General features: G+C 34.6%; 24 protein-coding genes, 3 long non-coding RNA genes and 3 other non-coding genes across 35 annotated transcripts; 14 read left to right on the top strand and 16 right to left on the bottom strand.

The window, feature by feature from the left end:
• Positions 1–8,164: 8,164 nt before the first annotated feature.
• Positions 8,165–10,424, top strand: LOC103870177 (high mobility group B protein 10). Its single transcript, XM_009148280.3, has 6 exons — positions 8,165–8,419; positions 9,019–9,097; positions 9,192–9,354; positions 9,451–9,489; positions 9,581–9,957; positions 10,030–10,424. The coding sequence occupies exons 1-6, from the start codon at positions 8,253–8,255 to the stop codon at positions 10,144–10,146; spliced, it is 942 nt and encodes a 313-aa protein (XP_009146528.1). The 5' UTR covers positions 8,165–8,252; the 3' UTR covers positions 10,147–10,424.
• A 3,928-nt stretch (positions 10,425–14,352) lies between these two features.
• On the top strand, positions 14,353–14,948 carry LOC117134310. The gene is made up of 2 exons (XR_004458555.1): positions 14,353–14,438; positions 14,791–14,948. It is a non-coding gene; the product is annotated as an uncharacterized LOC117134310 (long non-coding RNA).
• Positions 14,949–22,083: 7,135 nt separating this feature from the next.
• Positions 22,084–26,433, top strand: LOC103870178 (high mobility group B protein 10). Its single transcript, XM_033292366.1, has 4 exons — positions 22,084–25,471; positions 25,615–25,647; positions 25,728–26,002; positions 26,081–26,433. The coding sequence occupies exons 1-4, from the start codon at positions 25,369–25,371 to the stop codon at positions 26,201–26,203; spliced, it is 534 nt and encodes a 177-aa protein (XP_033148257.1). The 5' UTR covers positions 22,084–25,368; the 3' UTR covers positions 26,204–26,433.
• A 578-nt stretch (positions 26,434–27,011) lies between these two features.
• On the bottom strand, positions 27,012–29,242 carry LOC117134247 (uncharacterized WD repeat-containing protein C2A9.03-like). The gene is made up of 4 exons (XM_033292367.1): positions 29,119–29,242; positions 27,978–28,083; positions 27,789–27,875; positions 27,012–27,688 (listed from the first exon to the last, which is right to left on the bottom strand). The coding sequence occupies exons 2-4, from the start codon at positions 28,026–28,028 to the stop codon at positions 27,275–27,277; spliced, it is 552 nt and encodes a 183-aa protein (XP_033148258.1). The 5' UTR covers positions 28,029–28,083; positions 29,119–29,242; the 3' UTR covers positions 27,012–27,274.
• Positions 29,243–29,245: 3 nt separating this feature from the next.
• Positions 29,246–31,300, top strand: LOC103870180 (high mobility group B protein 10). The gene is made up of 4 exons (XM_009148282.3): positions 29,246–30,338; positions 30,482–30,514; positions 30,596–30,870; positions 30,949–31,300. Exons 1-4 carry the CDS (start codon positions 30,236–30,238, stop codon positions 31,069–31,071), a joined length of 534 nt encoding a protein of 177 aa, XP_009146530.1. The 5' UTR covers positions 29,246–30,235; the 3' UTR covers positions 31,072–31,300.
• A 578-nt stretch (positions 31,301–31,878) lies between these two features.
• On the bottom strand, positions 31,879–33,998 carry LOC103870179 (uncharacterized WD repeat-containing protein C2A9.03). The gene is made up of 4 exons (XM_033292365.1): positions 33,023–33,998; positions 32,843–32,948; positions 32,654–32,740; positions 31,879–32,555 (listed from the first exon to the last, which is right to left on the bottom strand). Exons 1-4 carry the CDS (start codon positions 33,169–33,171, stop codon positions 32,142–32,144), a joined length of 756 nt encoding a protein of 251 aa, XP_033148256.1. The 5' UTR covers positions 33,172–33,998; the 3' UTR covers positions 31,879–32,141.
• A 523-nt stretch (positions 33,999–34,521) lies between these two features.
• On the top strand, positions 34,522–36,399 carry LOC103870181 (high mobility group B protein 10). The gene is made up of 4 exons (XM_009148283.3): positions 34,522–35,436; positions 35,580–35,612; positions 35,694–35,968; positions 36,047–36,399. The coding sequence occupies exons 1-4, from the start codon at positions 35,334–35,336 to the stop codon at positions 36,167–36,169; spliced, it is 534 nt and encodes a 177-aa protein (XP_009146531.1). The 5' UTR covers positions 34,522–35,333; the 3' UTR covers positions 36,170–36,399.
• A 563-nt stretch (positions 36,400–36,962) lies between these two features.
• LOC103870182 (uncharacterized WD repeat-containing protein C2A9.03) lies at positions 36,963–39,848 on the bottom strand. Of its 2 annotated transcripts, none has more exons than XM_033292364.1 (10): positions 39,464–39,560; positions 39,131–39,327; positions 38,886–39,053; positions 38,720–38,806; positions 38,501–38,635; positions 38,307–38,417; positions 38,116–38,207; positions 37,936–38,041; positions 37,746–37,832; positions 36,963–37,655 (listed from the first exon to the last, which is right to left on the bottom strand). In XM_033292364.1, the coding sequence occupies exons 2-10, from the start codon at positions 39,287–39,289 to the stop codon at positions 37,242–37,244; spliced, it is 1,359 nt and encodes a 452-aa protein (XP_033148255.1). In that variant the 5' UTR covers positions 39,290–39,327; positions 39,464–39,560; the 3' UTR covers positions 36,963–37,241. The 2 variants fall into 2 exon arrangements, with proteins under 2 accessions (XP_033148255.1, XP_009146532.2); XM_009148284.3 differs by lacking the exon at positions 39,464–39,560 and adding an exon at positions 39,608–39,848 and having other exon boundaries at positions 36,979–37,655.
• On the bottom strand, positions 39,300–43,851 carry LOC103870184 (vacuolar cation/proton exchanger 2). The gene is made up of 14 exons (XM_009148286.3): positions 43,515–43,851; positions 43,199–43,285; positions 42,866–43,114; positions 42,719–42,786; positions 42,605–42,633; positions 42,324–42,520; positions 42,044–42,259; positions 41,822–41,956; positions 41,635–41,751; positions 41,494–41,547; positions 41,285–41,401; positions 41,082–41,175; positions 39,608–40,968; positions 39,300–39,327 (listed from the first exon to the last, which is right to left on the bottom strand). The coding sequence occupies exons 2-13, from the start codon at positions 43,241–43,243 to the stop codon at positions 40,958–40,960; spliced, it is 1,332 nt and encodes a 443-aa protein (XP_009146534.1). The 5' UTR covers positions 43,244–43,285; positions 43,515–43,851; the 3' UTR covers positions 39,300–39,327; positions 39,608–40,957.
• TRNAD-GUC lies at positions 40,395–40,466 on the bottom strand. The gene has a single exon. It is a non-coding gene; the product is annotated as a tRNA-Asp (tRNA).
• A 4,369-nt stretch (positions 43,852–48,220) lies between the features above and the next one.
• On the top strand, positions 48,221–49,012 carry LOC103870185 (chaperone protein dnaJ 11, chloroplastic). The gene has a single exon (XM_009148287.3). The coding sequence runs from the start codon at positions 48,367–48,369 to the stop codon at positions 48,844–48,846; it is 480 nt and encodes a 159-aa protein (XP_009146535.1). The 5' UTR covers positions 48,221–48,366; the 3' UTR covers positions 48,847–49,012.
• A 1,690-nt stretch (positions 49,013–50,702) lies between these two features.
• LOC117125612 (enhancer of mRNA-decapping protein 4) lies at positions 50,703–56,975 on the bottom strand. Its single transcript, XM_009148288.3, has 12 exons — positions 56,037–56,975; positions 55,883–55,932; positions 55,630–55,786; positions 55,329–55,547; positions 54,850–54,978; positions 53,178–54,707; positions 52,608–52,967; positions 52,398–52,517; positions 52,107–52,277; positions 51,854–52,018; positions 51,391–51,510; positions 50,703–51,308 (listed from the first exon to the last, which is right to left on the bottom strand). Exons 1-12 carry the CDS (start codon positions 56,706–56,708, stop codon positions 51,009–51,011), a joined length of 3,993 nt encoding a protein of 1,330 aa, XP_009146536.1. The 5' UTR covers positions 56,709–56,975; the 3' UTR covers positions 50,703–51,008.
• A 2,000-nt stretch (positions 56,976–58,975) lies between these two features.
• On the bottom strand, positions 58,976–64,662 carry LOC103870186 (enhancer of mRNA-decapping protein 4). Of its 2 annotated transcripts, XM_033292368.1 has the most exons (13): positions 64,526–64,662; positions 63,783–64,444; positions 63,655–63,704; positions 63,411–63,567; positions 63,115–63,333; positions 62,687–62,815; positions 61,115–62,545; positions 60,528–60,887; positions 60,320–60,439; positions 60,018–60,188; positions 59,782–59,931; positions 59,571–59,696; positions 58,976–59,501 (listed from the first exon to the last, which is right to left on the bottom strand). In XM_033292368.1, exons 2-13 carry the CDS (start codon positions 64,413–64,415, stop codon positions 59,202–59,204), a joined length of 3,846 nt encoding a protein of 1,281 aa, XP_033148259.1. In that variant the 5' UTR covers positions 64,416–64,444; positions 64,526–64,662; the 3' UTR covers positions 58,976–59,201. The 2 variants fall into 2 exon arrangements, with proteins under 2 accessions (XP_033148259.1, XP_033148260.1); XM_033292369.1 differs by having other exon boundaries at positions 63,783–64,618.
• A 252-nt stretch (positions 64,663–64,914) lies between these two features.
• Positions 64,915–66,366, top strand: LOC117134249. Its single transcript, XM_033292372.1, has 2 exons — positions 64,915–65,515; positions 65,775–66,366. The coding sequence occupies exon 2, from the start codon at positions 65,908–65,910 to the stop codon at positions 66,115–66,117; it is 210 nt and encodes a 69-aa protein (XP_033148263.1). The 5' UTR covers positions 64,915–65,515; positions 65,775–65,907; the 3' UTR covers positions 66,118–66,366.
• Positions 66,367–68,323: 1,957 nt separating this feature from the next.
• On the top strand, positions 68,324–71,147 carry LOC108871823. The gene is made up of 2 exons (XR_001958448.2): positions 68,324–70,623; positions 70,717–71,147. It is a non-coding gene; the product is annotated as an uncharacterized LOC108871823 (long non-coding RNA).
• Positions 71,148–71,561: 414 nt separating this feature from the next.
• On the bottom strand, positions 71,562–72,692 carry LOC103870187 (RNA-binding protein PNO1). The gene is made up of 2 exons (XM_009148293.3): positions 72,502–72,692; positions 71,562–72,402 (listed from the first exon to the last, which is right to left on the bottom strand). Exon 2 carries the CDS (start codon positions 72,390–72,392, stop codon positions 71,748–71,750), a length of 645 nt encoding a protein of 214 aa, XP_009146541.1. The 5' UTR covers positions 72,393–72,402; positions 72,502–72,692; the 3' UTR covers positions 71,562–71,747.
• Positions 72,693–72,942: 250 nt separating this feature from the next.
• Positions 72,943–75,441, bottom strand: LOC117134248. Its single transcript, XM_033292371.1, has one exon. It carries the CDS (start codon positions 74,135–74,137, stop codon positions 73,793–73,795), a length of 345 nt encoding a protein of 114 aa, XP_033148262.1. The 5' UTR covers positions 74,138–75,441; the 3' UTR covers positions 72,943–73,792.
• On the bottom strand, positions 74,903–74,983 carry TRNAL-AAG. The gene has a single exon. It is a non-coding gene; the product is annotated as a tRNA-Leu (tRNA).
• A 26-nt stretch (positions 75,442–75,467) lies between the features above and the next one.
• LOC103870188 (beta-glucosidase 9) lies at positions 75,468–79,592 on the bottom strand. Its single transcript, XM_033292370.1, has 14 exons — positions 79,400–79,592; positions 79,196–79,340; positions 79,058–79,121; positions 78,868–78,917; positions 78,698–78,773; positions 78,522–78,593; positions 78,347–78,434; positions 77,993–78,248; positions 77,782–77,897; positions 77,434–77,663; positions 77,312–77,337; positions 77,152–77,239; positions 76,959–77,049; positions 75,468–75,854 (listed from the first exon to the last, which is right to left on the bottom strand). Exons 1-14 carry the CDS (start codon positions 79,459–79,461, stop codon positions 75,617–75,619), a joined length of 1,602 nt encoding a protein of 533 aa, XP_033148261.1. The 5' UTR covers positions 79,462–79,592; the 3' UTR covers positions 75,468–75,616.
• Positions 79,593–79,841: 249 nt separating this feature from the next.
• On the bottom strand, positions 79,842–79,912 carry TRNAG-CCC. Its single transcript has one exon. It is a non-coding gene; the product is annotated as a tRNA-Gly (tRNA).
• Positions 79,913–81,166: 1,254 nt separating this feature from the next.
• LOC103870189 (protein CWC15 homolog) lies at positions 81,167–83,004 on the bottom strand. Its single transcript, XM_009148295.3, has 7 exons — positions 82,755–83,004; positions 82,458–82,564; positions 82,313–82,354; positions 82,106–82,193; positions 81,812–81,911; positions 81,544–81,647; positions 81,167–81,449 (listed from the first exon to the last, which is right to left on the bottom strand). Exons 1-7 carry the CDS (start codon positions 82,883–82,885, stop codon positions 81,326–81,328), a joined length of 696 nt encoding a protein of 231 aa, XP_009146543.1. The 5' UTR covers positions 82,886–83,004; the 3' UTR covers positions 81,167–81,325.
• A 173-nt stretch (positions 83,005–83,177) lies between these two features.
• On the bottom strand, positions 83,178–85,687 carry LOC103870190 (WEB family protein At3g13190). Of its 2 annotated transcripts, XM_009148297.3 has the most exons (3): positions 84,579–85,687; positions 84,358–84,490; positions 83,178–84,264 (listed from the first exon to the last, which is right to left on the bottom strand). In XM_009148297.3, exons 2-3 carry the CDS (start codon positions 84,445–84,447, stop codon positions 83,383–83,385), a joined length of 972 nt encoding a protein of 323 aa, XP_009146545.1. In that variant the 5' UTR covers positions 84,448–84,490; positions 84,579–85,687; the 3' UTR covers positions 83,178–83,382. The 2 variants fall into 2 exon arrangements, with proteins under 2 accessions (XP_009146545.1, XP_009146546.1); XM_009148298.3 differs by lacking the exon at positions 84,579–85,687 and having other exon boundaries at positions 83,178–84,276; positions 84,358–84,572.
• A 233-nt stretch (positions 85,688–85,920) lies between these two features.
• Positions 85,921–86,600, top strand: LOC103870191. Its single transcript, XM_009148299.3, has one exon. It carries the CDS (start codon positions 86,156–86,158, stop codon positions 86,471–86,473), a length of 318 nt encoding a protein of 105 aa, XP_009146547.1. The 5' UTR covers positions 85,921–86,155; the 3' UTR covers positions 86,474–86,600.
• Positions 86,601–86,919: 319 nt separating this feature from the next.
• LOC117133876 lies at positions 86,920–89,842 on the bottom strand. The gene is made up of 3 exons (XR_004457918.1): positions 88,044–89,842; positions 87,609–87,784; positions 86,920–87,260 (listed from the first exon to the last, which is right to left on the bottom strand). It is a non-coding gene; the product is annotated as an uncharacterized LOC117133876 (long non-coding RNA).
• Positions 89,843–89,889: 47 nt separating this feature from the next.
• Positions 89,890–91,265, top strand: LOC103870382 (formin-like protein 20). Of its 2 annotated transcripts, XM_018658948.2 has the most exons (3): positions 89,890–90,319; positions 90,418–90,493; positions 90,572–91,265. In XM_018658948.2, the coding sequence occupies exons 1-3, from the start codon at positions 90,224–90,226 to the stop codon at positions 90,994–90,996; spliced, it is 597 nt and encodes a 198-aa protein (XP_018514464.2). In that variant the 5' UTR covers positions 89,890–90,223; the 3' UTR covers positions 90,997–91,265. The 2 variants fall into 2 exon arrangements, with proteins under 2 accessions (XP_018514464.2, XP_033146786.1); XM_033290895.1 differs by having other exon boundaries at positions 90,418–91,265.
• Positions 91,266–94,529: 3,264 nt separating this feature from the next.
• On the bottom strand, positions 94,530–95,347 carry LOC103870193. Its single transcript, XM_009148300.2, has one exon. It carries the CDS (start codon positions 95,263–95,265, stop codon positions 94,672–94,674), a length of 594 nt encoding a protein of 197 aa, XP_009146548.1. The 5' UTR covers positions 95,266–95,347; the 3' UTR covers positions 94,530–94,671.
• A 1,312-nt stretch (positions 95,348–96,659) lies between these two features.
• Positions 96,660–98,130, top strand: LOC103870194 (30S ribosomal protein S10, chloroplastic). 2 transcript variants are annotated; one of them, XM_009148301.3, is made up of 4 exons: positions 96,662–97,008; positions 97,192–97,230; positions 97,467–97,799; positions 97,919–98,130. In XM_009148301.3, the coding sequence occupies exons 1-3, from the start codon at positions 96,781–96,783 to the stop codon at positions 97,776–97,778; spliced, it is 579 nt and encodes a 192-aa protein (XP_009146549.1). In that variant the 5' UTR covers positions 96,662–96,780; the 3' UTR covers positions 97,779–97,799; positions 97,919–98,130. The 2 variants fall into 2 exon arrangements, with proteins under 2 accessions (XP_033146787.1, XP_009146549.1); XM_033290896.1 differs by lacking the exon at positions 97,192–97,230 and having other exon boundaries at positions 96,660–97,008.
• A 2,668-nt stretch (positions 98,131–100,798) lies between these two features.
• LOC103870196 (serine acetyltransferase 3, mitochondrial) lies at positions 100,799–102,313 on the top strand. The gene has a single exon (XM_009148303.3). It carries the CDS (start codon positions 100,938–100,940, stop codon positions 102,117–102,119), a length of 1,182 nt encoding a protein of 393 aa, XP_009146551.1. The 5' UTR covers positions 100,799–100,937; the 3' UTR covers positions 102,120–102,313.
• Positions 102,314–102,541: 228 nt separating this feature from the next.
• LOC103870195 (ABC transporter C family member 7) lies at positions 102,542–108,854 on the top strand. Its single transcript, XM_009148302.3, has 9 exons — positions 102,542–105,106; positions 105,487–105,573; positions 105,654–106,271; positions 106,343–106,507; positions 106,598–106,892; positions 107,478–107,998; positions 108,084–108,147; positions 108,222–108,461; positions 108,559–108,854. The coding sequence occupies exons 1-9, from the start codon at positions 102,794–102,796 to the stop codon at positions 108,675–108,677; spliced, it is 4,422 nt and encodes a 1,473-aa protein (XP_009146550.1). The 5' UTR covers positions 102,542–102,793; the 3' UTR covers positions 108,678–108,854.
• Positions 108,855–117,875: 9,021 nt separating this feature from the next.
• LOC103870383 lies at positions 117,876–120,325 on the top strand. The gene has a single exon (XM_033292390.1). It carries the CDS (start codon positions 118,222–118,224, stop codon positions 120,205–120,207), a length of 1,986 nt encoding a protein of 661 aa, XP_033148281.1. The 5' UTR covers positions 117,876–118,221; the 3' UTR covers positions 120,208–120,325.
• The last annotated feature ends 1,571 nt before the right edge of the window (positions 120,326–121,896 follow it).

The following is a 121,896-nucleotide window of genomic DNA, read 5'->3' on the forward strand; positions in this document are numbered from 1 at the left end:
ATCTTATCTTAATCTTTTCCTATGAATAAATTGATGTACCTGCGTACAGCTCTGAGTTGGAGGTCAAAAGGGTGTGAATGTTAATTAGAATATTTCATTTGACTACAATTCATCCTTCACAGTACCACCTTTTGGTTTTTACTTTTCGTTGATGAATACATCCATCTCTTCGGAGCTCAATTTAATTAATAGTTTTAACTGCAAATCAGACTTGTTAAGATACACCAAAAAGTAGTGAAAGCGAAAAGGGCTTGAGCTAGTGAAACTCTATGAAAAAGGTTATTCTACTTCTCATTTCTACCAAATTTGTAGAGCAATATCGTCAGATAATCATTAACCTGTCATTAACAAAGATCAGGTCATGATTTGGAAATCACCTATCTTGGCTTTAGGTAATATTTAATTCACATGTAGTTTAGGCTACTCATTTTCCGATGCATAAATTCTTACAAATAAAATTCTCAAAGCCTTTGAAATGCTTAGCCAACTTCACGACATGTGCTTCTCAGTGCCTCACAATTCAACACCATGGTTTATGTACCTGTTTCTAGTTTCCCCCACACGATCCATGAGTTTTTATCTCGGTTTCGATTAATAAAATCTTTGGTTTAGCAGAGTGGCCTTTTGGTTTTACTTACCTCAAGATGAACATTATGAAGACAGTTTAATACCAACTGATCAAAAGTCTTTTCTACCATAGTCACCACACTTTTTTCCTACAGATTTCGTCGGTTAGTTAATCTTAGTTAATATAGGATCTCAAATATAAACATAAGCTGCACGTAAAAATATACACATGAAGACAAAATCAAAGAACTAAATCTTTTTGACAAGATTCAGCATTTACTAAATACCTTCAGTTTAAGCCTTCTTGCAAAATCTTCAAGAGGTTGAGCCTGATTCTGAAGATCATCAGCCTTGGCAAAGATATTTACCTAACCAAGGAAAGAAAAACAAAAGTATGATTCAATCATAATCGGGAAGACATATAATAAAAACTGCTAACCTATACAAACTTATATGACCAAAATTCTTATAGATCTGGAGTAAACTCAAAGAATATTGCTTTCGGTCAGTCTTGTGATCAACTAAAACTTGTTCTAGCCTAGAAATTCTAATATGTTCTCCATTTGATACGATACATCAGCATAACCACGTAATACTTGAAATTATTATTCCAATAAAACATCACAGTATCTCATCGGGCTCATGGAAAAGAAGTTTCGTGACATCGCTGAGAAAATCAACATTAGGCATAACTGGGAAGTGAAAATAGTGAGTGAAAATATCGTTATTTGCCATATATTTATAGTAGTGGGCCGATGGATACCTGAAATGGTAGAAGTGGAAAAATATGCTTAGTTCAACATAGTGAATACCTTTATAATAAGTGATGATAGATGTGACGGAAGCTGGGTAAACTCTTTTTTTTTTAACAAAGGCTGGGTAAACTCCTGAAGCTCTAAATTAGGGTTCATACGGAATGTCGGCATGATTGACAGAGGGGCAAGAGTGATGACGACCTGTAATTTACTAATTATCAATATTGGTGGGCTTGAATGATAACTTGGTCGATTGAGTGTTTTTACATAGGCCCATTAAAAAATAAAACAGATGACCTTCATAAATATATATTAGTTTCGGTCATCAATGTACAAAGTATTCTTTAGTTTAGTGGTATAAATGTTGGTGTTTATATCACAGTAATCCGGATTCGAACCACATACTTGATATTTTTCACACTTTTTAAAAGTGGGACCCACTTACCTGCTGACGTGTTGATGCGACTGTCCTATTATAATTTAGATTATAATTTAGATTCTTACAAAATCTCAACATACACACATGATCTCTTTAATTAATTATTTTAATTATTTGAAGAAATAAACAAATCATACTCCTAAAATGATTAACTAAAACTAACGAAAATAATTGGAATTAAATAAATAAATTAATATTTATAAAATATTAGTTTTAAATAATTAAAGCATTAAAAATACATTCAGAAAATAATTAACTAAAACTAATTACTTAAAGCTATTTAACTATAAATAAATAAATTAATATGATATAATATCAGTTTTATTTAATAGGGAAATAAAATAAATCCTATTTCTGACATGAGGAATAAAGATAATTAACCAATATATTATTAAAACAATTAATATTCCTAAATATTAGTTTACTAGTTAGTTTAAATTAATTATGGAGATCATATGTGTCTTGAAATTTTGTAGGAAATATTTTAAATATAAAGAGAAAATTCATAAAACAATATGACATATCATCTTTTTTAAAGATATGCCATTTTTTCTTAAGTCATGTCTTTTTGTGATAATGGTTGTAAATATGACACATGATTAATCACTTTAAAAATAATATTTAATTATATACTAAAAAGGTTAATTGTCACCTTATATTAGAGGAAACAAATTTGTTATCTAAGAATAAAACTTTATTAAAAAATTAACTAATTATCAACACCAATATATATATATATATAATGTTGTAGCCATTGTGTTTCATATCTACTAAAGACATTTCTCTGATCATTTGTAACAAAGACATTTTCAACCTTTATTACTTCACAATATCCTTAAAATGTCGCATTTGATCCCGACAACATTTGTCATATTTTTTATGGTTTGTTTTATGTGTTTTGAACCTTGCATCCATGCAAGAAATTTGAATTCACATAGTATCGAAAAAGCTAATCCGCTCACAACAACAATGAAAGTTGAAGAAGTTTCTATAAAAGAAAATGGTTATACACCGGCTAGTAAAATCTATGGAAGTTATGCAACTGGACCAGATGAGAGTGGAAGGGGGCACGAAACACCGCCAACACCAACACCAGTTACACCACCACACCATTGAAAAACATTCTTTTGAATCTTTACATGTTGGATGCAATGTGAATAAGACAATAATAAATATAACTAATAAAAGTGTGAAAGTTGGCTTATGTTCCTTATATAATGAATATAGTTTATAGTTATACATAAAATGATATATTTAACAATGTTAAATGGTGTTACAAAAAAAAATAACAATGTTAAATGAAAATTATTGTGTATAGCTTATAGTTATACATAAAATGCAAAAACATCAAAACTTAATTTGAACCAAACGGAAAATTTAGATTATTAAAATGGATCCGATTTGAATTAGTAGTTATTTTTTTACTCTGAAACTCAATCAAATTGAACCTAGTTTCAACCCTTCAAATCAGATTTAAATGATTTCCTATAAAAAAACTCGATATATTCTTTCAAGTCCATCCCCTCAACTATTCAAATATTAGTGATATGTAAAATAGACTAACCCTTTATTCATAGTAGTTCTTTATTAGTTCATTCAGACACTGGACCAGGGCCGTCTAACAGCACGCGCAAGTGGAACGGTCGAACAGGGCCCCAAAATATAAAAATAAAAAAATTTAAGGTTTTTTGGAAATATATAGATAAATTATGGTAAGAAATTTTAAAACTTTAGATATAATGCTAAATTTAGAACTTATAATTAAAAAAATAAGACAAAATTATTAAATTTTAAAATTACTTGATAAAATGTACGATTAATATTTTTTTTGAACAGGGCCTCAAATTAAATTGAGACGGCCCTGCACTGGACCATCTCTTTTGAAGTTTGATCCTTCTCTAGAGAAGTACGAGGATGCACCCGTTGATGATGGTAGTAAATTGATGAAGCGTGGGTTCACTCTCCTTGTAAGCATGTAGACGTGTCTTCAGTTGAAGCAAGGCAGAGTAGTGAAGGCTCTGTTGGATCTTTGAACATGGTCCCTCAACATCATCTTCTTCCAGGTGTATCAAACGGGTTTAGTCTCGATCTTTGAGAAGAGTGAAGAGCATAGCGGTAACTCCATAGCTGCAACGAATGCAGCAGCGAAGATTGTTTCAGGTAGCCAGAGGAAGATCTGGAAGGATACAATCAAGAATACAAGAGAAGAACGAGTGAAAATAGAGAAGGAAAAGCCTTGTTCCAGCATTGATTCTGATTTGAGAAGTAGTGATTTTGTGTTTTCGAATGGTGCAGTTTTCTGTTGCAAACAACGGAGAGAAAGATAAGAGGCCGATGAGGATGAGTCATATAGGGGAATGTAGCAAAGAACATTTTACATCGCCTTTTTTTTTCCGTTCCCGAACATTTTACATCGCTAATATTCATAACGTGAATACTGATAGGCCTGTTGATAGCCGGTTACTCTAACGGTAACATCATCATATTCACTAGTTCAGAACAGTCTATTTTGAATGTCACATCCAAATATTGAATACTAGTGCGGGCATAGTTATTTAATAAATATTTATTAATAAATATATTATTAGTTTAAAGATCAAAAAATTAAATAAAAATTAAATTTATACTATTTTATGAATCTTTCAATTTCTTAGTTTTTATTGATTTAAAAACATTATTTTTGGATAACAACACTAATATCTTGTAAATATGTTGTTATCTTGTAACAAATTTGTATTATACCAATTTATAAACAATGATATAATTAAATAAACAAATATATATTTGTTAATATAAAGTGATGTTATTAAACTAAATTCTAAGAATTAGCATAACCTACAAAACCTCAAAATAAATCAAAAGCACAAGAATGTTAAACCAAACTTAGCTTTACATATTATTATAGTCAAAGTAAATAAGAATATTGATATATGTATAATTATATTGTGAAATACTTCCTATAATAATTGAATAAACACTCAAACAGACCAACTATGTTGACAAACAAAATACCAATATGTAATGTATATTTGAGAAAATTTTAATTTCAACAAAGTTATAATTCTTTAAAAATTTTGAAAATTGAAAAGTAAATAAATTAAATTTTAAATTTTCATAAATATAAGGTACTTGTTGTAAAAAAAAATATTTTGAAAATATTCTTTTTTGAAAGTTAATTCTTACAACTGGATGATAACAATAAATATTTAGTAAAAATAAAAACAAAGAAATATTAAATTGTCAACTTAAATAACAAATACAATTATTCTTGCAATTGAATGATAAGAATAAAAATGAAAATATCACGAAAATCACGTTAACAAAAAAATATATATCAAATTTATTGTTAATGTTTATATACTTCTTTTTAGTATTTTAATGCTAAAATAAATTTAATAATTTTTAAAAATATGCCATGACATATTATGTTTACAAACAAATATAAACCAATTTTTGTTATTTTGTATAAAACTATTTATAATATTTTAGTTTAATGATAAATCTAATTATGATATGTGTATATATAATACTAATTATAAAAATAAATAAATAAGAAATAGAGATGTAGATAAACTCAAAATAAATACATGGAATTATCTTCTTCTTTTTTCAAAAAACGTTTTCCATTTTTTTGAGATATTTTATAATAGTAGTTTGTAATCAGTTAAATAATGAATTATATAATTTATTTATTAGATATTAAAACTTTAATTAGTCAAATTAAAATTAAAATTGTTTAATGATTAAGTCTAAAATCATGGAGAATATGACAAATAAGCAAATTCACTTCTTAAATAATGACTAAGCCTAAAATCATGGAAAACATGACAAATAAGCAAATTCACTTTTCAAATAATAGTATAGATACGTAATAGTCTGAGACTTCTTCGGATATTCTTTATTCCCATAATTTCTTCCTTTTATGTTTTTTTCAGCTGAATCAAGTACATCCTCTATATATTATGTGAGAAGCATTGTAACATTTTTTTGTAGACACGTGTCATTACTAGAATAATTCTTAGAATCCTTAGAGAAATAGGTTGGTCTATTTAAATATATAATAAATTTTTTATTAAACCACAATAAATACATTATTAATGTGATTTATTATTTCCTTAAATAAGATTACAGAATTGCTTAATGTGGCTAAAGTATATATGACAATTAATGATTTTGAATAATAAAGATTTGATAAAAATAAGTGTGTATTATAATTATATTTGTTTAATTTTAAGCTATTAAAATAAATTAAACAATCGTAGTAACCATATAATAAAAATCAAAAAAAAATATTTATATATTATATTTTGAATTTTTAAAAACGAGTATAAATTACTAAAACTGTTAAAAGTTTCACATTCAAATTTTGTGATCTATGATTTAAAACTTTTGTTATGACATGATACAAATAATTGAAAAATAATATAAGTTGAAAGTCTCATTTAATAGGTATCAAAAATAAAAGATATATAAATACATGTATCATTTTAAATTAAACTATATATCATATAAAAATACATAAATATCATAATTTTGAAATTTACTTTGAACATTTTTTTGATAAAAAAATTGAAAAAATATTGACAACTTAATTTTCAAAATATTATAAATTATTTAAACCATTATTCCCACAGTGAAAATTTTGTTATCACTAATTTAAATTTTTTGCTATAACAGATACAAATAAAAAAAATGAGCAAAAAGCATCATCTAATAAATATTAATATTAACATATACCATATATATGTTATTATCATTTAAATTTAATTATATATCATTTCAAATAGAAAAAATATTTTTTTCAATTTATTAAATTTATTTATATGTTCGCACCAATTTAATTTTATAAATAGTAGATAATGACTTTTTAATTATTCAATATATATTTTTTATTTCATAATATGCTATAAACATATAATATATAAAATAATTTTTATATATAATGTTCATCCCGCGCAAGGCACGGATCTTAACCTAGTATTTTATATTAGCTAAACAAAGCAAATTACTAACAATCTAACATCAAATATATAAAGATGTATTTTTCAAAAAAAAAATATATATATATATATAAAGATGTATACTCTTCTTTTTTTCTAACGCAAGATATGAAAGCCCTTGATTTTTTTTTTCTTCTAAATGAAACCTTTGAGTTCTTTTGTCTTAGTTAACTAATAAAGAAAATATTATGCATATAATAAAATCTTTACCTATTTTACATATCACTAATATTTGAATGGTTGAGGAGATAGATTTGAAATAGTAGGCCGAGTGTTTTTTATAAGAAATAATTTAAATCTGGTTATAAGAGTTTATACTGGTTTCAATTTTATTGAGTTAAGAAAAACAATTATTGTTGTAATAACTAGCTGAACTGGCGTGGACATATAACTGTTTTAAGGATAACAATTTAAATTATTATCAAGTTGTCTTATTATATATTCTAAATAACATGTATGTATAATGAAGTAATTTTATGATTGTTGGATTAAAATTTTATATACAAATATACGGTAAAAATTTCTAATATAATAACTTTAATATTGCCAGTTAGATATTTTCAATCTAACTTTTGGTATTTATTTTAAAATACGATACACAGATGAATAATAATTTATAAATGAATGAAATATGATGATTTAAAGTACATATAAAATTTAAAAATTACTTAATTATGTGTAGTTTTTGAATTCATGAAGTAATTATTATTATAAAAGGAATATGTGTCTCTTTTTCAATTTGATGAAAACTTCATTTCACGCATAATATTGATTTTTCATATAAAGAATTATTAAATCTTCATATCAATATATATGCTCTCATCCTTTCATTTATAAATTATGAGTTTTTAGATTAAGATGAAATGCTTACCCTAGTTTATTTTCAAATAACATAAATAATAAATATTCTCTTCAAATATTTTTTTAAATAATTATACTATTTTAGTGGGCCGCATGATTAGATAAGCCCACTAACTGAGCAATAGGCTTTTGCGAATATTGGTTTTTTAATTTTTTTTTTTTGGTATACTTTATCCCATTAATCTAGTCAATGTATATAGATATGTATTTAACAAAAAAAGAAAATAATCTTAATTCTTAATCTAGTCAATGTATATAGATATGTATTTAACAAAAAAAGAAAATAATCTTAATTCTTGTTTCTGTGTAAGACTATGACTTGGTCTTGTTAAGACTAAAAACTTCTTAATACATCATCAATACTTATCTAATTAATTAATTATACTCATTTTTTTAAATATTACTAAGGCTTCGAATATTTTTTAAATATATTATTTCCTAGTATTATATGTTTTTGTTATTATTAGAAAACGCACGACAGTTATTTTTGCATGTTGCCATTCAGTCTCTATGTTTTCTTCTTAACTGTTAAGAAAGTGACTAATTGTAAAATAACAAAATCAGTATTTAAAAGATTATACGGCCTCACAAACTCTTTACCATTCACCTAAGACAGCAAAAAAAGAAAAGATGTCGACAGTTTCACCCTCCTCGCAACTAGTTCAGGTGGTTCCAGACAACCACACCAACACTGGCGACTCCTCTGCCAGGGTCAAGTACGAGGATCTTGTCCGCAACTCCGACATCTTCCTGGAGCATCTCAGAGCTCTCCTCGGATTTCTCGGGAACGAACTCAAGTGAGTTTTTCTTCTTTTCATTTCCCTTTCCTCGTATTTGGTTTTCGAAGGTTTGTGAGATTGTTTTCTTGTGTTTGAGATTGTAAAAGAAAGAAAAATCTAAACTTTGGTTTGTGGGTATTGTTGATTTCTCCTGCCGATGTAATTGAATGGGTTTGATCTTGTGTTCGGTGTTTGTGGGCATGCAAGTTTTTTTTTGTTCGTATTGGGGTTTGAGATTGGTTTAGGGTTGTTGATATGTTGTGTGGTGAGATTGAAGTAGAACCGTTACGTTTTTTGTGCTTAGTGGATAATCTAATTAGGGATAAATGGAATCTGTATTGGTGCAGTTTAAAGACACATTCTTTATGATGATTGATTCCTTAATATATGCAGGATTTTGTGTTTTATGTCACTGTTCAATTGGGTTTTTATCTTGTTGTTTATCTGATTATATGTGTGGTTTGGAAACTATCTTGTTGATAAGGAAACTAGAATCAAATTGGATTTGGTGTTTTACTAATCTGAAATGTTGTGGTTAAGATCTGATAAACAAGTTTAGGGCTTTATGTGTTGTTCTGTCTATTTGGATTGAAACATTTGTTATGTTTTCTGTAAAGGGTTCCTACGGTGGGAGGGAGCACTCTGGACCTGCACCGCCTTTTCGTGGAGGTTACCTCTCGTGGTGGGATTGCAAAGGTACTGTCATTAATCAGAACTGTCATTTGTTATGTTATTTGTTCCATTTGAGTATTGAAAATCTGTAATTTTGTTTTGTTTTTGTTATTAAAAGGTGATTAAGGATAAGAGATGGAGGGAAGTGATTGGTGTGTTCAAGTTTCCGAACACAATCACAAGTGCGTCGTTTGTGCTGAGGAGGTACTACTTCAAGTTCCTTTTTCAGATGGAGCAAGTGTATTACCTCGAGCAATCAGCTTCTTCCATGAAATCAGCAGGTCTTTATTCCAACACCCTCATGTTCTTGTTTTTTTTTTGTTTTTTTCGTTTTACTTTGTACCATGCTGAGACACTATAATTCTTATGATTTTCAGAGGAAGTAATGGAGAGCCTCTCCCCAAACCTCGAGGAAGGTATTTAAAAATGGTTTCTCTAACTCTGTGGCTTTGTATCACTTTGTATCACTTTGTGACTTATTGAACTTCCACCTTATGGAACTTGCAGGCACTGATGAACCGCAGATTGGGGCTTTGGTAGACGGAGTGCTTGATGGGAAGTTCGAAAGTGGATACCTGGTGACGATGAAATTCGGTTCTAAAGTGCTAAAAGGAGTGCTTTACCATCATCATGTTCAAAGTCCCCAACAAGCCATGGGAACTCCACCTTCAGGCATGCCACCAGCATCGCAGCGCCGAGCTAAGAAGAAAGCAAGATTGACTACTGTTGTTGATTCCCAGAAGCCCAAATGCCACAGGAGTGGCTACAACTTCTTCTTCGCTGAGCAGTACGCTAGGCTCAAACCTGAGTACCATGGCAAAGAAAGGATCATCACCAAGATGATTGGACGCATGTGGGGTGATCTCTCCGAGTCTGAGAAACAGGTAACTGACTTAGTACTCATCATCAAGTCAAATCCACATTTTGCTTACAGTTTGATTATCAACTTCTTATAGGTTTACCAAGACAAAGGAGTTAAGGATGTGGAGAGGTACAGGACTGAGATGCTGGAGTACAAGTCTGCCCATGAGTCTGGAGCTTCTGCTTCTGCAGCAGCCACCATGGCTCAGTAGTCTTTTCTTTCTCCCGTTGTGTTGTTGTTTTCTCTTTCTTTATTACATTTCTCTTTCTTCTTTCTTTCTCTGGACAAGTTCTTTTTCTTTTATGATGGATATTTATTTCTTTTGATCAGTTTGCAGAACATGCCATGTTTATGGTTTTAGGGTTAGTAAAAGAGGTTACTAACTGCTTACTAAGGTCATTCTTCTGTTTCCATGTTTTCAACTTGGATATATTCTCTGTTGTTGCAGAAATTTGTATTAACTTAATTACTTTTTCGGTTTCAAAATAATTTATTTTTTAAAAGAAAATTATTTGTTTTTAAGACTAGTTTTATATTTTCAATATATTTTTATTAGATAAAGTTAAATTGTAAATTTTGAAAAAAAATAATCATGTTTACTGAACTCTGATTAGATAAATATTATAAGAAATATAGTTAAACACAAAATAATGCATTTATAACTGTGTTTAATATGTGCAAATTTTTTCAAAACATATCTTTTTGAGATGGAGTAGAGAATAATCTATCCGTTTCAAAAGAATATATGTTTTAGAGTTTTCATGCATATTAAGAAAATATGTTAGTAAATGTATTATTCTTTGTGATTAGTTATTTTTCATAATTTTTAACCAATCAAAATTCAGTAAGCAAAATTAATGTTTTTAAAATTTACAATATATCATTATTATATATATTGAAGATATTTCAGAGATCTCCCCAAAGAAGTCAATCTTCTGCTCTGTTTCATACCCCTTCGAGATGTCATAGACGTGGACAAAGTCTGCTGGTTCGGCCATGGCCATGTATTTTCCATCAGATGTGTAGCGGATTGACCGGATCGCTCAAAGGTTACCCTTCAAAACAGTAACAGAGTGAGATAGGTTGCGGATGCTCCATACCAGGGGCGGAGGCAGCTAAGGGGTAGGGGGATACTTTAAAAAAAATATTTTTTTAAGATAAATTTTATATTGACCCTACTTAAAAAAAGAAATTTGACCTCACAAAAACAATTACAAAACATTAAAGGCAAAATTTAATTATACAACTAATATATTTTCATTTTTTTATTTTTAAAATTTTGGATTTATATTAGTTTTAATCTTATTTTATTACTATAGTTTTTTTTGGTGTAATATATTTGTAGTTTTTTGGTCATTTAAACATTATGTTTTGATTTTTTTTCTCGATTCCAGTACAAAAAGTTTCTGGCTCCGTCACTGCCTCATACACGGCAGGTCTTGTCTTGGTTTTCCAGTTGAGAAAGTGGTTACGTCAGGATGCCACGCAGAGGCAAATGAATAGTCAAAGTGCCCTGAGAGTGTTTCCAGCGTCTGTAGAGGAAGTTACAAAGGTCTGGCATTATAAAGAAACCATTTGAGACTAACTTACACACTTGGGTCCTGGATCGAGCAAATACGTACTTTTCTTGTGTTGGGTTAGGAATATCAATTGAGCTGTCCATGTTCAAATGGACTTACTTGTCCATATAGACAATCGATTTTTGAACATTATTGGGCAAAACCTAAATTGTACCAAATTCAAACTGTACCAAACCCATTTTGGACCATGCAAATATGTACTTTTCATGTGTTGGGTTAGTGAGACAATGTGATTTTCCGGTTTTGACATAACTTTGTAAATTTGGCGGGAAAACATGATGTTGCAGTTTTGGTGAAATGTGATTTTATGTTTTTGAAGGGAAAACGAGATTGTAACGCTCCGACCACCCACACCCGTTCTCTCGGCCCGTGGGCCCCATCCCGTTCCAGCGATCGGTCCGTTAATTTTCCAAGGCTTGAAATCATTGTTTACTGACCCTGTAATCACCTCATGATCTTTCCCCGTGCTTTGGTCTCACTCGCACGCTATCGCAAATCACTTTCCGATAGGTCACCCATCCTTCCACTACTCCAGCTCAAGCACGCGTAACTCTGGAGTTCTTTCAGGATGTGCTCCGGAAAAGGTAAGTCAACTTTGGTGACATAGGTAGCCAAATCAATTCTCGTAAGTCTTTTTCACATATCACAACTCGGGATGTTACCATTCACCCCCCTCTCAACGAACACAACGTCCTCGTTGCGCTCCACGACAGGTCTCAAGACGCCTCTCGGGTCAGAACCAAGATGGCTAACCAGCTCTGATACCACTTGTAACCCCCCGAGCACCCACAGCTAATGGGCCACCCACACCCGCTCTCTCGGCCCGTGGGCCCCATCCCGTTCCAGCGATCGGTCTGTTAATTTTCCAAGGCTCGAAATCATTGTTTACTGACCCTGCAATCACCACATGACCTTTCCCCGTGCTTTGGCCTCACTCGCACGCTATCGCAAATCACTTCCCGGTAGGTCACCCAACCTTCCACTACTCCAGCTCAAGCACGCTTAACTCTGGAGTTCTTTCAGGATGTGCTCCGGAAAAGGTAAGTCAACTTTGGTGCATAGGTAGCCAAATCAATTCTATTAAGTCTTTTCACATATCACAACTCGGGATCTTACAGATATTTTATGGTTTTGACGGAAAACATGATTTGCGGTTTTGTCTGAAAACATGATTTGCGGTTTTGACGGGAAAACATGATTTCACGTCATTGGCGAGAAAATGTGATTTTACGATTTTAAGAGGAAAATGTGATTTTGTTGTTTTTGGCGGAAAACATGATTTTACGGTTTTAGGAGAAAACATGATTTTGCGATTTTTTTTCAGAAAAACTTGATTTTGCGGTTTTGTGGGATAACATGGTTTTATAATTTTGGCGGGAAAAAATAATTTGTGGTTTTGGGGAAAATGCGATTTTACGGTTTTTACGGGAAAACATAATTTTGCGGTTTAAAAAAAAATCATGATTTTACGGTTTTGACACGGTTTTGGCGAAGGATGTGATTTTACGATTTTGGCGGAAAAAACATGATTTTACGGTTTTGGCGAAGGACGTGATTTTACGGTTTTAACGCGAAGATGTGATATATGGTTTTTCCGGGCAAACTTTATTTCATGGTTTTTGCGGGAAGCGTGATTTTATGGTTTTGCGGGGGGGGGGGGGGGGAGGGGGGGGGGGGGGGAGGGGTGATATGATTTTACGATTTTGGCCGAAAAATGTGATTTTGCAAATTTGTAGGAAAAAACATGTTTTATCTGATTTTAATTTTCTATTTTCTCTTAATTTAGAAAACTAAATTTTTAAGTTTATTGGACGCTTATGTCTAAATGGTTTTGGCCATAAAATTTTGGTTAAAATTGTTTTTTTTTTCATTTGGACTACCAACGTGGAAAGTAGAAATAGATGAAGCTTTGTTAATAATAATGTGCATATGACTACTCAATAATCAATATATCTTGAGACTCCTAATTTTGCACCTACGTTCTTAAAATCCACCAGCAACTAGGAAGTCAGCTTTTACTGCAAGTGTGCTCACTTGAGTCTGCGTAAACCCTTCCAGCAAACTTCCAGGATGTTTCTAAATGTACCAAACAATCAAATTATAGTAACAGTATAGTTGCATCTAAGTATAATAACTTTACATTCTGGTGAATAAACAAACCTCGGATGTTGCAACATTACCGGGAACATTGAGAACTTCCATGTTCCCAGACGTTAGAGAAGAATAAAGTGTCAGCGGGAAATTAGACATAAGATATACGTCGTGCTTGGATGTTGCCACACCAAGTTCCTCAGCTATGAAACCAATCAAGATTCTTGATCAGTTACATTTTATCAGTAGTAGGAAGTGTTGGGATTTATTAAATCTCATATCCAATTCTCTATTATCTGATTATTACGATATTGTTCATTTTGGATCGGATTGGCTGGCCCGCATGGATTTGCTTTTGGACTCCTTCCCAAAAGACCTCGTAATATTAGAGTTGAACACCTATTTTTGAGCTCAAAATATATGTGTTAACTTCTACGAAAATATTGAGTGTTTTTCGTAAATGTTATATGTACCGAAGCCTATGATATTTAGTGTTGTTTTCAAATTTCTAAACACCTTCTCCCTTTGTATTAATGTATATTAAACTCTCTTTCATTGTATATGAGAATCATTTTAATTTTTGTTAATTAATTTAGTAAAACTTCATAATACTCCATATATTGGTGGACAAACCACTACAAAATCGCTATTTTCTAGAGAAACGGAAAAAAATAAAAGTTTCAAACCTCTTTGACCTTCATCATATGTTAGTGAATGATGCAACTATGCAATAAAACAAAATTTTCATAATTTTGAATTTTTCTCAAAATCTATGTGTTAACTAACCCCTACGAAAATATTGAGTTTTTCATTAAATGCTCTATATACTAAAGTCAATGATCTTTAGTGTTGTTTTAAAATTTTTAAGCACATTCTACATTTCTATTAATGTATATTAAACTCTCTTTTATGGTACATGGACATCGTTTTAATTTTTTGTCAACTAATTTAGTAAAACTTCATAATACTCCCTAAATTAGTGGACTAACCACTATAAAATCGCTATTCTCTAGAAAAACGGAGAGAACAAAGGTTCCAAACATCTTTGACCTTCATCATATGTTAGTGAAGGATGCAATTATGAATTAAAACGGACTTTTCAGATTTTTGAATTTTTCTCAAAATCTATGTGTTAACCCAACGAAAATATTGAGTTTTTTTGATAAATGTTCTATATGCCGAAGCCTATGATCTTTAGTGTTGTTTTAAAATTTCTAAACACATTCTACATGTGTATTAATGTATAATAAACTCTCTTTCATTGTATATGGGCATCGTTTTAATTTTTTGTTAATTAATTTAGTAAAACTTCATAATATTCCATATATTGGTGGACAAACCACTACAAAAACGATATTCTAGAAAAACGGAGAAAACAAAAATTTCAAACCTCTTTGACCTTCATCATATGTTACTGAAGGATGCAACTATGCATTAAAACAAAATTTGATTTTTTTCTCAAAATCTATGTGTTAACCACTACGAAAATATTGAGTTTTTTTTCCGTAAATGTTATATATACCGAAGCCTATGATATTTAGTGTTGTTTTCAAATTTCTAAACACCTTCTCCCTTTGTATTAATGTATATTAAACTCTATTTCATTGTATATGGGAATCATTTTAATTTTTGTTAATTAATTTAGTAAAACTTCATAATACTCCATATATTGGTGGACAAACCACTACAAAATCGCTATTTTCTAGAGAAACGAAAAAAATAAAAGTTCCAAACCCCTTTGACCTTTATCATATGTTAGTGAAAGTTGCAACTATGCATTAAAACAGAATTTTCATATTTTGAATTTTTCTCAAAATCTATGTGTTAACTAACCCCTACGAAAATATTAAGTTTTTCGGTAAATGCTCTATATACTGAAGCCTATGATCTTTAGTGTTGTTTTAAAATTTCTAAACGCATTCTACATTTGTATTAATGTATATTAAACTCTCTTTCACTGTATATGGGCATCATTTTAATTTTTTGTTAATTTATTTAGTAAAACTTCATTACACTCCCTAAATTGGTGGATTGACACTATAAAATCGCTATTCTCTAGAAAAACAGAGAAAACAAAGGTTCCAAACCTCTTTGACCTTCATAATATAATATGTTAGTGAAAGAAGCAATTATGCATTAAAACATAATTTTCATATTTTTGAATTTTTCTCAAAATCTATGTATTAACCTCTACGAAAATATTGAGTTTTTTTCGTAAATGTTATATATACCGAAGCCTATGATATTTAGTGTTGTTTTCAAATTTCTAAACACCTTCTCCCTTTGTATTAATGTATATTAAATTCTCTTTCATTGTATATGGGCATCGTTTTAATTTTTTGTTAATTAATTTAGTAAAACTTCATAATATTCCATATATTGGTGGACAAACCACTACAAAAACGATATTTTCTAGAAAAACGGAGAAAAAAAAATTTCAAACCTCTTTGACCTTCATCGTATGTTACTGAAGGATGCAACTATGCATTAAAACAAAATTTTCATAATTTTGAATTTTTCTCAAAATTTGTGTGTTAACTAACCCCTACAAATATTTGAGTTTTTCGGTAAATGCTCTATATACTGAAGCCAATGATCTTTAGTGTTGTTTTAGAATTTCTAAACACATTCTATATTTGTATTAATGTATATTATATTCTCTTTCATTGTATATGGGCATCGTTTAATTTTTTGTTAATTAATTTAGTAAAACTTCATAATACTCCATAAATTGGTGGACTAACCAGTACAAAATCGTAATTTTCTGGAGAAACAGAGACAACGAAAGTAAGAAACCTCTTTGACATTCATCATATGTTAGTGAATGATGCAACTATGCATCAAAACAGTATTTTCATATTTTTGAATTTTTCTCAAAATCTATGTGTTAAACCCCCTACGGAAATATTAAGTTTTTTTCATAAATGTTCTATATACTGAAGCCTATGATCTTTAGTGTTGTCTTAAAATTTCTAAACACATTATACATTTGTATTAATGTATATTAAACTCTCTTTCTTGGTACATGTACATCTCTTTAAGTTTTTGTCAATTAATTTTGTAAAACCTCGTAATACTCCATAAATTGATGGACTAATCACTATAAAATCACTATTCTCTAGAAAAACGGAGACAACAACGGTTCTAAACCACTTTGACCTTCATCGTATGTTAGTGAAAGATGCAAATATGCATTAAAACAGATTTTCATAGTTTTGAATTTTTCTCAAAATCTATGTGTTAACAATTCCTACGAACATATTGAATTTTACAGTAAATGTTCTATATACTAAAGCTTATGATCTTTAGTATTGTTTTAAAATTTCTAAACACATTCAAAATTTGTATAAATGTATATTATAATCTCATTCATTGTATATGTGCATCGTTTAATTTTTTGTTAATTAGTTTAGTAAAACTTCATAATCCTCCATAAATTAGTGGACTAACCACTACAAAATCGCTATTTTCTAGAAAAACAGACAAAACAAAAGTTCCAAACCTCTTTGACCTTCATCATATGTTAGTAAACGATGCAACTATCCATCAAAACAGTATTTTCTTATTTTTGAATTTTTCTCATAATCTATGTGTTTAACCTCTATGAAAATATTGAATTTTTTCGTAAATGTTCTATATACAGAAGCCTATGCTTTTTAGTGTTGTCTTAAAATTTCTAAGCACATTCTCCCTTTCTATTAATGTATATTAAACTCTCTTTCATTGTATATGGGAATCATTTTAATTTTTGTTAATTAATTTAGTAAAACTTCATAATACTCTATATATTGGTGGACAAACCACTAAAAATCGCTATTTTCTAGAGAAACGGAGAAAACAAAAGATTCAAACCTCTTTGACCTTCATCATATGTTAGTGAATGATACAACTATGCATTAAAACATAATTTTCATAATTTTGAATTTTTCTCAAAATATATGTGTTAACTAACCCCTACGAAAATATTGAGTTTTTCATTAAATGCTCTATATACTGAAGCCAATGATCTTTAGTGTTGTTTTAAAATTTCTAAACACATTCTACATTTGTATTAATGTATATTAAACTCTCTTTTATGGTACATGGACATCGTTTTAATTTTTGTCAATTAATTTAGTAAAACTTCATAATATTCCCTAAATTAGTGGACTAACCACTATAAAATTGTTATTCTCTAGAAAAACGGAGAGAACAAAGGTTCCAAACATCTTTGACCTTCATCATATATTAGTGAATGATGCAATTATGCATTAAAAAAGAATTTTCAGATTTTTGAATTTTTCTCAAAATCTATGTGTTAACCCAACGAAAATATTGAGTTTTTTTGAAAAATGTTCTATATGCCGAAGCCTATGATCTTTAGTGTTGTTTTAAAATTTCTAAACACATTCTACATTTGTATTCATGTATATTAAACTCTATTTCCTTGTATATGGGCATCGTTTTAATTTTTTTGTTAATTAATTTAGTAAAACTTCATAATATTCTATATATTGGTGGACAAACCACTACAAAAACGTTATTTTCTAGAAAAAACGGAGAAAACAAAAATTTCAAACCTCTTTGACCTTCGTCATATGTTAGTGAAAGATGCAACTATGCATTAAAACAGAATTTTCATAGTTTTGAATTTTGAATTTTTCTCAAAATCTATGTGTTAACTGACCCCTACGAAAATATTGAGTTTTTCACTAAATGCTCGATATACTGAAGCAAATGATCTTTAGTGTTGTTTTAAAAAATTTTAACACATTTTACATTTGTATTAATGTATATTAAACTCTCTTTTATGGTACATGGACATCATTTTAATTTTTTATCAATTAATTTAGTAAGACTTCATAATACTTCCTAAATTAGTGGACTAACCATTATAAAATCGATATTCTCTAGTAAAACGGAAAGAACAAAGGTTCCAAACCTCTTTGACCTTCATCATGTGTTAGTGAAGGATGCAATTATGCATTAAAACGGTCTTTTCAGATTTTTGAATTTTTCTCAAAATCTATTTGTTAACCCAACGAAAATATTGAGTTTTTTTATAAATGTTCTATATGCCGAAGCCTATGATCTTTAGTGTTTTTTAAAAATTATTAAACACATTATACATTTGTATTCATGTTTATTAAACTCTCTTTCATTGTATATGGGCATCGTTTTAATTTTTTGTTAATTAATTTAGTAAAACTTCATAATATTCCATATATTGGTGGACAAACCACTACAAAAACGCTATTTTCTAGAAAAACAGAGAAAAAAATAATTTCAAATCTCTTTGACCTTCATCATATGTTACTGAAGGATGCAACTATGCATTAAAATAAAATTTTCATGATTTTCAATTTTTCTCAAAATCTATGTGTTAACTAACCCCTACGAATATTTGAGTTTTTCGGTAAATGCTCTATATACTGAAGCCCTATGATCTTTAGTGTTGTTTTAAAATTTCTAAACACATTCTACATTTGTATTAATGTATATTAAACTCTTTTTTATTCTATATGGGCAGATTTTTGATTTTTTGTAAATTAATTTTGTAAAACTTTATATTACTCCCTAAATTGATGGACTAACCACTATAAAAATGTTATTCTCTAGAAAAACAGAAACAACAAAGATTTCTAACCTCTTTGACATTCATAACATGTAAGTAAAGGATGCTAATATGCATTAAAACATAATTTTAATATTTTTGAATTTTTTCTCAAAATCTATGTGTTAACCCCGACCAAAATATTGAATTTTTTTGGTAAATGTTCTATATACTGAAGCTTATGATCTTTAGTGTTGTTTTAAAATTTCTAAACACATTCTACATTTGTATTAATGTATATTAAACTCTCTTTCATTGTATATGGGCATCGTTTAATTTTTTGTTAATTAATTTAGTAAAACTTCATAATACTCCATAAATTGGTGGACTAACCACTACAAAATCGCTATTTTCTGAAGAAACTGAGAAAACGAAAGTTACAAATCTTTTTGACATTCATCATATGTTAGTGAATGATGCAACTATGCATCAAAACAGTATTTTCATATTTTTGAATTTTTCTCAAAATCTATGTGTTAACCCCCCTACGAAAATATTGAGTTTTTTTCATAAATGTTTTATATACTGAAGCCTATGATCTTTAGTGTTGTCTTAAAATTTCTAAACACATTCTACATTTGTATTAATTTATATTAAACTCTCTTTCATTGTATATGGGCCTCGATTTAATTTTTTGTTAATTTATTTAATAAAACTTCATAATACTCCCTAAATTGGTGGATTAACCATTATAAAATTGCTATTTTTCTAGAAAAACGGAGAACACAAAGGTTCCAAACCTCTTTGACCTTCATCATATGTTAGTGAAGGATGCAACTATGCATTAAAACAAAATATTTATATTTTTTATTTTTTCTCAAAATCTTTGTGTTACCCTACGAAAATATTTAATTTTTTTAATTAAATGTTCTATATACTGAAGCGTATGATTTTAAGTGTTAATTTAAAATTTCTAACCAAATTCTACATTTGTATTAATGTATATTAAACTCTCTTCCATGGTACATGTACATCTTATTAATTTTTTGTCAATTAATTTACTAAAACTTAATAATACTCCCTAAATTAGTGGACTAACCACTATAAAATCGCTATTCTCTAGAAATACGGAGACAACAAAGGTTCCAAACCTCTTTGACCTTCATCATATGTTAGTGAAAGATGCAACTATGCATTAAAACAGAATTTTCATAGTTTTGAATTTCTCTCAAAATCTATGTGTTAACAACCCCTACGAACATATTGAATTTTGCGGGTTTTGAAAAAAATCGTGATTTTACGGTTTTACACGGTTTTGGCGAAAGACGTGATTTTACGATCGCGGAAAAACATGATTTTACGGTTTTGACGCGAAAATGTGAAATATGGTTTCTCCGGGCAAACTTTATTTCATGGTTTTTGCAGGAAGCGTGATTTCATGGTTTTTTTTTTGGGGGGGGGGATATGATTTTACGATTTTGGCTGGAAAATGTTATTTTGCAAATTTGTAGGAAAAACATGTTTTAATTATCTGATTTTGATTTTCTATTTTCTCTTAATTTAGAAAACTCTAAAATTTTAAGTTTATTGGACGCTTATGTCCAAATGGTTTTGCCCATAAAAGTTTGGTTAAAATTGGGTTTTTTCCATTTGGACTACCAACGTGGAAAGTAGAAATAGATGAAGCTTTGTCAATAATAATGTGCAAAACCATGTTAATAGCATTATCATCATAAGTAGTACGAGAGCAAAAGCTGATGCCATGTCTATCAAGATGCTGAAACCAAAGTGGAAAGTAGAAATATATGAAGCTTTTGTCAATAATAATGCATATGACTACTTAATAATCAGTATATCCAGACTCTTGACTTTGCATATAAGATCTACTTGAAATCCACCGGCAACTAGGAAGTCGTCTTTATTGCAAGTGTGCTTACTTGAGTATGTGTAAATTTTTCCAGCAAATTTCCATGATGTTTCTAAGGGCTGCTAGTTGGAGTTTGATTTATATAGATTATTTTTGATTATAAGAGTATAGGGACTTGTTGAATTTTGAATGAGTTGGAGAAAATTTTGTAACAATCTATAAAAATAAATAACTATAATAATTTTTAAAATCCAAAGGATATATGTAGTATTCTCAAAATATTGTTTTGTGAGTTAAATGATTAAGAATACAATTCTCAATAAAAGTAACTTTAATAAATTTACAGAAATATTAAAATCCAAACTTTCGAATAAGAAATGATTTTTAGATTTTAGCGAGAATATGAATATCTATAAATCAATAACACTAGTCTTTAAATTATAAAAATTAATTCCACTAACACCTTCTAAATGCACCAAACAATCAAATAAGTATACTATTTTAATGGGCCGTGTGGTTAGACAAACTCCTTAACTGATCAATAGGCTTTATCAACATTATCTCACTAATCTAGTCAATGTATATAGATATGTATTAAGCCAAAAAACGGAAGCAATCTTAATTTGTGTCTTTTTGGTCTTGTTAAGACTAAAACAGTCATTAACACATCAGCACTACTTATCTAATTAATTAATTACACTTATTTTTAAATATCATTAAAGCTTTGAATGTTTACAACGGCATCGTAGTTAATAATTATGAAAATCTCTACATATACTTGTGTATATCAGAAACGCAAACGTAGTTGTTACGCATGCTACCATTCGAACCTTAAGTTTTCTCCTTAGGTGTTAAGTAAGTGATTACTTATAAAGATAACAAAATCTGCATTTAAAAGATAATACGGTCCTCACAAACTCTTTACCATTCACAAAGACAGCAAAAAAAAAAAGATGTCAACAGTTTCACCCTCCTCGCAACTAGTTCAGGTGGTTCCAGACAACCAGAACAACACTGGCGACTCCTCTGCTAAGGTCAGTACGAAGATCTTGTCTGTAACTCATGTCTATTTGAAAAATATGTTCTAAACCTGTGAGGAAACTAATGAACCTGAATGCCATATAAAAGGTCAAGTAGACATGACTTACGGACAAGATCTTCGTACTTGACCTTAGCAGAAGAGTCGCCAGTGTTGTTCTGGTTGTCTGGAACCACCTGAACAAGTTGTGAGGAGGGTGAAACTGTCGACATCTTCTTTTTCTTTGCTGTCTTGCTAATAGTAAAGAGTTTGTGAGGATCGTATTTTCTTTTAAATGTAGATTTAGTTATCTTTATAATTAATCACTTCCTTAACACCTAAGGAGAAAACATAGGGTCCAAATGGTAACATGCGTAACAACTACGGTTGCGTTTCTTTTTTTGTTGGAATGTTAACTTTATAACAGCAAAAAAGAATTGTACAATCGTTTGATCCTAAACTAAGAGATCAAAGGACACTGGAGAACATATATGAGTGTCAAGCACAAGAACGCTCTACTGTTGCAAAAGAAAAATATGAAATCTATGAACTACGGTTGCGTTTTTTAATATACACAAGTATATGTAGAGATTTTCGTAACAAGTTAACTCAGGATATCTTTATAATGAATCACTTCCTTAACATCTAAAAGAAAATATTTAGGATTCGAATGGCAACCAGAAAAAGAACTGCAGTGCATTTTTATTTATAATAATAACAAAACATATAAATAGATATTGAGATTTATGTCATTATTAACTGCGGTGCGTTTTATAAATATTCAAAGCCTTAATGATATTTAATAAAATGAGTGTAATTAGATAAGTAATGCTGATGTGTTAATGATTGTTTTAGTCTTAACAAGACTATGTCATAGTCTTACAAAGAAAACAAGAATTTAGCTTACTTTCTTTATTGGCTAGATACATATCTATATACATTGACTAGATTATTGAGATAATTTTGACCAAAAAAGAAAAAAAAAATTAGATGCCAATAAAAGCAAAAGCCCATTGATCGGCTAACGGACTTGTCTAACCATACGGCCCACTAAAATAGTATAATTTTTTGTTTATTTGGTGCATTTAGAAACATCTGCGAAGTTTGCTCGAAGAATTTACACAGAGTTGTGAGCACACTTGCAGTAAAAGACGACTTCTTCGTTGTTGATGGATTTTAAGAACGTAGCTGCAAAATTAAGAGTCTCTAGATATATTGATTATTGAGTAGTCACATGCACATTATTATTGACAAAGCTTCATCTATTTCTGCTTTCCACGGTTGTAGTCCAAATGGAAAAAAACCCAATTTTAACCAAAATTTTATGGCCAAAACCATTTGGACATAAGTGTCCAATAAACTTAAAAATTTAGAGTCTCCTAAATTAAGAAAAAATTGAAAATCAAAATCAGATAATAAAAATATGTTTTTCCTACAAATTTGTAAAATCACATTTTCCGGCCAAAGTCGTAAAATCATATCCCACAAAACCAATCACGCTTCCCGCAAAAACCGTGAAATAATTTTTTCCCGGAAATCCATATATCACGTTTTCGCGTCAAAACCGTAAAATTATGTTTTTCCCCATCGTAAAATCACATTTTCGCTAAAACTAGGTCAGAACCGTAAAATCACGATTTTTTGCAAAAACCACAAAATTACGTTTTCCCGTCAAAACCGTAAAATCCCATTTTCCTCAAAACCACTAATTACTTTTTTCCCATTTTCTTGGTAGAATTATTCATGTTTACCACCACTAAAGAGACATTTTCAAAAAAATATTCTTCATTAAGTGGCAAAAAACTCTTATATCTTTGTTCTATATATATGATAAATAATTATTTAAATAAATTAAAAATATATATTTTTTATATATCCCCTTATATTAAAGTTTAGAAATTATAAATATGGTCAACTTGATAATTTTAATTATTTAAGGCACTTTACAAACAAATAAAATGATAAGGAATAAAATATAATAACTTAAGAAAATAAATCAATATATTTTAGTATAGACTAACACGTGTCAGTTACGAGGCATGTTTTAGCTATTTATTTTGAGTTTAGGTATGAACTTTAAAATTTTATTTAGTTTATGAATGTTTTAGCACATTAATATATTCTAGATATGTATTTTCTCCGCTTTCGTAGTGTGAATATGAATAAGCCGTTTTCCCCAGTAAGAAACAGACAACAAACGAAGTTAGAAGCAGTGACTCTTAACAATCTAATGCGGACAGCAAAAGAAAGAGGCAAAAAAACTGGGTTTGTTGTAGATTTCAATAGCATTGGTAATAGCATTATCATCATAGGTAGTACGAGAGAAAAAGCTGACCCCAGGTCTATCAAGATGCTGAAACCAAAGTGGAAAGTAGAAATAGATGAAGCTTTGTCAATAATAATGCATATGGCTACTCAATAATCAATATATCCAGACTCTTGACTTTGCATATAAGATCTCCTTGAAATCCACCGGCAATTATTCGTCTTTTATTGCAAGTGTGCTTATATGTGTAAACTCTTCCAGCAAACTTGAAACTTCCATGGTGTTTCTAAGGGGCTGCTAGTTGGAGTTTGATTTATAGAGATTTTGTTGATTAGAAGAGTATATAGACTTGTTGAATTTGGAATGAGTTGGAGAAAATTTTGTAACAATCTATAAAAATAAATAACTATAATATTTTTTAGAATGCAAAGGATATATGTAGTATTTTTTATGAGTTAAATAATTAAGAATACAATTCTCAATAACAGTAACTTTAATAAATTTACAAAAATATTAAAATCCAAACTTTCGAATAACAAATGATTTTTAGATTTTAGTGAGAATATGAAAATCTATAAATCAATAACACTACTATAAAAATTAATTCCACTAACACCTTCTAAATGCACCAAAAAATCAAATAAGTATATTATTTTAATGGGCCGTGTGGTTAGACAAACTCATTAACTAATCAATGGGCTTTATTAACATTATCTCACCAATCTAGTCAATGTATATAGATATGTATCTAGCCAAAAAAGGGAAGCAATCTTAATTTGTATCTTTTTGGTCTTGTTAAGACTAAAACAGTCATTAACACATCAGCAATACTTATCTAATTAATTAATTACATTTATTTTTTAAATATCATTAAAGCTTTGAATGTTTACAACCACACCATAGTTAATAATTACGAAAATCTCTACATATATTTGTGTATATCAGAAACGCAAACGTAGTTGTTACACAAGTTAACATTCAGACCTTATGTTTTCTCCTTAGGTGTTAAGGAACTGATTTATTATAAAGATAATAAGGTCCTCACAAACTCTCCATTCACCAAGACAGCAAAAAAAAGATGTCAACAGTTTCACCCTCCTCGCAACTGGTTCAGGTGGTTCCAGACAACCACAACAACACTGACGACTCCTCTGCGGAGGTCAACTACGAAGATCTTGTCCGTAAGTCATGTCTATTTGACCTTTTATTTGACATTAAGGTTCATTAGTTTCCTCACAGGTTTAAAACATTTTACAACACTCATGTTCTTGTTTTCTCTTTACTTTGTAACATGCTGAGACACCATACCTCTTATGTTTTTCAGAGGAAGCAATGGAGAGCTTGTCCCTCGAGGAAGGTATTAAAAAAGGTTTCTCTAACTCTGTGGCTTTGTATCACTTTGCGACTTATTGAATTTCCACCTTATGGAACTTGCAGGCACTGTTGAACCGCAGATTGGGGATGTGGGAGACGGAGTCATTGATGGGACGACGTCCGAAGGTGGATACCTGGTGACGATGAAATTCGGTTCTCAAGTGCTGAAAGGAGTGCTTTACCATCATGCTAAAAGGCCCCAACAAGCCATGGGAACACCACCTTCAGGCATGCCACCAGCATCACAGCGCCGAGCTAAGAAGAAAGCCAGAGAGACTACTCAAGTTGATTCTAAGAAACCCAAATTCCGCAGGAGTGGCTACAAACCTAAGAAACAGGTCACTTACTTATAGTTATCATCAAATCAAATCCTTTAACCAAGTGTTTGCTTATAATCTGATACCATTTTCTTACAGGTTTATCGAGACAAAGGAGTTATGGATGGGGAGAGGTACAGAACTGAGATCATGCTGGAGTACGAGTCTGCACATGAGTCTGATGGAGCGTCTGCTTCTGCAGCCGCCACCATGGCTCAGTAGTCTTTTCTTTCTTCTGTTATGTTGTTGTCTTCTTCTTTCTTTATTACATTTCTCTTTCTTCTTTCTTTCTCTGGACAAGTTCTCTTTCTTTTATAATGAATATTTATAATGTCATTGATCAGTTTGCAGAACATGTCATGTTTATGGTTGTAGGGTTAGTAAAAGAGGTTACTAACTGCGCATTTATGTCTTTCTTGCTATTTTGATTCATGATATCCCGTTTGTTTGTTTTTTTTGTTTCTGTTTTCAACTTGGATATATCTTATGTTGTTGCAGAAATTTGAATGAACTATTATTACTCTTTCCGTTCCAAATTAATTCATGTTTAAAAAAAAAGTATTTTAAGAAGATATATTTTTATTAGATAATAATGTAAAATTTTAAATTTTGAAAAGAAATCATGTTTACTGTACTTCGATGGATAAAAATTATAGAAAATATAGTTAAACACAAAATAATGCATTTATAATTAAGATCAAACATATTTTTAATATGTGTGGAAAAATTTAAAACATACATTTTTTGAAATGGGGTAGGGAACATCATTTATTTAACACATATGTTTCTTGAATCCCATTTTTGTTGTTAGTTTTCAAGAGTTTCAACATGTTCTCCCAACATATAAACAGCTTGTTTTGATAATCAATTTGTGAAATAACCAAAAATAAAGAGAGAATGGGTGATTTTGGTTAGTTAGTGGATTTTGTTTTTTTCTTGTATATTGGACCTAATTTCCCATTAATAATGCAATGAATGTTTTTAAGCCAACATGTCATATTTGGCAAGAATGCGTTCAAGGCAACACAAATTTTTGTGAGAAACTTCATTGATGTTTTCATAATTGAAACAACTAACCAACACTACTTACTGTACACATCTTGAACCTTCAGAATTCACAAGGAAACAACATGCAAGCCGCCGGCAAAGGAAACAAAAAGACAGTAACTACAATAGCATTTGCATAACACATCATTTACACCTTTTAAGACATCCATTATATTCTATGCTTCTGCTTTTGTATGAGCTCTCTTTTATTCCTTGGAACGGGTTGTGTATACTTCTCTTCTTCGCTTAAAGAAACGAATCAAGATAGGTGTAGTTTCTGCACCGATGATACTCAAGGAGGCTACCATAAGTGCGGTCCCATACTCCAATGAAGAGCGCCTGTGTGTCAGGGCTGAATGATATTCCAGATATCTCTCCAAAGAAGTCGATCTCCTGCTCTGTTTCATACCCCTTTGAGACGTCATAGACATGCACAAAGTCTGCCGGTTCGGCCATGGCCATGTATTTTCCATCGGACGTGTAGCGGATCGACCGGATTGCTCCAAGGTTACCCTTCAAGACAGCAACGGAGTGAGATAGGTTGCGGATGTCCCATACACGGCAGGTCTTGTATTGGTTTCCAGTTGAGAAAGTGATTCCGTCAGGATGCCACGCTGAGGCAAAGGAATAGTCAAAATGTCCTGATAGTGTTTCCAGCGTCTGTAGATGAAGTTTTTTAAAGATTTGGCATTATAAAAGTGGTGACCAACCATTTGAGACTAACTTACACACTTGGGTTCAGGATCTAGCTAATATGTACCTTTCCTGTGTTGGGGTCTACTATAAGGCCCTCGGGATTGTCGCCAACAATAGCTAGTAATTTACCATTAGGACTCAATGATGTGTGCTGTTACCAACAAATGGAAGACAGAAGAACATAATTAGCCTAACTGAAACTCCGAATTATGCCAAAATAAAAGGAAAACTATGAGAGAAGCAAGGACTTTACGTTCACTGGCCAAGGAAAGGAAAAATGCTTAACAAGCTGGTATCTCTCCATGTCAAAATCTCTAACTCCACAGTCATTATTCGAGGCAGTAAAATGAAGAGCACCACTATGAACAGATGACAAAAACTAAGTTAGAAGCAGTGACTCTAACAATTTAAATGTAGACCCTTCAGCAGAAACTTGGGTTTGTTGTAGATCTCAATAGCATTGGTAATAGCATTATCTTCATAAGTAGTACGAGAGCAAAAGCTGACGCCAGGTCTATCAAGATGCTGAAACCAATGTGGAAAGTAGAAAGATGTTTTTCCTACAAATTTGCAAAATCACATTTTCCGGCCAAAGTCGTAAAATCATATCCCCAAAATCATGAAATCACGCTTCCCGCATAAACCGTGAAATATTTTTTTCCCGGAAAACCATATATCATGTTTTCGCGTCAAAACCGTAAAATTATGTTTTTCCACCAAAATCGTAAAATCACATTTTTCGCCAAAACTATGTTAGAACCGTAAAATTACGATTTCTGCAAAAATCGCAAAATTAAGTTTTTCCGTCAAAACCGTAAATCACATTTTCCTCAAAACCACAAATTACGTTTCCCACTTTCTTGGTAGAATTATTCATGTCTACCACCACTAAAGAGATATTTTTAAAAAACATTCTTCATTAAGTGGCAAAAGACTTTTATATCTTTGTTCTATATATATATATGATAAATAATTATTTAAATAAACTAAAATATATTTTTATATATATCCCCTTATATTAAATTTTTGAAGTTATAAATATGGTCAACTTGATAATTTTAATTATTTAAGGCACTTTACAAACAAATAAAATGATAAGGACTAAAATATAATAACTTAAGAAAATAAATCAATATATTTTAGTATATACTGACACGTGTCAGTTACGAGGCATGTTTTAGCTATTTATTATGAGTTTAGGTATGAACTTCAAAATTTCATTTAGTTTACGAATGTTTTAGCACGTTAATATACTCTAGATACGTATTTTCTCCGCTTTCATAGTGTGAATATGAATAAGCCGTTTTCCCCAGTAAGAAACAGACAACAAACGAAGTTAGAAGCAGTGACTCTTAACAATCTAATGCGGACAGCAAAAGAAAGAGGCAAAAAACCTGGGTTTGTTGTAGATTTCAATAGCATTGGTAATAGCATTATCATCATAAGTAGTACGAGAGAAAAAGCTGACCCCAGGTCTATCAAGATGCTGAAACCAAAGTGGAAAGTAGAAATAGATGAAGCTTTGTCAATAATAATGCATATGGCTTCTCTTTTTTTTTTGCGCAACGCATATGGCTACTCAATAATCAATATATCCAGACTCTTGACTTTGCATATAAGATCTCCTTGAATCCACCGGCAATTATTCGTCTTTTATTGCAAGTGTGCTTATATGTGTAAACTCTTCCAGCAAACTTCCATGGTGTTTCTAAGGGGCTGCTAGTTGGAGTTTGATTTATATAGATTTAGTTGATTAGAAGAGTATATAGACTTGTTGAATTCGGAATGAGTTGGAGAAAATTTTGTAACAATCTATAAAAATAAATAACTATAATATTTTTTAGAATCCAAAGGATATATGTAGTATTTTTTATGAGTTAAATAATTAAGAATACAATTCTCAATAACAGTAACTTTAATAAATTTACAGAAATATTAAAATCCAAACTTTCGAATAACAAATGATTTTTAGATTTTAGTGAGAATATGAAAATCTATAAATCAATAACACTACTATTTAAATTCTAAAAATTAATTCCACTAACACCTTCTAAATGCACCAAAAAATCAAATAAGTATATTATTTTAATGGGCCGTGTGGTTAGACAAACTCATTAACTAATCAATGGGCTTTATTAACATTATCTCACTAATCTAGTCAATGTATATAGATATGTATCTAGCCAAAAAAAGGAAGCAATCTTAATTTGTATCTTTTTGGTCTTGTTAAGACTAAAACAGTTATTAACACATCAGCAATACTTATCTAATTAATTAATTACATTTATTTTTTAAATATCATTAAAGCTTTGAATGTTTACAACCACACCATAGTTAATAATTACGAAAATCTCTACATATATTTGTGTATATCAGAAACGCAAACGTAGTTGTTACGCAAGCTAACATTCGGACCTTATGTTTTCTCCTTAGGTGTTAAGGAACTGATTTATTATAAAGATAATAAGGTCCTCACAAACTCTCCATTCACCAAGACAACAAAAAAAAAAGATGTCAACAGTTTCACCCTCCTCGCAACTGGTTCAGGTGGTTCCAGACAACCACAACAACACTGACGACTCCTCTGCGGAGGTCAACTACGAAGATCTTGTCCGTAAGTCATGTCTATTTGACCTTTTATTTGACATTCAGGTTCATTAGTTTCCTCACAGGTTTAAAACATTTTACAACACTCATGTTCTTGTTTTCTCTTTACTTTGTAACATGCTGAGACACCATACCTCTTATGTTTTTCAGAGGAAGCAATGGAGAGCTTGTCCCTCGAGGAAGGTATTAAAAAAAGGTTTCTCTAACTCTGTGGCTTTGTATCACTTTGCGACTTATTGAATTTCCACCTTATGGAACTTGCAGGCACTGTTGAACCGCAGATTGGGGATGTGGGAGACGGAGTCATTGATGGGACGACGTCCGAAGGTGGATACCTGGTGACGATGAAATTCGGTTCTCAAGTGCTGAAAGGAGTGCTTTACCATCATGCTAAAAGGCCCCAACAAGCCATGGGAACACCACCTTCAGGCATGCCACCAGCATCGCAGCGCCGAGCTAAGAAGAAAGCCAGAGAGACTACTCAAGTTGATTCTAAGAAACCCAAATTCCGCAGGAGTGGCTACAAACCTAAGAAACAGGTCACTTACTTATAGTTATCATCAAATCAAATCCTTTAACCAAGTGTTTGCTTATAATCTGATACCATTTTCTTACAGGTTTATCAAGACAAAGGAGTTACGGATGGGGAGAGGTACAGAACTGAGATCATGCTGGAGTACGAGTCTGCACATGAGTCTGATGGAGCGTCTGCTTCTGCAGCCGCCACCATGGCTCAGTAGTCTTTTCTTCTTCTGTTATGTTGTTGTCTTCTTCTTTCTTTATTACATTTCTCTTTCTTCTTTCTTTCTCTGGACAAGTTCTCTTTCTTTTATAATGAATATTTATAATGTCTTTGATCAGTTTGCAGAACATGTCATGTTTATGGTTGTAGGGTTAGTAAAAGAGGTTACTAACTGCGCATTTATGTCTTTCTTGCTATTTTGATTCATGATATCCCGTTTGTTTGTTTTTTTTGTTTCTGTTTTCAACTTGGATATATCTTATGTTGTTGCAGAAATTTGAATGAACTATTATTACTCTTTTCGTTCCAAATTAATTCATGTTTTAGAAAAAAAGTATTTTAAGAAGATATATTTTTATTAGATAATAATGTAAAATTTTAAATTTTGAAAAGAAATCGTGTTTACTGTACTTCGATGGATAAAAATTATAGAAAATATAGTTAAACACAAAATAATGCATTTATAATTAAGATCAAACATATTTTTAATATGTGTGGAAAAATTTAAAACATACATTTTTTGAAATGGGGTAGGGAACATCATTTATTTAACACATATGTTTCTTGAATCCCATTTTTGTTGTTAGTTTTCAAGAGTTTCAACATGTTCTCCCAACATATAAAAAGCTTGTTTTGATAATCAATTTGTGAAATAACCAAAAATAAAGAGAGAATGGGTGATTTTGGTTAGTTAGTGGATTTTGTTTTTTTTTGTATATTGGACCTAATTTCCCATTAATAATGCAATGAATGTTTTTAAGCCAACATGTCATATTTGGCAAGAATGCGTTCAAGGCAACACAAATTTTTGTGAGAAACTTCATTGATGTTTTCATAATTGAAACAACTAACCAACACTACTTACTGTACACATCTTGAACCTTCAGAATTCACAAGGAAACAACATGCAAGCCGCCGGCAAAGGAAACAAAAAGACAGTAACTACAATAGCATTTGCATAACACATCATTTACACCTTTTAAGACATCCATTATATTCTATGCTTCTGCTTTTGTATGAGCTCTCTTTTATTCCTTGGAACGGGTTGTGTATACTTCTCTTCTTCGCTTAAAGAAACGAATCAAGATAGGTGTAGTTTCTGCGCCGATGATACTCAAGGAGGCTACCATAAGTGCGGTCCCATACTCCAATGAAGAGCGCCTCTGTGTCAGGGCTGAATGATATTCCAGATATCTCTCCAAAGAAGTCGATCTCCTGCTCTGTTTCATACCCCTTTGAGACGTCATAGACGTGCACAAAGTCTGCCGGTTCGGCCATGGCCATGTATTTTCCGTCGGACGTGTAGCGGATCGACCGGATTGCTCCAAGGTTACCCTTCAGGACAGCAACAGAGTGAGATAGGTTGCGGATGTCCCATACACGGCAGGTCTTGTCTTGGTTTCCAGTTGAGAAAGTGATTCCGTCAGGATGCCACGCTGAGGCAAAGGAGTAGTCAAAATGTCCTGATAGTGTTTCCAGCGTCTGTAGATGAAGTTTTAAAGATTTGGCATTATAAAAGTGGTGACCAACCATTTGAGACTAACTTACACACTTGAGTTCAGGATCGAAAATATTTGTACCTTTCCTGTGTTGGGGTCTACTATAAGGCCCTCGGGATTGCCGCCAACAATAGCTAGTAATTTACCATTAGGACTCAATGATGTGTGCTGTTACCAACAAATGGAGGACAGAAGAACATCATTAGCCAAACTGAAACTCCGAATTATGCCAAAATAAAAGGAAAACTATGAGAGAAGCAAGGACTTTACGTTCACTGGCCAAGGAAAGGAAAAATGCTTAACAAGCTGGTATCTCTCCATGTCAAAATCTCTAACTCCACAGTCATTATTCGAGGCAGTAAAATGAAGGGCACCACTATGAACAGATGACAAAAACTAAGTTAGAAGCAGTGACTCTAACAATTTAAATGTAAACCCTTCAGCAGAAACCTGGGTTTGTTGTAGATCTCAATAGCATTGGTAATAGCATTATCATCATAAGAAGTACAAGAGCAAAAGCTGACACCAGGTCTATCAAGATGCTGAAACCAATGTGGAAAGTAGAAAGATGTTTTTCCTACAAATTTGCAAAACCACATTTTCAGGCCAAAGTAGTAAAATCATATCCCCCAAAATCATGAAATTACGCTTCCCGCAAAAACCGTGAAATATTTTTTTCCCGGAAAACCATATATCATGTTTTCGCGTCAAAACCGTAAAATTATGTTTTTCCACCAAAATCGTAAAATCACATTTTTCGCCAAAACTATGTTAGAACCGTAAAATCATGATTTTTGCAAAAAATCGCAAAATTAAGTTTTTCCGTCAAAACCGTAAATCACATTTTCCTCAAAACCACAAATTACGTTTTCCCACTTTCTTGGTATAAGAATTATTCATGTCTACCACCACTAAAGAGATATTTAAAAAAAAACATTATTCATTAAGTGGCAAAAGACTCTTATATCTTTGTTCTATATATATATGATAAATAATTATTTAAATAAACTAAAAAATATTTTTTTTATATCCCCTTATATTAAATTTTTGAAGTTATAAATATGGTCAACTTGATAATTTTAATTATTTAAGGCACTTTACAAACAAATAAAATGATAAGGACTAAAATATAATAACTTAAGAAAATAAGTCAATATATTTTAGTATAGACTGACACGTGTCAGTTACGAGGCATGTTTTAGCTATTTATTACTCCCTCCGGTTTTTAATATAAGTCGTTTTAAAGAAATTTTTTTGTTCCAAATTATATGTCGTTTTCGATTTTCTATGTAAAATTTATTAATAATTAATGATGTCTGACCAATGATAATATATTTTCTATTTTTCTATTGGTTGAATTGTAGTTAGGTAAATAATTAATGATGTTTTTGTTTAGAAAATATAAGAAATTAATGATTTTCTTAATCTATGTGCATAGCTGTAAGACGACTTATATTAAAAAACGGAGGGAGTATAAGTTTAGGTATGAACTTCAAAATTTTATTTAGTTTACGAATGTTTTAGCACGTTAATATACTCTAGATATATATTTTTTCCGCTTTCATAGTGTGAATATGAATAAACCGTTTTCCCCAGTAAGAAACAGACAACAAACGAAGTTAGAAGCAGTGACTTTTAACAATCTAATGCGGACAGCAAAAGAAAGAGGCAAAAAACCTGGGTTTGTTGTAGATTTCAATAGCATTGGTAATAGCATTATCATCATAAGTAGTACGAGAGAAAAAGCTGACCCCAGGTCTATCAAGATGCTGAAACCAAAGTGGAAAGTAGAAATAGATGAAGCTTTGTCAATAATAATGCATATGGCTACTCAATAATCAATATATCCAGACTCTTGACATTGCATATAAGATCTCCTTGAAATCCACCGGCAATTATTCGTCTTTTATTGCAAGTGTGCTTATATGTGTAAACTCTTCCAGCAAACTTCCATGGTGTTTCTAAGGGGCTGCTAGTTGGAGTTTGATTTATATAGATTTTGTTGATTAGAAGAGTATATATACTTGTTGAATTTGGAATGAGTTGGAGAAAATTTTGTAACAATCTATAAAAATAAATAACTCAAATATTTTTTAGAATCCAAAGGATATATGTAGTACTTTTTATGAGTTAAATAATTAAGAATACAATTCTCAATAACAGTAACTTTAATAAATTTACAGAAATATTAAAATCCAAACTTTCGAATAACAAATGATTTTTAGATTTTAGTGAGAATATGAAAATCTATAAATCAATAACACTACTATTTAAATTCTAAAAATTAATTCCACTAACACCTTCTAAATGCACCAAAAAATCAAATAAGTATATTATTTTAATGGGCCGTGTGGTTAGACAAACTCATTAACTAATCAATGGGCTTTATTAACATTATCTCACCAATCTAGTCAATGTATATAGATATGTATCTAGCCAAAAAAGGGAAGCAATCTTAAATTGTATCTTTTTGGTCTTGTTAAGACTAAAACAGTCATTAACACATCAGCAATACTTATCTAATTAATTAATTACATTTATTTTTTAAATATCATTAAAGCTTTGAATGTTTACAACCACACCATAGTTAATAATTACGAAAATCTCTACATATATTTGTGTATATCAGAAACGCAAATGTAGTTGTTACACAAGCTAACATTCAGACCTTATGTTTTCTCCTTAGGTGTTAAGGAACTGATTTATTATAAAGATAATAAGGTCCTCACAAACTCTCCATTCACCAACACAGCAAAAAAAAATGTCAACAGTTTCACCCTCCTCGCAACTGGTTCAGGTGGTTCCAGACAACCACAACAACACTGACGACTCCTCTGCGGAGGTCAACTACGAAGATCTTGTCCGTAAGTCATGTCTATTTGACCTTTTATTTGACATTAAGGTTCATTAGTTTCCTCACAGGTTTAAAACATTTTACAACACTCATGTTCTTGTTTTCTCTTTACTTTGTAACATGCTGAGACACCATACCTCTTATGTTTTTCAGAGGAAGCAATGGAGAGCTTGTCCCTCGAGGAAGGTATTAAAAAAAGGTTTCTCTAACTCTGTGGCTTTGTATCACTTTGCGACTTATTGAATTTCCACCTTATGGAACTTGCAGGCACTGTTGAACCGCAGATTGGGGATGTGGGAGACGGAGTCATTGATGGGACGACGTCCGAAGGTGGATACCTGGTGACGATGAAATTCGGTTCTCAAGTGCTGAAAGGAGTGCTTTACCATCATGCTAAAAGGCCCCAACAAGCCATGGGAACACCACCTTCAGGCATGCCACCAGCATCACAGCGCCGAGCTAAGAAGAAAGCCAGAGAGACTACTCAAGTTGATTCTAAGAAACCCAAATTCCGCAGGAGTGGCTACAAACCTAAGAAACAGGTCACTTACTTATAGTTATCATCAAATCAAATCCTTTAACCAAGTGTTTGCTTATAATCTGATACCATTTTCTTACAGGTTTATCAAGACAAAGGAGTTACGGATGGGGAGAGGTACAGAACTGAGATCATGCTGGAGTACGAGTCTGCACATGAGTCTGATGGAGCATCTGCTTCTGCAGCCGCCACCATGGCTCAGTAGTCTTTTCTTTCTTCTGTTATGTTGTTGTCTTCTTCTTTCTTTATTACATTTCTCTTTCTTCTTTCTTTCTCTGGACAAGTTCTCTTTCTTTTATAATGAATATTTATAATGTCATTGATCAGTTTGCAGAACATGTCATGTTTATGGTTGTAGGGTTAGTAAAAGAGGTTACTAACTGCGCATTTATGTCTTTCTTGCTATTTTGATTCATGATATCCCGTTTGTTTGTTTTTTTTGTTTCTGTTTTCAACTTGGATATATCTTATGTTGTTGCAGAAATTTGAATGAACTATTATTACTCTTTCCGTTCCAAATTAATTCATGTTTAAAAAAAAAGTATTTTAAGAAGATATATTTTTATTAGATAATAATGTAAAATTTTAAATTTTGAAAAGAAATCATGTTTACTGTACTTCGATAGATAAAAATTATAGAAAATATAGTTAAACACAAAATAATGCATTTATAATTAAGATCAAACATATTTTTAATATGTGTGGAAAAATTTAAAACATACATTTTTTGAAATGGGGTAGGGAACATCATTTATTTAACACATATGTTTCTTGAATCCCATTTTTGTTGTTAGTTTTCAAGAGTTTCAACATGTTCTCCCAACATATAAAAAGCTTGTTTGATAATCAATTTGTGAAATAACCAAAAATAAAGAGAGGATGGGTGATTTTGGTTAGTTAGTGAATTTTTGTTTTTTTTTTTGTATATTAGACCTAATTTCCCATTAATAATGCAATGAATGTTTTTAAGCCAACATGTCATATTTGGCAAGAATGCGTTCAAGGCAACACAAATTTTTGTGAGAAACTTCATTGATGTTTTCATAATTGAAACAACTAACCAACACTACTTACTGTACACATCTTGAACCTTCAGAATTCACAAGGAAACAACATGCAAGCCGCCGGCAAAGGAAACAAAAAGACAGTAACTACAATAGCATTTGCATAACACATCATTTACACATTTTAAGACATCCATTATATTCTATGCTTCTGCTTTTGTATGAGCTCTCTTTTATTCCTTGGAACGGGTTGTGTATACTTCTCTTCTTCGCTTAAAGAAACGAATCAAGATAGGTGTAGTTTCTGCGCCGATGATACTCAAGGAGGCTACCATAAGTGCGGTCCCATACCCCAATGAAGAGCGCCTCTGTGTCAGGGCTGAATGATATTCCAGATATCTCTCCAAAGAAGTCGATCTCCTGCTCTGTTTCATACCCCTTTGAGACGTCATAGACGTGCACAAAGTCTGCCGGTTCGGCCATGGCCATGTATTTTCCGTCGGACGTGTAGCGGATCGACCGGATTGCTCCAAGGTTACCCTTCAAGACAGCAACGGAGTGAGATAGGTTGCGGATGTCCCATACACGGCAGGTCTTGTCTTGGTTTCCAGTTGAGAAAGTGATTCCGTCAGGATGCCACGCTGAGGCAAAGGAATAGTCAAAATGTCCTGATAGTGTTTCCAGCGTCTGTGGATGAAGTTCCAAAGATTTGGCATTATAAAGCAACCATTTGAGACTAACTTACACACTTGGGTTCAGGATCGAAAAGATTTGTACCTTTCCTGTGTTGGGGTCTACTATAAGGCCCTCCGGATTGTCGCCAACAATAGCTAGTAATTTACCATTAGGACTCAATGATGCGTGCTGTTACCAACAAATGGAAGACAGAAGAACATCATTAGCCTAACTGAAACTTCAGAGTTATGCCAAAATAAAAGGAAAACTATGAGAGAAGCAAGGACTTTACGTTCACTGGCCAAGGAAAGGAAAAATGCTTAACAAGCTGGTATCTCTCCATGTCAAAATCTCTAACTCCACAGTCATTATTCGAGGCAGTAAAATGAAGGGCACCACTATGAACAGATGACAAAAACTAAGTTAGAAGCAGTGACTCTAATAATTTAAATGCAGACCCTTCAGCAGAAACCTGGGTTTGTTGTAGATCTCAATAGCATTGGTAATAGCATTATCATCATAAGTGGTACGAGAGCAAAAGCTGACGCCAGGTCTATCAAGATGCTGAAACCAATGTGGAAAGTAGAAAGAGATGAAGCTTTTTGTCAATAATAATGCATATGACTACTAGTCAATAATCAAATATATCTAGAGACTCTTTACCTTGCATATAAGTTCTCCTTGAAAGCCACCAGCGACAAGAAAGCCGTCTTTTACAGCAAGTGTACTCACTTGAGTCTGCGTAAACCCTTCCAGCAAACTTCCAGGATGTTTCTAAATGCACCAACCAATCAAAGTTATAATACTATAGTAGCATTCCAAGTATAATAACTTTACATTCTGGTGGAAAAACAAACCTCGGATGGTGCAACATGACCGCGAACATTGAGAACTTCCTTCTTACCAGACGTTAGAGAAGAGTAATGCGTCAGCAGGAAGTTTGACATAAGATAGACGTCGTGCTTGGATGTTGCCCACACCAAGTTCCTCAACTATATGAAACCAAATCAAGATTCTTGATCAGATGGCATCTTTTCATTACTAGGAAGACTATCACCTAAGTCCAAAAAAGGAACCTGGAAGTGAAGGATAGTAGATTTGACAGATCTTGAATTACGCCAGAAGCCATAGAACTGCCCCCCTTTCTGTGTGACATTGCAAACCTGAATTGATGCATATTAATTAGAGGATGTGCTAATTAAAAAAAAAAGAGAGATGAGAGAATAAAAAAAGTTTTTTTACCTTTTCAGATGATTCTCCGGAGTTAGGGACGTTTTCATAGTTCTTGTACTGTAGTAACCTAGTTTGTCTGTATTTATCTCTAGAGATGCTAAGCCTGTCCCAAGGAATCCCCTGAATATCTTTCCCTTTCCGAGCTTGTTCTGCCGATGTGTCAGCTATTTTATTATTCTGTTAAAACCATAGAAGAACACGAGATTAGTAATAAGGTATGGGGAAAAAAAAAAGAGATCACAAAGAAACTATACGGAGTAGTCAAACTCTTCGACGTCAGAATCTGATGCACCATCACCGCCACGGAACTCGTCATCCATATCATTATTTTCCACATCTTGCATCTCATGATCATCTACATCTTCTTCCATGTACTCCCCAGCATCATCATCTCCTCTTTGGTGATTGGACATTTTTTTTTTAATTTTTAGAAAGTAAACTTAAAAGGCACCTGCATATGCAAAACATGAACTCACCGAAGATCAGGACAAAACACAACCATCGTAATCCAGTTCCGACACACTTTTAAAAAAAAAAGTTCAAAATCACACGAATTCAATACGAGCATTAGAGTCTGGAAAGCTAACCTATAAAACAAATCCGACAGAATTGGAAAGAAAAAAAAGAAACACATCTGAAACAATTAAATTCAACACACAAACACCCTAACAATCACATCTAAATATATAAATATATATATATGGAAGTAAATAGATGGAGGTGGTACGAACCTTAGGAGGAATCAAACCGAAACCGAATCGTCACACACTTCTTTTGTTTTCTGAGAAATCTCAGGAGCAAATCCGAAAATATAGTCCTCCTAATTTCAATTTCGGGGTCATGTTAGATAATTTAAAATAATATATCTTCAATGATGATCGAAACGGGGAAGGAGAGAGAGAGAGAGAGATTGAACAGCCAAATAAATTTATCGAAAACTTTATCGGAATCTAGTGTGTGAATTAACCCAAATGTCAATAAGTTAATAAACCAGATTTGGCTTTCAGATATTGTTTTACATGTTCACCCTTGCTTTAGATGCGTCTCCAATCTTCACACAGTTTTATTTCATGAGGGCATGTTTGTCTTTTTCAAAGAGATTATTTTTAATTAACGTTATCTTTCGGACACAGAGACATACTGTGCACTACTTTATTATCCCCAAAAAAACCCACGTCGTTTTGTTATGGTAATGGTCCCATAACTAATAATCCAGTTATTTTAATTTTTTTAAAACTCGCACTAAACAAATTCATGGTAAATATAATCAATCTCATTAAAATATAACTACTTTATTTAGATTCAACTTTCAATAACAATGTTTAATGGATTCAGCTGTGAAGGTATTGAATCAGAAAGTTAACATTTTTGTTGAGTGTTTTACTAGAATGTTCAAATTATCTACCTCTTTAAACATCTCTAGCATTCAGAAATTTCCTAATGCTTTTGCAGAAATTGATGTCCGTGGCCTTTTCAGTCATAGATACAGCCCACGGGACAAGTACACAAAAAATAATGCGCCGTTGCCGGGGATCGAACCCGGGTCACCCGCGTGACAGGCGGGAATACTTACCACTATACTACAACGACTTGGTTGATAGTTTCCACGAAACAACATTGATATCTTCCGTCAACAGATGGAGCTAGCCACCAGAACTCGGTATATATTAGTAGTTCACTTCAGTCTAATCTGAAATCAGTACGAAAACCATTTACGTGTTAACTTTTTACTAATGTACAGTACACTGGTATTCCGTATGAACTTTTTTTACTGATATAATTTTCACTATCGTTCGTAAAAATGGATAATCACAAATCACAAAGAATCAATTTCCAAACTTTTCATAAGACCATTGTAAATTAACAAAACTTGTAACTTTAAGGATATTAATTTTACTGTGGAGGGAGCCAAAAGGAGTTAACCTTTACTTATTCCAACAAAACTTCCAAAACGTTTAACTTAATTCAAGTTTATGGAAACAAGCCACATTAGAATCAGATCTACATCTTCGTGTTCATGAAATCATCAGCTTTTTAGTTAAGACCAACCTTGCTTCACAACAGACTCTCTTCCACGGTATTTATAAAGCATCTAACCAAAAAAAAAAAAAATACAAGAGAGCAATATGAAAAAGTCCATTAGATTGTTTTTGTTAAATGCAAAGAAACTCGTTTCAGGTATTAAAATGAACCAACCAAACTAACCTTCATGAGGATCTTCGTGTACAAAGAAACTGGCAGCTACTATCAAATAACAAAGAATGAGCATCAACCCTTTGAAGTAATTCGATGTCCCTTCCTGTGTTTACATACACAGACACAATCATCACTTATTAGTTTTCTATTTACCATTATCAAATCTAAAAGGTGACTTATTATTTTAGCCTCCAAGGACTTCTTTACCCCACCTGGAGAAAGAAAGCTACTACTATAACGGTGATGAACAGCATCGCTGTCTCAAAAAGCTGGAAGTTCAGGTCCATCTGTTCACCCATCATCCATCCAATCACCACACAAAACGGGACCTGGCCATATACAACCAGCAACAGAGATCATTGTCTCATTGAACAAGCCTCTTGTTGGCCAAAGATGATATACTTCTCTTTCAATAACATACCACAAACATGGAGATCTGGATAGAGGAACCAATAGCCACTCCCAAGGAAAGATCCTGTAGACGTCAAAACAAAGTTCAACCATGTCTCAAGACGAATAAAGAGTCTATAGATGTTACAAACCAAAGAACTACTCTGCCTACCAGTTTATCTTTCATGGCAAACATGATAGCGCCTGCATGCTCCGCTGCATTCCCAACAATAGGAAGCAATATGACACTGATAAAAGCTATCGGTATGTTCCAAGAGACCGATGCACCCTGATAAAAACAGTTACATAACTTAGTGAATGTTAAGCCAAGTTAACTAGGAAGACGCAATGTTGATTACCTCTATGGCATCAACAAGATAGCCAGAGAGAAGGGAGACCCAAGCAGTCAAGATCGAGAGCCATATGATAGCTTCCCACTTGGAGATCTCAGGATCTTCATCTTCACCACAAGCTTCTTCGTTCTGATTTGTTTCCTAGAGTTCACAAGCATATATAGAGTTACACAAACCAATTGGTTTTATATACATTAGAATGGATTATCTTGAAACAAAACAACAAACCTCTTCAAGAGGGCAATAAGAATTATTAGACTGGCTCTTTAACTGGAAGAAGAGATAAGCGGCATATGCTATAAGCATTATGCAGCTGCTGAACCTCGACAGGGCCATCTCTGATGATCCGGCATGAACCTCGCTGTGAGTGTAGTGAAGAACGGCAGGGAAGAGTATCCCCATTACAGCCATCAAAAGCAATCCTGAGTTCACAACTGCAATTCCCTGGATGCAGGAGAACAAATGTCAGAAGAGAATACAATGAAGAAGTTGGATAAGGGATCATTACTTTGTCAAAGACTTGGTCTTTCTGGTAAAACACTAGACCACCGCAGAAGAAAGCGCAGCCAAGTACAAGCAGCATGTTAGACAGAATAGATCCTAGTAACGTCAGCTGAACAACACGTATCATTCCATTTTTCAAAGCGAAGATAGATATGATCAGTTCAGTCACGTTCCCAAATGTAGCATTTAGGAGTCCTCCAACTGTGAAAATTTGTATAGCAATATCAAAAAAAATATCATAAAAAAAAAAGAATAGTTTGTTAAAGAAGAACCAAGTCATCATACCAGTAGGGCCAGTGTAAAAAGCTAGTTGCCTGTTTCAAAAGAGCCAATACTAACACATAAGTCTCATAAACAGAACGATGGTACGGTTAAGTTTGTGCTATAATAAGTGCTTACTCTGTGGCATATCCTAGACGTTCAGCCAATGGTGTAATGCCAATTAAGCTCAGCAAGAAAACCCACCCCTGAGCCAAGAGAAACAATCATTTCTTGAGGTTCAACTCTTACAACATGAAATAAAACTACTAGTATTAGTACACTTACCTTACTATCTATCATGTAGTGAACCAATATCGCTAGAGGACCGAAAGGTAACAACATATTGAGTTTGTTAGAAAAAATCACGATCTTAATACTCCTGAGAACACTGTTCTTCGGCGATTTAGTTGCGTGTTCAGGGAAACTCAGAGAGAGTGATCCTTGCTCCATCAAAGAAGCTGCTTTGGCTTGCGTGGCATCTTCTTCTTCTTTTCTAAATAGACTCTTTTGCTCAAGTTCATTAACCGACCCCATCTGTTACAGTAGAGCATCTTATCATTACCCTCCCACATTAAACTCAGAAACTCAGACAAGAGATAAGAATGATCTTGTGCTTACTTCGACTTGTGCTTGGATTAGAGCCGGCAATTTACAATGACTCATATCCTCTCGTGCTACCAAAACATGGACCAAGGATAATGCAACCTGGGTACAGAGGAACTTCTTGTAAGAAGAGATCTAAGTTTCAATGACAGTTATAATATTCAAAGCCTATAAAGGCAGAGTCTTGTGGTTGTGGGTAACGGTTACTTCACATTAAGGGAAAGAATCATATAAAAGCAAGCAAAAATATTACTTCTCTAAAACCTTAATCTAAAGCCCTTACAACAGAAAGAAAGAAACTCCATGAAAGATAAAAGGAGGAAACTTTTACCTCGAAGTCAAACAAGGGTCAGAAACCAAATCAGAGCAACAACGACTTTGAAGTTTCTATCTTCTTCCTCTGATCTGCTAGAGACGAAGGAAAGGTCGAGTGTGATTTGAATTTGATAGAATAATATTAAAAGTTCATGAACGTGACTCCGTGATCTGGAGGTCGGTGTAGAATCAAATCATTTGGATCTCAGATGATGCTAGTAGAGGAGAACGAGCGAGGAAGTTTCGTTCTTGTGTTCAAAGTTGAAACCTTTCAGCAGTTTGAAGAACACAAGTTTTTTTCTTTTACTGAAGAAGAAGACACATGTAACGGCGCCGTTTAGTGTTTTGTCCTAAAAAAAAATAACCCGCGAATCTTAGCATAATAAAAATGAAATTAATTAGTTTGGTTTTCGAATATTTTTTACAAATCACTGAAATGACAGGGGCAAACGTTCAATTTACTATTTATAATTTTATAGTACAATTTTTTTTGAAAAAAAAATTACCTAGTGATAAAGACATGGATTTATTTTCTTTCTTTCAAATTCAATACATGGAATGATATCTTTTCTTTTCGAACTGGCTTCATTGGAATGATTAGTTTTTCTAAAGGTAAGAGAAAAAAATCGATCTACAATGAAAATATCTTTAAAGTATAAAATATTAAAGCTTGTTGATAGAATTATAAATAGATTGATTACAAAAACATGGCATGTATCCCACTATCTATTATATATTGGACCACCAATAATGATTGTCAATAAATTGATAAATTTCCCAATTGAATCGAGACAACGGATCAAGTTTCAACCCACTATGTCATAAGAAAAAACAGCAGAACGCTCTCTCTCCAAAAATAATAAAACGCTCTCTCCTCTCTCATCTCTAGGGTTCCGCCGCCTCGCTCCCCTCGATTCCGGCGGTCGCCGCAGTGTCTCTCAGGCGGCCGCCGGGCTTTGATTTCGTTTTCCTGTTTCTTCTCCTTTGTCCTCTTTGTTGTGTCTTCCCATGTCTCTCTCTGCGGTGTCTTGATGTATGGTGAAGGTCGCCAGATCCGGTTCAGATCCGGAGGCGTCTCTGGTTTCTCAGTCAGATCTCGGAGGTTACCGCACTAGAGGACGGTGTAGGCTCCTCCAAAGCTCTGTTTCTAGTCGTCAGTAGCGTCTCTGTCCGGGTTTGGATTTTGTTGGCCTTGGTCGTGCATTAGGTTGAGTGGTGGTGTGTGGTGGTTGTAGCGACGCTGGTCCGTGCTAGGCGAGTTCTTCTGTCCAGTGGCGTGGCGGTTGGTCTCAGCTGCAAGGGTTCGGTTCAGCTTCAGATGTCGCGGATCTGAAGCTCGGTCTCTCCTCTTCTACAGGTGGTCTCCAGTAGGCGTGCGTGGGCTCTCTAGGAGTCAGTTTCTCTGTCTCCGGTGAGCTCGAGTGGTAACGTGCGATGGTCGCGGCAGTGCGTGGTGGTGGTAGCTCACGCGCCTCAGATGAGTTCTTTGCTCTTCCTGCCCTTCTTCATGGCAGTCTCCGGTGGTTCCGGTTTGTTCTTTGCCGTGTCCTGAGTACTCCACGCTTCACCTCTCTCAAAATAAGGTATTGCGGCTCTTGGATGAGCTCGTTTGGTGGTATGGACCTTGTTCTTGTTGTTGTGCAGCTGTTGGTCTAGCGGACGGCTCTTTCTCTTGCGGTTGGGCTTCTGGAGGGTTAGCCACCTTTCGGTCTGTTATCTCTTTATGAGGTTTCGGTTCAATGGGTGTAAACGGTCACGGCAAGTTGGAATGGAGGCGGCATTCTCTGTGACGACTTGACGAACGACGGCATCGTCGCTTGGTGGTTCTCTCTCGTGCCGTCGGAGGTTTAGTTGTCGAGTGTTTTGAGTTTGGTTTCGTGCTTGGATTCTTCATCCGAGTCTGTTTTCGTTTGAGTGGTCGGAAGCTGCAGGAGCCGTTGTTTCAAGGTTTGAGGGCGCCTTTCTCTCGGTAGCTCGTGGTGCCCGGCTCTCGTACTCAACCAGTCTCGGTTTGTAAGGTCTGAGCTTGACTCATAGCTAATCAGCTTCTTTGTCTTTGTCCCGCTATCTTCGGGTTTGTTTTCGTGCCGTTTAGGAACTGATGTTTAGTTTTAATTTCGTCTTCCGCTACTTGTTATCTTTGTAATTTCTGTCACAAACTTGAAAATTGGTATAATAATTTAACATTTTACCAAAAAAAAAAAAAAAGTTTCAACCCACTTGTTTATGCTGTAGTTATGATAGACCTTGAATATTTTAGAAATAAATATTTTTCTTACGTTATGTATCAGGATTATTCTGAATTTGAATTTAATTGGTTTTCTTCTTTTCTTTGTCTCTTATTTAATTTCACCAAATACTCGAAATCTAGTCATGCAAATGTTATAACTTATAAGCATTTCAATTTTCATAAAACGGGTCAACTGTCAGAGATCTGACCTGAACTGAAACACTATCGGGCCATCTTTGATTTGACACAAGGCAGCCCATTAGATAGATGTCGGCAGGTAATATGGACTCAATACGGGTGGGGTTACTCGGACTTAGCCTAAACCCCAAGTAGCCGTAAATTTAAACCATTCCAATTAGATTATGGGTTTCGACATAATCGTATGATTTATTTAAAATAATTCCGATTAAAAATTCATCTTCTTTTAAGAAGTTGAGAAGTTTTTTTGAATGTTGTTAAAAAAAAAAGTATTTTTGAGTTGAGAAGTACATTGGTTTGTTCAGCTACGTCGTTGTTTAAATACTTTATCCGATAACATTAAAATTGTAAATAAGGCCAAACACATTATATATCTAATATCTGCTTCAAATCAATGACGAATATAACGACGACCAACTTGTGAAATAAAGAGAGCTGATGTACAGCCAACAAATTATCTACATACTAAAAGAAAATAAATTAATTTATCATCTGAAAAATATCCTTTTAGCACTGTTTATTTGTGGACCTGTGGTCTGTTTCTGTGGTGGTTTCTAACGCAAGTTGCTAAGGATGGTTAGATATCAATCTAGTAGTGTCCGTTATTAACTTATTAACACAAAATCGATGCTTTAGATATCAGATTTGCAAGAAAAGTTTAATACTATGTTGATGGTATTAATTATTAACATACATATAATTTGTTAATTTGCATATTAAAAAAAGTATTAAGGAACAGGCAAAGAAGAATCAGCGTCTGTGGAACTTGGAGTGCACACAAAACATGACTCCCCCACCAAGTTCCAGTAGTCCCCACCTTAACTACACGATTAAACAAAATTAAACAAAGCACCATTATAATCAATCTTAATTAATCATTTTACTACTTTTGTAGAAAAGTATAAACGTTAACTATTGCTAGTCACTCATCATAAAATAACTAACAAAGTTGAATTCCACCCCCATCCATTACATCTACTACTAGAATATGTTTGTTACCTATCTATGATTGCTTATTACCACTGTTAACCACAGTCTAGAAGCTTATGCTTATTGCCAGTAATTCATGATAAAAGAAAACGTAAAATAACTAACAAAATGAAATTCCCACCGTCCAGGAGATAAAATAATTAATCTCTACCGATTAGTATCAACCATATATTACACAAGCCGTAACTATTTTTCTGTTTGTTTTTTACTAAAAGGTTGGACTCATCCATCGTTCAAACTAAACACATAACAAGGAGTGTGTTAAGCACATAATCGTCTCGCGGGCTTTGTTGCGTTCACTGTCTTCTAGAAGTCCTATCCATCTAGTTGGCCTAATCAAGACATCCTTTAAAATATACTCTTGTCTCTGTTTCTACACACTAGTTTGATCATAAAATAGATTTATGTAACTTAGCAATAATTTTGTTGATAAAGACAAAAGCAAAAGCTTCTGGAAAGGCGTTGATATTTATTTGTCTATGCGTTTATTTTTCTTGGTTGTAAAGATACTTTATTGCTGCTCTCTTAATTCTCAGCCGTTGATTTGATGGGCACAATTTCTTCTAGAAGCACATTCTTCTTTTCGATCCCAAGTTATTCTGCAAGTAATTAGTTTTTTTCTTTTTTTTGAAAAAGGGCATTGCAAGTAATTAGTTGAGGAAACAGTTAAACACTATTGCCCACATTTAAATTAGTGGATAGAGCTGACTGTTAAAAAAACACATCCTTTAATTTAATGTCTGTTTAAATTCATAAAACATGTACTATCAAAAAATAATTATTCTCTAATTATGATGATACAAATAATAATTAAACATGCCTTAAAAATTTTAAATATTGTTTTTATCAATTTGACAAGTCAATCTTAGCGAGCCGATCAAGTAAGCTGAGCCTAGCCAATAAAGAGATTCTAGAAGGCCAATCTTTTGAACTGGATGACACGTCAGCGTACCATAGATTTTTCAGAAAACTGGTGACTGCCGTCGCCCCCACGGGTTTTACCTTCCTTTTTTCCTTGAATTTCGCTCCTTTAATTACTTTATTTACATATTAACCCCATAACTTTTATTTAAAATAAAATTGAACAGTAGGTTTTACTAATCAGCTAAGAAAGTTAATTTAGTATATCTCTTAGATATTTTGGTTGACATTTCTCTAATTTTCAATAACAGCTGGAATGAACATACCCGCATTCTAAAACCAAGTAGTATATTTTTCTAAAAATTAAAATATTAAGAAAATAGCAACGAATATTCTAAATTAACAAAATCAAACAAAAACTTTTGGACTTTGAGCTCTCCTCTATAAATAAAGGTAACATTCTCAATCCCTCTCTCCTTGTGATTCATATCTTCTTCCTCAACACGAACCTCTCTGCTTTGCTTCTTTTCAAAAAAAAAATTCAATTTCTTTCGAATTTGCCCCTCTGGTTTTAATCTAATTACTTAAAATGTCTGGAATTCTAGTTTATTCCGCCGCTAGCTCCCTTCGATTCTCGCCGGGAAACAGCTTTACGGCGAAGACAGTCCGATCTCGCAACGGAAACGCACGGTTTCCCTCCGGAGCTACGTCGGTCAGGGCTTATACGCAGCAGACATTCAACGCCGAGCCAGCTGTAAAGGAATCCGTTCGCCGGCGAGCGTCGAGCCTCTACGAGCTGCTGAAAGTCAACGAAACGGCGTCGTTGACGGAGATTAAGACGGCGTACCGGAGCTTGGCGAAGGTTTACCATCCCGATGCGTCGGAGTCTGACGGGCGAGATTTCATGGAGATCCACAAAGCTTACGCGACGCTGGCGGATCCGACGACGAGAGCTATATACGATTCGACGCTGGTAACACGGCGGAGACGGGTTCACGGTGGAGCTATGGGTCGAGCGGGTCGGGTGTACACGACTACCCGGAGGTGGGAGACGGATCAGTGTTGGTGATTTTTTGCAGCAGCGAAAGGGCACTTTTTGACTTTATTTTCCCCTTTGTTAATTTTTTTTTTTTAGTTTTCCTTTGTCATATCTTTGGAAAATTAAAGGGGGAAATAAGTTGTATGAGCCTTTTATTTTAACTCAAGAAGAGACGTGTATATTATTTTTGCTTCAAGTTGTGAATTTTGCATCACAATCATGACTTTTAAAATGAGAATTCGGCCAAAAAAAACCTCAACTTTACACGAATTGCCAAAACAAACATGAATTTTGGGACTGGCCAAAAAAACACCAAACTTTCATTGACTTTAAAATTAATTAACAATGTTTTCGCTGACTTGCCAATTTAGCACGCCGTCAACAAATTTAACAGAAATATTTGACGTCGTTTATTGTTGACGTTAAGTAAAACGACGTCGTTTTCAAATGAGATGAAACGACGTCGTTTTACACGATTTGAAATTAAAAATATGTAAACCCCTGGATTCGAACCCAGGTTGGTTGGTCAAATGAGAAGGTATTTTACCACTGGGCTACAGGCACTTTCAATGTATTTACTAACATGTTTACTTTTATTTGGTACATATTAAATATAAAAAATTCTCTAAAAACTTAATAAAATCTTTAAAATTCCAAAAAATTAAAAAATAAGAAGATTTTATAAAATTAATTTAGAAATTAAAATTAAAAATAATATTTTATTTTTCTTTCTAAAAAATTAAAACGAACTTTAAATTCCAAAAAATTGAAAAAATTAAAGAAAATTTTTATAACATAAATTTTGAAATTAAAATTGAAAATAAAATTTTATTTTTCTTTAAAAAAAATAAAAAATTATTTTCCTTTTAAAAAATAAAAAAATCTTCCAAAAATTTCATAAAATTAATTTTGAATTAAAATTAAATATTTGCTTTTCTTTAAAAAATCAAAAAAATTCCAAAATTTTCATTTTTTTAAAAAAATCCAATTTTTTTAAAATTATAATAAAATGCAAAAAATTAAAGTTAGAATTATCAACTTTTTATGTGTGTATAATTAATTTCAAGTTTTAGCAAATGTATTAAAAAATTGAAAATTTTGGAAGATTTTTTATTTTTTTGAAAAGAAAAAATAAAATTTTATTTTCTATTTTAATTTCAAAATTAATTTTATAAAAAATTTCTTTATTTTTTCAATTTTTTGGAATTTTAAAGATCTTTTTAAGTTTTTATTTATTTTTTAAAAAGAAAAATAAAATCTTATTTTTAATTTTAATTTCTAAATTAATTTTATAAAAATCTTCTTTATTTTTTAATTTTTTGGAATTTTAAAGATCTTATTAAGTTTTTAGAGAATTTTTTATATTTAATATGTACCAAATAAAAATAAACATGTTAGTATGTACATTGAAAGTGCGAGTAGCCCAGTGGTAAAATACCTTCCCATTTAACCAACCAACCTGGGTTCGAATCTAGGGGTTTACATATTTTTAATTTCAAATCGTGTAAAACGACGTCGTTTCATCTCATTTGAAAACGACGTCGTTTCACTTAACGTCAACAATAAACGACGTCAAATATTTCTGTTAAATTTGTTGACGGCGTGCTAAATTGGCAAGTCAGCGAAAATATTGTTAATTAATTCTAAAGTCAATTAAAGTTTGGTGTTTTTTTGGCCAGCCCCAAAGTTCATGTTTGTTTTGGCAATTCGTGTAAAGTTGAGGTTTTTTTTGGCCGAATTCCCCTTTTAAAATTTAATTCAGGAAATAATTTAAGACATTTTTTATAAACTAATAATCATAGTGTATACTATAATTAATGAAATCTTGTAACACAACTGACACTGTAAAGAACAGAAATAAAAAGTTGTTAACACATACTGTAAAGGACAGGAACAGAAACAAATACGTGCCTGTGTGTTTTGAAAGAAAACCTCCAAAACATTGGTTTTGTTTTTTACATAAGATCAACTTGAGGAAACGTATATGACACAACCAGATTATACACTTAAAAGAAAAATGACAAGGAAAATACAAAATTCAAACCAAAAATGAAAAGATGATCAAAAATCTGACAAACGTAGAGATACACAGACACGAGTAGAGATTCTTGTGTTCCTATGTTTTTTTTTTATAATAAGCAACGAACAAGGCGAAAGAGAACAAAGAGAGAGAGAGAGAGAGAGAGATTGTCTCATTTGCAGGCCATAAGCATGGAGTTTATCACGTGCATTATAAGTCTCGTGGCAGAGACGTCGCTGCCTGGTGCGTTGCGGTGGTGGTGCAGAATCTGATACACTTGCTCAAAGATTGGACGACCATGGACAGCTACCATCGGGTCTGATGGGTTAATTGCTGCAACCACATCGGTCATCCATGCAAGCTTACGGGATGAGTCCTTGCTGATGTCGCAGGCTAGCTGTTGCAGCAGTGACAGAAGAACGCCTTGGCTTAGAGGAAGCGGGTTCATCGCCAGTAGTCCACGCAGATCCACCTGAAATTGGAATGTCATGGGATCTTCTTACGTAAAACTGATGATAATGAGAGATTTACAATTGCGCAAAATTAAATTTCACCTGTGAGCAAAGCCATGATACTATGGAGACATCGCTTCTCTGTAAAGCTGAAGTAAATGATTCTTCATATTTGCGTTCCGATATCAACCTTGATAATTCTGTTATTGGGTCTGCTTCAACCTGAAAGTAATATATGTTGCGATTGTCAAAAACTCAGACAAAGATATCAACTTGGGATTCTTCTAAGATCCGTTAAATTAAATGAATCTCTCTTCAATCACTCTGTGGCGCAGTTCATAAGAGACAACAGTGAACAAAACGATGCAACGGTGACCAATTCTATATGCTTACTTCTACCTAAAATTTCCTTTGGTAGCACTCTAGCTAAACCGAATCAACTATGATTGCTGAGCAGTTACAATTAACTACATGCCACCTAGGGTAATTACAATGATCCTACAATAGACTAACACAAGGCTTATATCACATTCATAGTTATGATTAGTTCCAGAGATGTGAAAACCTTTTCAAGAAGAGCACCCAAAGGTCCACTACTTCGTTGAGAAACCAAGGTGTTTGATCCACTAGAATTTGCTCCAGCGGCGGCGAGAGCCAAGCGATTCCTTTGGCTCTCCGCTAATTCACGGCTCAATGCTTGAGTAACTGACGACGCAGAAGTAATGGTTTCCTGTAGATCGTGTAACCAGTTCAGCAAGTGGAATAATCTGTTTCGATCTTGCAACCGTAATGGGAAGAAGGATGATTTTCCATCATACCTTTAAAGTATGAGCAAGTTGGGAGTGTCCAGCGTCAAACCGTTGTTGGGCTGCGTTTGTGTGCTCGGCCATCCCTTTCTGGAAGGCTGCGTCTACTTGCTCAAACATGGTCTTGCATGACCTCTCAAAGGAAGGTATGAGCGAGGCCTCCAGACCCGACCTAAGAGCTTCCTGATAATTATAAATGGTAGAAATATAAGAGATCAGTTCCATTTTCGCCAAGCTACGATGCAGTTAAGACTTGCAGTCCGTCTACATAAGTGATTTTAAACATGTTGAATTCCAATTTACCTGGAGGGCTTGCCTGCCAGATGTCTGAAATTGGGTTTGAATTTGCTTAGTTATGGTTGCCTCAAGCTTTAAATTAACAGATTTATCAAGCTGATTGACTGCTTTGTCACCAAGTCCTCTCTGTATAAAAGAAAGAAAAAGCACTTTTTTCAACAATACAATAATACGATTTGAAAAATCAACTCTACCAATTAGAAGTAAAATTTGAACCTGGAAGGACTCTGTGACTGAGGAAGATACAGTTTTTTCAATAGCTGGTGACAACGCACGAGCTAGGGCTGGAATCATTGTAGCAAACTCCTTCTTTATCGTTTTCTCAAACAATGCATTTAACTCTTTGCTCATGAAGTTTGTCACTGCATTCACAATTTGCTGTGAATTATCACGCATTGCCTTTTCATTCTTAACGATCTCCTCTTGTAAGCGGGCCCAAAGAGCATCAGCATTTGACTTGCTGGATCTCTCAATCATTCTCCCTAAAGCCACTTCTAGTCTTTTACCTTCTTTAGTAACAGGGCCATTGACAGCATTGGACAGTTGTCTCTGCATCTCCTTCTGTGAAACCATCATCTGCAAGGGAAATAATGTTTTCAAGTCAACAAATATTTAACAAATTACCCAGGTACGTCTTATGAAGAAAAGTAAAACCTATCAACGAGAAATGCAACTTTCATAGAGATTACAATCTCGATTGCTACAAAGGAACATGTTCTATGCCAAATCATAGTAACCGCAAGTTAAGCAATAGGTTAATTATTGATGTCAAGATCAAAATGTCACCTGATTCATTGTTTCTTGCAAAGCTAAGATAGGTTGGCTTGAACTCTGAGTTTGCTCATTGTAGGTATCAGCCAAATTAGCAACATTTGAGGATGTAGATGACAATCCGGGACCTTGTGAGCTTTTGGACTTCTGCTTCTTCCCTTTGTTTGTAGCGGCTGACTGTGAAAGCCCAATTGATGAAACCGACTCAGGAAGCTTTCCAGACACATCTCTCGAGTCAAGATTATCCCCGGCTTGTACAGACTGTTCATAAGCCTTAGATTCCTCTAACTCTGTACCAGGATAACAGTCTCTTGCCATCTCAGTGCTCAGGTTCGTAGTCTGTGAGTAAAAGGTTTTTTCTGTATTTACTGAAGTGCGATGCTCAGTTTCATCACTGTAATTGATTTCACCATTCTGCGTCGAACTTGATTCCCCTACTTCTTTTACCTCAACTTCTGTGTCTCTTGAATCAATATTGACGTCCTGGATATTTGCATCTCTATCCCTTTTGTCATCAGTGGTAATGGAAGCTTCAGTAGACGGAACGCGCATCAAAAACTCCGAAGGAGTTACAAGATGCGTGGGATGCTTGAAGAAAGCTTGTGCGGTTCGCATCCCAGACACATCATCATCAGGCGTAACATCATTGTCCTTGCTTCTTGAGCTTTCCTCCAAATTTCTTTCTTTAACAGGATCTGGTTGCCTATCAACAGAATATACAGAAGAAGGTCCTTGGCCACCGAGTTCATGATGTGGTAGCATTGGCTCAATAACATCCACAGGAGTCTGATGGCCAGAAAGCGTACTTGATAGTCTGGGACTTAGAGGAAGCTGGGGTGAAGTAGCATACGTCGACCCTGCAGCACTGGTCTCAGATAGCAGGCCAGAAGCTTTAGGCTCACCGTTGGATGAAACAAGTACTGGTGCTGTCGTCTCCACAGATGCAGAACCCGCCGGATAAGTCGAAGTATTAGCACCTTTCGATCTATTCACTAAAATAGATGGTTTAGGCACTGAATCAACTGAAGGTAAATCTGTAAGCTTCATTCCAGATGGTTTTGATATGCCTTCAACCAAATTAGCCTCCCGCGAAACACTAGAATCTGACTTCTCCAAACCCACATTCTCCTCTATAGGAGGAGGCAAACACAAGGATAAGTCTAATGTATACTGCTGGATTGCTTGCGTCTGAACACAATAAACCTTAACAACGGCTTCTTCTGGAGGATCATTAGTCCCGATAAAACTTAATATCGGCATAGTGACTGTAAACTCAGACAAGTAGTCCATCCTTGTATCAGCTGGAGATGCGCCATAGTCCAAATGCACAGCATATATGGCGTTCCTTTTCGCATTTGCAAGCAAGAGGAGGCCTGCTTCAGACAAGGCTATAACTTGGTTGAAAAACGCCATCTCCGCTCGTGGCTCAGTTGAACTTTTCAAATCAAGTTTCTGAGTACAATTCCATGACTCAGATTCAGCTGGCAGGAGCCATCCTTCTTCACCAGTCGGGACCCAAATCTTCATCTCTCGATTTAGAGGACCCTACAAATATTGCATACACAGACAGAGTTAGCAACTAAACACAAAGATAAGCTATGTTATAAAATGTAAATTCAACACAGCAAATTTAATTTCGCATTAGACAAGACTCAAAAAAATCGGAATACTGGTACAAAATAATTACCCCAGTGATGAGAATGACGTGATCAGATCTCTCAGGGGATGTCACAAATGTTGCCGAATTGACTGGATGGCCATCATGAGGTCTCAGAACTGCAACTGGTTGGGCCTTGAAATCTTGCCAAATCTTAACCTGGTAAATATTATGAGGAAAGCGAGAGTAAGATTCTCTCACACACACTAAAACACTAACTACTGCAAAATGTGACCGGTAGAGAAGCGACAATACAAAGTGCACGTCTGAGATGAAACTAAGCCAATGTTCCAAATTCAAAAATAAGCTATAACTGTAACTGGATGTCAACTTCACTGGCATAAAAAAGGTAAACAGGCTGATGGGTTCCACTTAAGTAAAATTCACCATTCCAATACGATGTGTAATCAGTTTCAACCCTTAAACTAATTCATCTTTATAATATATATATTAAGAACAAAGATGATGGAAATAGGATGACTCGAGTGAAGTATAAAACAAATACAAACCGTGCCATCAACAGAGGAAGAAACGAGGCGTGTGATCATCCACTGGCACATAGATAAATCTGTAACCTCTCCATCGTGCTTGCCAACAATCTTCACACCGTCAACCAATTTATCAAGGTGGCACTGAATCGGAGACTCAGACGAGAATACTTCACCTCTGCCAACTTTAGTAGTATCAACTAGGAGGACGTGTTTACCAATTGAAACCACCAAAATTTCCTGAAAAAAATATGATTTTTAGGCAATCAGAAAGTGTACACGAAGAAACATATGCAACTAAAAAGAAATGGTTTTTCCATACCTGTTTGTGGGAGTGCCAACAAACACGTGGATGTTTGGTGTCTTCCTCACCAAGTATCTGAAGAGCAAGAACAATCTTCCCAGTTATCTGAGGGTCATCATCTCCCTCAGAGCCTTCAGATATTTTCCACACGAAAACTTTTCCATCTAAGCTAACACTGTTTTGGAGAAATAGAAAAAGCAGACTTACGGTAAGGTGATCTGTAAAAAACAGTAAATAAAAAAAAGGTAGCATAACGAAAAAGAACACAAACCTAGCCAAGAGATGAACATCATGAGCAAAGAAGGCCATGTCTGTCACTCGCTGCACACACACACACACAAACAAACACGAGTGTGAGTTAACATAAGGAAGCTAAAACCATATGTATACAAAGATTATTTTTTTAATTAATTATTATTATTAACCTGAGAATGGCCTCGGAATAAAGCTCTCAACGCGGTGTTAATATTGAGAACACGAATGTTTCCTCCTTTCAATCCATAGCATATGTAGATCTTGTTCACTGCGATTTGACGACCCACAACAAGCTGAGGATCCGACCCGTATTTAGTAATCGGAGTCACCTCGAGCTGAGGCTGAATCTCGCCGTGTAACCTCACGTCGACATCGTACACAGCGTGCTCCCCGCTCAACCGCCTCCCTCTTGGAAGCTTACAGCTCGGCACGCGAAGAGGACCCGAAGGAAACGAGCGGATCTCGGGAGCCTGATGCTGCTGCGGCGGCGGATCTTGATTGTTCACGCCGCCGTTGTTGTTGAGGAGAGCCAGGATGTGTGTGCCGGGATTGTGATTAGCGCTAGTGCGCGGCGACGGCGACGGCGACGGCGAATGGAGGAGATTCAGAGGCGGCGAGGGGAAAGGGAGTGATCTCTGTTGTTGGAGGAGGCTACTCGAAGAGGAAGGCGCGGCTTCTTGTTGCGGAGGAGGAGGAGCGTAGGGTTGCTGGAGAAAGGGACCCGCGGGGGGAGGGTAAGACGCCGGCGGCGTGGGGAAAGGGCTCGACGAAGGTTTGAAGAGAGTACCGAGATCGAACGGCGGAGGATTGTTGGGGTTAGTGTTACCGGGTGAAGACGCCATGGATTTGAGCAGATCTAAGATCTACGAAGCTAGGGTTTGCGGAATCGATTGATTAGATGGAGAGAAAAAAGGAAAGACTCGGCGGATCTGATAAGTCACAGACTGAGAGCGAGAGAGACGATGAAGAAGAAGAAGAAGAAGAAGAAGAAGACTTGATAGTGAGAAGAGGAAGAGAACTTTTGGAGACTTTTAATGAATTGATAAATGATCTAAGATCGCGATAGGTAATGTAATGGGAGGAGGTATACTAGTAGTTAGTAGTAATCGTGTATTCAGCATCAGTTTAAGGATGAATTTTTCTGGTATTTAATTCATATTTTTCATTAATAGGCCTTTGTTTCTATTTATGGGTCTTATATACCCAGCCCACGTTAGTTAGCCTGAATCACTAGTCTTTTGGGTTTCTGCTGCTGGTTTGTCAAACACTTGCGGAAGATGATTACTTGTTATATGCTAGTTTAGCAAGGGATAAATGAAACCAAATGATTTGTCTTCAAACTTATCAGTATGCCAGACATACCATATGCAACTCGCTTCAAGAAAGGAATGGTTCATTGTTTGGCTCAGGATATTGATAGGAACCAGATATTACTAGGAGATGATCATGTTATTATATGTGTGTGTTTAGATTTGTGTGTGTTTAGATTTGTGTTTTTAGAAAACTTTTAAATTTATTTGTTTCTAATAAAACGTTACAAAATTAGGTAAATTTTATCAAAATAATCAATAAAAATATCCGCGCTTTGAAAATCGCGGATCAAAATCTATTAATAGCTTAACGTTGCTTTTACATTAAAGTTTTTTTTCTCTAATGTAATATTTATAGGACCACCATCATGTTCTTCAAAGTCGTTAAGCTTATCGAAAGATGAAGTTGGGTTTGTTAATTGGTGTGACGCTCCTCTTGTATATTGCACTAATTAACCCCAACTTTGGCCAGAGTAACTTACTCATCTCGTACACGAGTAAGTTCCATCACTTATATTAGCAAAAAGTCAGATCTATTTGTGGATTTACGTATGTTCAGAGGCGGACTTATGTTAGGGAATAGTGTGGCAAGTTAAATATATAGTTTTGGCGTTTTAGCTATATAACCAATTGATTTGGCAGTTTGGTTGGTTAGTTTCCTCCTCTACTGACTCGCCTTTTCTTAGGTTTAAATCTCCTTGATACCACTTCATGATTATTTTTTATAATATATTCTAGATTCCGAGTGAAGTTAATGAAATGAGGTACAAATACAATTTTTAGGATAATGGTATGTATATAAACCTTTTTTAGGCTGAAGGTTAATAAATCTTTAAAGTAGATCGATGAGACATGCCATATTTGATTAATAAATCATGACCAAAGCAAGTTAAACAAATGGATGCTAAAGAAGGATCAAAATGTCAAATTTCTCATCCGTCAAGAAGGCAAAAACCCTTGGTTTTGTTGCTTTTTGTGTGGGAAATGTTTGTTTGATTGGTGTTTTCTAGAACAAACATTTTACGGACTAAAAACGGAGTATCTTAGAAACATCTTCACACTAACCAAAACCTATGAGTCAGGGACGAGTCAAGTCCAGTTCATAATGGTAGTGGTGTATACAGGACCGGATCTAAGCATAGACAAGTGAAATATTAGCTTTTGTCTCTATTTTCTGGATATGTTTTCCATATGCATAATCCCCTAAAATATATATAAAAAAATTATTAATATTTAAAAAAATTGTTTCTATCCCCCCACCCACCCCCCCCCCCCCCCCCCCCCCCCCAAAATCAGGTGTTTATATGCAGTGTGCTTTTGCATAAGAATTCTCTCACGCTTTTTTCGTAATTTTTTCTAAAACAATTGAACATTTGTTGTGAAAAATATTGTATATATACCAGTGACATTCTTCTATCATGTTAATATACATTTTCACTCTTTAAATAAAAATTATATAAGTTTTTTTAAGAGCAGAAAATCCATTTTCAACATATTTATCCAACTTTTTACTTAATCCATTAAATTTATAAAAGAAAAAGATTCCAATAGTATGTGAGAAGTGATGCACTTCACTAGAACAAAAAGTCAAAAATCTACTAATTTTCCACGTTTTTGTATATATATTTTTAACAGAAACTACAACAACAACAAAAAACGAGGAGAGAAATAAAACAGCTACAACAACAAAAGAAATGTAAACACAATAAATTAAGGGTGAGAAATAAGACACACTATGCCTGATATGATTCCATTCCATCAGGCATCATCAGTTAGTTGTACGAGGAGGCACATAGATGAATAATAACTTCTCCGCTCGCTTGCATGTACGGTTTTGATTCCAAGAAATTTTGTTTATGGAAATTTTTATAGAATCAACGCGTCCACTGTATAAACGCGTCTAAACAAGCGAGAATCTACATTTTAAGGAAAAAATGAAATGCAAAAAAAAAAAGAAAAACCAAAAATGAAAGATTTTAGTGATCCTATGGTTTGTGAACAAGAAGATAGAACGAGAGGGAGTAATCATTTGCAGCCCATAAGCATGGAGTTGAGGACGTGCATTATAAGTCTGATGGCAGAGACGTCACTGCCTGGTGCATTAAGCTGGTGGTGCAGAATTTGGTAGACTTGTTCAAAGATTCGGCGAGCATGAACCACAATCATCTGATCTGATGGGTTAATCGCTGTAACCACATCTGTCATCCACCCAAGCTTACGGGAAGTGTCTTTGCTGATGTCACATGCTAGTTGCTGCAGCAGTGACAGTAGCACGCCTTGGCTCAGCGGCAGGGGATTCATAGCCAGTAGTCTATGAAGATCCACCTATTACACATCACGTTGTAAAGATAATGCAAACTTAAAAGATTAGGAAAATTAGAAACCAAATTTTACCTGTGCGCAAAGCCATGATACTATAGAGACATCGCTTCTCTGTAGAGCCGAGGTAAAAGATTCTTCGTACTTGCCTTCAGATACCAACCTGGATAATTGAGCAGTTGGGTCCATAGGTGCTTCAACCTGAAATGACATCAATTGTGATTGTATGCATAGATACTTGGAGAAAACTCGGAAACAGACAGACATCAATTTGAGATGTGCAAACCTTTTCAAGAAGAGTAGCTACTGGTCCCTTACTAACTTGAGTAACCGAGGGATCTGACCCACCAGTTAAGACGCCTGAGCGATTCCTTTGGCTCTCGGCTAAAGCACGACTTAAGGCTTGAGCAACTGACGACGTGGAAGTAATGGTCTCCTGTAAATCGCGAAAACTTTCTTTAGCAAGAGGAATTACATGACTCGAATAATACTGCTGGGAAAAAGGATGATTTGCCACCATACCTTTAAAGTATGAGCAAGCTGAGAGTGTCCAGCTTCAAACCGTTGTTGTGCTGCGTTTGTGTGCTCGGCAATTCCTTTCTCCAAGGCTGTGTCTACTTGCTCTAACATGGTCTTGCATAACCTCTCAAAGGATGGTATGAGTGAGGCCTCCAGACCCGACTTAAGAGCTTCCTGAAATTTTAAACATGGTTAGATATAAGAGTTCAGCTCTGTTTTCGTCAAGGCCAAGCTATGATGCAGTTAACATTTGCAGTACGTGTACAAGTACTTTAGATTTTAATACAAAGTAAACTCCAATTTACCTGGAGAACTGGGATGGCAGAGGTCTGAAATTGCGTTTGAATATGCCTAGTTAAGGTTGCCTCAATCTTTGAATTAACAGATCTGTCAAGCTGATTGACTGCCTTGTCACCAAGTCCTCTCTGTATACATGAAATTAAAAGCAGTATTTATCAACAATACAACAATATAAAGAGAAATCAGCTCTACCAATTCTCGTATAATTCTAACCTGGAAGGACTCTGTGATTGCAGATGATATAGTTTTTTCAATCGCCGGTGTTGCTGCACGTGCTATGGCTGGAACAATTGCAGCAAATTCCTTCTTGACCGTTTTCTCAAACACTGCATTTAACTCCTTGCTCATGAAGTTTGTCGTCGCATTCACAATATGCTGTGAATGGTCACGCATTGCCTTTTCACTCTTAACAGTCTCCTCCTGGAAGCGAGCCAATAAAGCATCGGCATTTGACTTGCTCGTTCTCTCAGTCATTCGACCTATAGCCACTTCTAGTCTTTTACCTTCTTTAGTGACAGGGCCATTGACAGCATTTGACAGCTGTCTCTGCATCTCCTTCTGCGAAACCATTATCTGCAAGGGAAATGATGTTCCAAGTCAGCAAATATTTAACAAATTACTCAGGTACGTCTTATGAAGAAACTATTATCAATAAATGCCAGTTATGCATAAGAGGACCCGTAATACGCAAGTCACGGTCACAACAAGTTTAATAGCGTGTGGGTAAAATGATGCAAGAGGAGAAAAGCAGATATTGTTAAGGAACTGGATACTTATTAGTTTCAAGATCAATTTGTCACCTGATTCATTGTCTCCTGCATGGCCAAGATCTGAGGAAGTGAATCTGTCAAGGGATGACTTAAGCTCTGACTTTTCTCATTGTAGGAGTCAGCTGACGAATTGGGATTCTGAGAACTTTTGGCTTTCTGCTTCTTCCCTTTGCTATTCGTTGCTGCCGACTGTGGAAGCCCACTAGATGAAACCAACTCAGGAATCTTTGCAGAGACATCTCTTGACTCAAGACTATCGTCAGCATGTACAGACTGTTCATAAGCCTTAGTTTCATCTGTACTAGGATAACAGTCTCTTGCCATCTCAGTGCTGAGATTCAAAGCTTGTGAGTAGAAGATTTTTTCTCTACTCTCTGAAGTGCCATTCATAGTTTCTTCATGATAATTGACTTCACCAACTTCACTCGCCTCAATTTCTGTGCCACTTGCATCGTTACTAACTCTATCACTCTTGTCTTCAGTAGCAACGGGGGCTTCGGCAGACGAAACGCCCATAGAGAACTCTGACGGTTTTACAAGATGAGTAGGGTGCTTGAAAAAAGATGGCGAGCTTCGGATCCCAGACTCATCGTCATCAGGTGTTATATTCTTCTCCTCGCTACTTGAGCTTTCCTCAAAGGTGTGCTTATCAACACCATAATCAGCAGAAGGTGCTTTGCCACTGAGCTCATAACGAGATTCTACCTGCTCAAAAGCTTCTACAGGAGTCTGATAGCCAGAAAGTTTACTTGATAGTCTGGGACTTAGAGGAAGCTGGGTTGCAGTACCATACGCAGACCCTCCACCATTGGTATCAGATAGCAGCCCAGAGGTTCTAGGCTCACTGTTGGATGGAACAATCGCTGGAGCTGTGGTATCCCCTGATGCAGAACCTTGCGATCTATTCACAAGTATAGATGGTTTAGGAACTGAATCAACTGAAGGGAATTCTGTAGGCTTCAGTCCAGATGGTTCTGACATGCCATCAACAAGATTTGCCTCCCGCGAAACACTAGAATCTGACTTTTCCAAACCCACATTCTCTTCTCCAGAAGGTGGCAAGCACAAGCATAAATCTAACGTATACTGCTGGATTGCTTGAGTCTGAACACAATAAACCTTAACAATGGGTTCTTCTGAAGGATCATGTGTACCTATAAAACTTAATATCGGCATAGTGACTGTAAACTCAGACAAGAAGTCCATCCTTGTATCAGCTGGAGATGAGCCATAGTCCAAATGCACGGCATATATGGCGTTCCTTTTCGCATTTGCAAGCAAGAGCAGGCCTGCTTCAGACAACGCTGTGATTTGGTTGAAAAACGCCATCTCCGCTCGTGGTTCAGTTGAACTTTTCAAATCGAGTTTCTGAGTACAATTCCATGACTCAGACTCAGCTGATAGGAGCCATCCTTCTTCCCCAGCTGGAACCCAAATCTTCATCTCTCGATTTAGAGGTCCCTGCAAACATTGGCAACACAGACAGAGTTAACAGCTAAGCAGAAAGATAAGCTACAGTATAACTGCAAGTCAACACCGCAGAGGACATTTGGCATTAGATAAGGCTCAGAAAAGATGGAAATGCTGATTCAAACGAATTACCCCAGTGATGAGTATGATGTGATCAGGTCTCTCAGGGGATGTCACAAATGTTGATGAATTGACAGGATAGCCATCATGAGGTCTCAGAACTGCAACTGGTTGTGCCATAAAATCTTTCCATATCTTAACCTGTTGGTATTACGAGGGAAGGAATAAGACTCACACGCAGACAAAAACACTAGCTATTGCACCAATATGTTTAGCTTTTAAAGAGACTGTGCAAGGCTGGATGAAACTAAACTAGCGAGCAAAACAAAGCTAAACAGGCTGACGGTGGTTCCAACTAAGTAACTTCACCATTCCACCCAAGTAAGTAACGTAATCAGCTTAAACTAGAGTTTTTGAGAATAATTTCATTATAAAGATATAAATAGATGATGAAAACAGGAAGACTCGAGTGAAGCAAAATGATAAAGATAAATACAAACCGTGCCATCAACAGACGAAGAAACGAGTCGTGTGGTCATCCATTGGCATATAGATAAATCTGTGACCTCTCCATCGTGCTTGCCGACAATCTTTACACCGTCAACCAATTTATCAAGGTGGCACTGAATCGGAGACTCAGACGAGAATACTTCACCTCTGCCAACTTTGGACGTATCAATTAGGAGAACGTGTTTCCCAATTGAAACCACCAAAATTTCCTGAAAAGATAATTTTAGACACAATAAACACTAAAGTACATCAAAAATGCAACTAAAAAGAAATGTTTTTTCCATACCTGTTTGTGGGAGTGCCAACAAACACGTGGGTGTTTGGTGTCTTCCTCACCAAGTATCTGAAGAGCAAGAACAATCTTCCCAGTTATCTGAGGGTCATCATCTCCCTCAGAGCCTTCAGATATTTTCCACACGAATACCTTTCCATCTAAGCTTACACTGTTTTGGAGAAATAGAAATGAAACGGTAAGGTCCTAAAGAGAAATTTAAAAAAAGACGTAAATAAATTTTAAAAAAAAACACTACCTAGCCAAGAGATGAACATCCTGAGCAAAGAAGGCCATGTCTGTCACTCTCTGTACGAACAAATACAAACACGTGTTAACCATATGGATACTTCAATTAAGTAGAGCATATGGATAACTTCAATTAACCTGAGAATGGCCTCGGAATAAAGCTCTTAAAGCGGTGTTAATATTGAGAACACGAATGCTTCCTCCTTTCAATCCATAGCATATGTACACCTTACTGACTGCGATCTGGCGACCCACAACGAGCTGAGGATCCGACCCGTATTTAGTAATCGGAGTCACCTCAAGCTGCGGCTGAATCTCGCCGTGCAACCTCACGTCGACATCGTACACAGCGTGTTCCCCAGTCAACCGCCTCCCCATCGGAAACTTGCAGCTCGGCACGCGAATAGGACCCGAAGGGAACGAGCGAGCGGTTTCCTGATGATGCGACGACGGCGGCGGCTCTTGATTCGCCGCCGCGGCGCCGTTGCTGCTGTTATTGAGGAGAGCGAGAAGGTGCGTTCCGGGGTTGTGATTAGCACGCGGCGATTGGAGATTCACAGGCGGCGTCGGGTACGATAGAGTTATTTGTTGTTGGTGCAAGTTAGCCGCGGGTGAAGACGAAGTCGCAACCTCGTTGTGGAGAAACGGACCTGCGGGGGGAGGGTAAGACGCCGGCGGCGTGGGGAAAGGGCTCGACGATGGTTTGAAGAGAGTGCCGAGATCGAACGGCGGAGGATTGTTGGGGTTAGTGTTACCAGGTGAGGACGCCATGGATTAGGGCAGATTCAAGATCGACGAATCTAGGGTTTACGAAATCGATTAATACACAAAAATAAAAAAAAGAAGTCTCAGCGGATCTAAATAAGAAACAAGGAAGTTACATGTGGAGAAGAGAACGCGAGCGACTTGAAAGTGAGAACAGCTCGAGAACTTTTTCTGGAGGCGTTGTATTTTTTTTTTTTGGATTCACGGTGAAAATTGAAATATATTGCATTGGGTGGAGACGAAAGTTATAGGTGATGATCATGTATATAGTAAAAATATGAGGATGCGTTCCGTAATAATAGGATAAATCTTACTCAATGTAACATTTAGGTTTGGGCCTTGTTTCAATCAAAGCCCAAATCATTCTCAGATATTTCATCACCGATTCTAAACACTAGCTTCTTCACCAGTCCACTATCAACCTCTCAAAAAGATAAAAAAATATAGCAATCTATCACCATGATAAACCAGAAATAGATGAATCAACCAGTAGATGCAGCGAGGTTTGTTTGGAACCGGTAGATGCAGCGAAATTCATTTCGATGAAATTCGAGGTTACAGATGACAAACTGGCTCACCAAAAGTTGTTTGAAGAGATTAAAGCGAGCTTGTTCTCCTTTTCTAATGTAATTGTGTTGTTAAAGTTTTAAACTTGACTATTCAGATTTGTCCGAAAGAACTTATTTATTAAGTAGTGTTTTAACTATGAATGGAATTAATTGGTTGCACAGAAAAAAAGATGAATCAACCACTTTTAGGAGAAAAATTGTTGTAAATCTTCTTGCTCGAAGTTCAAATCTCTTTATAGGATTTGTAAAAAAAGCAAAATAACTTTTAAAAAAGAAGGTCAATATCCTTTTAGGCTTTTACAAAGTATGAAAAGTAGCAAGTAAAGTTTTATATGGCTTTAAAAGATTAGGATTATAAAGTTACATTAACTTTACGTTCGGCCTGATATAATCTCGTAGTCATTAGTGGGCCTAAACGCTTGGCCCAATGAAGTAAAAGAGCAAACAGAGCTTGCTTATCTAGAGGATTTTGATTAGCTTCAAAAAGCAATAAATAGAAAGTAACGTCCACTCGCCAATCTCTCTTTATCTCTCCCACTAAGAGCATGATTATCCACTGAACCCCTTTTTGGGTTTCTAAAACTTTTTTATTTTTGCTTTATCTGATTTAAAAAAAAAAATTAAAATCGCACCAATTGCGGGCCGCCACGTGTCGGTGGGACCCGCAAACAGTGCACAAAACCCATCTGAAGCGATCCTCAACTCACGTCTTCTGTCACCGTTTTTAAAATATTGGTGGAGCCCACACACACCTTTTTGCCTAAGAAACCGTTTTACATACTGCAATAATGCTGCTCTAAATATATCCTCTCTCTCTCTCTCTCCCAAGTTTCTCGCCAACAAACAAATTCTCTTAAAGAGCTGTTCAACCTCACGAGAATCTCGGAATCTCCGGCGACAAAATTCAATCAAAGCGGAGGAGGAGGAGGATGTGTTGTGGAAGGATATGCATGCTGTGCACGTGTTTGATTCTGGTGGTGATCGCGATCGGGTTCCTATTCGGGTTCGGAGCTTTCAAGGACGGTTTCCACAAGATCCAACAGTCCGTTCATCTCGAATGCGATCCGAGATCCGGATGCGGCGGAGGAGTTGGACGTCGTGGTTACGGTTTCACAGCTCCTCCCGCTGGTAATAACTAGCTAGCTGTGTCATCTGATATGATGAATTCTTATTCGAACCAGCAGCTAGCGTTTGCTTTTAGATTCGAATTATTTTATATGATTTTTTAGGTGTTTACTCTCTCGAATAGCTCCACATTGATTATTCCGTTTCGTTTAACCGTTAGATTTAGTTTTCACCTTATGATTGATTGTTTGCTTAACTTTTCAATATGTTGTCTATTAAAATACATTCCGATTACGTTACGTCTATAGATGTTTTCACGTTAATGCAGTTCGCAGCTTTTGAGCAAAGAGTTAAAAGCATCTTTATTTCAGATAACCCCAAAAAGATATGCCTGAGAACAAAAGAACAATAATAATTATAACTAGGGGTTTTCCGGCGCGATTTTCTATTATTAAAATAGTTATATTATTAGAATCTTAATTCTTATATAAATTCGATATTTAGGTTTTTCAATGGATATTATGTAGCATCTATATTAATATGTTAAACATGATTAGAATATAATTGGTTCATAGCGGAAATCAAATACAAAACCAATTAAACGAACATGTATCATGAGTAGGTACGTGCACATTTATTCGAAACCAAAAAACATAACCAAACAAAAAAAAAGTTCATTTTGGGTTTGGATTTTATCAATTATCCAAGAACCAAGGAACTGGAATCGTACGGTGCCCAAATTTCTAAAATATAATATATAAACTTATAAATTAATATCAACTATATTTAGTTTTAAAATAATCAAATAATTCAAAAATACTATTTATAATCTGAAATATCCGAGTTACCAGAATAATTTTAATTTATCCAAAAATTTAAAATTATCTGAATTATCTAAAATTTTATCCGAGAACCTGAAAATCTAATACTTAATCTGAAAACTCAAAATTTGCGACTTTTTAACCTGAACTAACCAAAAAAAAAATAAAACCAAACGGGATCTTAATTATCTCGGATATTAGCCGGTTCATTACTTTGTTACATGAACGAATTGAGAACCAAAACCGGAAACGTCCCAAGTCTACAATCTTTTCCATTTTAAAATGTCTTTTAAAACATTATAATTAATTGGGTTTGATTGTAACTGATTTTAGCGGTCAATTAAAAAATGTTACAAAAATAAATAAACCAAATCTTAAGTAAACATTTAGCAGTCTATAAGTCAAGTATTACATCACACTGATGGCCCTCTATGTTTTTATTTGTTTTTTCAAAATTTTGTGGGGATTATGTTTCTTTTAGGCAAGCTTTTGGGTCTTTGTCTACCGTAGTTATGTAATACTCTTATATCTACGATCTATATAAGTTACGCTTTATAAAAGATGTTTGTATATTTAATTTATGCAATACCAAGTGTGTATACAGTTATTTATATGTATGCTCATTCCTCTACTCTGCTGTAATGATTTCATTTCAAAACTCTGTTTTTATTAATTTTATACTCATACAGTAAGTATTTCATGTTTTCACATACCGGAAACATACTTGAAGTAAGTTAAAAAATATATAAACGAACTCCTACAATGACTATATATAAAATAATAGATTATAGTCCTAGCTACATCATTCACAATTTACAAATTGCAGAATATGTATAACTTTGTCAAAACAATATTTTTCTTTATTTAAAGTCACTTTTACTTAACCTCATCCATAGAGGTAGAAAACCACATAAGACTCTCAAAGTTACCAATCTGAATTGATCACCGGACTTGAAACGGAGAGCAAAGCGAGCAGACCAGATGCGTCTACGCCAATGACTGCAATATCACATACAGAACATACGCTTTCTTCCTGGGTTGGTAGAAACCGGGCGGTGAAGGACATGACACATCCTTTTGTCCTATGCAGATCGGGATATAAGTTGACCTGCATATCACAAACGGGTTTTTAAGTTGTAGTTAAGCTTGGTTTCATGGGTCATGTTGCGTTTAGGGATTTGCACAACTTGTGTAGCTGTAGCCATCTTGGCCTAGCTCGCTAGATTTGGGTTAGTGCCAAAGAATCTTCTGGAAGCAATGGCAAGGTTCTTTGGCTTGTAGGAGACGCCCATTGCAGTAAGCAGTGCGCACCGTAACTGAGGTGGTTGGAGGTTGCAGTAAAGTACAAAATCATCTCAAAATCAACATAAAATTCATGTGGTTTGACCACTTTCAAAGACTATCACAGTCTTATGCATCTGATAAGAGAAATTCAAGTGGACATAGTAAAAACCAACCATTAGTGTTTGCTCATAGTCATAGAAGCTAAAGAGCATTATTGTGATCAATATGCTTATTTCATTGGCTGAATCAGATGGAGAAAAGCATCATCTGCAGGAAATACAATAACACATTGATCAAGCTACAACCATACTAATCATTAGTCCTAAAAAATACTTCACATACACTTAACCGCAATGCAAAATACAATTAAAAAAATTAGCTCCACAAACGACACCTCATAAGAACAAATATAGGTGAAGTATTTTTTAATTACATGGTATCAGTTTTAGGAACGTCAATTTTAGGGATTCTCTTACGCTATAATATAGGTGGAGTATCAGAAATGTAGAAAAGAAAAAAATAATGTTGACCTTTATAAAGAAACATGAACTTGAACTTAAATTTCAAGGCGAGAAAGAATCAATATCATATTATATCATACTGGCCGAAACAGAATCCAAATGACTAAAATATTTATAGAAAGATAGAAGCAATACCCGTAGATCTTTTGATGCCATGAATGGATTTCAGGGGTTATTTGGAGAGCTTTGGTTTTGTCATTGGATTGTGGAAGAGAAGGTGTTATGAGCTTTCTAAGTAATTTGTTGTCTGAAGTCTGAACAAAGCTAATATTGCCTCTGTACGACAAATTAAAAAAAATGCAGGAAAAACATTAGGAACCACACATGTCACAGGAGAAAGATAAGCATCAATGAAGTAAAAGCAAGCAGGGTAGGAAAAAAAATGCCCAGTATTTGTAGAGGTCAAAATCTGTAACATCTACACAGATAAGCATGTCCATTTACGATAAATTAACAGGCACCGCTGTAACAAATCTTTTTCTTAAAATATAGCAACACCAAAGTTTAATAAGCAAGAGATGGGAAGTCACCATTTTTGTAGGCTGTGTTCCAAGGAATGGATTGTTTGCTAGAGCAAAGTTATGGTCCTCAATTTATAGGATTGAAAATAATGAAGTTGAAAAGACGAGAGATAAGTGAGAATTAAATGAAAGGATTAATGAAAGGAAAACTCAGAATAAATATCAGAGCAAAGATTCTTGGGACGTTACGTTGTCGACTTTCTGTCAAGAGGCAGGGAAGAAGAAGAACGACCAAGAAGAAAAATAACCTAATCATATTTGGGCCTATATTAATCACACAAAAGCCCAACCTATTTGGTGGGACAAACACACAGACGTAAGCGACGCGCTCGCAGAGAAGGGAGAGTGTGAGAAACACCGATCCACTCCCGAGCCGACACATGTCAAAAAAAGCCCCCTCTCTTTTGGTGTCGTGGAGGCTTGTGTGCATCACACAAGTCAACTTTATATATAAAGATATTTATTATTGTTACCGTAAAGATTACGACGATTTAAAAGTAATATTCTCGTACCTAATAATCTGTTAATCAGGGGAGTAAGTTATTATTAATACGGAATAAGTTTGTTTATTGGGTAATAAATTGATTCGTAAACCAAATTAAAAGACTACAGGGTTAAATTCGGATTTTCGAAAAGCTATATGCCTACCAAACTAGTTAGCCTCTAGCTGAGGCAGCGGGTTTCAGAATCCAGAGAGATCCCAACGAAGAGGAGAACGAGAAGCCAAACAGACGATTATAAGGAGATGAGGATCACTGTGATGACAGCCGGAGTGCCGGTGAACAAATCATTACACTTGATGTTGATTCTCACGATACATTAAGCTTTACTTTCCACGAATATGATTCTTTGGGTTTACTTAACTAAATGTTGAGAATGTTAAAGCCTTGCTCGGAGTTGAGGTAAGTGATCTCATATATATCTGATATGAACCTGGCCGCATCAAAATTCATAGGACGAGCTGAGCACTCTCTGGCTCAGCTGGTCGGACTGTCAGTTACCTGGGTGAGCTGAGTGAGCTGGTTCGACCACCCGAGAAGCAAGAAACGACCAACCTTCTTTCTGACACTTCTGAGCAGAAAGGAATTGATGAGAACTGGGAAGCTGCCCTTGAACATGTTTTAGTTTATGCTTATGAAATTAGTTATATTTAACTTTATCATAGGCAGACATGGATTATTTTTTCTCATTTCCTTAGATAATGCTGTATGGTGGATATGGAGGTTAACGGTACGTACGCCTCTAAAGGCAAAATTTGGCATCCAGATGATAACCTCTTTTTGGCTTACTATCTGGTTTCGATCTTAATCAGTTCCTCAGTGCTCTTAGAGATTTGTTATTTAGCACTCCTTAGTTCATTTTGAATCATTCCAGGCTTTTGTTGTGGTGCACAATACACAATTATATCCCAAGAGTTGTGCTGAGAGATGCGGGTAACTCTTTACATTATTTATATGGGTTCTGGTACTTCTTTTCATATAGAAAGATGGAATCACTCACTAGTCTTGTTAATAACTTACACTCAGGTTGCTGAGACTCATGGATCAACGCTATGAAGGTCATGGTGTTGGCCAATCAGAGATAGTAGGCCGCATTCATGTTTTAGTCTTGATTGGAGGCTTTGGAGCAACCAGCAAAACCTTCTTTTTATTCAGGTCAAAATCTGAGTTTCAGCAACCTGAGTGTAAGTTAACCCAAAGAATCTTTGTACAACCCAAATCACCCTCAGAGCTAAACGCAGCGTTTTCCGGCATAAAATCACCCTCAGATTCTTTGGGTTTACCAAAAAGCCAACAAATTGTCGTTTAGCGAGACCTATCAAATCTGCCTTATTGTATTTTACTAGCTCTTTAGAAAAACATAGGAAAGGTGTAAACTGCAAGATAATGTCATCAAGACATTCTGTTTATGCTGTCGAGTTAGCAAACAAAGTTTATAAAACTGGAATTGTGTTGGATTTACCAAATGTGGCAAAGCAAACAATGATTCATCTTGCTTTGATGACATACAAATGTCATGCCATACAACGGTATGAGCATGGTCATTTATTGAGGAATAGAATATAATACTACGAATGAGAACTTAGATGGAAGCTCTGGAACATAGCTTTTTGGTTGTCTGAAACTTGGTGAATAGACACATTTAGAAAACTCAAGAAAAATGTATAATTTTGAAGCAACACAAAATAATAAACTCATGTAAAGACTCTTTCATTTAGCGGTTCGTTACAAAACATAGGAAAGGTGTAAACTGCGTTACAATGTCTATCAGGACATTCTGTTTATGCTGTCGAGTTGGCAGATAAAAAGTTTTATACAACTAGAATTGTATTGGATTATGTTTTGATGACTATCTTCTCTACACTTTTCAGTAAAACCATGAAAAATTTGAATATAACACTAGGAATGACAACTCAATACAAACCATTCTTTTTCCGAACAGAACCTTTAGTTTATGTCTGAAAATTGGTAAACAGATGTTTAGACAACTCGACGAAACATGTGTATTTCTGAAGCAATACAAAATAATAAACTCGAACAAAACTCAAGAAAGCATACTAGTCAGCTAATCTAGCACTAACATTACGAAGCTTGGAGTAAACTTTCCCCGCAGGAGATCCCATAATAAGACTGCAAAGAGAACTCCTCGCAACCTTAATATTAGTAAACGCCCCCAAGATATGAATCCTCGTATCCGCAATAACAATCCTCGTCTTCGTCGAGTTCTCAATCGCAAACTTCGTCTTCCCTCCTTTCCCCGACAACCTCCCAATGGCCCTCGACAAATGCTCCCCTTTCAAAGTCTTCACGTCCTTAATCTCAAAAGACTCAACATACAGCTCGTCCATCCTCAGAAGCGCCACCGCATCAGGGATATCGAAACCTAGCATGAAGGCGTGAACAAAGTCAGCGGACTTCTGGAGGTTGCTGACGTCAGGGGTGTCGGCTCGGGTCTTGAGCTCGACTTTGCGGGACTTGAGGTTCATCCTGATGTCGACTTTCATCTGGTCGTAGACCGGAGTGTAGATGTCTAGCCACGCTTTCTTGAGAGGTGTGTAACGGTTCGGTGGAACAGGGATTTTTCTGAACTGGACTTTGCCGTCGGACATCTCGTGTGCTTTCAGAGGCTTGAAGACTGGTTTTGTCGGCAAGGGGACAGCTTTTGTCGCGGTCTCGATTTCCATTTGAGTAGTTTCTGCCATTATTATTAACCTATAAAGCAAAGATGGATCTCAAAACTCAGGTTACATCTCAATCTAACAAGGATTATAGTAAGTCCAGGAGCTAGCAATTCAAGATTAGAATACATACCTGAATACTTGATTAGGAGCTGGTGGTGGGAGAAGGGAAGGAGAGAGAGAGGCTGCTGCTAGGGTGGAGGAGGAAAGGTTTCACTGGCTGCTTGGAGGTTTTTAAGCTCTAGGGTTTAGCTGTTGTCGCAGGACGAGACGTCGCCATTTTATAATTACTTATTGGGTTTATGAAACACATTATGATTATTTCAGAAGTTGGCTCAGTAAAGGCCTTATTGTTTCATAAGGTGTCTCTACTTATTCTTTTCTAAAGCAAAAATGTGTGTTGGACCGGGCTAGACCGGACTCAATTGGATTGGGTATCCCTTAGTTAATTAAATAGGTTTGATTAGGCAAACCCCTACTTAGGGATGGGCAATTAATCCGATTCGAAAATCCGAACCGAATTTGACTCAGATAAAAATGAATTCATATCGATCTGAATCCAATATATATTGAGTGCAGTATTTTGGATTATAAATTTTTTTTATCCGAATCGAAATAGCCGAAAATTTAGAATCCCCGAAAAGAACATGTACCTAATTCGATCTTAATTTCTAATATGTATTCAGAACATACTAAGATAATTATTGAATACTTAAAATAGTTATATATCTACTAATAATAGCAATCCTAATTAATTTCAAAGGCTGTGAATCCCACTTATGTTGAAATGTTGTGTCTTTTGAAAAAGATGTGTAAAGGGTTGTGTCTTTTCTAAAAGTTATATGTTATAAGGTTGTGTCTTTTATAAATAATTGTCTAAAAATTGTGACTATTCATAAGTATATTTTAAAAAGTGGAAAGTCGTTGTGACTATTAGAAGAATGTGACTATTCAGATTGAAGGGTTGTGACTATTCAAATAGATTTTAAAAATCTATAAATAGTTTCTGTCATGCATTTTTTTTTTGTAAAATGAGTTTCTGTGCGATATCGCACGGATTTCTTACCTAGTTACATTAATAATTAACTCAATACTTAGCAAACCCTACTCATAGTTTAAAACGGCATGATATGCAAAAAATTTACCCGATTAAAAAACGGCACCACGTCCGTAGGAGAAAACTTGTCTTCTTTTGTTTGACCTCAACGTTTAAATTTATTACAGAGTGAGTGGCATTGCCCAGAGATACCTCTACTTGTTATGCATTTTGGTATTTTAAAGAAATCCTTTACAAGCAAGAACATAAAGAAAAGAAAACCACACCTCGTCTCACGTTCTATATACACAAAAAAAAACACATCGGAAAGGTTTGGAATTGAGAAAAAAACACATTATATAGCTTATTAAATCATGAGACGACGACTTTAGGATTTAGGAGAGCCTCCTCCTCCCAACATGGAAAGGTTAGAGGGAACAGATATGCCACGTGACATTCCGAGTGCAGAGTTGCGACGGTGGTAACGGCACCGGAAGGAGCCAGGGTGTGTTGTTGGTGCGCATAAACAGTTTAGCCTCACGCTCGATGACTTTCCCATACCCGCCGAGCCACTACCACCACGTACACGTGGAGACATGTTGTAAGCTTCTTGTCTTTTAGCGTCTTCTTGGCTTATCTCTTGAGGTGTCTCCTTGAGTTTGTTGATCTTCATGATCATTGTCCTCTTCGCTTCTTCTTTTTCTTTCTCTTTCTCTTTCTCTTTCCCTTCCATTTATTTTTACTTTCCTCTTTGTTTCTCTCTCTACCTTCTTACAAATAGAGAAACCTCTAAAAATAGTCCACAATGGAATTTATGAAACTAATAAAAAAGCTTACAAAAAAAGGTACGCTGATGTAAATTTAATATATCTAAATATAGTGAGTTTTCTATATACCATTTATTTTGCGTTTATGAACATTCGAGATAGCGTTTTCTTTGCCGTAAATATATGTTTGCCTCTTGTTAGGGGTGTAGCCAAATAAAAACTGTTTTCTTAACAAAAAGGAAAAATGCGAACTCGCCCCATGCTGGTATAGTGGAACTAATTTGGGATTTCCTAGTAATGAGATTTGTTATAACATACAAGTCACAGTCGATTGTTACTCTGTAGTTTGACAAAAATATTTATCGTTTAAATGTCCTGTATTTAGACGATGATACTTTTTGTGATTGAAGCTCAACTCTTAAAACTTCTGATGATAAACTGTAGATATTACAAAATCCTCATTGTTGGTTGGTATATACGTTCACATAAAGTTGATTTTAAATCCTTTTCAAGCCACAACAATTGTGGTATACTTCTAAAATGTAGCTACAAGCCTACAACCTACGCAAACTGAAACGGTACACCAAATTGCTTATTGAACTCGGCTTCAGTAAAAAAATAACAACATTAAATCCAATAATCTGACAAACACAAAACTCAGAATAAGCACACACGTGTAAACAGAAGGGACTTACTGTTAGTAGTGTAAGGATCAAGGAAATAAAAACTAATGTTGACAGTGGGATTTGAACCCACGCCCTTTCGGACCAGAACCTTAATCTGGCGCCTTAGACCAACTCGGCCATATCAACTTTGTTGACATTGTTTTTGTCGCTATATCTAAATATCTAAAGCACGATGTCACCATATAAAATACTCAAATCTCTGCCTCTTCTCTCTCTGTCATTGCGTCTTTAACACTGTTCCCATGTGTGCCAAGTCTAGCCAGTGCCATACACAGCTTATCCCTTCAAAATCAGCCATTAGCTTTCCCGGCCTTGCAGGCTGGATTCATGGGAATATACCATTACCAACAAGCACAGCCCTCTTACTGAGTGGCTCCAACGAATCTTCAATGACTGAAGAAAGACTGGACGCTTTCATGGTGGGATCAGTTCATGATTATATTCAGAAGAACATTCAGAGAGCGCCAGAGCGGCGCAAAGAGTACTTTGCTAAGCTAAGGGTAGTTTCAGTCACTTGGTGTGGCCGTTGTGTTGGGTATCCTTTGGCGGAAACCAAAGACAGACACAAGAGGCGCACCTTAGAGATCAAGTAACACTTGAACACATTAAGTGGTGAAATTTGGTGCGACCATATGGTGTTAAAATGCATGTTTTATTGTACAATAAGTCAAACCACTAAGTTCTTTTTTGGTCACTGAAAAGACCAACTCAGACCAAATGAGAATCATAACCGGAACCATAGTTATATATGTAACTACATCACAAAGACGACGGACCAGAGAAGTGGCTCTGCATCTGAGTAATATCTCGAGGAGAAACATCCATTGTACCATTGAGAAAACCAGTGTACCAAGAAGCAGATAGCTTTGGTGACCTCTTGAGACCAGAATCGCTGAAATTCACATGGTACATCCCATAGCTGTACATGTATCCACTCAACAACTCGTACACATCAATCATCGACCATACAAAGTATCCTCTTGTATCCGATCCATTCCTAATCATTAGAATCAAGATCAGAGAGTACAATAAACCAGAACTGAACCGGGATACACCAAATGCGCTAAACATCAGTACCCCATTAAAAACCAACTAATTATATACTCTTTCCGTTTCACTTTGCATATCAGTTCTAGAATTTTTCACACAAAATTAATAAAACAATTAAATTTTGTTATTTTACCCTTAATTAATACATTGATTGATTTGATTATCTTAATTAATGAGTTAAGAAAACAAGAGTAAAATTGAAAAAACTATCAAAATAAAAATGCATTGAAAAGATACTTAGAATGAAACAAATTTTACACTCTTAAACATAACTAGATCTTGACCCGCGCCCCTGCGCGGGTGTTGGATTTAACTTGTGTTCAATGTAAATTTATAAACTATTGATTTTATAAAATGTCCATTTCTATTTTTATGTTTTGTAAAATATATTTAGAGTAGAATATATTACATTATAATATAGATGTTTGATAATAATTTTTTATATGTATGTAATATTATATTTATAATTTTATAATTTGATGCAATTTGATGTAATTGTAATATTCATATATTAACCTATTGATTTTTTTTGTTTATTTATTTAAAAATTATTTAATTTTTACAGTAGTTTTTTATGAATTATTATTAATTTTATGATATTTTTTTTTAAAAAAAAATTGTATTGTAGCAGATTAATATATACTATATATTACAGTTTGTGTTCTTATTTTCAGCAAAATGAAATAACAATTCATTGTAATTAATTTAATTTTTTTGATTCTAAGTGAAGTGGCAGATTTGTAAATAAGAAGGAAATATAATGGCTAAACGTGTAAATAAAAAGAAATATTTAATCTGCTATCCGTGTTTCTAAGCAATTTTTATTTAATCTACTATCCAAGTTTCCAAACGACAGAATCTGTAAATGAGAAAGAAATACATTGACTAAAAATGTAAATAAAAAAATATTTAATCTGTTATTCTTGTTTCCAAACAACTTTCATTTAATCTACTATCTAAGTTTCTAAACAGTACTAAAAGGTACTTCAGTTTTAATAATATAGATTAATATGAAACAAAGGGAATGCAGTATAAATGAGGAGAATCTTACTTGATGGCGTTGAGCACAGCACCAATGTAAGCTTGAATGTATTCAATTCTTGGCGTGTCTTGTAGCGTCGAACCATGTTTCATCGGAGTACCTGTTTTTTTCATGGCTCAATTTGAAAAATCTTGAGAATAAACAGTCATGCTTTTAAGAAGAAGAAGAAAAAGAACATAGTGAAAAGACAAAAGAAGTGGACCGTTTTCAAGAATGTAGATTGGAGGATTGTTATAGCTCTGTTTCACATACTCCAAAACACTTTCAAGACCCCATGGAATAGAATCCCACTTCATACAGAAAAAAAGAAATCAAATAAGGAAGAGGAAGATAGATCAATAGTTTTGTGAGCAGGTTCTTACCTCAAAGAATGTAGAATTCCCCATGACTTATCCAAAAAGAAGAACAAGAATATTTTATCAGGTACAAGAACCAAGACGCCATGTTTTGATCTATTGATGATGGAAAATAAAGTAAATCTTACAGATCGTCTCGGCTCCCATGTCTGTAAAGAAGTCTTGTCTTCTAGGAATAAGAGAAGGTGTGGTGGATGTACTGTTTCTCACATAGACTGTGGTGTAGTGGATAATTCCTACAAAGTCAGACGAACCTTTAACTTGCTCTGACTCTTCCTCTGAGAAAACAGGTAACCTCGGTCCCAAAACTCTCTTCATTGCATCTGGATAGTCCCCAAACACCAAAGGCTTCAACATCCTGAGGATTGTCAAATTCAAAAAAGTCATTCACGTTTTTTTCCTCAACGTTACTGAAACAACAAAAAAACATTTCTTTTGTTTTTATGGTAAAAAAAAAGTAACTTGTGTTTACTAACCAGCCAAATAGGAAATCTTTAGCTCTTTGAGTTGCAATTTCATCCTCCTTGGAGTTACTATAAGGAGTTAACCCAAATGCATATATGCTAAGGCCTATGGATCCTCTCTGCTTACTCTGCACAATCATATCATTTATGTTTCATATAACTCATGAAAGAGTTAAAAAAGGGTTTTAAGTTGAAAATTTGATTATTTTTCTTTTTGAAGTACCTTGTATTTTAGTTTGTACAGTTTTGACGCAGAGGCATGAGCTAACAACATGTTATGGCCTGCAAGATATGGTTCAGTAGAAGAATTTCCCGTAGAGCAATTGAAGAATGAGGTAGGAGAACAGTGTCCTGGTGGTGCAAATCCTTCGCTATAAGAAGCTATGGCGAATATGTTAGCTTCGTTGATTGTGGTCCATAGCTTCACATCATCCCCAAACTCTCTAAAGCATACATCTGCAAAAGCAGTGAAGTCTTCTCTGCAAACCACAAAAACAAAAAATCATTTTCTTAAAATATACAAGAAGACTTTTGTTAGATCAGAACCTTTTTTTAGAAAATTATTTAGTTTATTTACATGATTTTTCGGTTGATCCATCCTCCGTACTCATGTTCAAGAGACTGAGGAAGATCATAGTGGTATAGTGTAACGTGTGGTTCGATTCCTGCTCGTATGTTTTGCCAAAACCTTTTATCAGAAGCTATGAAGTACAGTCTTCAATTTAGGTTTTCAAGTAGAAAAGAAGTATCACCATTGGTTCGTAGTTCTTGGATGAGGTTCTTGTAAAACAATAGACCTTTAGGGTTAATGGGTCCTCTTCCCTCTGAGAAACCGAGAAACAAAAACACAAAATAGGGTTTTAAAAATCTCACAGAATAATGAAGATTTATAACTTGAAAGTCAATAAACCGGAAGAGGAGGTGTTACTAGGTATAAGCCTTGTCCAAGATATAGAGAATCTGAATGCTTCCAATCCCATTTCAGCCATGAGCTTAACATCTTCCTGTGCAAGTCACAGAAACATATCGAATTTGAGAAAACAGAGCAAGAGACTTAGGGTAACTTGTTCGACAAGAAAAAGGCAAAAAAAAAAAAACCTTGTATTTGTGATACCCATCACATGCTATATCTCCATTTCCTCTGCTATCTGCAATTTTGTTCTCAGATAAATAAAATAAAACCCTAAATAAATTGCTCAATTTGCTAATTTAAAATGCCAATTAAATGGTAACACACACAATAACACTTTAGCTAAACAAAAACAGAAACATGAAAAAAGAAGCTTACAAGAGCGGGAGAAAGTATCCCAGACGCTTGGAGTCCTTCCGTCTTCATCAACCGCTCCTTCCCACTATAACAAAACACAGAACAATCGAACTTCAAATACAGCAAAGTCCTCTGGAACTTTAAGCAGAGTGGTCGAACCTGATAAGCAGAAGTGGCGGCTCCGAAGAGGAACTCCTCTGGAAAATCGTTTCTGGTGAAGGCATCGCTGCAGCTTATTGCAAAAAGGATGACCAGAAAACTCAATAACAGATGAGAGAAAGCTTGCATCCTTTTTGTTTCTTTGATAGATATGACTGAGCGAGAAAGTATAAAATAACTGAAGGGTTTAAGTCGTTTTCTTTCGAGCGTTCAAGAACGTACGAAGTGATTGAGTTGAGTGACCCATCCTTTCTGTATTCCTTCATCCACTCATCAAAGCGACAAACAAACAAAAAGCTATACGTGAAGCATCCTAAATAAGTACTTCTCTTTCGGTTAAGTGCGTTCCAACTTCCATGTGATGTGACTGGCAACTATTAAAAAAGCATTTCAGCAAACAAAATATCTTTTCGCCAGCAATTTGTTACTAGACATTTTTTTGTGTGAATGAAAGTTAGCTACACTTGCTTTCCCAAACAAAGACTACACATGGTTACAATTTTTCAACAAAACATCAAATTCTATTCCTCCTCCTTCTATACCAATAAAAGTGTCCAACAAGTGCATATTCAAGATTTTATTTCTCTCTGCTGTAAACCGATAGTTATAATTTTATTTATGTGAAAAGACTATACAAGCAAAAAAATGCGCATCCAGGGAATCGAACCCTGGTCAGTACCGTGGGAGGGTACTATGATACCACTACACCAGATGCGCTTTTGGATACAAGATTCTTAAACATTTTGTTCTTTTTATGTTCATAATACACTAATACTCCTATAAAAGTAGTGTTCACATGAACTAAATCTATACTATTAAAGCAGGATCATATTGTCATAATTACCTTAGGGGTATGTTTCCTTCACTAACATTGCATGTTTCATTAAGGGCAATTAAGTAATATTAATAACAAATCTATATTGGGTCATTATTTTTGGATCCAGCTCAAATCAAATCTCTCTTGGGTCATTTGGGCCTATTAAAAAATCAGATTCAATTCTCACTTTTTTTTTTCCTTTGGGTCATTGAGTCCAAGTTCAAATAATTTTTTTTCAACTATTCTTAATTATTATGTTTTTCTTTTCTTAATATAATTTAAGCATTCATAAAAATAATTGAATTTTTTTATTGAAAAGTATAAATCTTTATTAAAATTATATAATTTTTTAATTAAAATATTAACCCCATAATAAAATTAATTTATCAGAGTTATACCAACTTAATTCATTAAAAAAATAAAGTTTAATTTTTTTAACATAAATAGTCATTTAAAATGAAATACGATAAATAAAAATAAAATTTTTAGGTCTTTTATAAAATAAAACACAAATATATGAAAATGTGACATTTACTAAATATTTGTCAATTGAAAAAAAAACAAAAATAAACCCGCGCTTTGAAAGCGCGGGTCAAAATCTAGTAATAGTTAAATACCAAGGCAAAACTGAGAAAACTGATCTTTCACTGACTAATTTAAGCTAATCAGCCTTTCGAACAAAAGTTAATAACTGGGCTTTCACTGACTGATTTTTAATCCGATACTAAGTAAACCCCACAAGTACTATAGAAGTGCTCTTTCTAACTTTTTCTTTCATGCAACTACATCGCTTACAGTTACGTACAGCCGTACTAGTTTACGTAGTTCTGAGGTAAATATACGCGTAAAAACGCATATACGAGACATACTCTTTTTTTTTTGTAACACAAATACGAGACATACTCATTGGTCTTGATCTGCAGTTTGAAGATGTGGTAGAATGAATGTAAGGAGATCGCCTCTTTGGTACTAATGCTCTTTCTTCTAACAGGAGGTTATTGTGTTCAGGTGAAACTCCTAACTTGGATGGATTACTCTTTGTTTGAACCATAACTAAATGCTGTATCGAAATTCTATCTACTTAGCCCTCTTAATGTTCATGGTGTCAGTGATGACTGATGAGTAAAGAGAGCTTAATAGGAATTTGAGAAATAGCATTGAAGTCAAGTGCATAAGCTTTTGATATAAAGCATAAAACATGCGTTGTTTGGCTTATGTATTAGTACAAGAGAGATTATAAAATCCCACACAGAATAAAAGCCTTAGATCATTCATCATACAGACAAGTAGCAACAAGTAACACTCTTGTTCAATCACTTCATGTATCTGTGCAGGAATTTTCTGTGGAAGTCATTCCTTATTGTATCATTGATGAAGCGCTTAGGTGCTTTCATTTCACCACGAGCCTGATTCTTGAACACCACATCGTCATCCCACCTGAAAAGACGAAAAACAATTCTTAGTACTTGCCTCCAACAATTAAAATAATCTCAAGATTCATGAAGAAACAGGATATCAACAAAATCCTAACCTCCTTTTGACGCTAAACGAGGTTGGAGCGTTGTTAAGCAGTGGGTTTCCTTTGAGAAGTTCTTCTTCTTTGGCGTTTAGCTCCTCCATCTGCTGCTGCTTTTCCTGAAAAAACGTGAATGATACATATATTACTACCAAAGAAGCACAGTAACTCTGACAAGACAATTCTTCCTTGCATATAAACGTGTTTAAGGAAAACGTGTTTATCATATTTTAAGTAGTAATCATGCTGAGCAGAATCATAAAACAGACAAGAGTAAGTTTACCTTCCTAAGCCTCTCCTCCACTCTTTCCTTCTTAATCTGGTCGAGTTCAGCCATGAGAGCTTCAGTGTCGTCTTCGTCATCATCGTCACTTTCGTCATCACTAACAAAGAAAAACAAAACGTTAGATAACTTTCATGGAACTCGAGTGGACAATCACATCCCCCCCCCAAAAAAAAAAAAAAAAAATTTCACCACATAATTAAATAGCATTTTCCCTTGATTCTTATCCAAAGCACCAGAAATAAAGAAGTGCAGAGGGAGACAAGAACTGAAGAGAAGAAGAAGAGTAGTTACCTATCATCATCACTTTTGAGATCAACATCAGAATCATCAGCATCGACACTGCGAGGAACAATCCGATCTTCAGGGTCCCTCTTCGAGCCTAATAGCAGGACAATCCACGTTAGAAGACATATGATCAAACTATATGTGGTATTATGTGACAATAGACAACAAGCATGACAGATAATCAAATTGAAAAATACAATAACTCTATCTCACCTTCGAGTAACAGCTGATTCCCTCTCCTGCGGTCTCTATCATCTAACGATAAAAACAATACCTCGTTAGTCCAGATGCAGTTAAAACAAAGCAAGAATCTCAAGTGAAAAAGGTTTGAAATTTAATGGTCATGACTCTGACATACCACTGTAGGATTTGTCTTTGGAAGAGAAGTGCCTCCTCTCACGCTCTTCAAGCTCATCACGAAGATTCTTCTTCTCCACTTCCTCTTGCGTGTGTTGCCCTTCTCTCCTGCCAAAAACAATATACCCTACAAGATCAGATCTCTTCCACAGATGCAATAAGCTATCGATTTAAATACAATTCGAAATCTTTCTAATGTCAATCAACCCTAGATTCCTAAAGAATCTCATCAATCAAAGATTAATTCCGATAGAATTCACGGATCTGTGTCGATTCAAAAGAAGAAAGAAAAAAAAACCTTGGCTTTAGAGTCGTGTGAGCGGCGACATCGCGAGACGAATACTTCTGAGAAGCGCCGAAGATCCGGGCACCGCCCTGCTCGTTACCTCCCTTCGCCGGAGCCCACGTTGGTCTAGCTGCAGTCGTCATCTTCAAGAAAAAAAAACCCTAAATTCCCAAATTAACCACAAATCGAGATTAAGGCGAGAGAGGATTGCGTCGGACGAGAGAGAAGTAGAGAGAAAGAAGTCTAATTTATTTCTTTATATACCCCTGATATTCTCCTTTTTCCTTTTTTAGTACCTAAACTTTTTCCTTTTGCTTAACCACCCATTGAAGAACAAAATTCACTGATAATGGCCTTAAGTAAATGCTAATTCTTGTTGAAAAGGATAATCATGGAGAGTGTTTTCTCAAAAGAAGTCCCTTTTAAGTCAGGAGATTACATGATCTATAGGTTTATTGAACTCATTAGAAGAATTACATATGGTTAGTTTATAAGATGATGATACTGAATTGTTTACATATTACAACACACATTATTAAAAGCTTCAAGTTTAAACAAACTGACACACTTATTTCTTTTAATTATGAGTTTAGTTTATACAGATTGTCACAATTTCAAAAGAGACCAGCAGGTTCTTTCTCTAACACTTGACTAAGCAAGTCTCTTTGGATCTTGATTTTGACTTGTCCACTTCCTTTGCAGAGGGAAACGACTTAGCCCACATCCTACTAGCTGCCTTACGCCGTCTTTTAAGCTCTGCATCCATCACAATTGTAGCTTCCTCAGCCATCTCTGCATTCTTCAACGCCTCTTGTGTTGCTGCTTTGATATCTTCAATCTCCTTCTCGCTCATCTCCAGTTTCTTCAGCGTTTCATCTCTGCATGCTCTCAATGCTTCCGTCTCAGTTAATCCACCACCACCACCACCACAACTTTCTTGAACGTTTAGACATTCCTCTGCAGGTTTTGCTTTTGCTTCTTTAGCCTCTTTAAGAGCGATCTTTAGCTCTTCCTCTAACTGCAAAAGCTCCCTCTTTGCTTCTTCAGCTTCCTTCTTCAGCTCCTCAACGGCTTGTTCTGTTTCTCTTTGCTCTTTCTCCTTAAGCTCTGAATGCTCTTTCTTAACGTTTTCAAGCTCGAGCTTGAGAGACTCCATTAACAAACACAGTTCACTCTCCTCTTCAGCTGCTCTGTGAAGTGATTCCTTGGCAAAGCCTAGCTCTGAAGTCACAACTATCACATTATTACTACTACTCACATCTAAGTCCTGACGACTCTCCTCTTCAGCTACTACTCTTTGAAGCAGTTCCTTAGCAATGCCTATCTCTGAACTCACATCTCTCACATTACTACTAATACTACTCAAAGCTAAACCTTTCTCATCATTTCTCAACTTGTGATTGAGATGCTCAACCGTTTTCTTAGCTTCATCAAGCTCTAACAAAGCCTCAATCTTCGCCATCTCTGCATTCTTTATTTTCTCCTTCAACTTGTTAACATCTGTCTCTTCCACCAACACTTCCTACAACCACAACTAAAATTATAAAGAACCGAACAATAAATACCGACTAAATAAAACCAAACATAAAGAAAGAACTGAACAATAAATAATAACCTGTTCTTGCCTCTGGTTGAGATGTTCTCCACCAGATAAACCAGCGTTGAAGAGCTTCACTGCATGTTGAACAGAATGAAAAGTAGCCATTTACTCCCAATCAAAACACTGATCCCACAAGTTTAGCAACGCCCTGAATAGAAAATACACTCTCTTTGTTTTTTAAGTAGATCAAAACGATAAAATAAACTTAAACATTGCATATGGGAGCTGTTTTGTACCTTGAGACAATGTAACTCAATAATGGAAGGAGGAAAGATGGCAGCTTTGTCATGCTCACGTGTCACGTCCGTGCAGAGATTTTGTAAAAAGAGAGCTCACGGGTCAACTTAACCTTCATTTTTTTTTATAAGTTATCTCTGCGCTGCACGTGATGCTGCTTGTTTTTAACCACATAATCTTTCTAGTTTAGTTCCTACAGAACATAAACAGAAAGAGATGTAGATTTTTATAAAGTTTTAATAAACTTTACGGTTTAACTTTTTCAAAATAGTTAGCATTACACGGTAACTAATCGGCAACATGAGTGAAGCAGCCACCGTCTACAACTAGGGTTGGGAAGAACACTGTTGTCGTAATGACGGTTTTAGCCTCGAGTTAAGTGGAAATATTAAATTTCAAACCCAACACAGGACCCGGGCCTTGATACTGGGGCGGGGGGCATAGGCCTCTTAAATCTTAATAATTGCTGTCGGATCGTCCAGTGAATTGTTTGTTAGTGTGTTTAATATCGCGCTGTTACGAACAATACGAAGAAAATGCTTTGCCGTTTAACCGATCTACAGACGGCGTGTATTGCAGTTGTCAGAAGGTATTATTTATGGGCTCCGAGGAAGCCCATATCATACTTGTCGGTTGAAATAAAGTCGATATATCAATCATACAAACCGGACAAAATTATTTTGAAATGGAATATCATTCATTATATTATCTTGTACGATTTACTATTTATGTCAGAAAATGTTACATTCTTTGACTTTTATAACAATTTCACCTTTTAATACAAGCTGTTCTTTTTACCACATTTTTATATAAGCTGTTAATAAAGGAAAATAAAAGCAATACTCTATCCAGATAGCTTTTTAAAAAGAAAAAGTCGAATACAGAAATCACTAAACCAAGTTTATAGACTGAGTAGTGAGTATAATAAATAAGTAAATTTATGCAAAAATTATCAAAATTAAAACAAAATTACATGAATATCTGTCAAAGTTTATCATTTTATGTGCAAAATATAAAGTTTTAATTTGACCTATAATGTATGAAAATCTAACAGTTTTGAAAGATGATGTTTGCAACAAAATATTTTCAATTAGTAAAAATTGTGTCTAACTAACAGAATTGTTGATTTTGACTTTTTATTTAGATAAAACTGACCGATGTAATTATTTCTTAAACTTTATAATCTAATATATTTCCAAAGTAAAAAATACAATGGTAGACAAACTTATGTAAAATGTTGATTTCTTTTTACTATTTTTATATCGATTTTGTATTACCGGTTAGCTACATGCATGAATCAGTAATTAGTCTAAGTTAGTATAAGTATTGTTACAAAAAAAAAATCACTAATATTTAAATATAATCTTTTTGAAAGATTAACTTCTGATTTTGACGTTTTTTTCTTGTCAGCAGGGGAATCTTTCATATTTCTTTAAACATCCACTAATAATAAAGAGAGAAGTATCACATGAATATAGCTTACCTCTCTCTCCTTCCCTTACATATCTATCTCTTGCTCTCTATCTCTCTCGTCTTATCCAACAAAGGTCACGGATCTTGAGCGGTGATCGGAGAAATGGAGTTCCGGGAGAAGCTCTTAAAGTTCAAGCTACAAATCGTCTTCACCTTCGTTTTCTCCTTCGTCACCGTCGCCCTCGTCACTTATTCTCCCGGTTTTCTCACCGTTGTATCTTACTTCTGGCCTCTAGTTCTCTCCACCGCCCTCTTTCTCGCTGCCGTTTTCTTCTTCGCAAGGACCTCCGACCTTCCGACGTCATCTACCCTCTCCGGCGATGGCTCCGGCCTAATAGTGGCGGCAGAGGGGATCCTAGACTATGTCGTCGGAGGACAACACGAAGAAACTCTCTTTGATAGCTTCACTAAACTCGACTAGCTAGTACTATGAGATGTCTATGTGTTTTCATTCCTCAAGTATTTTCGTTAGTTTCTTTTTAATAATAGAGGATATTTAAAAATGTAACAGAGTTAACCTGGAATAAGAGTCAATCTTGCTTTATGAATTTTTATGATTCCTTTAGGTTATATCACTTATTTTATACGTTACACTACATTGATATGATTTACTTTCAAAATCGATCAGTTGTATCTTATATTTTAAATGGTGAATGACCTTAAACTCGGTGCCTTTATTTAACTTATAAAACCAATCCACCGACGCGAAAGGATTTTCATTTGTTTACTAATTTAACGTACGAAAAACATTAAGATGTTATCGTAGGTTAAAGATAGTAGTATTCCTCTAGCTAAGAGCATGATTATCCCTATCACCCCTAATGGGTTTCTTAATGACTTTTTAATTAATAAAAGTAACCTAAAAACTTTAGTTAAGAAACTCCCATTTTGAGTGGTCCAATGGAAGTTTCTTAATTAAGGATTCTTAGAAAAAAAAATTATTAATACAATGCAAATGAAATACAATGCATCATCCAAAAATGAAATAATCTATATCAGAAATGGCTGAAAATTCCTAAACCCGCTTTAACTCCAACCCACATCACAAGACTTGGAATTTGAATACAATGCATCATAAAGATAAAGAGAATGGAGTGTGTTGAGATTGCCTTAGAGACGGGCTTCCTCTTCTTCTCAATTGATCAAAAAGAACAGAGTGTTCCCATTAGCTTTCTACCATCTGTAAGCAGCACAAGTAGCTCCCCTTCCTGTATTACCATAAAGAGCAGAACCAACATCCGTAAGTAACTGATGCAAAATGGTTTATATTCAAAAGCAAATAACCCACATGAGACTGATAATAGACCCATATCACTAAAATCTACAAAAACGAAGATTACGAACCTTCAAACTTAAATAAAAAACTCGAACCTGACTCATATTCAAACAGGTCAAACTCTGTATTTCTAAAGTTAAATCAAGAGTGAGCAAAAAATGTCATCACATTTGATACCTTGCATTGTAAAAGTTGGAGAAAGTTCTCACTACCATATATATTGAATCACACAGGAAGTAATGGCCAAAGGAAGTGCAGGACATAGTTTAAGTTAGTTTACCTCTAATGAAATAGTCTCTCCATGATATGGTAACGTCAGGTTGAAATCTTACCGACCAATACCATGTCATCATCTATGATAATAAAGAGTAAAGAATCAAATCTTGTTGGGTTTTAAAAAAGTTTGTACCTTTTGATGCTTTTCATCGTCCTTAGTCATCTGCCTCTTCACAGCATCTGAGACAAGTAATTCAAGTCGTGGACTGAAGTTATCTAACCCAAAACACAATACAAAACCGAGAAGCATATTATACAAACTTTGTAAACTTTATAAACATCAACAAGAACCTCTATTTCGGATTTTTTTTTGTTAGCATAGGAATATTTGATTCAGTTCGCTAATTAAGCTTCAAAAATTCATTCACCAGAGAATAACACTCCCAAGATGATACAAATAGATGTTGATAAGGAACCAGAGGTAGAGGAAGAAGAGAACCTAAAATAGAAGAATTGAAGAGAGAGTTTGGTGGGAGAGCTGTCCTCTTATGACGGTAATCAGCGTCCAAATCATGCTGTCCTCTTCTGGCGGTAATCAGCTTCCAAATCATGCTGTCATCTCGGTGGGTTTCGAGTGCTCGTCTGATGGAGAACACGGAGGACACGCCGTGATGACCGACAGAGTCGTCGATCGTTTCTGACGGAGAAGCCGAGAGGAGAGGTGGTGGATTTCGTCAGAAGATGAGAAAACAGAAAAAAAAAAGAGAAAAGAAAATAGAAAAAAAAATCTGGTGCCTTTACTTTGCTGACACGTGGTTGTAAAACCCCCATTAAAATCGGTTTCCAGAATCCTTACTTAAGGATCGGTAATGAACTTTATAATTATTTTTGATTTATTTAAATCATCTATTTTTGTTAAAAACCCAGTTAGAAACCTGGGATAAAGATGGTCTAAGATTCTATAAAAAATAAAATTGGGTGATTTATCAGAGAGATGAGATCAAATAATTGTATAACATAGATTCGTACTTTTTGGCACGCTCCTCACGTGCATGAGCATCTCGATCACTGTATCTAAATCTTAAATTATGAATTGAATAAGTGCATCAACGGTTTGCTAATGATGACGTCAGCTCAGCTTAAAAACGTTGCGTAGTTCGCCTATTCGTTTCAAAAGTGACACGGACGTCGGTCATAGATTGAGAATAGTCAGATAATTCTTCATTTAGAGAGTAGGGAACTAAACGGCATGCATGTCCTGCTTATAAGCTGAAAGGATGTTTTGATTGTTTAAAGCAGCTGAATAATGTTGGTTTGAAACATAAGCTTCACTTTTGTACACCATTTCTGTTCATGTAGTTGTAGAGGAAGTCCAAGGTATCAAATATGAGTATAATGTTTTTTTTTTTTTTTTTTTGAAAATTAATATGAGTATAATGTTTTCTTTTCTGTTTTATTGCTTGTTGATATTGTCCTTAGAAGGCAAGTGTATACACTATACACTGCACGCTGGTGGTTGAAAAGAAAACAGGTGAACGGTTATCTTTTTTTTTGCCAACTGGCTATATTCAAATAAAGTTTTGATCGGTACTAAAGAAGTTATTATGAAAACACCTTAGTCCGTCCATGTCTGATTTACATAAGAAAATATAACGAATCTAATTCTAAATTCTTTGACTAATAAATCTATACGTATGTATCTGCACAAGTAGGTTGAAGGCGTGTTCAAGGAGGTGCCAAGTAAACTCTCGATCAAAACCAGATATCAGATCTTACAATGCTTTGGTCAAAGGATTGTGTAGAAAGGGTTCTTTACCCGAAGCTGTTGCGTTGCTTGATGAGATTGTGAACAAGGGTCTCTGAAGCCTGATGTTTTCACCTTCAACACGATGTTACATGAGTCTACAAAAGGGCACTTTGATGTGGGAGAAGAGTTAAGGGCAATTTAAAATTCGCTTTTGAGCTTTGCAAGGACATATTCACGAAGCGTATGCGTGTCGAGTGAGCCCATCGTTCCACTTCCAGAGGTGGTTTATGCGTTGGTGAAAGGATCAAAGCAAGAAGAAGCTGAGGAGATTGTTGAGCTCGCGAACAAGGATGAAATTTCCGGTTCAATCTATGTCTCTCTTCCAAAGAGTAGTTTATTTGGAAGCTTATTAACAAGTTTATATGTAGTCTATGTTTCCCCCTCTCACGTGTCAATGTGTCATGTTGGTGCACAACACTGCGAGAGCAGTAATTAAATCGAATAACCAAACTATCTTAAGTATCGTGTTTGTGTCACTGATGTTCAGATTTAGAGGAATGCTGATTGATACAGTTCATGTTATTGTCGACTTCAACCGCACGAGTGTCCTAGGTTTGGTCATTCATACCGAGAGGGATTTGGATTTTTTTTTATAAATGAGAGAACTAAAGTAGAATATACAAAGATTTTATACACAAGAATATATTCTGTCTTGGTGATTGGCCTTCGCTCAACTTTGATTTTATCTTTATGTAATTAATGTAAGATATCAGTTGACCCTATGTTTCCTTCCTTGTGCCCCGTAGAATAAACAATTTCGGAATACTAAATATCATACACACGCATTTTCAGGCAAGACTAGATATAATTAAAAACTATTACCTTAGTTACACTTTCCTTAGTTAAACAAGAACAAAGTGTATATAAAAAACATGTTGATTTGGTCTGGTTTTTACACAAGCAATCAAGCAAAAAGGAGGAAAAAAATGCTAGCAGCTCCTCCTCCAATGGATTTCTCTGTCGACATGGTTAGCTAAAATGAATACAGAATATTCTTAGATTTAATCGATTTAACTATTATTGTATCCTCTTTTTTACTTTGATTACTCTTTTTTTTTTTTTGCAGAGCTGTGATATAAAAGTGAATAATAGCTGCGAGCTTTGCCATCGAAAAGTGGATGAAGTTATGCAGTCTCTCACCGGTACCCTCTTCCTCTCCTTTTATTTTGGTTTGGTTGTTGATGATAGATTCATCTTTTTAATATTTATAATTACTGCAGCATTTTACTCTGTGACTTATCTTGGAGAAAACAACACAATTAAGCTCAAGGCGAGAGCTAACCCTAATGTGATTATGTGGATCAGTCACAAGTACGGCGATCACGGCAAGATCTCCAACTTCCATATGAACGGCCAACCTGTCACCCCTCAACCTGGCGGCGGCGGTTATTACGGTCCTTCAGGCTATAACCTTCCTTCCAACACCTCCGGTTATTATCCATACCCTCCTCCGCCGCAGTTTCTAGCCGGGAACTATGGCTACCCTATGCCTAATCCACCGCCACCGCAGAAGGAGAGTACTCCACAGGGGATATATAAGCAGCATACGGCGCCGCCGTCTTATGTTATGCAGCCACCACCGCCAATGCCGTTGTCTAGTTACTCTTACATTGAACCTCCGTATTGGCCGATGAGTGGGAGGTAAGTGAGCGATTGTGTGATAGCGTGGCGAAGAAGGAAGCTTCTTCTTTTGTCTCAAACGCTGCGTTTTGGTTTATGGCTGTGATCGCTGTTTTTTTAATAATGCGATTGCGTTGTAGACACGAATTCTGATTTTGTTTGACCAACAGTTACAAAAACAAATTAATTGTTGATTATTTGATGGGGCACTCGGTTTGAAGCAGAATAAAGTTTTTTAGATTGTGGTCTCAACACCTTTAGAGAACTAAGAATAAAGTTTATGATTTGATTTGATTTGTAATGGCTTAGCTTATCAAGTTAACTGTATTATTATTTGCAAGTAGGCAAGCAAGATTGGCGAGTGATAACACTAAGTATGTGTTCATAGAAATGTTGCTGCTTCATTGTTTTCTTTTCTGACTAGTCTGTTTGTTTGTTATAAGAGAATAGAAACCATGGAGGTGGCATATTTATCATGGCATACTCATCAACTCCTTGAAATTGGAATGTGTCATGATAAACCCTTTGAACAAGTTGCACTATTGGTTTAACTTCTAGTCTCCTAGGAGCACTTCATTACCTTACACCATAGAATAGCCATTTTTTTATAGAGTCGTGCCACAAATATGACTAATTTATGAGTGATCCAAAAGAGTCTTAGAGCATGATTATTGGTGGGTTCTTAGGGTGGGGTTATTATACTCCGATAAGAACCTTATCCTAAGAACCTCCCAATAATCATGCTCTTATACATTTTCGAGCTTTAATACCATGAAACTATGAAAAATTATCGATCCAAGACTAATTCAATTGTATTCATTTCAACATAAAGTACAACTAGTTATAAGAATTTGGGATTCACCCCATATGTAATCTGAGAACATCTACCTCGAATATAAATATCATGAAAAGATTAAATCAAACGACAAAAATACCCCCTTGATCCAAATCTCGGTATGGCTTAGTCTTGAAAATTTGAAACCCGTGATTAGGCCTAGCCGATTCTTTTGGTATCAGATTGTATATGACATAATTCTCTAACTCTTGGAACTACTTGATCAATCCCAAGACTAGTGATGGCCATGATGAATGTTGGGTCCATCATCCTTCCCGTACACAACATCCGCATGGCCCAAGGAACAAACTAGTACTGGTTATTACTTCTCACTTCAAGCATGGCCCCTCGTTCTCTCATCATTTTCAATTTGTGGTTGTCCAACTTCACCGCCCTTACACCCTTCCACTAAAACTTTTATTTCAAAAAATTTCAGTTGAATAGAGAACATTTTTTAAAAAAGAAATGATCTATGCATCATAGCTGCCTTTTACGTACTTGAATACAATTGCATCTATTTGTTTTTTTTTCCTCCATCGTTCCATATAAACTCAAACAATAGCATCTGAATGCATTATCTTCCCTGAATATACTGATTCGTTTTTAGACTTTTACGAGTCTTGTGACATCTTTACGAATCTTGATTTTTTCTTCTATTCATCTCACGAATATTGCTAAGGGTTTTTGGCTTTAATTAGCTTTAGATATTATTGAGCATATGATTGTTAAACATGTATGTGTTTAATTTGATCAGTTTATCTCTCAATAATTAAGTTTTGGACCCACTTAATTCTAAGAAAGCCTGATTGTTTATATTATTATAATTTGATTCTTTCTGTTTCGTTTCTATGTATACTGTTCTTTCTCCATGTCTTTTGGTTTAGTTTTATTTTAAAATTTTGGATTTTAATATGCGTAAAGAGCTCCATGATTGATGTATACACTCTCATTCATTTCATGTCTAGTACATTTGTGGCTTTTATTTATCTATCTGATCCCGTTCGAACTGTTGCACCTGATGATCACCATATTAATATTATATTTATATAACTAGAAGATTCCTGACCGATCGCTTAAACTAATATCTGAAACTGTGAAGATTTGGGCGGCTAATTTTACTATTGCAAATGTCCCACCGGGTCTATAACCATTCCAATTGAAAACTATTGATCCATAATGAACACCGACTGAGGAGTGACACAGACAAAGGTGCATAAAGTCGTTAATCTAGAATACTTGCATAAACATGTTGCAATCAAAGCCTAATACATCAATATAAAAACTTAATTGAGTTCAACTGACCCGTTAAATCATCTAATTTTCTTTCTCGTACGTTGAGTGGATATGTTGTGTAGTGTCAAAATCGTAGTCATCTATTATTATATTCGATAGTTTTCCGCACGCGGCCATTTCCGAAAGCTTAGTTAATAACTTAATATTACCAAAATAATAAGTATATGTAGGTGTTATCAAATATAATATGGATCGAATACCTAATCTTCATCATCCATACAGTTTAACTATCTCATCGTTGCTTGTTTGATACATGTAACGTTACTAGGCCATTCTTTCTGGTCCGCTCGTTATTTTTCTTGGTTAATGGGTTTTTGAGAAAATGAGATTTCAAATCACATATTTTCCTTTTAAATACTAACCTCTCGAGAAGACTAGAAAAAAAAAATCTTTATAACTTTAATGTTGTGATAACATAGAACGTGTTGCTAATATAGCTAAAGCGTTTTGTGAAAAAAACAGACTAGAAGATTCTAAACAAAGATTCAATGCAACTCCATTCTGAAATATCCAAATTAATAATTTATTCTGAGACTGGTGATGGATAGGTAAAATAGTGGGAAACAGGAAAAAGAAAAGAGAAGTAAAGCATGGAGGTCTGGAACTAAAAGCGAAGAGAATAGAATCTATTGATCTTAAAAGCACAATCATATTTGCTTTTATAACATTGTTTCGATTATTCGTTGATAACTGTTCATATGGTTAGATAGATGGATCATGGGATTACATGGAAAAAATGTAGGAGTGATACATTTAAATTCCATGATAACATATAATCGTTAGGTGCTCCCATAGTTTATAGATGATCACAGGGTTCAAGCTTGGGAATACTATATTTTAATTTTCTTATCATATATGTTTCTTGTCGATTGATCCAAAGTTCTCAGCTAGAGAAATCAGAAATGAATTAAGTAATATCATATCTTTTTAAAATGAGAATTCATTAGTTATATGCATAGGTACACGTGTGCGTAGCACCATTATTCCCGATACCATCGGGGTGCAGACAACACATAGCTAAAAGTATAGATTCTACATCAGTCTAGGATCTAGGAACAATAATAGAGAATAGAGATCGATATGATCATGTGTATATACTATTTATGTGTGCATATATATAGTCATACGTTAATCATGAATCTTTACTAAATTGTTCTCGTTGTTGCATGCATTTCTTTAGTGAGCTTCATTTTTGCATAATAAAAAGATAATACGACTAAATAACCATCGTTTATTTTCAAAATCAGCTGATGATTCACAAATCTTATGATTAACTGATCGTCTATGAGTTTCTCAAATAAAATAGATTTTATGTGTGTTTTTTTGTTTACTAAAACGAGCGGTAACTATTTTGGATACGTAAGTTATAAAGTCATCCAAATATAAACTACAGGGGAACAATGTTTTAATAAATAATGTAACGCGAGAGATGTATATAAAACAAGATTCCATTAAAATAGATGCTAAAAAGTACAAGTGACGTGAAGAAGAGGCTAGAAAAAACTTCGCTCTCTAAGAACTTATTGCGCATGTTTAATTAAGCTTAAACATATATAGCTAATTAATAAGAAATCAAACAAGGATTAGATGCTGTTTAGCTTCGAGTCTAAGCTCTTCCTTCATCTTTCTAATGAACTCATCAAACTTCTTGTTAATATCTTCCTCCGTCACCATCCCCACATTATCTTCCTCTTCTCTAGATTCGGCACGAATATCACACTCCTCCTCTAGATCACCATTATTCGGTAATGGCTCATCAGATTCTTCATCTTCATCTTCTTTCTCTTCTTCGGTTTCTTGGTCTTGTGTACTAACTTCCTCTGCAAGAAAAGTCTTTGTTTCTCTATCATGATCATCAGAGTAGTACTCTAGCTCCAACGTCGCATCGTAACTATCAAAGTCTCTGTGATCAAAGGTTTGATCGGTGCTGCTCCAGCTTTCCTCTACAGGTTTTGATGAAGATATTAAACCAGAGTACTTAGCGACAAACACTAAGAGACCATTGCAGACGAGAAACATGTACATCTTATCTACCGCGTGTGTTACGAGTTGAATAGTGAGTTTACATAAATAGAAATTGTGAGTGATTAAAAGAGATGAAACCCATATCGAAATTACTATAAACTTCGTCAGTTTCTTCATTAACTCAGGTTTTATTCGATCCATCTCTCTGGTCTTTTTCTCTCTGACTTTTATAAGTGAATGATAAAGAAATAAGAAAAAGAATGCTCAGCTTTAGGACTTTAGAGACTGATTGTGCAAAGGTTTACACTCAACGGCTTTGGTATTTATAGAAGTTACAGTATGAGATTTTTTGCCAAAGGAAACCTTGAAATGATTTTACCAAACTGCCCCTTTGTTCTGATGTTTCATACCACGTGTTAAGACTTGAGAGAGATTTCTCAATTATGTGGATCAAATTTAATCTACTCTCCCTTCTTTGTCAACTAATCTTTGTTTCCTTTTGGCATATTATTAGTTTGATTTTGTGGACTTTCTTATGAATGTTCCAAAGCTTTTAGCATATTGTATGATTTTTATAAGTTGTGCTAATAGAACAATGATTATGTCGTCGTGTGTTATTTATAGATATGGTCATGTTTAATACAAATTTTAAACAGAATAGTCTAGAAGTAAGTTCATGGATGATTGAGTCAAGTTTCTGTAGTGAGGGGCGTGTGGACAATAACTATTCAGAATATTTCATTGTCTTTTAGTAAACACTACTTGACAAACCAAAACAAACCGTGTGATACGCAATGAATGTGGAAAAATGCACACATACATTATATGCCCAAACGTGACGGTAACGTCGATAAAACTATATGTCTATATATACAACCAAAAACACTCATCACTATAAATACAAAAGGCAATTAGGGAAAATTATACAGATATTCTTATTTTTATTTATGATCTTTATTCTTCTATGGACATGGATTTCCGGTGGTGTATGATGATACTTCTTAATTATTTTGTCTTGAAAGTTATGATTATACTTATCTATCCAATCATGACCTAGATTTACCTAGATTTCATTAACCTAGCTACAGCGTTTTGGCCTTTAAATATGTTTGATCCATAATTTGACATCTGAAGTATAAATCCATTAATATTGAGTATTTTCATATAATATTTCAAGAATAAAAACTGACATAATAAGAAAAAGAAAAGATAAATTAAGAATAATTTCTCATACGAAAGGCTCCAATCTTTTTTGAAACTACTATATTACATTATAAATGGTTAATACTTTGATGAAATATTTTAATATAAATGTCATTTTTTCTGAATGATCAACCTTAACTGAATCTTTAAACGAAAATGATGTTTAAGACATTGTCATTTTGTTGAAAATGAATCTTTGTAGCAATTATGCTGTCACAGACTCACAGTGCAATTTAAAGACAACGACATAAACCAAAAAGAATAAATGAAAACTAGGATACCCTCGGAATATAATACTGGGCCAAACGGGTATTTATAAAACTGGGCCTTTTTGTTTTACTAAGTGGGCTTCCGACAAGTATTCATCTCATCAATTAAAAAAAGACAGAAAAAGGTTTTGGATAATTGGATAACCCTCGAAACGAAGCTGAGAAGAGGAAAACCACATCCTTGCAGCGTTAAGAGGAGGAAGAAGAAAAAGAAGATAAATCGATTCTTGGTCCGGAAAATTCAATGGCGGTTTCTTCTGTAACTTCGTTCATACTACCCTCTTTCGCCAATCCCACCTCTTCGTCTTCTACCAGACAGAAAGTCTCTCTGCTTCCATCTTCTACTCATGGCGTCATTGGCTCTTGCGTCCTTAACAAACCTTCCGTCTCGTTTACGAAGAAGGTCTTCGCAGCTCCCGAAACCCTTACTCCAGAAACTCTCGATGAACCCACCTCTGAGGAATTCTCCGAGGTACACTCTGTTCCTTTATTCGATTCGTTTGCAAAGACAATGCGGAAACACATGTTTTGTAGTATCATTAGTGTATCATATATCTGTTTTCTAATGTGTCTGCTAGATAAAGCTGCTTCCTTTATGTGTGTTAGTGTTTGTTCTGGTAAAGTTTACTCCTTTTTGTATCTGTGTGACATTCAGGCTCCGAGCTCTTCCTCCATAAGCGTAGACGCGGATAAGGTATATTCCAGCTCACTACTATAATGTTGGATATGCATATTTGTCAAAGTTGTTGTCTTTTTTGGTTTACGAGGTTCTTACATTACTCGGTGCTGTCTTCTGTGTATTAAGAAAATGACATTAAGTAGATGATTTTCAGACCACTATCATGTTTAGAGTTATGTTTTGTTTGGAGGTTTTGTGGAGATTCATGGTTTTTATTTGGTTAAGTTGATTTGTTTTTTTATTTTACGCAGATGGCGCCAAAGCAAAAGATTAGGATCAAGCTTAGATCATACTGGGTGCCTCTTATTGAGGACTCATGCAAGCAGATACTCGACGCTGCGAGGAACACCAATGCCAAGACGATGGGTCCTGTTCCATTGCCTACCAAGAAGCGTATCTACTGTGTTCTAAAGTCTCCCCACGTTCACAAGGATGCAAGGTTTCACTTTGAGATCCGGACTCACCAGCGGATGATTGATATTCTCTACCCTACTGCTCAAACCATCGACTCCTTGATGCAGCTGGATCTTCCTGCTGGTGTTGATGTGGAAGTGAAGCTCTGAAGATCAACCGTAACTACAATGGTAACAAAAATGACTCTGTCCTCCTTGTTCGCAATACAGCTGACTAGTTAGTGAACTGAGTACAAAATCTTCATCAGATTAGAATTTAACTTGTTCCTAACCAAAGTTTTCTTCCTCAGGTACCATGTGCATTTACATTGCAAGAACAGGCTGTTTCATATCAACAACACTGCTTAGAATTGGTAAACCATGTATTATCTTTTGAGAGCTTCTGTAATGAATATTCTTTGGTCCTAGAAAAGTTGGAATCTTTTAATCTTCCTTGTTATTAGTTGATGAACAAATCCGCAATTAAGCAAGCTCATAGAAATCTTTTGTGTGTGTGTGTCTACTAATTGTTTTGCCGCCACTGCTATAATTAGTACAATACGTTTCCTTGATCCAAAAAGAAAGCACAATACATTTCCTCTTGTATTTAAGTGGAATCTTTACATGAAATATAAATGAGGAAAAGTATACAAGTTGAGTTTTTAGAAAAAATAAGGAAGTTGGAATCTTGAAAGCAACTTCGTTGTTATACTTAATCTGAAAGTTTATCCACAAACTTAATGGAGTTTACAATGACTTGCTAAATTGGCATTATGCATAGATATTCAACTAACCAGTATATTTAACTTGGAGATTATTGCAAAATATCATATGTACAGCTTTATGATTAATATTTTAATCACAAAATTAGGGGGAGTATTACTTCATTGTAGGATCATCTCTTGACCAAAAGAAAAAGAATGGTCGACAAAATTGAAAATTAATCTAAGTGGAGGAGATGACAATGATGGGCATGTTTTTATAATAGTCGCCAAGGCATATTCCCACGATATACCAACATGGACCGTCCATTTTATTTTATTTTACTTGATATTTTATAATTCTTTTTGTTTTAAAAATATTCGAATAAAAGAATATTGTTACTTTTGAATTCATACACAATACCTGCTTCAATAATTTTATATTTTGCTAGATACATGCTAATAATATTACTCCAGAGTGGTGCTATTTTGGGTTTGTTAATGATATTTGCTAACTAGTCAAATCATATTTGCATCAAAAATATGGTATAGTTTGGTTTATTTTGACCACGCTTTATTTGATATCTCCATTGTTTTGTTTTGTTTTTTTTTTCTATTCGCTAGTATATCAATATGCTCAAATGGAATTGAATACATGTAATTAAGTGATGATTACACTAATATGAACTATTTTTTTTCTTTTTCCTCTGAAACATTCCATTCCATTGATGAAAATCCATGACTTACACATGATACACAACCAAATCTAGCGAGTTATCAAACTCCTAGAGACTAAACTGCAGTACACAAGATCGTATTTGTTTGTTATAAAAAATTTCGAAAAATTTGAATATTGTTACTTTTGAATTCATACACAATACCTGTTTCAATAATTTTATATTTTGCTAGATACATGCCAAAGAATTACATTTCGATCTAGTAGTAAGTTATACGAGTTAGTATCGATCCCTCCACTTATAGTTGGTTTGGTTCTGTTAAAAGTCTTTATCGTCCGAGAAGAACCAATCCCAGTCGAAAACCAACGGCTATGTTAGAAGCATCAAACAAAACAGGGTTGCGTGTTTTCAAAACTCGAAGAGACAATCTTTTCAATGGCTGAAATTGAAAGGAAACAACATATACTCCCAATACAAAGAAAACACATAAGTTTCATATTTTTTCTTTTGGTTTTTGCAAAGTATTCTGAGACTCATAATTGTCACACATCTATTGGAGGGGTCCTCAGTGATGTGCCCTTTAATAGCTTTACTTAAAAAAAATTTGTTGTTTGCGATTGCAATTACTAAACTAAGAAGAATCTGTATTTTCACATCCTATCACTTGGATAAAATTTAGGTAGTAGCTTATTGTTAATCATATAAAGTTGCCAAAATAACATATAAGCTGCATGTCATTTTGAAGTCAAGCAGGATAATATTAAGTAAATTTGCTCATAATATAATAATCTCATTTGATTAGAGAGAGAAATGAATGAGAGTATGGTTCATCTGACAGTGACCTGAAAATGGTAGCCTTCAAGGGAACGATGGCTTCACGGATATATGGACAAACGATGTCATTTGTCACTGCATACGTCACTCTCCTTCTCCATCTTTCATCTTTTATTTATACACACGTCTGAAACATAGGGATTTCTGTAAATATTTCTTTTTGTCGAAATACATGTTTAGATTTTTTTCTTTAACAAGTTTAGATTTACTTCTATCAAATATATGTAATTTATTTTGAGTTTTTCTTTAAAAAAAAATTAAATTGACTATTAGGACAAATTGCACCAGATCAGTGTAATTGGATGTAGTATTCATTCACGTTTACGGATTATAGTCAAATAAACAAAGATTTTTTCATTGAAATATTATATTTTTGAAGTTGCTATATAAATTATAATAAAATAAGATAAAAACAAAAGAGGTTGATGATAAACAGAAGTAGGTGTCACAGAAAAGAGCATGTGATTAAATACATATTACGCACAAAAAATCTTGGCCACAAAACCGATGAAAAACATGTGGTATGTAATAACGTTGCTAGTTTAACCGTCGACATAGTTCTTGAATTTTGAATTGCACAAGAAAAAACGAAAAAAATCACACAAACTTTCAGAATTAAAATAATATTTTACCTTTCGAATAATAACCACACAAACACACAAAAGCAGTAACTGGAATTGGATATAGACTACAAATGTATTTTGAAATAAAAACCTAATTATCATCTGGAAGGAAAAACATTTATCACTTGCAGTTGTCTTTATTTACAAAAATCTAGTGTTTTTTAATAAAAAAAGATTATCATTACTTTGAGGTGATATATAGCTCTGTAGAAATAACTTATTACCAAATCTGCATCCTGTTTTGCTCAATTTTTTTTTAACATCCTGTTACCACTTGAAATTTGGAACAAGAAAAGTAATAAGAATGCCACCCAGTCCCAGTGATCAGTAAAAATAGCTTAATTACCACTGGTTTAACTTTCCTTTTGTAGTGGAGAGGAGAGATAGAGAGAAACTCCAAAAATATAAATTGCTGACATCCTCCCGTTTTCGTGTTTAGATATTAAACAAAAAAAAAAAAAACTCATTTCTTTTTGTTGGCCGAGAAAATTTCCAATGTTCCCGGTCACAAGTCGCCGCCACTTCACATCCTCCCTATATATGCTCCGTTCATCTTCTCCACACAACCATCTCCTCTACTCTTCCTCCTCCTCATCTTTCCTCCCTTCCTTCATCTCCTCCAAATCCAAATCCTCCTCTTCAACCAACAAACACAACCAACAACCTCCTCCTCCAATGGCCGCGTGCATCGACACGTGCCGAACCGGTAAACCACAGATCTCACGTGACTCAAACCGGTCCCACGACGACGAATCCGGTTTCCGTTACTCCAATTACTACCGATCCGGTTATCATCAATCCATCAACGCTACTGCTACCCAGACCAAAACCATACACACCCGTCCTCTCATCGAAGACCTCCCAAACGACGACGTATGGGCCAAGATCCGACAAGAAGCCAAATCCGACATCGAGAGAGAGCCAATCGTCTCCGGCTACTACCACGCCTCGATCGTCTCCCAACGCTCTCTCGAAGCCGCCTTAGCCAACACGCTCTCCGTCAAGCTCAGCAACCTAAACCTCCCGAGCAACACGCTCTTCGATCTCTTCAACGGCGTCCTCGAACAGAACCCTAAGATCGTCGAGTCCGTTAAGCAAGACCTCTTAGCCGTCAAGGAACGTGACCCGGCCTGCATCAGCTACGTCCACTGCTTCCTCCACTTCAAAGGCTTTTTAGCCTGCCAGGCCCATCGAATAGCCCACGAGCTTTGGGCCCAAAACCGAAAGGTTCTTGCTCTGCTGATCCAGAACAGAGTCTCCGAAGCCTTCGCGGTTGATTTCCACCCCGGGGCCAAGATCGGGACGGGGATTTTGCTGGATCACGCGACGGCGATTGTGATCGGGGAGACGGCGGTGGTGGGGGATAATGTTTCGATTCTTCATAACGTGACGCTTGGAGGCACGGGGAAGCAGTGTGGGGATAGGCACCCGAAGATCGGCGACGGGGTGTTGATTGGAGCTGGGACGTGTATCTTGGGGAACATCACGATTGGTGAAGGGGCGAAGATTGGGGCTGGGTCGGTGGTGTTGAAGGATGTGCCGCCGAGGACGACGGCTGTGGGGAATCCGGCGAGGTTGCTTGGTGGGAAAGATAATCCGAAGAAGCATGATAAGGATCCTGGTCTGACTATGGACCAAACCTCGCATATATCCGAGTGGTCGGATTATGTTATTTAAAGTGTTTTGTATTTTGTTGTTTATTCCATAATCAGATGATTTGTCTTTGTAAGATATTTGTCTGATTAAGTTTAAACTCGGAAACTCTAAAACGATGTGTAGTTTGAGTTTCATGTGGTTCGTTTCTGATTAGCAGAGACTATGTTTAGTATGTATGTTTGTTGGGAATAAACTGAAAGTTTATCATTTAATTATCAGCCTCTTTTGAGTTTTCTTTTGCTTGCTACCGTTGTTTAGGAGATGACTACAAGACCACTCAAGAACTAGGAATGCTTGCTACAATCAGTATGAAGGTAGAAATTACTCTGTAAGTGTCATTTATTTTCTGTTGTCACTTGTTTTAGCGTATGTGGTAGGCAACTATAGCGACATGTTGTCCTGCTTTAGGTAGGGATCACTATATATCTATGGAAGGTCTTGGTCTTCTTATATTTTCTGAGTAGTTTAAGAAGATTGTGTGCTTTTGTTCATGGAAAATACATGAGAGTTTCTGGGAAGGAGAGTTTTAAGCATTTTAAAAAGGGCTTTGCCTCTTGCGGCGTCAAGAATTATAATTTATTATTGACTGTAATGAATTTGTCTTCTGTCATAATATTTTTATTGACGCAGTTTGGCTATATGTATGTTGTTCATCGTGTGAGAGACTTAAACATTTTTGTCGTCTCTGTTCTCTCATGAAACAGAGTTACACGATGGACAATTCTCTCGACTTTCTCCTCCTAGAGTCCATCTACTTTCCAATGTTCTCCATTTTCTTTAGTTTGCTTTTGTTGTTGGGTATGTTTGGATCCTGGGTTTACAAAAAAAGGTTGGCTTGTGAAAGTAATGATGTTGTCATGACCGAGAGGTTTAAGAAAACGTCTTTAACGTACAATAAACTGGTCCTTGTATGTTGTGTCACTTTCTCTGCCTTGAGTTCTGTGTTGTTGCTGTCAAGTTGCTTCCATCTGCATGCAAATGGTTGGGATCGCAACAAACTGATGAATCTCTTAGATCTTCTGTTTGCAGCTCTTTCTTGGGGTGTCATCTCTTTCTACCTGTATAGAAATGGTCAAAAGTTTCCTTTTCTGCTTAGAGTCTGGTGGGTTATCTATTTCATGGTTTCTTGCTGCAGTCTTTGGGTAGACATTGTCCTATACAAGAAGCAAGAACTGGAGTCTCTTCACCTTTTGATATATCATGCAGTGGCAGTTACCGTGGGGTTGTTTCTCTCCTATTCATGTTTCCAGAAGAAGCAAGGAGAAGGTGAAAGGATCAACCTACTCGAAGAGCCCCTCTTGAATGGAGGAGCCGAAGAGGAGGTTGTTACACCTTTCTCTAACGCTAGCTTTCTAAGCCACATGAGTTTCTCCTGGATGGGGTCTCTCATCGCCTTGGGAAATGAGAAAATCATAGACAGCGAGGATGTTCCTCAAGTCGACGGCAGTGACAGAGCTGAGAAACTGTTTTCTATATTCAGGAGTAAGCTTGATTGGGACGATGGTGAAAGAAACATCACCACGTTCAAGCTTATCAAGGCGCTCTTCTTCTCAGCGCGGCGAGATATTCTCTTCTCGACTCTCTTTGCTTTCGTCTACACGTTATCTTGCTACGTTGCGCCGTACCTCATGGACACTTTCGTCCAGTACCTGAACGGTAACAGACAGTACTCAAACGAAGGGTTTGTTTTAGTGACGACCTTCTTTGTTGCCAAGCTTGTGGAGTGCCAAGCGCGGAGGAACTGGTACTTCAGGCTGCAAAAGGGCGGGATTGGAATGAGATCGGTCCTTGTTTCGATGATCTACGAAAAGGGCTTGACACTTCCTTGCCACTCGAACCAAGGACACACCAGCGGCGAGATCATAAACCTCATGACGGTTGATGCTGAGAGGATCAGTGCTTTTAGTTGGTACATGCATGATCCATGGATACTCGTCTTGCAAATCAACTTAGCTTTACTGATCTTGTACAGAAGCCTTGAGCTAGGATCAGTTGTAGCTTTCGCCGCAACGTTTTTAGTAATGCTTGGGAACATTCCTTTAGCCAAGCTGGAAGAGAAGTTTCAAGGAAACTTAATGGAGTCTAAAGACGAGAGGATGAAGAAAACATCAGAGGTGTTGCTGAACATGAGGATACTTAAACTCCAGGGATGGGAGATGAAGTTTCTTTCCAAGATTCTTGGCCTTAGACGCGTTGAAGCAACCTGGCTTAAGAAGTTCGTGTATAACTCGGCGGGTATCAGCTCTGTCCTCTGGGCTGCACCTTCGTTTGTATCAGCAACAGCTTTTGGCGCTTGTATGCTTCTCAAGATCCCTCTTGAATCAGGAAAGATACTAGCGGCTCTCGCAACTTTCCGCATTCTGCAGACTCCGATCTACAAACTCCCCGACACGATATCGATGATTGTTCAGACAAAGGTGTCCCTCGACAGGATTGCTACTTTTCTATGTCTTGATGATTTGCAGCAAGACGTTGTGGAGAGACTCTCTAGTGGAAGTTCAAAGATAGATGTGGAAGTCAGCAACGGTGCTTTCTCTTGGGATGAGTCTTCTCCCATCCCAACGCTGAGAGACATAAGCTTCAAGATCCCTCGTGGGATGAACGTTGCTATATGCGGCACCGTTGGCTCAGGGAAATCGAGTTTGCTCTCGTCCATACTCGGTGAAGTTCCCAAAATATCTGGAGATCTTAAGGTTTGTGGGAGTAAGGCGTACATTGCGCAGTCGCCTTGGATCCAGAGTGGGAAGGTGGAAGAGAACATTCTGTTTGGTAAGCCGATGCAGAGAGAATGGTACGAGAGGGTGCTTGAAGCGTGTTCTTTGAATAAAGACTTGGAGGTGCTTCCGTTCCGTGATCAGACGGTGATTGGGGAAAGAGGTATTAATCTAAGTGGTGGACAGAAGCAGCGGATACAGATTGCACGTGCTTTGTACCAGAATGCAGATATCTATCTGTTTGATGACCCTTTTAGTGCAGTAGATGCTCATACTGGTTCACATCTCTTCAGGGTAATAATGTTTCCTTGTCTTTCTGGTTATCTTGACTTGATCATAACCAATGTTCAACAAATACTTAGGTGGTAAATAGGCACTTCGTACATAACTAGCAACTAGTCGGAGTATTCAGGGTACATGCCGGGCCTAGGCTTTAACAAATGATTGATTTGTACAAATTTGTAGGTTTGTACTAAAATTATTGTTTAATTTAACAAACTGAGACTAATTAAGATAGATTTAATCCGATTTAGAATAATTTAAACCGATTTGAATTGCATAAATCAGATTTTAAGAAAATAATTTTATAGTTTAAACCGATCTTTAGAACCATGATCATAACCTCTTACCATGTTGTACTACACATCTCTCATGCATATCTTTCTCTGTAACAGGAAGTCTTGCTGGGGCTTCTGAGAAACAAGACAGTCATATACGTTACTCACCAACTTGAATTCCTGCCTGAAGCTGATCTTATACTGGTTTGGGACTTGTTCGCTTTTACCATCTTTACATTATTAAATGACATATTTACGATATTGTATATAAATCATTTTGGTAGGTAATGAAAGATGGGACGATCACGCAAGCAGGAAAGTACAAAGAAATTCTTGACTCAGGAACTGATTTTATGGAACTTGTAGGAGCTCACACAGATGCCTTAGCAGCAGTTAATTTGTTTGAAAAAGGATATGAGACAGCACAATCAGCTACAAGCAAAGAAAAAAAAATGTCCGACGATGAAGACAACAAACAAGAGGAAGATTTGGGGGCTACCCCGAAAGGACAATTAGTTCAAGAAGAAGAGAGGGAGAAAGGCAAAGTTGGGTTCGCTGTATACCAAAAGTACATGTCACTGGCTTATGGAGGAGCACTTGTACCTGTTATATTGGTCGTACAGTCTCTCTTTCAGATTCTAAACATCGGTAGCAACTATTGGATGGCTTGGGTGACTCCTGTCTCTAAGGATGTGAAACCTCCGGTGAGCGGCTCTACATTGATTATAGTCTATGTAGTTCTAGCCACTGCGAGCTCCGTGTGCATTCTTGTCAGAGCAATGCTGGCTGCGATGACTGGTTTCAAGATAGCTACTGAACTCTTCAACCAGATGCATCTCCGCGTTTTTCGTGCCTCCATGTCCTTCTTTGATGCAACCCCAATTGGAAGAATATTGAATAGAGTAAGGACTATCTATGTGTAATGTTTAATGTGTCAATACTGAAAACTGATCACTGTGGTTTTACTCTTTAGGCTTCTACAGACCAAAGCGCCGTGGATTTAAGACTACCAAGTCAATTTTCGAATCTTCTTGTTACCGCTATAAACATTTTGGGGATTATTGGAGTGATGGGACAGGTTGCTTGGCAGGTCCTTATTGTCTTCATCCCCGTCATCGCTGCTTGCACCTGGTATCGGGTATGCTTCTTCCTAACACTCACAAACTCAGATCAAACCTTAGCTTCATCATGTTGATCTTTGATAATAATTAAACATATATGTATGCAGCAATATTACATATCTGCGGCTCGGGAACTGGCGAGACTATCTGGAATAAGCAGGTCGCCTTTGGTACAGCATTTTTCAGAGACACTTTCAGGGATAACAACCATCAGGAGCTTTGATCAGGAACCGAGATTTCGCAGCGACATCATGAGACTCAACGATTGTTACTCTCGGCTAAGGTTCCACGCCATTTCCGCAATGGAGTGGCTCTGCTTCCGCCTTGATCTCTTATCTACAGCTGCGTTTGCGCTTTCGCTTGTTATCTTAGTTTCTATCCCTGAAGGAGTCATCAATCCAAGTAAAGTTACCTCCCTCTTATCAGTTTTTTTTCTCTTTGTATTAGCTCTAGGCATTCGGTTCGGTTCCGGTTTGATTCTTTCGGTTCTTTGTTTCTAGAGGTTTAGGATTGGTGGGTATTTAGAAAATTCAGTTCGATTTCGGATCGCTTATTTCTATTTTTGGTTTCGATAACAAAGTTGAGAACCGACTAATATCTGAAGTAGCTTCTGAGCTCATTCGATTCCAGTCGGTTTTGTTTTTTCGGTTAATTCGGATGAAAAAGTCAAAAAATTCGAATTAATTCGGATTGATTATCCCATTTTTTTGGATTTTTGGATAAAACTTGGATAATTCGGATGATTTTAAGTATTTTGGATAAAAGTATATTATGATTGGGTAGCCATTTGGTTCTCAGTTCCGGTTCGGTTTTGGTTTTTGGTTCTAGAGATAGGATCCGTTTGGATAACTGATAGGATCCAAACCCGAACCGAGCCTCATTTTTTTGTTCTGCTCTTTGTTTGCGAATAAATATACCCATGCCTACTTTGTATCCATTCACAACTAAATCTTCCTCTGTCTTTCTTTGTGTTCTGGTTGTTAAAAGGCTTTGCAGGATTAGCCGTTACGTATGCACTCAATCTGAATAGTCTGCAAGCCACGCTGATATGGACGCTTTGCGACCTTGAGAACAAAATGATATCTGTGGAGAGAATGCTTCAGTACATAGACATCCCCAGTGAACCGCCTCTTGTGATTGAATCAACTCGGCCTGAAAAATCATGGCCTTCTTGTGGAGAGATTACTATTTGTAATCTACAGGTGAGATATGGTGCGCATTTGCCTATGGTGTTGCATGGATTAACGTGCACGTTTCCTGGAGGTTTGAAAACGGGGATCGTTGGAAGAACGGGATGTGGCAAGTCCACTTTGATTCAAACGCTTTTTAGGATTGTGGAACCGACAGCTGGAGAGATCAGAATCGATGGAGTGAACATTTTGACCATTGGGTTGCATGATTTGCGTTCGAGACTAAGTATCATACCTCAGGATCCAACCATGTTTGAAGGCACGGTTCGTAGTAACTTGGACCCTCTTGAGGAACACAGTGATGAACAAATATGGGAGGTGAGTAGAGACTCTTCTTTCCTTTTGGTGTTCTCGCTGATAGCAAAAGGAAGCTTCTGATATTTTTTTTGGTTTCTTCTTTTAGGCACTTGACAAGTGTCAGCTTGGGGATGAAGTAAGGAAGAAAGACCTAAAGCTAGATTCCCCTGGTTAGTATTAATAAAACTATTGAATCTCTTAAATGCATCATCTAATGAAAAGAATCTCTTCTTATATATATCAGTTAGCGAGAATGGGCAGAACTGGAGTGTTGGCCAGAGACAACTGGTCTGCCTGGGAAGAGTCTTGCTCAAGAGAAGCAAAGTATTGGTTCTTGATGAAGCCACTGCTTCCGTAGATACTGCGACTGATAATCTGATCCAGGAAACGCTGAGGCAACACTTTTCGGATTGTACAGTGATAACAATCGCTCACAGAATATCATCAGTTATAGACAGCGACATGGTTCTTCTCCTAGACCAAGGTCCTAAACTTCATATGATCATAATACACTTATACGACGCTTATTTGTTTTTGTATGAAGATTTGTATTAACATTTACTCTGTTATCATAAGTGCAGGGCTTATTAAAGAACATGATTCACCAGCGAAATTGCTTGAAGACAAGTCATCTTCGTTTTCGAAGCTTGTGGCAGAGTACACAGCGACTTCGGACTCCAGATTCAGAAGGAGCTGCTAGAATTTTTTAAAGAAATCCATGAAAACGAGGGAAATCAGACCCAAAATATGTTATATATATAAACGTTTTCTTAAATTGAAGCTCTTCCCTTGTAATTGAACTAAAATTTGTAAAGAAAAAAAATGATGTTTATGATATTCTTTTTCTAGCTGATGAAGGAAAAAAGAACAAGCTAGATTCCCCTGGTTAGTAACTTGGTATTAATAAAATTACTGTCGCAAAGAATCGGATTATAAGGTGATAACAATCGCACACAGAATATCATCTGTTATAGACAGATATGGTTTTACGTACTCCTGACCAAGGACCTGAAGTCATGATCATCACACACTTATTGCGTTTCTTTTCCTTTTTACTTGTACTAACACTGTCTCTGTATCCTACGTGCAGGGGCTTATCAATTGAGATTGTAAGATTCCAAGTTAGAAAGAGATCCAAGTAATATTCCATCGGTTTCATTTTAATTGTGTTTTAGATTTGATCACGCGAATTAAATAATACTTTTTCCTTTACCAATACATCTAACCACATTTTAACTAATAAAAAAATAAATTGAAATATAAAATTAATTAAAATTTGCATTAAAATTATAAAACAACATTTATTTGGAAACAAAAATTTTATTTTTCCAACTATAACTAAACTGAAACAGAGAAAATATTATATAAGAAGACTAGCCTATCCATTAATAGTCTTTTCTCTCAAAGTTTTGTTGCAGTCCTAAAAGATCATGTCTGAATTGCCTGAATGGATTCAGTACTAAAAAACATATCTGAATTATCCGAAAGAACCGTGTCATACTCGAATTGGGTATTAGATACCCGTTCAAAGCCTTACTGCACCTGTTTCTTTACTCCTTTGGTCTTATTATAAGACTATAAACTATACTGTCATGTAATTAAACTTAAACAAAGGTGACCCAGTCATATCAGAAATTCAAGTCGTTAAATAAAACGGAAGGGATACTATAGTTTTTCGTGTCTTTGCTGTTGGCAGCTCATTAGGCCAGCCTGGAGACATGACTTGGTAAACGATTTTGCAGAAAATACGGGCCAGTTTGTAAATAATATTAAGTTTAACTTTGTTTGCATTTGGTCAACTCAGATAGGAGAGGTAGTAATTAGTATTTAGCCATAGCAAATCCCCTATATATTATTTGAGAAGCATTACAACATTTTTTTGTAGCCACATGTCATCACTAAAATGATTCTTAGAATCCTTAGAGAAATAGGTTGGTCCATCTAAATATATAATAAACTTTTTATTAAACTAACCATAAATACATTATTAATGTGCTTTATTATTTCCATAAATAAAATTACGGAATTACCTAAAATGGCTAAAGTATATATGACAATTAATGATTTTGAATAATAAAGATTTGATAAAAATAAGTGTGTCTTATATTATATTTGTTTAATTTTAAACTACTAAAATAAATTAAACAACCATAGTAACCATTTAATAAAAATTAAAAGTTTTCTTTATATGTTATATTTTGAATTTTTAAAAACGAGTATAAATTACTAAAACTTTTAAAAGTTTTACATTTAAATTTTGTGATCTATGGTTTAAAATTTTTGTTATGACATGATACAAATAATTAAAAAATCATATAAGTTGAAAGTCTCATTTAATAAGTATTAAAAATAAATATATATATATATATATGTTTATATATTATTTTAAATTAAATTATATGTCATATAAGAAAATACATAAATATCTTAATTTTGAAAGTACTTTGAACAATTTTTTTTTGATAAAAAATTTGAAAAAATATTGACAACTTAATATTTTAAAAATATTATAAATTACTTAAACTATTAAATTATATAAAATAATTTATATATATAACATTCATCCCGCGCAAGGCGCGGGTCTTAACCTAGTCGAATACTATAACCAAAGCACTAAAGAAAATGAGTTGTACCGTAGTATTTAAATAGAGACGAATGGCCGAGATGCTTCTTTGATTACAAGTTGCAACGACGCTAATATAGTAACTATATATGATTTGTGTCATCCCTTATATATTAATTGAGGAACATTTGAAAAGATGTAACCTCAATTTTGTATTAATTAAAAGAGGTCCCAATGCATAGGTGGCACTCAATTAGGTAGTCAATTACATTTAATTGAAAAATAAGTAGGTCCACATTCGATTTGTATATGTTGTTAGATACATAAGTTGGTCAAACTATATGATATAATGATATGATATGATATTTTCTTTTCTTAAATAAAACCTACGGAATTACCATAAATGACTAATATATATATGACAATTAATGAGTTTAATAATAAAGATTTGATAACAATGTATATCTCCTTCATCATTTTTTGTTTAATTTTATATTATTAAAATAAATTAAACAATCAAATTAGCTATAAAAATAAAATTTAGATTTTTTCGTATATGTTATATTTTAAATTTTTAAAAACGACAATAAATGACTAAAACTATTAAAATTATTATGTTAAAAATTAATGATCAATGGTTTAACATTTTTATTATAAGAAGATACACATGATTTTAAAACCATATGAGTAAAAAATATCATTTAATAATAAATATATATATATATATATTAAACACTATATACCATAAGATTACATAAATATTTTAATATTAAAACTTTCAATAAATTTTCAAGAACATTTATAAATTATAAACTTATTAAAGATTTCAGATTGAAAATTTTGTTATCGATGATTTAAATATTTTGTTATAAAACGATATGAACGATCATAGAACCGTATGATTATAAATTCTTATTTAATAAATAACTATACAAAATATACTATTTCTAGAAAAATAGGTTGGTCCATCTTAACTTATATTACACTTTTTATTAAACTAACTATCGAATTGATAAATAACGTACCAAAAAATGTTTTGCACTTTCCTTAAATAAAAGCTACGAAATTACCTAATATGATTAACGTATATGTGAAAATTAATTATAATGAATAATAAATATTTGATAACAATTTTTGTATCTTAGTTCTTTTTTTAATTTTATATTATTAAAATATATTTAAAAATCACATTAAATATATAATAAAAACATTTTTAATTTTTCTTATATGTTATATTTTGAATTTTTTAAAACGTCTATAAATTATTAGAAATTTGAAGATCCCCACTCTGGAAATTTTGTGATCAATAGATTATTTTTTTTGTCATAATAAGTTACAAATGATCATAAAATTGTATTAATATGAACTTTTATTTAATATTATAAAAAGATACACATTATTTTAAAACCATATGAGTAAAAAATATCATTTAATAATAAAACATATATATATATATATAGATTATACTATATACCATAAGATTACATAAATATTTTAATATTAAAACTTTCAATGAATTTTCAAAAACATTTATAAATTATAAACTTATTAAAGATTTCACATTGAAAATTTTGTTATCGATGATTTAAATATTCAGTTATAAAATGATATGAATGATCATAGAACTGTATGATTATAAATTCTCATTTAATAAAGGGACATTTGCTAAAACCAACCCAAATATTCAAGTCAAATGTAAAAGTGTACCCCACTTTCAGTCAAATGCAAAATCAACCTAAAGGAGTAGTGAAAGTATTATTTCACCCTTATGACCAAACAAAAAACATAAATGTATTTTACGTTTCTATCCTTTGGAAGTCTACACGTAATAAAAGAAGTCTACATATATATAGACTTCCTACGAAGTCTACTTTATAGACTTGTTTTGTAGTCTACACTCTAATTTGGTCTACTAATTAATTTTGAAAATGTATAAAAATAATTATTGTGATATTTTTAATTAATCATCAATATAATGGATAATATGAAGTAAATAAATTAAAATTTCATATAATCGAACAATTTTGAAGAATATATACTAATTTGGTTATCATGTGCTAGACTATGTTCATAGTTTAGAAACAAAAGGTTCTAACATGTTATGTCTTTTAGTAGTTGATTTCATAGGGTTAGATTTTAGATTTTGTTTTTTTTTTTTGTTTTATTAACTTAAATCTGCATATTAATGTTTAGTAGTTTATATTTTGTATAAATGAGACTTTTTGATTATCAAGCAAAACATTTAGGGTTTGATATTTGTGGTTTAGGGTTTCGTAGACCTACAATAAAGTCTATTTATCTGAAGACGTCTTTTTCAGTCTATATTTTTCAATTTGTTTTACAAAAAATCATTATATTTAAACTAAGTTAAGTTCCTTAAGAATAAAAAAGTGAAATCATATACTATAACTATTAAAAAATAAAGAAATAAATTTAATAAATCATATATTAAAATTATTAAAATAATAAAGAATAAACAACAATAATTAAATTATTATAGTAGACTTCCAAAAAGGTCTACTATGTTATAGTAAGATCTACTCCAAAATTTTAATTTTAGTAGACTTCAAACGAAGTCTACAGTATCGTAAATTTTAACCTAGTTACATTTTTGTCTCCCTATATAAACAAAATTTATTCAATCTCTCTCTAAAGTGGCTGCACAAGTTCTTAAAACTCTCTCCCTTCTCTCTAAAACTTTCTCTCTTCTCTCTAAAATTCTCTCAATTGTTTCTAAATCTCTCTCATTATCTTCTTTCTCTCTAAAATTTTCTCAAGTCTTTCTCACAATATTATCTTGTCATTTTAGATATTATGATTCATGGTTTTCATCTTCTCCTTTAAAAAATGTAAGTTTTAGATCTATAGATTTTAAATGTGTATTTTATGTTTATTTCTCACAATATTATCTTTTTTTGGTAGGTATTATCACTCATGGATTTCATCATCTCCTCTAAAAATGTAAGTTTTAGATTAATAGATTTTAAATATGTATTTACATGTTTATATTCAAATAAATTTATAGATCAAGCTCTCTACATTAATTTGCTACTAGTTTACCTTATAAATTATATTATGTAAAGTATTTTCAGATTTAAAATTATTTTCACATTTCAAAATATATAGATTTTTTCAGATCTGAAAATTATCAGACAGTGTAGACTTCTAAAGAAGTTTACTAAAGCTTGCAGACTTCATATGAAGTTTACTAAACCATAAAGTTTAAGCAGACTTCATTGGAAGTCTACAAAAATATGACTTTAATTTTTTTTCTATGTTTTTTAATAATTTTATCTTATTTTGCAGGTATTTTCTTCCATAGTTGTTCTCTTCTCCTCCTAGAAATGTAAGGTTTACATCTATAGATTTAAAATATGTGTTCTAGTATTTATATTCAAATAAAGTTACATATTAAAATTCATATTAATATGTCTTTAATTTATAACTATTTTGTCTATTAAATCATATTTTTAAAAGTTTTTTAGATTTAAACTTATTTCATATTTTTAATGTATTATTTTTCAGATCTATTTTTTTTGATAGAGTAGACTTCATTTGAAATCTACTTAAAACTTACGGCTGGTAGACTTCAAATGAAGTCTACTAGCCTTGAATTTTAAGCAAATTTCATTAGAAGTTTACTCAAATATGATTTTAATTTTTATCTTATTTTTTAAAATTTTATTTTATTTTGCAGGTATTCTCTTCCAATATTTTCAAATCATCTTCCCAAAAATGTAAGCTTTCCATATATTCATTATAAGATATTTTGTGTTTATAATGAACTAAATTTATAGATTCATACATTATCTTTTTGCTTTGTTACAAGGATGACAAAAAACCATTTTTGAAATATTTTCCAGAACAAAGTATTTTCAAATTTTCTAAATGCACACTTTTAAATATGAAAATTTTCCATTAGTGTAGACTTCAACTAAAGTCTACTAAACAATAACTTTACGTAGACTTAATAAAAAGTCTACTAAAATATGATTTTATTTTTTATCTTATGTTTTTCTCATAACTCTATCTTATTTGGCAGGTACTTTTTCCAAGACTTTATTTGAAGCATCAAGATTATGAAAAATCAAACATACTCAAGAATACTTTTTAATATATTGCTCTGTAATAACTTTCATAATAAAATATTAATTTTTAAATAATTTTTTAATGCATAATCTATAAACATTGTATTCATTTTTAGTTGTTTTCACTTGTATGATATTATTAATTTTTTGTTAGATATCAATTTTTTCACAAGATCTAACCAACCAAACAAGTAAAACCACCATAAGCTAAAATAATAACTAACACACATGTGAGAAGAAGAAAATCTATACAAAATTTTCCCAAAAATTTTCAAGAATAATACTAATCAAAACAATTTGCAATAAGTATCAAGTGTATAATTATAACACATTAAATTGTGAAATTCATCCAAGACCATTAAAATTTTACTAACATACACTGTAAAATAATTAAATCATGAAAAAATATGATGAATAATACACAAATACACTTTTAATAGAATTTACGACGTAGACTTCAACTGCAGTCTACATTTGTAGATTTACAAAAACGTCTACACTTATTATTTAACATATAGTCAATCCAAATTTTTTTAGTGTATTGGCGCAGGCTTGATACACAAAGGCGTACAAAGTGTGTCTTAGATAACTCGATCAAGTTCCGTACTTGTCGATTATTCGTGACAGGCATAAGAGGAGTATATTCCTATTCGGAGTCATTTGTTTTAAATGATGTTTGGTAAGGAATAGGTTAGCACCATCTTCTCAATTTTGTTGTCCAGATCATAATCTTCTTGTGTCATTTCAAGAAGTTTACCATGTGTACAGCCATCATGCACAAGGAACATTCTTCAACCTTTCCGATTCTTCATCTTTTTCGAATATTTTGTCACCCAAAATGTCTTTGGCCCATACTTCACACTCGCTCTAAGTTTCCAACCACATCCTTGAACACGACACTTAGCCACATACAGAGTTTTTGTTGTCTTATATGCTGAAAATGTAAAATTATATTCCACAGTCACCGACTTCAGCTTTGAAACAAGCTCAGCCTTACTAGCAAAACTATAAACGAAGACTTAGAAATACGTCTACAATTATTAGCTAACAACATTGTCAAATCAAATGAATTATACCTTCATAATTATAAAAAAAATTATTTTCAAAATCACTCAAACCCATTAGGATTAACTAACACACACTGTCAAACAAAAAAACTAGAAAAAATTTAATGAATAATACACAAATTCACATTTTTATAGATTTTTCTATGAAGACTTAATATTTAGTCTCTGAAGATGTTGACGTTCTTTTCAGTTTACAGACGTAGACTGTCAAATAGGTCTACTCTTTGGGTTGGTTTTTGCAATTGACCATTTTACGGGTTGCTTTCTATAGTTGAATAAAAGTTGTAATTTTGTACATGTAGACTTTCATTTCAGTCTACAATTTAAAAAGGTTACTTTTTGCAATTGACCAGAATTCATCCAAGATTTGACTTTCAGAACTAGACTTCATATGCAGTCTACATGTTTGAATTTTTTTGAAAGAGGTTAGTTTTGCAATTGACCAAGTTTGACTTCAAATCAGTAGATTAAAATGAACGTCTACGGGTGTGTAGACTTCTTGTGAAGTCTACTCTCAAATCCGACGGGTTGGTTTTGCATTTGACCAAAATAAAAAAGTAGACTTTATACGCAGTCTACATTTTTTTTTAAGATAAGAAGACTGCATATGAAGTCTACAATTTAATAAATTTTTGATTGCTTTTTAAACTTTTTGGTCAAACACAAAACTAACCTATTCCACGAAGTCAAAGTTTTGGTCAAATGCAAAACTGACCTTTTATAGACTTTGTTGGCAGTCTACATTTTGTAGACTTCCGTTGAAGTCTATTTTGAAAAGTCAAAAGTTCGGTCAAATGAAAAACTAACCTCTTTTAGGTAGACGTCTTAGTAAGTCTACCGAAAGTTTTATTTTTGTTGTCAAAGGTAAAGACGGAGACTACTGGGGAAGTCTGCGTTAGAAAAAAAATTTGTCTGCTCAATTGCAAAACTAACCCGTGCGTTGACAAATAGACTGCATCGTAAGTCTCCACGGAGGCGTAGACATACAAAACAGTCTACCGTCGCGACACAGATCTGAAAAAGAACGAAAACCATGTAAATAGTTACATTTTTCATGTGTAAAGCTTGTTTCCAACCTTTTCAACCGTCCAAACTCCAAATATGAGCAAAAAGAAGCATCTTTAACGATTCACTAATGAAGAAACTCGAAAATATGAAGTTTGTGATTATGAAAATGATAGTTATGAGAGTTTTTTAGATGGAAATGTAGAGGAGATGAGAGAAAATGAAGTTTTTTGGGTTATAATGAGAAAAAAAGTGGTTGAAAATTGAATTCTAGAGCTTTAGAGCTCAAAAATGGTGGTTCATGGTGGTTGGAAAAATTGATGATGATGGCATTTTTGTAAATAAGAAGAAATGGTTAGGGTGTATTTGATTTTTTGTTAATTTCGAAATTAATAAAAAAATAAATAAAAATGGTAATTTTATGAATAATTCAAAAACATAAGGATAGTATGGAAATTTTATTGATGAATAGTATGGACAAAAAAAAAAGGTTGGTTTTGGATTTGACTTGAAAATATGGGTTGGTTTTGAAAAACACCCTTTAATAAATGACTATATAAAACATACTATTCTTAGAAAAATAGGTTGGTCCATCTTGACTTACATTATATTTTTTATTAAACTAACTATTGAATTGATAAATAATCTACCAATTTTTTTTTTGCACTTTCCTTAATTAGAAGCTACGAAATTACCTAATATGATTAACGTGTATATGAAAATTAATTATTATGAATAATAAATATTTGATAACAATTTTGGTATCTTAGTTCTTTTTTTTTAATTTTATATTATTGAAAGATATTAAAAATCACATTAAATATATAATAAAAACATTTATATTTTTTCTTATATGTTATATTTGAATTTTTCAAAACGTCTATATATTATTAGAAATTTGAATATTCCCACTCTGAAAATTTTGTGATCAATAGATTATTTTTTTGTTATAATAAGTTACAAATGATTTATGAATTTTTATTTAATAAATATTCAAACTAAATAATATATATATATATATATATAAACACTAATGATTTAAAGCAACAAGATAGGCTGATCAATTTAGTCGTCCAGTTGAAATCTTTCAAAAGTATGTGAAAGACTAAAGTCAAAGTAAATATGGATTTAGAATAGTAGTTATATTTTACTAACCAAATACCAAAAAAACCGAACCGAACCGAAACCAACCCGATATCCGGATTGAACACCCGTAATCCAAATGAAGCCAAACTATTGTTTCATTCTCCAAAATATAATAAAAATAATAATTTAATCCCGCGCAAGGCGCGGGTCTTATCCTAGTTCTTAATTAATGAAAGAAATTGCAAGTTGGTAGTCGTTGTTTATCATGGAAATATGGAACAACTTGTTCGTTATTTTAACATATATGTTTGCATTTATTCAACTCCACAGCTATCATTACCAAATCCGTTTATAAAATGGGAGTAGTATGTAATGTAACAGCATAAATATTCATACACACTTGCACACAAGAGTTATCATCATAACTTGTAAAGAATGGTAGAGCTAGAAGAAAAAGAAGAGGAACTAGAAGAAGATGATGATATTAATGATGAACAAGAACTAGAAGAAGAAGAAGATGATGATGACGAAGAAGAAGAAGAAGAAGAAGAAGAAAAAGAAGAAGAAGAAGATAATGATGATGATGATGATGATGGTGATGATGATGATGATGATGATGAAGAAAAAGAAGAAGAAGATAATGATGATGATGATGATGATGATGATGATGATAATGAAGAAGAAATAGAGGTTTTGTGCAAGGTCATATGCCCTAGATCTCATCCAGATCACCCTCACACCCTCTCTTTCCGAACCGGTAAAGCCATTACCTGCTATTCTTGCGGGAACCAATCCGGCGTGTATTACTACTGCACCACCTGTGATGTGCGTTTTAAAAAGGATTGTCCCTTTCATTCCAACAAAATAAGACACCCATATCATCTCCAACATCCTCTCACCTACATTCGTCTAAACACTGAATCTGAAATCAACAACACTATCCAAACTCAATCCCCTTTCATCTTTGATGCATGTAGTTGGTGTGGGAACAAACCTGACATATGGGTCTATAGCTGTTATATTTGCAGCTTTTGCTTGTGCGTACCTTGCTCTAAAAATACTCCACCTCTTACCATAGCAAACCCAAAAAGCCATCACCATCCACTTCTCTTCCTCCCTCGACCACTCTTAGTTCCATGTGATGCTTGTGGATTGGTTAGAGCATCTGAAGCAAGTTATACTTGTTTCCAATGTAACTACATGGTCCATGAGAGTTGTATGAGCTTACCACGCGTCATCAAGCTCACACGCCATTCACATCGTCTTTCTTTTACCCCTTTTCTTCCACCCTCAGTTTTGTCGTGTGGAGTTTGTTACAGGGCAGTTGATGTCAGATTCGGACAATATTCATGCGACCATGAAGACTGCTTTTATGTAGTTCATTCCAAATGTGCAACGCATGATGAAGTATGGGATGGAAGAGAGCTAGAGTGGGAACCAGAAAGCCAAGAAGAAGCTGAAGATGATGTTGCATCGTTCAAGAAAGTAGGTGGTGATCTGATCAAATACTTCAGCCATGATCATCATCTAAAGCTCGAAAACTACGACGGTGTAAGAGACGCCAAGAAGCAATGTGAGGCATGCATCCTTCCTATCGATCCTCGTTGTTTCTACAGTTGTACGCAATGTGATTACTCTCTCCACGAGGTATGTGCTGGTCTTCCACGAAAACTGGATCATCCATTACATAAACACTGCCTTGCCCTTGACCATGCTCCTCTAGACGACTATGACTACATGAATTGTTCAACATGTTTTCGAACGTCCAGTGGTTTCAGGTACAAGTGCATTGAAGGAGAATGCAAGCTTCGAACATGTCATATAGATCTTCGATGCATTTTAATCCCCGAGTGTACATTCACCCACAAAAGTCATGAACATCCCCTCTTCATCTCGGTATCCTACGGTCTTGAAGGTGGGCCAAGATGCTATATTTGTGGGAAAGGATGTGCGAGAGCTATTCTACGTTGTAGTAAATGCGCGTTTACCATGTGTTTCCGGTGTGCTACCATTCCTACAGAGTTACACTACAAACACGATCGTAAGCATCATCTCTCCCTTTGCTACGGGGAAGGCGTTGATGATGTTGGCAAATACTGGTGTGAAATATGCGAGATGGAAGTAGACTCGAAGAAATGGTTTTACATGTGCAACCAATGTTGCATCACAGTCCACCGTGAATGCATATTTAATTCCTCCATTTATATGAAGTCTGGTTCTACCTTCGATTGGAATGGTTATCTGGTGCGAACTGATTCCACCAACAGTCCTACCCGACAGATTTGCGCTATATGCGAGGAACGTTGCACGTTCTCTGTATGCTACACACTCATCCTCGAGGAAGGCTGGGATGATAAGGCTTTGTGTTCTTTCAGGTGTTTACGTGCTGCAATGTGGAGAATATTCCCTGAAGACATGTGATCAGTTTGTTTTTATTTATTTTCTTTCATACTTGTTGTAATCTCACAGGTGGTGACAGAATAAAATTTCACTGCATTTGTTGATTATCTCCATCTTTTAATCGAGTTTACAAGAATGATTGTCTTTGGTTGAGGTTTTGATGAGCGTTTATAATTCATGCTTTGTGCTTGGCTCAGGTCCTTTAATTAGGAGCTTTGGTGCAGAAATTCAGATGTTTCATTCTTCTGATTAATTTGGTTTTGATACTTTTGGCATCCTTGTATAGCATTCTGATTTTAGTATATATGATGGTTTATGTAGAAGCTTAAAACAATTGATCTAGGCTATATCATTAAAAAGTACATTTACCTTTCCAGTTAGTTCTACAAAGATAACTTCAAAATTAAGCATGTTTGAAATAGAGTAATTGATTTGATAAAAAGAACTTCAAAATTAAGCATGTTTGAAATAGAATAATTGATTTGACCAAAAAAAAAAGTAGACTAATTGATAAATGGTGATCCATTGCAAAATCTATTTTTTACCCTTTTGAATAACACACAATTTTTTATTTAAATCATTTTAATTTAATTAATCATATATATTAAATAATGATAAATCAGTCTATTATATATATAGTTTTTTAATCTTTGTGAAATATATCTGACACTTTTTAAAAAACTAAACGAAGTATTAAATAAGCCGATCAAGTTTTTTGTTGTTGTCAGATAAGGATAGAGCTCACAACATTGAGCAGTGTTCTAAATTTTGGTTTAGACAATGCTTAGACATCCATTTATATGGTAAATTAGTATAACTAAAACATTTTGCTCATCGATTTTAAAACAGTATAAATATTTTGAACATCTATGTAAGCAAAAAGCTCTTATAATGATTGGTTGTGGCTGTAGATACTTTAGAAATCCAAAATTTAGTTTATAGTCATGTATATCAACCAATCGAGCTTTCTTTCTTTTTAAAAACCTACAGCAAAAAAAAATCTAAAGAATTAAAAATGAATATAGAGAACTTTATTTTCAGAGCAAAAAATTAGTGATTTAGAAAGGTACAATAATGAAATTTACAGCTACAGATTAAATTCTAATGCAAAAAATACAAAGCTAAGTCAGTGGGTCATTGCTTGAAAATATATGTTGAATATTTGACTTTAAAGTCAGTTTCTCTCTGACCCGTCTCCCAATGCAGAACCGTTGGGCCCTACCTGGCCGTGCCTCCGTCATGAAACCTTCGTCTCCTGCCTCCGGTGACTCCCTCCTGCCTCCACCTTACCCTCCAGACCCCCCTGACCCAGCCACGACCCTTTCACCAGTCCAGTTTCCACCCCTATCCGCTACCCCCCCCCCCCAAAGTCTCGCTCTGAACTTCGTCGTTCCCTTATCTCCTCACCACCAACTGATACAGTCATGGTCCATGCTAACTCTCCGACTTCGACTGTAGAGGATTCTTCCTTAACTACTCAGACTTTACCTTCTGAGTCTGTAACAACTGAGATTGGATCTGAAAACACTGTTCCTGATACAGTAAACCCTATATATGCCTCCTCTGCAGTTACTGTAACCCTTTCTTCCCCTGACAGTGAGATAATAGAAACTAACTTTACTCCCTGCAAAATCCTCCCCCCTAGAAATAACTCCCCTCTCCTAACCAACAAAGCTTCTCTACCTTCCACTAGTAAAGTAGCTACCGACA

The sequence above is a fragment of the Brassica rapa genome, chromosome A05 (assembly GCF_000309985.2).
Source record: "Brassica rapa cultivar Chiifu-401-42 chromosome A05, CAAS_Brap_v3.01, whole genome shotgun sequence".
Classification (NCBI taxonomy): Eukaryota; Viridiplantae; Streptophyta; class Magnoliopsida; order Brassicales; family Brassicaceae; genus Brassica; species Brassica rapa.

What these genes read in the sequence shown, in the direction of transcription:
- LOC103870184 (XM_009148286.3), bottom strand. Translation starts at nt 43,243, where the DNA reads ATGAGTCATTGTAAATTGCCGGCTCTAATCCAAGCACAAGTCGAA. An exon ending in CGTCTAGGATATGCCACAGA is followed by an intron (nt 42,634 to 42,718) that starts GTAAGCACTTAT and finishes CTTTTGAAACAG; the next exon opens with GCAACTAGCTTTTTACACTG. An exon ending in TAGTAGCTTTCTTTCTCCAG is followed by an intron (nt 41,176 to 41,284) that starts GTGGGGTAAAGA and finishes ATGTAAACACAG; the next exon opens with GAAGGGACATCGAATTACTT.
- LOC103870188 (XM_033292370.1), bottom strand. Translation starts at nt 79,461, where the DNA reads ATGAAGGAATACAGAAAGGATGGGTCACTCAACTCAATCACTTCGTAC. An exon ending in TTGGACAAGGCTTATACCTA is followed by an intron (nt 78,594 to 78,697) that starts GTAACACCTCCT and finishes TCGGTTTCTCAG; the next exon opens with AGGGAAGAGGACCCATTAAC. An exon ending in TGGATCAACCGAAAAATCAT is followed by an intron (nt 78,249 to 78,346) that starts GTAAATAAACTA and finishes TGTGGTTTGCAG; the next exon opens with AGAAGACTTCACTGCTTTTG.
- LOC103870194 (XM_009148301.3), top strand. Translation starts at nt 96,781, where the DNA reads ATGGCGGTTTCTTCTGTAACTTCGTTCATACTACCCTCTTTCGCCAAT. An exon ending in CCTCTGAGGAATTCTCCGAG is followed by an intron (nt 97,009 to 97,191) that starts GTACACTCTGTT and finishes TGTGACATTCAG; the next exon opens with GCTCCGAGCTCTTCCTCCAT. An exon ending in TAAGCGTAGACGCGGATAAG is followed by an intron (nt 97,231 to 97,466) that starts GTATATTCCAGC and finishes TATTTTACGCAG; the next exon opens with ATGGCGCCAAAGCAAAAGAT.
- LOC103870186 (XM_033292368.1), bottom strand. Translation starts at nt 64,415, where the DNA reads ATGGCGTCCTCACCTGGTAACACTAACCCCAACAATCCTCCGCCGTTC. An exon ending in CAATCACAGAGTCCTTCCAG is followed by an intron (nt 60,440 to 60,527) that starts GTTAGAATTATA and finishes TCATGTATACAG; the next exon opens with AGAGGACTTGGTGACAAGGC. An exon ending in AGCTTGCTCATACTTTAAAG is followed by an intron (nt 59,932 to 60,017) that starts GTATGGTGGCAA and finishes CGCGATTTACAG; the next exon opens with GAGACCATTACTTCCACGTC.
- LOC103870382 (XM_033290895.1), top strand. Translation starts at nt 90,224, where the DNA reads ATGTTGATTTGGTCTGGTTTTTACACAAGCAATCAAGCAAAAAGGAGG. An exon ending in TGGATTTCTCTGTCGACATG is followed by an intron (nt 90,320 to 90,417) that starts GTTAGCTAAAAT and finishes TTTTTTTTGCAG; the next exon opens with AGCTGTGATATAAAAGTGAA.
- LOC103870178 (XM_033292366.1), top strand. Translation starts at nt 25,369, where the DNA reads ATGTCAACAGTTTCACCCTCCTCGCAACTGGTTCAGGTGGTTCCAGAC. An exon ending in GAGCTTGTCCCTCGAGGAAG is followed by an intron (nt 25,648 to 25,727) that starts GTATTAAAAAAG and finishes TGGAACTTGCAG; the next exon opens with GCACTGTTGAACCGCAGATT. An exon ending in GCTACAAACCTAAGAAACAG is followed by an intron (nt 26,003 to 26,080) that starts GTCACTTACTTA and finishes ATTTTCTTACAG; the next exon opens with GTTTATCGAGACAAAGGAGT.
- LOC103870177 (XM_009148280.3), top strand. Translation starts at nt 8,253, where the DNA reads ATGTCGACAGTTTCACCCTCCTCGCAACTAGTTCAGGTGGTTCCAGAC. An exon ending in TTCTTCCATGAAATCAGCAG is followed by an intron (nt 9,355 to 9,450) that starts GTCTTTATTCCA and finishes TATGATTTTCAG; the next exon opens with AGGAAGTAATGGAGAGCCTC. An exon ending in CTCCCCAAACCTCGAGGAAG is followed by an intron (nt 9,490 to 9,580) that starts GTATTTAAAAAT and finishes TGGAACTTGCAG; the next exon opens with GCACTGATGAACCGCAGATT.
- LOC103870196 (XM_009148303.3), top strand. Translation starts at nt 100,938, where the DNA reads ATGTTCCCGGTCACAAGTCGCCGCCACTTCACATCCTCCCTATATATG.
- LOC103870193 (XM_009148300.2), bottom strand. Translation starts at nt 95,265, where the DNA reads ATGGATCGAATAAAACCTGAGTTAATGAAGAAACTGACGAAGTTTATA.
- LOC117134247 (XM_033292367.1), bottom strand. Translation starts at nt 28,028, where the DNA reads ATGGAGAGATACCAGCTTGTTAAGCATTTTTCCTTTCCTTGGCCAGTG. An exon ending in CCTTTCCTTGGCCAGTGAAC is followed by an intron (nt 27,876 to 27,977) that starts GTAAAGTCCTTG and finishes TGTTGGTAACAG; the next exon opens with CACACATCATTGAGTCCTAA. An exon ending in TAGACCCCAACACAGGAAAG is followed by an intron (nt 27,689 to 27,788) that starts GTACATATTAGC and finishes CTTCATCTACAG; the next exon opens with ACGCTGGAAACACTATCAGG.
- LOC103870180 (XM_009148282.3), top strand. Translation starts at nt 30,236, where the DNA reads ATGTCAACAGTTTCACCCTCCTCGCAACTGGTTCAGGTGGTTCCAGAC. An exon ending in GAGCTTGTCCCTCGAGGAAG is followed by an intron (nt 30,515 to 30,595) that starts GTATTAAAAAAA and finishes TGGAACTTGCAG; the next exon opens with GCACTGTTGAACCGCAGATT. An exon ending in GCTACAAACCTAAGAAACAG is followed by an intron (nt 30,871 to 30,948) that starts GTCACTTACTTA and finishes ATTTTCTTACAG; the next exon opens with GTTTATCAAGACAAAGGAGT.
- LOC103870182 (XM_033292364.1), bottom strand. Translation starts at nt 39,289, where the DNA reads ATGTCCAATCACCAAAGAGGAGATGATGATGCTGGGGAGTACATGGAA. An exon ending in CTACTATCCTTCACTTCCAG is followed by an intron (nt 38,636 to 38,719) that starts GTTCCTTTTTTG and finishes GGTTTCATATAG; the next exon opens with TTGAGGAACTTGGTGTGGGC. An exon ending in GAGATCTACAACAAACCCAG is followed by an intron (nt 38,042 to 38,115) that starts GTTTCTGCTGAA and finishes ATCTGTTCATAG; the next exon opens with TGGTGCCCTTCATTTTACTG.
- LOC103870181 (XM_009148283.3), top strand. Translation starts at nt 35,334, where the DNA reads ATGTCAACAGTTTCACCCTCCTCGCAACTGGTTCAGGTGGTTCCAGAC. An exon ending in CAACTACGAAGATCTTGTCC is followed by an intron (nt 35,437 to 35,579) that starts GTAAGTCATGTC and finishes TATGTTTTTCAG; the next exon opens with AGGAAGCAATGGAGAGCTTG. An exon ending in GAGCTTGTCCCTCGAGGAAG is followed by an intron (nt 35,613 to 35,693) that starts GTATTAAAAAAA and finishes TGGAACTTGCAG; the next exon opens with GCACTGTTGAACCGCAGATT.
- LOC103870383 (XM_033292390.1), top strand. Translation starts at nt 118,222, where the DNA reads ATGGTAGAGCTAGAAGAAAAAGAAGAGGAACTAGAAGAAGATGATGAT.
- LOC103870190 (XM_009148297.3), bottom strand. Translation starts at nt 84,447, where the DNA reads ATGGCTACTTTTCATTCTGTTCAACATGCAGTGAAGCTCTTCAACGCT. An exon ending in TCAACCAGAGGCAAGAACAG is followed by an intron (nt 84,265 to 84,357) that starts GTTATTATTTAT and finishes TTGTGGTTGTAG; the next exon opens with GAAGTGTTGGTGGAAGAGAC.
- LOC103870189 (XM_009148295.3), bottom strand. Translation starts at nt 82,885, where the DNA reads ATGACGACTGCAGCTAGACCAACGTGGGCTCCGGCGAAGGGAGGTAAC. An exon ending in GAATCAGCTGTTACTCGAAG is followed by an intron (nt 82,194 to 82,312) that starts GTGAGATAGAGT and finishes TCCTGCTATTAG; the next exon opens with GCTCGAAGAGGGACCCTGAA. An exon ending in TGGAGGAGAGGCTTAGGAAG is followed by an intron (nt 81,648 to 81,811) that starts GTAAACTTACTC and finishes ACGTTTTTTCAG; the next exon opens with GAAAAGCAGCAGCAGATGGA.
- LOC117125612 (XM_009148288.3), bottom strand. Translation starts at nt 56,708, where the DNA reads ATGGCGTCTTCACCCGGTAACACTAACCCCAACAATCCTCCGCCGTTC. An exon ending in GATGTTCATCTCTTGGCTAG is followed by an intron (nt 55,787 to 55,882) that starts GTTTGTGTTCTT and finishes TCTCCAAAACAG; the next exon opens with TGTTAGCTTAGATGGAAAAG. An exon ending in GTTGGCACTCCCACAAACAG is followed by an intron (nt 55,548 to 55,629) that starts GTATGGAAAAAC and finishes TATTTTTTTCAG; the next exon opens with GAAATTTTGGTGGTTTCAAT.
- LOC117134248 (XM_033292371.1), bottom strand. Translation starts at nt 74,137, where the DNA reads ATGGAAGGGAAAGAGAAAGAGAAAGAGAAAGAAAAAGAAGAAGCGAAG.
- LOC103870187 (XM_009148293.3), bottom strand. Translation starts at nt 72,392, where the DNA reads ATGGCAGAAACTACTCAAATGGAAATCGAGACCGCGACAAAAGCTGTC.
- LOC103870185 (XM_009148287.3), top strand. Translation starts at nt 48,367, where the DNA reads ATGTCTGGAATTCTAGTTTATTCCGCCGCTAGCTCCCTTCGATTCTCG.
- LOC117134249 (XM_033292372.1), top strand. Translation starts at nt 65,908, where the DNA reads ATGTGTTGTGGAAGGATATGCATGCTGTGCACGTGTTTGATTCTGGTG.
- LOC103870195 (XM_009148302.3), top strand. Translation starts at nt 102,794, where the DNA reads ATGAAACAGAGTTACACGATGGACAATTCTCTCGACTTTCTCCTCCTA. An exon ending in CTGAAGCTGATCTTATACTG is followed by an intron (nt 105,574 to 105,653) that starts GTTTGGGACTTG and finishes TCATTTTGGTAG; the next exon opens with GTAATGAAAGATGGGACGAT. An exon ending in TGAAGGAGTCATCAATCCAA is followed by an intron (nt 106,893 to 107,477) that starts GTAAAGTTACCT and finishes GGTTGTTAAAAG; the next exon opens with GCTTTGCAGGATTAGCCGTT.
- LOC103870191 (XM_009148299.3), top strand. Translation starts at nt 86,156, where the DNA reads ATGGAGTTCCGGGAGAAGCTCTTAAAGTTCAAGCTACAAATCGTCTTC.
- LOC103870179 (XM_033292365.1), bottom strand. Translation starts at nt 33,171, where the DNA reads ATGTGGTTTTGCAAATTTGTAGGAAAAACATCTTTCTACTTTCCACAT. An exon ending in GAGATCTACAACAAACCCAG is followed by an intron (nt 32,949 to 33,022) that starts GTTTCTGCTGAA and finishes ATCTGTTCATAG; the next exon opens with TGGTGCCCTTCATTTTACTG. An exon ending in TAGACCCCAACACAGGAAAG is followed by an intron (nt 32,556 to 32,653) that starts GTACAAATATTT and finishes CTTCATCTACAG; the next exon opens with ACGCTGGAAACACTATCAGG.